General features: G+C 47.5%; 1 protein-coding gene and 1 pseudogene across 5 annotated transcripts; both read left to right on the top strand.

The window, feature by feature from the left end:
• Positions 1–4,107: 4,107 nt before the first annotated feature.
• On the top strand, positions 4,108–92,239 carry NDST1 (N-deacetylase and N-sulfotransferase 1). 5 transcript variants are annotated; one of them, XM_044947446.1, is made up of 17 exons: positions 4,604–4,766; positions 5,200–5,258; positions 23,484–23,573; positions 33,643–34,529; positions 42,879–43,373; positions 46,235–46,322; positions 63,859–64,013; positions 64,669–64,854; positions 66,612–66,740; positions 67,564–67,746; positions 71,632–71,728; positions 72,951–73,074; positions 75,211–75,385; positions 80,259–80,429; positions 81,054–81,163; positions 82,525–82,627; positions 87,540–92,239. In XM_044947446.1, exons 4-17 carry the CDS (start codon positions 34,017–34,019, stop codon positions 87,657–87,659), a joined length of 2,649 nt encoding a protein of 882 aa, XP_044803381.1. In that variant the 5' UTR covers positions 4,604–4,766; positions 5,200–5,258; positions 23,484–23,573; positions 33,643–34,016; the 3' UTR covers positions 87,660–92,239. The 5 variants fall into 5 exon arrangements, with proteins under 5 accessions (XP_025148190.2, XP_044803382.1, XP_044803381.1 ...); XM_025292405.2 differs by lacking the exons at positions 4,604–4,766; positions 23,484–23,573 and adding an exon at positions 4,108–4,328; XM_025292406.2 differs by lacking the exon at positions 23,484–23,573.
• Positions 92,240–101,039: 8,800 nt separating this feature from the next.
• On the top strand, positions 101,040–104,852 carry LOC123466149 (annotated as a pseudogene).
• Positions 104,853–115,203: the final 10,351 nt, after the last annotated feature.

Here is a 115,203-nt window from a genome sequence, read left to right as displayed (position 1 = left end):
CCATGGGCACACAGCTTGTAGAGCCAGAATTCAAGCCCAGTTAGTCCACACACTTAACAAGAAATTAGGTAAAGGGGAAGGCCAGGCATATCATTTAGGACAAGAGATAAGGCTGGACAACAAGTTGGGGAATTTATCGTGAGAGCAATGGGAAGCCATCAATGGTTTAAGTAAGAAATGAGCATGGTGAGGTTACCTTAGAGGAGGCAAAGTGGGGGGCAGGGAGCTGTTAACACGGGCCAAGGCAGACAAGATGGTGACTTGGACTAGAGTGGTAGTGATGAAGAGAACTGGATGGGATTGGGTTAGAGAAACAACTGGAGGCAGAACCAATGGAACTGGCTCATGGATGGGATGCGGGGAGAAGAGGCTTGTGTCAGATTTCTGGCATGGACATGTGAACTGGACATGTCCATGGAGGAGGGGGAGAAGCAGGTTTGAGCAGATGCAGGTTTGGAAGTTCAGCCTTTGATTTATGGCGTTGGATAAAGGGGACCTTGGGACAACTGAGGAGCATGTCGAGTGGTCAGTAAGGGGAACAGTTGGACTGAGGAGAGGGTGTGGGCAGTGGGGGTTATCAGAACAAAGAAGGTCCCCAAAGCTCCAGGAGATGTGGTGGGTCCTGAGGGAATGGAGAAGCAGGGCATCTCAACAGTCCTCCTCAGAACCCCCCAGGGTATGGTCAGAAATGGGAGTCCTCAGCTCCACCTAGATCCTAGGCCCAGGGAGGCCAGTTCCCTGGGTGGGGCCTGGGTGTGGCCTTTTTGCAGGCTTTCCAGGTGACACTAAGCAGGAGGGCCTTGGGCCCAACTTGGTGAACAGTAACTCTGAGGACTTGAGAAGAGTCAGAAGAACTGTCAGGGATGGGGAGTTACCCCAGCTGACAGCCTACCTCCCCCCAACCCCTCAGCTCCATTGATGAGATGCTGGCCTTGCCCAGCTTGGGCAGGAGGATAGCTGGTGGCCTGACCAGCCTCGCGTAGCCTGTCTCCTATCACCTCCTTCACCTGCGTACAGCCTGCTCACTCCAGCTGGCCCTCAGGATAACATCCCTTCCATTGGACCCCTCATAGCAGGTCACCCATAAAGCGCTCCCAATCCACCTCTCCAGCTTTCTGGCTCATTCCTTCCTTCCTGTTTCCTCCCCCTTCCCCCTACCCCTGTCCATGCAACACTCAGCTTTTCCTGAATGCTTTCCATGTGGCCTGTAACAGGTTGTTCCTTATACGAGGAATATCATCTCCTCACCCCTATCCCTTCCGGTTTCTCTAGATCCTGCTCAGAGGCTGCTTCCCCCTCAGAGTCCCTTGTTCTGCTCCCCTCTTACTGTGGGCCATAGAACTTGCCCTAGGTTTGAGGGGATGGAGGAGCAGGGCATCTTGACAGTGTCCCTCAGAGCCTCCCAGGGTATGGATTAGAAATGCGAGTTGTCAGTTCCACTGAGACCCTAGACCCAGGGAGGCTGATTCCCTGGGTGGGGCCTTTTTGCAGGCTTTCTGGGTGACAGTGAGCTGGGGGGCCTTGGGCCCTCAGCTCAGGAAGCCTCTGGACACAGAGAGGGACATGCAGATCATCTCCAGACACACCTGGGCACTTCTTGAGAGTGCAGATCTGTGTCCTTTCAACCCTGTATCTGTTACCAAGAACACAGGGCTTGATGCAGGGAAGACGCCTGCAGGACCTCATGTGGATGAAAATGGTCTTCTAAAGCAGATTTGAGCGTTAGATTTTGGGGCTTGTTTAACCTGCCCAAGACCCAGACAGTATTCAGGGATTTTAGATCGTTGACTGCAGGAACATGGATCATAAAAGAGAATGTGCTGGTGGATGCTGATTTCCCTGGCTAAACTGATGGCATGGCTGGAGTATGCCCTAGGAAGTCACAAGCCTGTCTTTGAATAAGGCCTGCGGTTTGGGCCTGTGGTCACCAACCCTAGGCTAAGTCCTACTGACTGTGCTCCATCTAAACCTGTCACATGGACATGACTGATCTTGAGCCTGGTCCCACCCCCCAGCAGCATACCTTGCTCAAGCCTTTGAGTCTTTCCCTCTCTGAGACACGAGTGGGCTGGCTGAAATCCCTCCTCCCTCTCAACCCCCCCACCAGCACAGGGAGGTTACTCTTTAGGGAAATTGGGGTGAGTCTGTCTTACTCTTAAGAGTCCGGCTTAACTTTTCTACCTCTCCTGGCTTTGCGATTTTTTTTTTTTTTCACTTATATTTTTTGTTTTATTGCAAGATATTCACTTTACAGTATTGTGCTGGTTTCTGCCACACATCAACATGAATCAGCCACAGGTATATATTTGCCCCCTCCCTCCTGAACCTCCTTCCCATCTTCCACCCCATCCCACCTCTCTAGGTTGTCACAGAGCGCTGGGTTGAGCTCCTTGTGTCACAAAGCAAATTCTCACTGGCTGGCTGTTTCACGTAATGGATATGCTTCCATGCTTCTCTCTCGATCCTTGCCACCCTGTCCTCCCACACCATGTCCACAAGTCTGCTCTCCGTCTGTCTCTCCACTGCTGCCCTGCAGACAGGTTTCTTTCTAGACTCCATACACGTGTGTTAATATACAGTGTTTGTCTTTCTCTTTCTGACTTACTTCACTCTGTAAAATAGACTCTAGGTTCATCCACCTCATTAGTACTGACTCAAATGCCTTCTTTTTTAAAGCTGAGTAACATTCCATTGTATGTATGTACCACAGCTTCTGTATCCATTCATCTGTCAGTGGACATCTGCTGCTGCTGCTGCTGCCAAGTCGCTTCAGTCGTGTCTGACTCTGTGTGACCCCATAGACAGCAGCCCACCAGGCTCCCCCGTCCCTGGGATTTTCCAGGCAAGAACACTGGAGTGGGGTGCCATTGCCTTCACCCAGTGGACATCTAGGCTGCTTCTATGTCCTAGCTACTGTAAAAAGTGTTGCAACGAATAATGGGGTGCATGTGTCTTTTCCAGGTATGGTTTTCTCAGGGTATATGCCCAGTAGTGGGATTGCTGGGTCATATGATATATATATATATATATATATATATATATATATATATTTTTTTTTTTTTTTTTTTTTTTTTTTTCTTTAAGCTTTGCTCCTACAGTGAGGTAATCTTGAGCCTCTGAAGGCTCTTAGGAAACCACCAATCTATTGCTTTCCAAATTTGCTCTAGTCTCACTCCAGGCCTATGAGTCAGACCTGTAGGGTAGGGTAGGGGCCTGGTGATCTACATCATTAAACAAACTCCTTATGGCTCCTAATCAACCAATCAACTAATGTCCCAGCCCCTCATTTTACAGACAGGCTCATGGATGGCAAAAAGCCCTACCTGGAACAAACACATCTGTGTGCAGGCTCCAGCTCTCAGCCACTTAAGAGACTCCCAGAAATCATTTTGTCTTTCTGGGCCTCAAGGTTCTCATCTATTTAATGAGGATGACCACTGTAATCCTGCCTAATTCACAGGGTCCTTGAGATCCTTGAAATAACACTGGAGGTGGGAAACTGAGGCTCAGTGGGAGAAGAGATTTGCACAATGTCATCCATCTCTTCATCTGCCTGTTACGTGCCAGGCGCTGGGAATTCAGCTGGGAACAACTTGTTGGGGGAGATGACATTCTAGTAAACAATGAAACCAGTAAATGAACAAGATAATCACGGTAAAGGGAATAAAAGGGTTTTCGAGAGTAAGGGCAAAGGGGTAGGGGGTGCGGGGAAGAACTGCGCACGCAGGAGGGGTCCACTCCAGCGGACACCTGGTTGTTGGGGAGCCGTCAGAGGAGGCCCTGGAGGGCTGTCACAAGCCTAGTGGCGGCAGAGCCACGAGGCCCCCTCGGGCCCGGCGGGCCGCTCCCAGGGCCCTTGGAAGCATAGCGGGCGCGGGTCTTTGTCTCCCTCGGTCTCTCTGCAGCCTCTCCGACCCCCCAGTGCTGTTCCCTCCTTGACCCCGAATAACTTGTTGGCTTCACTCAGGCTTTGTTTCCTCGAGGTCACCGCCTCCGGGACTCCCGGCAGCCGCCTCGGGCCCTCGTGGGTCCCGCATCTGACACCCCCTCCCGCCCCCGCCCCCTACCCGCTCCGAGACTGGGGTCAAAGGCAGCCCGCGTCACGTGGTCGCCGAGCAGCACCGAATCGGCCGGGAGAGCCGAGGGAGAATCCGGGTGGAAGCCGAGAAATCCAGCCCCGATAGCAGCGCCCAGTCCCGCCCCGGCCCCCGCCCCGGGGTGCTCGCAGCACGCCCGCCGGCCGCTCGGGCCTCTGGCGCCGATCTCCGGCCGGCACCCACGCTCCACCAGGGGATCGAAACCCGCCTCCACCGCCGAGATTGGGGGAGGTAGGCGCTGGGGCCGGAGGGTGTAAGGGGAGGCAGGTGGGGGGGGGTCCCTTGGCGCGCGGGTTCACCCCTCTGTGCTCCGCGGGCCCGCGCGGGGGCGAGGTGGCGCGCCCCAACTTCCAGTCTCCAGGGAGACCCCCCCACCTCCCACCGCGGGATGAGGGGGTTGGCTGAGCGGTGCCCCAGCGCACTGCCGGGGGCCGGGACTGGGGGCTGGGCACCGGGAGGGAGGGCCTGGGGGTGGAGAGCCTGCGGAAGGCGGGGCGGCGGCGGCGGCGGCGGCGTGGAGCGAGGGTGGGAGCGGCGGGAGGCGGCCGCGAAGGGGTTAACCCCGGCCCGGGCCAGAGCCCCGCGGCGCGCGCTCGGCCCGGGGGACCCAGGCGTCCGGCGGCTCGCCGGGAGCGCCCCCTCCCCCGGGTGGCGCCCTAGCCGAGGCAGGTAAGAGGCTGGGAGGGCCGGGGCCGGCCAGTCCCCTGTCTCCGAGCCGGCGGGGCCCGAGTCGAGCCGGGCGTGCAGGCCGCGCGGGGCCCGAGTGGCTGCCGGCTCAAGTTTGGTGCGGGCGGGCGCCGGCCGGGCTCGCAGCGTCCGCGGGGCCCCGCGCGCGGGGGTGGGAGGACAAAGGGGTCGGGGACCGCGCGGGGGCCAGGGGCAGGCCGGGGTGCGGGCGAGGGCAGCGCGGCAGCTGTAGGTCACGGATAATGTCACTCACGAGGAATGCCCCCTCCCCCTCCCCACTCCCGAACAGGGGAAACTTTTGTCTGGCGAGGGAGGGGGTTAGAGGCCGGGTCCCCGTTTCGGAAGGGTAAGGCAGCCGGACCGGTTTTCCCTGGGTAGTGATCCGTCTGGTCTCTTAACTCCCCTCCTCCCTCAGGTTCTCGGGAGCAAGGACACCCCCGCTTTGAACGCTGCCCTTTAACAACCTGGGACGAGGTAAGAAGGGGGCGTATGTGGATGCGAGGGCTCTGGGACAAACTGGAAAATTGGGGACTGGCCTCCTGGCTCTTTCCCAGACTCAGGCTCCGGTGGGTCAGCGAGGAGCCATGCCAAGCCCAGGGGATATAGAGCCCCACCATCACACCCCCGTGCTGTACCCACCCGCCCAGAGCATTTGGAATGGCCTGGGCATTATTTTCCCTGGTTTGAGGTTCAGATTGATCCGAGTGCCTGTCACACAGCCCAGCTGTGTAAGCTTGGGCTGATTCCTTACCCTCCCCTAGCCTCAATTTTCTCACCTGTAGAATGGGCAAAGTGTAAGAACGGGCCAGGATAAGAATGAAATGAGAACCTGGGGTACCTTCGTAAGCAGGAGCATGCTTACATTCAACAAGTATGTGTCCTATGTGTACTATACGCCGGGCCCTGGGCTAATTGCATTATATACTCCATCTCGTTTAATTCTACCATGTGACTATCAGCAACATTTTACAGAGGGGCAAATTGAGGCACAGAAATTGGGAAGGTTACACAGGTGAGAAGCAGTGGAGCTTGGATTTGACTCCCCTCCCCCAGCCTGAGTCTCAACTACCGGGCTCTATAAGATCCTGCTGTGACTGATCTCCTTTTCCTTTGAAATTATCAGGACACCCTCAGCCTTTCCCTTACCCCCAGGTGTTGCTCCTGCCTTGGTTCTTATTATTGTGGGGGGCTGGAGCCTAGCGCTGGAGCCTGGGCCTGGCGCTGGATAATGGTCCAAGTTCTGTTGCTGGCTGGGACCATGGCAGCAACTCGCTTGTCGTGCGGGTGGTGCAGGGAGGTGTTCTACCCGGCTCTGGCCGGGGACAGCTGGCGGCTGTCTCTTCCCAGCACCCAGGGGACCGAAGAGCTTTCCAACTCCATTCGGACCAGGTCACTTTCAGATCAGCAAGGGGCAGAGGTAGGGCCAGGAGTGGAGCCCTTGGGGGTGATGAGAAACCTATGGCCAAGGGACTTACGTTCAAGGTGTCCTCTGGTGTGACTCATTGGCAGGGTCCTCATTGCAAAGGTGGTGGGCTGTTTTGGAGCCCCAACCCCAAGCGTCCTTGAGGATAGTCATGAAGGGTGGACTTTGAGCCCATGTCTCGATTGCAGAATCCTCATGGAAACTGCATGGGTTTCTGAGCCTAGAGGACACTGTAGGCCCTCAGTAAATAGCCCAGGAATCAATGTGGGGTGGCCTAGACTTTGACTTGCATAAGTGCTCTGTGCTAGCCCAGTCTTCTAGTGGCGGTACCATTCCATGACTATGGATCAGGCTCTGAGTAGGGACCTTGAGAAATTTATTTAAAAATAGAAAACAAATTGCTGGTTAGTAAACGACATATTAAAACAATAGAGTGGGAGTAGATAATGAATAAAGTTTTGGGGAGAGGAAAGTTTGTGCATTACTGTTCTAACTGCTCCAAGGGCTGTTCCAGCACTGAGTCTGGGATTTGCAGTGTCAATAGGCTTTTCCTGGACCCTGAGAGGAGGGGGTCCTCTTGGACTGACAGTTCATTGCCAGTTTGTAGGACCAAGAGGGGAAATTCGACTACTTAGCTAGACTTTAAGGGCACTCAGAAATGTGGGGGATTGAAAAGAGTCCTGAGGGATGGGAATGACCCTTGGTGTGTGGTCAGATTCTCCTTGTCATGATCAGAACAAGAGAATCAACAGGTGAAGGGAGGAGAAGCCAGCAAGAATGAAAAGATGGATGGTGAATCTCCAGCCACAGGGGTATGCAAAGACAGTTTTACAATCACAAGTTGAGGATGCAGTTAAAGGTATGAAATCATAGGCTGGGGGTTGACCTATGGGCAACTGAGAAACCCTGCATGTGGGACACTTAGGAATGGACTCTGGTTTTCGCAGAGCTTTCTCTGCCCTGGGCTGTGGACCTGCGTGACCCGTCTTGCAAACTTTGAGGTCAAAAACAGGCCTGTAAGCCCCTGGAGACCGGGCAGACTTCTGCTGGCTTGGGATTTGGTTTAGGATATGGCTTGAAATATCTGGAGTGTTTGGAGAACTTGGACATTCTTTACTTGAAATGGAACGTTCGGGTAATTTGTTAAATATGTATGGAAAATGTGGATGGGGGTGACTGGGAAATGAAATGGGGTGAGGTGCTGCTGCTTTCTGACTGGAGAGTCTGCTAATCTGATGGGGGAGGGAAGGCAAGGATCAAGTGATGGCGAAGAGGCAGGATGTGATCAGTGATAGATGGGCTTTGGAAGGTCAGTGGAGGGGAAAAGCTCTTCTGGTTATTAATGTCGACAGGGCTTCCTGGGGGAGGAAGTGCTTGTGAGGGTGCAGGCAGCGGGAAGGGGGGCAGTGGGAGGCAAGATCAGGTTATGGGGAGCTTGCAGTATCCTGCTCAGGAGTTTGGATTTTATTCTGTGGCTGGTGGAGAGGACAGAGGGTTGTAAGCAGCTCCTTGAGTTGGTGCCTGTTACTGTGTCTTGTGCCAGGCTCCTTACAGACGCTTCATTGAAATCTCACAATACCCTGCAAAGTAGCTGCTTGCTGCTTACCCCCAACCCCACCCCATCTTCAGATGAGGAAATGGAGGCTCAGAGGGGTTGAGTCACTTGCAGACCTGTGACTGAGCCCAGGTTTGAACTGTTTCTGCCCTCTTGTGCTGCTTCTCTTGGGGGTCATTTGGCTGGAGATAGTGGCAAGAGTGGCAGGGTTGAGACCAGCTCAGAGATGATGCTAATTGTGGTCCAGCAGAAAGTTGACCAGAGTCTGACTCAGGCCACAGGATGGACTGAGAGGGAAGGAGGGCGAGGCTACAGGCCTTGGTAGGTGCCTTGGGGATGGCGTCATCACAAGTGGCCTAAGGTTGGGGAAGGACCCATAAGTGGCCGTGTCACTGCTTTCAATTCCCTTCAGGGCTGTCTCTGGGCAGAGGGCATAATCTTGTCCTGTGTGGCTCTCAAAGGCAGAGACAGCAGCAAGGGTGACAGTGACGCTAACGGGCATAAACTGCCTGGGAAGACGGCAAGGTCCCGTTGCTGACAGCACGCGGAGAATCTGGAGAGGGTGCAGAGAGCGTGTGCCAGGACGGTCAGGCCTGGGTGACTTCTCTCAGTTCCCTTTTCACCCGGAGAATCTCAGCGTTTAGGGTGTGCTTGACCCACTTCCACTTCATTTTTCTCATTGCTTTTCAGAACTGCCCCTTCTGTGCATGTCTAGAAGTTCCTCTGCGGCGCTCTGCCTGGGAGAGCCCTTGCCCCATGGAAACCCTCAGCCCAGCTGCCCTTTCGGAGGCCCCTCAGGATTTCTATCTAGATCAGCCACCAAAGCCTGAATTGCCAGGGCCTGTGGTTTCACATAGACCTGGAACCTTCTGCCTTCCTTTCTCAGTCTGTGAAATGGGTTCAGTCTGTCTTTCCTCAAATATGAGGAAATAAGGCTGAATCATGAATCAGGCTGACTCAGTTAGGGGTTGGTTTGAAAGTGAGGAATTGGATGGGGTGAGATGTGTGTTTGGGGGGGCCAGGGGTATCTGCCTCCTTCCCCTCATTAGAGGTTAGAGTAGAGTCTCCCAGTCTCAGGGCTCACCAGCCAAGGTACTTTCTTCTGACTGTGGGGCTGTCACAAAGCTCTGTCAGCTTCAGCTTGGATGTTGGGAGCTTGGAAGAAGGGGTGGATGGGGGTGCTTTGGACTGTGTGGTGTTGGGGGTAGAGTCAGTCTGTCACCAGAGGGATTATAGAGGTCCCCAATGGCTCAGCGAGCGGTAAAGAATCTGCTTGCAATGCAGGAGATGCAGAGATTTGGGTTCGGTCCCTGGGTCGGGAAGATCCCCTGGAGGAGGGCATGGCAACTCACTCCAGTATTCTTGCCTGGATAATCCCATGGACAGAGGAGCCTGGCGGGCACAGTCCCTGGGGTCACAAAAGAGTCAGACATGACTGAGCGCACACACACACAGCCTAATGCTCTTATCTCATGAAGAAAAGTTTGTGTCCAGTTGCCTCCTGCACCTTTTTATTCCCGCTTGTTTTATTTGTTGATACAGATTGGATTAGTCTAATTTTAAATGTGCACTGCAAATGAACACTTATTTGAGGGCCAGGCATGGGAGGTGGGTGGCTTGCTGTGTGACCACAGTGCCCTATCTCCCAATCCCCCTAACCCTCACAAAGAAACTGTCCCCTTTCCCTCCCTGTGTGCTCAGTCCCTTCCTGTCTCCACATCTCTGCTCACAGAGAGGACGATGCTCCCCAGTCACTTCCGCTCACCCACCCCAGAGTCCCTCCCCAGCCAGTACCCAGCTCCAGCAGAACCTCTTTCTAAATCCACAGAGCTGGCACTGCCTGCTCCCTGCTTTCCATGCACAGTCTGTTATCTGGGCCTCTACAGGGACCTTCATACACCTGGTTTTGCATTCTGGCTCCTTAAGGACATGTCTCCTCTCCTCCAGGCTCCATGCTCTGGAGGCAGTAGCTGCAGGCAGCCCCTTTCTGCCCCAGTGGATTTGGACAGCTTTGCACAGTGGAGTCAGAAGTCCCAGGTTCACGTCCCAACTCTGTCATTGTTAGCTGTGGAATATAGATCACGTTATGTAAATCTCTCTGGGCATGGTTTTCCTCAACTGCAGAATGAGGATAGTAATAGTCCTGTTTTGCGGGGAGATGGTGTAGATCTGTGCCTGACCCAGTGTCAGAGCCCAGTAAGTGGGAGCTGTTCAGAGATAACAATGGTTATCATAATTATTGTGAGGTGATCTCTCTTTCCAGAGATGAAGGGAAGAATCTCTGGGGTTTCTAAGCTCTCTGTCTAATGACTTGAGGCTTGTATGGGTGAGGAAACTGAGACTGGAGAGAGAGGGCAATTTGCATGGGGCATGGCAGCTGCCCATCTCATTCTGGAAGCCTCGCAGGATCTCACTCTCTCGGTTACATCTGATTTTCCTTTTTTTTTAAAACTAATTTTATTTTGTACTGTCCTGGGTCTTCATTGCTGCACAGGCTTTTCTGTAGTTATGGAGAGTGGGGGCTCCTCTCTGGTTGTGGTGTGTGGGCTTCTCATTGTGATGGCTTCTCTTGTTACGGAGCACAGGCACGAGGGCCTCAGTGCTTGCATCTAGGGGACTCAGTAATTGCAGTTCCCGGGCTCTAGAACACAGGCTCAGTAGTTGTGGTGCATGGGCTTTAGTTGCTCAGTGACATATGGGATCTTCTCAGGGGATCAAACCTGTGTCTCCTGCATTGGCAGGTGGATTCCTTATCGCTGAGCCACCAGGGAAACCCATTCTTCTCTTCTTTCATGGTTGAGATGCTCAAGTTCTGTAGTTCCAGCCTCCTCCTTGGTGGCCTGTTGAGTGGTACCTGAAACTTGTGCCAGATGGATTGGCCCAGCTGGCAGGCCTCCTGACTGCCCTCAAGACCAGGGGCCCATACCCTAGACTGTGGGCAGCTGTGGAGGCTGCAACCTCTGTAGGCCTCCCGCCCAGCCTCCCTGTGCCCCAGGAAGGGGGAGAGGATGGTGGCAGGGAGAGGTGACCTGGGCTGGATCTCAGGGTGGGCTGATGGGGACACGCATTGAGAAGAGGCTGGGAACCAGGCTCTGGAGCAGGATAAGCTGGGTTCACATCTCTGCGGGGCCACTTCCTACTTGGTGGGACCCTGGGCGAGCTGTTGTAGGTTCTCATCTGTACAAAGGGGATGACTGTCCTCATCTCATGGCATTTAGAAAGAAAACACAAGGAGGATGCTTAGCTGCAAGCCCAGGCCAGAATAGATATGGTTACCGTAGCTGATGATGTAGTTAATGACCAAGGACCCCATTTTCATTCTCCCAACAACAGAAGGAGGTGGGCACTGTTATCACCCCCTTTAGCAGATGTGGTGACTGAGGCCCAGCGAGGTGGATGACTTGGCCTGGAGAGGTTCAAACTTGGCAGGTCTGTCCTTGCTGTCTGGTGGTTTCTGAGGGAACTGCTCCGGTCAGATGAAGCTGACTTGCATGAGGCACTGGAAATGCGGAAGCAGTCTGAGCTGGCCAAGATGGAAGGGGATGTGTCTGGAGGTATGGAGCAGAATCCTGCTGCTCCTTGCTGAGAAGTGGTGGAGACCTGAGAGGTCTGGCTCCGTGAGGCGTAGCATGGATTCTCTTCACTTGTGGGCCGGCCAAGGATGGGCCTGTCAGGGCAGGTCTGGGGTGGCGGTTGGTAGAGGTTTGCTGTGGTTATTACGCAGCCACCTCTGGTTTATGCTGCCTGCCCAGGCAGAGGCCAGGTGAGGCGAAATGAAAGTCGTCCTTACAGGGCCTTCTCTCTGGCTGCACCGTCTGCCCAGGTCCCCTTTCTCTTGCCCTTACCCCGGCAGCTCCTGCTCGTGTGTTTACAGGACTGTTAGCATCACCTGTTCACAGACGCTCTCCCTTATTCACCTGCATGTTAAGTCAGTGGTTCTCAAAGTTGGTTTCTGGACCATTGGCATCAGCATTACCTGGGAACTTATTAGAAATGCAAATTATCCAGCCCCACCCCAGACTTACTGAATCTGAAACTGATGAGTTAGGGAGGGGGGAATCCAACAATGTAAGTTTCTCAGGTGATTTCGATGCATGCTCACCTTCCAAAAGTACTTGGTTGGGTTAAAAAAAAAAAAAATTAATGCTTCTCTGGGCTCTGAACATATACAGACACCAGCAAATACAGGGGACCCAGAGGAAAGCCCAGTTTCTCTCTAGCCTGACTTCAGAGAGTCTCCATCTTGTAACAGCTTCCTCTGCCTGGGAAACAGTCTTGTGCCACAGTGATAGGGTTCAAGAGAACCCCAACATGCTTACAGGAGACAGTGCCAGGGCCACTTGGGAGGTTGGGGGACTTGCAGGTGGCAGACTCTGTGGGTGGCAAGGATGGGTGCCAGGAATAGGCTGGCTGACTGTGTTCTAGCACTGGGGGCAGAGAGTGGTTCCTGCTGCAGAGAAGGGTGTGTCCTGGGGTCGGGGGCACATGCATGCATGTGTGGTCACAGTGACCCGATGTGGTCCAAGAGGGCCATGGGGCCTTAGCTGTTACCAGTCCAATGGTTTTAAAGTGTCTCAGTCATTTTAATGATGGTGATCGTATAATTGCCACTCACATTTGTGGAGAGCTTGTCAATGCTTGCTAGGCACATCCATGTAATCTCTGGAGTAATCCCCAGAGTAATCTTATAAGGTTGGCATCATTATTGGCCCCATTTTACAGATGAAAATACTGAGGGCACATAGCCATAGGTGGTAGAAGTCTAGGAATTTTATTGTGGGGGCCTTAGAAGCGTGATCTCCTTGGAAGAGAGGCTATGGAGGATTGTTTTGGTGTGTTTGTGTAGCAGGCTTTATAGAACTGCATTCTATCATAGGAGTAAGTCAGGCTTTACTGAGGAGGGGTGATGGGATTGTGTGGGGTTGGTTAGGGCTCAAGCCTCCAAATCATGGCCTCCACTACAGACACTGTCATTCTCCCTGTCTCATGGATGGGCCATTTGAGGCTCAAAGAGGCGCTGAGCTGAGTTCCAGGCCCCACAGCTAGAGCAAGAAATAAAATCAGAGAGAAAAAACCTGGGTCTCCTCTGGTTTTAGCGGGAGGGTTTGGGGAGTTGTGATCAGAGAGCCCAGTGTGCGCCCTGCTGTTCTCATCTGCCTCCGTGTCTTTGGGTGCAGTGCAGGAGCATCCCTGACACAGTATAGGAAACCCTTCATCTCTCAGTGGGGAGCAGGGACCCACACAGGGCCACCCACCGTGTCACGATTGGGACCAGACCTGCAGCGCTCTCTGTTCTGACCAGGGGAGGCTTTGTTTCCTGAAAACTGTCCCTGCCCCCCACCCCTCCTTTGGCAGGCTGGGTAGCCATAGCCCTCAGGCTGGCCCAGACCAGTGCTGGGCTGGGGGTAGAGAAGGGTGTGTCCGGAGGAGAAAGCTGCCAAGGAGGGTGGGGCGGCATCCAAGGGGAAGAACATCAAGAAGCCCAGACCCCAGACGGAAACCAAATGTATTTTCTAGGTCCTGAGAGGATATTTGAAACAATGGAAGTAGAATGGGGGAAGTCAGACTATAAAAAGGGCTTCTTGATATCCTTACAGGAAAAAAAAAAAAGTCTTTAGGTTTGACTTTTGTTTCTCTGAAGGATGTTTATGTAACTTCCTGAAAGCAGGATCCCAAGGCTCTGTGAAATTTGTCCGGTGCTGCTGTTTATAGACTCGGGGCTGTGGCGCTGGGTAGGACTTGATACATTCGTCTTCCCACTTTATAGTTGGTGAAACTGAGGCTCTGACAGGTGGGGGTGCTGCCTGAGCTTGCACAGTGAGGCAGCGGGAGACTTGGGACGGGACTCCGGGTCTTGCAGTACCTTGTAAGGGGCAGTTGTCGTCACCTCTTGCTCCCATGGCACCAGCTGGCCTGGAGCCCAGTGGAGACTGTGGAGGGTCCCCTCTTGGAAACAGAGCCGCTAGAGCCTGGGCAAGGCCAGGTCTAACCTGTAGACAGGTGACCCACTGAATGGTGACTCTCAGGGTGGGGAAGCATGGTGGTAAGCTTGGCGATGCCACCCCCGTCCAGATGCTGGGGCCCAGCTGTGCACCGTCTGCCTAGCAGCTGGGAGCTGTGAGTCACTCCCAGTGGGTGCAGAGGCGGGGGCTATTGTATATCGTGATTCATTCTCTTCTCCCAGCCCTGAAGAAATGACTAGGCCCTGGGCCCTAATGCGTGCCCACGCCTGTGGACTAACGTGGCTGTCCATCTGGGCTCCAAGTTCAGAGATGAGGGGCTCAGAGAGCCTCGGGGAATCCCCTTCCTCCACTTCCCCCCAACTTTGGAGTATTCCATGCTTTGGATCCGCTTTGCTCCCCAGCTCAGGGCTGTATGAGCCCCTCAAATCTCCTGCAATGTTTTGTAGGCATTTCTGTGGATTATTTTTCTGCAGGGAGAATCTGTAGGTTTCATCAGGTTGTCAGAGGACTCAGTGGCCCCCAAAGTGCTGACAGGAGGGCAAGGGGCTGCATGCATGCCCTGAGGGTTTGAGAGAAGGCAGCTGAAAGCCAGTATGGTTCTCGCAGAAAGTAGCCTGATGGCAGTGTAGTTTCATGGTTCGTTGTGTGGTCTTGGAGGCCACTGTTGGGTTCTGAAAACTGGCTCCTCCTCTGAGCCAGCTCTGGCCTCACCTTGGGTAAGTTAGTATGCCTGTGCTTCAATTCCCCCATCTGTAAAGTGGGAAAAATGAGAGTAGTTATCTACAGGTGTTGTGGACTTTTTATATAAGATAAAGATAATATGTGTAAAGGATTTGTGCTCTGCCTGGCACAAAGTAACCACTTGGTTAAAGTTTGCTGTTATTATCAGTTTCAGCTTTGCTGCTAATTTGCTGTGTGATCCTGTTAAGTGCCTTATCTTGGGGTCTTAGTCTCCACCCACAGCTCTGTTGGGCTTTTCAGGAGCTGCGGGGCACAGTTGAAAAGCAGCAGTGGGCAGGGGGAGGCGGGGGAACCTTCTGCATCCTGGGTCTCCCCAGCCCAGGCCCTCACTGGTGCCTTGAGGCAGGATTATGTAACCAGTGGGGCCTGGCCAGGCAGGACGGGATTCTCAGCCTCATTTTGTCCTCCATTGTCTCTTCCTCTCCCTTCCCCACCGTGGGGCTGTTACATTAGCTGACCTGTTCCTCAAGCTCCAGGGATGAAATCGAACCCGTGCTATTCTGCCACCGACTGGTTTAGTTAGGAGGTTTGCTGGGCAAGTGGCCCCTCCTGCGGCCACCTGGGGACAGACAGAGATGATGCCTCTGTGCCTGCTTTGGGGATGGAGACCAGGATTCCTTTTTAGGGGGATGGGCAGGCTATAGGCTGGCGGGTGGTGCCCTTGACCCATGGTCCTTATGGCTTGAATTGGTACGCCACCTGCCCCCCACCCCGCCATGACTCCCTCCCCAGGAGTGACCTACCCGTTCCTGCAGCCCAGCGCCAGGCCTCCTCTCCCAGGAAGCCTTCCCTGGTATCTCGGCTACAGGGAGCCGCCTCTTCTGAGCTTTGCATTCTGTTCTCTGTAAGAAAACAGAGGCCGCAGACTGGCAGGCCACATCCACCCCAGGGGCAGATTTTACTTGGCCCACACCAAATATTGAGCTAGTTGCCAACAGGAGATTTTACGTAAGATCTCAACTTCTGGCTTTACTTCAAAAATGAGAAGATTGTAAAACTTTGAGCCTATTTCTCCAGTGGCCACTACTGGAGATGCAGCACGTAAGCTCCACTTCGCCCCATCCCTCCCAAGCCACTTGGCACACTTGCACAGTCTTTCTAGCCTCCTAGGCATCTGAGTTTTCAACCCTGTCTTGTAGGCACGGCTGGCTCGCTCTCCTGTGCTGTGGTATGGTGCCCTGTCTGTCAGCTTTGTGGGCTCTTTGAGGGTGGTGGGGGATAGCTGACACCTCTCTCTGTCCCTTCAAGCACTGTGCTCAAGCTCAGGACTGCATACACAGCAGGAGCATAATAAGTGTTTCCTTTATGAACGAAGGCGGGGCATTGCTGAGCCTCACCAGCTGTGAAGATTCCATTTAATGGAAGCCTCTGGATCAGCCTGCCCCGTGGCCTGAGAATCCTCCTCCCAGATAAGCTGTGACTGCTTAGCCACTGACCCCGGCAGCTTCTTAAGCTGGGGATAAACAGTCACTCAGAGAGTCATCCCCATGCTGCAGTATAAGCAATGAGAGGGACATTTCCCCTGCAGCTGTCTCCACCTTCCACTCTCCCCCAGGGCTTGGAGGAGCTTCGGGGCAGAGGGAGGCTGGGATCAGCAGCCTTTGGATGGCATCAAGTGCAAACCTCTGCATCCTGGGGAGATGGGAGATGGTGGGGGAGAGTCAGTTCAAGTGTTTACTGGACTGGGTTTTCCCTCCTTCAGGCCTTTCTCTGCTTTATTCTTCTCCTAGAGAATGTGCTTTAACCCCCAGCTTCTTTGTTCAGCTATCTATCTGTGTAAGGCTTATTTTACTATTTTAATGGAAATCCTAACTTTCCCTGGAGACCAGCTAAGATGTCCCCTCTTGGAAGAGGTCTTAGCTGAGAGGTCACAATTGTTCTGGGTATAAGAAAAATCTGGGAAGCTTTTTTTTTTTTTTTTTTTTAAAGAAAAAAGCATGCAGATTTCTGACCCTCATCTTTGAGTCTTTCAGTCCAGAGTATAGTGTCCCCCTCCTAGAGGATTTAGATGCGAGGCTCTATAGACATGCCTTGAAGACCCTATCTTGGCTTAGGGAGCCCAGGGCTGGAAGGGTGGACCTCTGGGTATGTTTGTGCCATGTGACATCTCGTGCCCCTTTCCCTCTCTGGGCTGCTTTTTCACCTTTTGTGCACTAACACGCTGGGTTAGTGTGCACTAACACTCTGGTGGTTGTAACTGAAAGTATCTGGAGCACCATCCTGGGAGAGGTTGATGGGGGGATCTGGGCAGGTGTCAGAGTCTGGGCCAGGCCCAGAGGGATTTAACACTGCTCAGGTGACAGCTCGGGAGAGGAGGGCCCTGATGGCAGGGGAGGAGGCAGGCTGGAAGCCCGGGTCCCAGTGGGCAGGGCCTGTGCCCAAGAAGGTTGGAGGACTGTCCTGGGCTGCCAGTGACCTGGCCACAGGCTCAGAGGCTGGGTGGTCTGGTGGCAGACAGGCTGAGGCTTCAAGCATGGGCCGGCAGAAGTCATTTACAGGTGGGTACGTCGAGGTACGCGGAGGGAGGGACGTCCCCTCCCTCCCACGTGTCTCACGTGGTTATGTGGAAAGCCAGGCTTGGACCCAGGTCTTCTGACTCTCAGGCGAGGATCCACTCCTCCGTCCTCACCTCTCTCCTCAGGGTCAGTGCCAGGCCCCGCTGCGTACCCACCCCCCCCACCCCGCCCCGAGCTGGGACAGTCGTCTGGTTGTCTGTGACAACCTCGAGGCTTGGCCTGGAAAAGCGAAGCCACCATCGTCATAGCCACCCTGGAGGCATGAAACCGGTTGGGTGTGCAAATTACCCCTCAGACATCCTCCATCCCATTTTTTTTCATTTTTCCTTAAACTGTCTCCAATGGGCCAGCTGCCTCTGTGCCCGTTTCCGCCTGGCACTGGGCTTCTTGCTCTTTATTCTGAGAACAAAGCTTCCTTCTGATGGTCCTCCTACTGACAACAGGAGAAGGGCAGGCGTGGCACTGGGCCTCCCTCCTCCACCTCCCCTGGCTGGGGGCCTGGGGCAGCCTTTGTCAGATGCCAGACCCCGGCAGCACTGGCGGGCTGGCGGGGGGAGCCCAGCTGCAGCCCAGTCCATGTTCCCGCTGGGATGGGAGCTGCCCCATGGGCCCAGCTGTCAGACCCAGAAGTAGCCAGAAGAGTGGGCACAGGCATCAGATAGGGACCAGTGTAAGCCCTGTTCAGGTTCATGGCGTTACTTGTTCCAGGACTGCCCATGTGACAACTGTCAAGATTCCAGCTGGTACAGGCAGAGTCTCACTTCACCTCCAGGCTCTCCTGGTCTCCTTGGGGCTGAAGAAACCAAAGATGCTCAGATGAGGGCAGCCATAGTCCTCCCGCCAACACATTTTTATTGAGCATCTACTTTGTCCCGGGCACTTTTCTGGGCACAGCAGTGAACAAACAGACCAGGTCCCTATTTTGGACTTGGGGGTGACATTCTAGTGGTGAGAGAGAGTCAACAAACTGATGAATAGTGGCTATTAGTCAGGTGGCCAGAGTGCCTGCCACAAAAACAAAGCTGTGTTGAGTGAGTGGCTCTGCTGTGTTTGGGGTGGGGGTCATGGAAAATCTCTGGTGAGGGGACGGGAGACTCCAGGAGGGAGCTAGGGAGCCACAGGGTGTGTGGGGAAGAGCATTCCAGGCAGAGGGCGCAGCTGCACAAGGCTTCGCGGCAAGAGGGTTTGGGATGTGCTCGAGGAGCAGAAGACTGGCGTGGGGAGGGGCAGAGTGAGAGTGGCCCTAGGAGGAGAGGCGGCCAGCGCGGGCCGGGGAGGACTTTGCTGTTGAGTCTGAGTTAAGGGGAAGCTGCTGAGGGGCCGGGGCCCAGGGCTGACTCACGTTTGCGGGCGGGGAGAAGTCAGGAGGGTGGAAGCAGGACACAGCCAGGCCGGGAGGGAGCGAGGTGTGGCGGTCACACAGGTGGCAGTACAGCTCAGCGTGGCAAGGGGTCGGACTCCGAAAGGGTTTCTCAGGATGGATCAGATGGGGGGCGTGGGAGGAAGAAAGTGTCAGTGGCAAGGTTTCTGGTCTGAGGGACTGGAAGGACATTTATGGAGATAGGAAAGGCTGCAGGATGGCAGGTTTAGGGAGAGAAATGGAGATTTCAGATCAGATATGCTAGTTAGGGGCATACCTGGGGGAGGGGAGACGCATGGGTAGAGGTTTGTCCTGGGTGTTCCTGTTGTTGGAGGGGTGTGGGGGTGCCCTGGAGGACCTTCCAGACTCTTGAGAACCTGTCTGTAAGAGCAGCATTTCCTGGGCCTTTCATGTTCTTTTTCTTTCTTTGTAAACCTGCTCCTTTCTCCCCCTTCCTTCTGGACAGAGGAAGAAGGCAGATTCTGAGGGCTCATTGTCTTGGCGGTGGTCCTGGCCTTTCTGCCTGGTGTGTTTCCTTGGGTGGGGGTTCCTCCTGGGGTGGGTGGCGTTGGGGGAGTCCTCAAAGAGGAAGCCGGAGGCCTCAGGCCTTTCCCTGCCTTGGTTACCAACAGAGAGAGGTTTTTCTCTGTGCTTTGGTTTCCCCTCAGGCATATGGAAGTGTTAAGCTGGCCCCAGGGTTCTGAGGGTGGCAGGGAGCACTTGAGTAGGCCGAACGCAGAGGTTAAGAACCTGGCTTAAAGTCCAGTGTGGATGTGAGTCCTTGTTCTGCCACCTGGCTGTGAGACTCTGGGCCACTGGCGTAACCTCTCTGAGCCTCAGTTTTCTCATCTGTGGAAACAGGCCAACCATAGTACCTGCATCCTGCATCAGAGTTTCTGTGAGGGTTAAATGAGAAAACGCACACAGCCACGGCCTCGGCGCACACCACCGGCAGTGAACAGAGGCTGTTAGTAACAGTGGCTGTGCAGTGGGTCAGGTTAAGGGGCTTTGCCCGCAGGTGGTGGGAGCCATGGCAGGCTGTAGAGCAGGAGACTGGTTCACACGTGCTCTGAGGAGGCAGCTGTGAGTTTGGCTGACCCCCGTCCACCTGCAGGAGTGACAACTGAGGGCCACCCCGATGGACTATCCGCCCTTCCTTTAACTGGTGGTCTTCACTGACGTGGCGTGGGCAGCTTCTGCCTTGCGCACGTCCTGTGGGAATGGAGGTGGTCATTTTCCCTAAGATCTCCTACAGAACCCCTTGTCTCTACATCCCAGTGGCTGACCTTAGGGAATGTGAGTGTGGGGCTTTGAGGGGTGGGTGACGTTGAGTGTCCTCAGGTTGTCTGGACAGGATCAGGGCAGGGCAGGCCTGGAGTGACATTCCACTGGGCACTTGGATGTGACCTCGGTTCCTGGTCTGGGTCCAGCCCGGCTGCTTACTCCACTGGAGCCATGGAGGGGTTGACAATGGGTGGAATGTGGCCCCCTTAGGACCCACACTTCAGTGGTGCCCAGGCATGCTGACCGAGCCCTGTGCTTTTGCAAGCCTGTTACCCAGCAGTTGACTCGTGCCAGGACAGCCAAGGACATTTCAGATTCCCCCGTGGCTGGCAGCCAGGCTGTCACCAGGCATTGCTTGTTTTCCCAGGGTCCAAGAGTTTTTCGAGGTGGAGAGGGCTCTGGAGATATTCCAGGGACTTTTCTTAACAGCTGGGTAAATTGAGATCCAGAGAAAGCAAGGCACTTGACCAAGGTCTCACAAGGCCGCCTCCCTCCCATCTGTCACCTCCCTCTGTTCCCATGTCCCTTGCTCAGACTCCTGGCCTCCTGCCTGGATGTTTGTAACAGCCTGCATCTTCTGGGCTCTCCAGGAGCTTTGTTTGTCTTCCTGTTATCCTAATCTCGCCATAACCTGCAGGCACACATGCTGTTTGAGTGTGTCTGCTCTCCTTTCCCCTCTGGTCCCAGAGCGAGCACAGAGATTCCAAGGCAGGCCTCAGAGCCAGGCTGACCTCCGGTTGAATCTCCTCTCTGCCCCATTCTAAAATGGTGAACTGGGGAAGATACGCCATGTTTCTGAACTGCAGTGTCTGTGAAATGAGAACAGTGGCAGTAGTTTGTGAAGCTGTGTTGATGGTTAAATGAGATAACGTGAAGGGTGGGTGTAACACCGACTCAATGGACATGAGTTTGAGTAAGCTCCAGGAATTGGAGATGGACAGGGAGGCCTGGCGTACTGCAGTCCATGGGGTCGCAAAGAGTTGGACACGACTGAGTGACTGAACTGAACTGAATACCTGCACAGAATGAGCTCTCAGAAACGTTCGTTAGTGGGAGCTCCTTGGCGGTCTAGTGGTTAGGAGTTAGTGGTTTCAGTGCCATGGCCCAAGTTCAGTCCCTCATCGGGAAACTGAGATCTCACAAGTCATGCAGCATGGTCAAAAAATAGGCCCATCAGTGCTGGTTGAACTGAAAAGGGCATGGAGGAGTAGACAGAGCTCCAGACCTGAGGCAGAGGGTGTGGGCTTCAAGTTCACTGCCAAACGTTGCCTCACTGTGTACTTGGGAAGTCACTCTTCCTCCAGGAACCCCACTTTCCTCATAGCAGAAAGAGGGAAGAAATCCCTGCCATGATCTTAGAAGCTTGTCATGTGATGCCAAAGCAGCATCTGTGAAAAAGCTTTGCATTTGTGTGATGATTTAAAAATGGCACAGTGGTGGCGGTGGTGTGCTGGTGGTGACGAGGACTTTGTGGCCACAGTAGTGGACAGCTGGCCAGGCCGGAGGCTGGTCAGTCTGCAGATGCTCAGCACCCACACAGGCTTCCCATGCCTGCCTCTGCTCCCGCCACCTCTGGCAGCCCGCCTTTTGCATTAGCCTCAGCATTGCACCCTCAAAGACGTGGGAGGTGCAAAGACCCAGTAGCATCTTCTGAGCCGTAGTGAGTTCTGGGTTATCTGGCGGATCCCGTGGAATGTAGGATTACAGCCAGGCCCTGGTTCGAATCTCAGCTTAGCACTTCCCGACTGGAAGCTTGAGCCAGTTGCTTTACTCCCGTGAGCCTCATTTTCCACATTCGTGAAATGGGGGCTTGATGAAGCAGAGGCCAAGCATTTAGGAAAGGGCAGAGCACACGGTTACATAGAGATGTTATACCATGCTTTCTGCCTGGAGCATGGTGCCTGATGGGCTTCTGGATGGCGGGAGTGGGCGCCACTGTGCCCGTTTCTGGGGCTGAGAGGGGAGGTCGGTTATGCTCCCTGCAGAATTGCCCAGCTTGGGGTTAGGTTGGCCCATGGAGTCATCTGGCACCATTCCATTTTACTGGTGAACACAGCAAGGAGGGAGTGCTTGGCTGGGCTCATTGGCAGGTTAGTGGGAGGCTGGGCCTAGGGTGAGGCGAGGGAGGCACTTAGAGGCAGACTGAGAGGAGCATTCAGGTGCTGCAGTGAGACTCCTGGTGCCAGGTAGGTGCCCGCCAGCACCGGAGAGCGGGCACCTGCTGCCTGGATGCCTCGTCCTGGCTCAGTGGAGGACTAGAACACCAGTCTCCGGACCCCAGGAATCAGCCCCCGAGCCTTGGGGGTGTGTGGACACCTGCAGGGTACTTTGTAGAGCCTCACCCAGGGCCCCTTGGCCTCTTTAAAAGGGGCCTTGGATAAGTAGTCACCTGCCCGATGCTGTTTACTCTGTCTCGGCTCTCTAGCTGTCTGTGATCCAGAGAGAGCAAGGCCCTCCCCCTCCCCCACCTGCTGCCCCTTCCCCTGCCAGCTGCGCCTCCGAGTGAGCATCCGAGCCCTCACCCGGGAGGGGAGGCATGTTGGCAGCAGACTCCTGTCGCGGTGACAAGCCCCAGCGAGTCTGGAGGGACGAGGGTGCTTTCATGCGGGTCCTGATGAAGCCTCCTTGGTATCAGCAGGCCTGGCTGGTACCCACCAGGCCTCCAGGAGATTAGGGGGCTTCTGGGGCTCCAAGTGCCTCAGGCTTTCCTTTCCTCTTTGTTGACCCCAGAGCTCCTGGCTTCCCTCCACTCTGGCCACGGGGCCCGGAGGCTTCTCAGCATCCCCCAGGCTTTTGTGCCTCTAGGTCAGTCTCCCCATCACTACCGCTGAGCCACAGGTGACTTGTTATGAGGTGGCCAAGGCTGCTAATCCCTGCAGGAGTTCCTGGGATCACTGCGGGCTGGCAGGAGCCTGGGCCACCCTTGTGGTGTGATGTGAGTAGCCTTGGACAGTCAGCAGTGTCGATCCCCGGACCCTATACGTTCAAACATGTCATTAACGCCGCACCACCCCCCCCCTCCTCCGCGCCCAACTGCTACTCTTGGAGCCCGAAATCCTGGCCTCTCGTGCTCTCCTTGGCATCCTCTAAAAAGGCAGATACGTTCGCAGGTGTATGCTCTTACATGTTTGCAGCTGAAGAGCAAACCCAGGCTAGCCTGGCCCTTGTCCAGCTGCCTATGTGACCATGGCCCAATTGCTTCTCCTCTCTGGGCTTTGTTAAGGCCCTTTTCCGCTCTAGAGCCTCTGCGCTCTGGCAGTTACCCTTCTTTCTCCTCTGTTGGGGTTGGTGGGGGCAGTGACAAGGGCCTGGCAGCTGGGGTGGGGGCCAAAATGAGGCGCTTTGACCACCTACTGGCCCTGTAGGGGCTATCAGTCCTGCTTCCTCTTCGTCTCAGGACAGGTGGGGAAACTGCGATTTGGATTGGGGGACGGGCCCTGCTTTGATCACATAGGAAGTCAGGCAGAGCTGCAGTCAGAGCCCAGTTACCCTTGCTGACGGCAAGGGCTCATCCACTCCGGGCTGCCACCCTTGAAAGGAACGTGAGGGCCATCGGCATAGGGTCAGGGACATACTTTCTCCTCTTCTGTGGAAGCCACCTCTCTCAGGGCGGGGGTGAGGGCGCGGGGTCCCTGCCTGCTGTAGGGTCCCCTGGCGTGGGACGGAGTCAGACGAGGCATCCTCTTCCTGAGGTTCACGAGGGTAGGGATTGGTGGCCTCTGGCAAGGGATGCAGTATGGGGGAGGCCTGGAGGCTTCCGGGAACGTGGTTGGTGGCGCGGGGTGCCCCTGGGCCACCCCCTCCCAGGGAGGGGACTGGGCTGACAGTAATGCCATTTGTCCTGGCTCTGGGATTAGGCGCGGCTGTGTTAAGTGAGGAGCAGGGAGCCATTACAAGGACACGGCGACATAAAGTGGAGCGGAGCTGAGCGGCTGCCTGGAGCTCTGGTGGGTGCTGTCATTTTTCTCCCTGGCCTCCCTGCCCCGTCTGACCATGGCCTTGTGTGCCCTCCCTCCTGTGCAGTCCTCCCAGGTCTTTCTGATGTGTGTGTGTCCACAGTGTGTTCATGCTCATACCCACGCAGGACGGGGCCTGGGGTGCAGCAGTGGTCCCCAAGCCTGGCCCTGGGGGTCCTGTCTGCATACAGGACCAGAAGCGGGTACCTCAAGGATCTCCACCACCAGGACTGCCCCAGGGAGACAGCCCAGGGCCGATCTGGCAGACTCCTGACTGAGGAGAAGGAGACTGTGGCTGAGGGGTGGAAAGGACGGGCTCAGCTTCTCTCTGCGCTTCTCCTGACAGCTCAGCAAGTCCACAAATCCACCTGAGGCCAGCAGGTCTGGGAGTTAAAGATTTACCACAGGCCCTGGGGGTGCTGGGGTCGTGAGGTCCCCGGGTGCTCCGAGGATACCTTCGTGGCTTCAGTCCTGTCTAGATGGTGAGGATATGGCTTGTCAGAGTCAAAAGGCTGCTGCGGACTTTCTGTGTTCGTTCTTTGTTTTGGCTGTGCCAGGTCTTAATTAGGGCATGTGGGATCTAGTTCCCTGACCAGGGATCGAACCTGGGCCCCCTGCATTGGGAGCACGGAGTCTTAGCCACTGGACCACTAGGGATCCCTCTATGTTCTTAACTTGACTTTTGGGGAGGGGGTCGTTCACAATCTCTGTGAGTTTGTGTGGAATGTGGCATCTGTCTGCAGAGAGTCTGCTGACAGCCTTCATGAGATTCTCAAAGGGTGCCGTAACCCCCAGAGGTCACAAACTTCTGATCTAATCTGTACCCCTTGCTGTCCAGTTGAGGAACAGGCTCAGAGAAGGAAAGGTATTGCCCGGAGGGAGCCGGTGGACACAGTGGGATGCTGATGGTACTCCAGGCCCATGTGGAGTTTGCTTCCTCCTCCAAGAGTTGGAGGCCCTCATCCCATCCTGAGTACACATGTTTCTCAGGATCTGTCCAGGGATCGTATGGCAACCTGGGATGGGCAAGAGAGGGTGGGCAGGGGCTGGGGTTGGCCAGCGTTTCCCAGCTCCCCTGCAGGGCTGGCAGACGGGGAGGAATGAATAACGGTAAACTCGTAAGTACTTCCTTGAAAGAAAACGACGAATAACTGAGATCACGGTTGGGCAGTGCTTGCCGTAGTATCTGGTGTGTAGCAGACCTGTGAGGCATGCTGGTCCCCATGATCCTTCGAGTTGGCCTTGTTAACTCAGATCTCCTGCTTCTGACCCTCACCACCCAGCTCTCCTCTTCCTCAACACGAAGCCTCTGCCTGGGGCATGGAGGCAGCCTTCCTGTCTCATGTTGTGGGGTCTCTGCCTGTCTGGGATGGGGCAGGGGATGGTCAGGACCCTCAGGCTGAGGTCCTGCCTCTCTGGGGACCTGTGGTACCTCATCTGTCCATGAAGGAAGGCTTTCCTGTTGCTAGGGATGCCGATAAGCCTGCATTGAGGCAACTGGGGCCGGTCACCTGCAGGGAGCAGGAACCTACCCGTCCCTGGGTAGGTTCTGGGCTGCAGACCTAGTTTAGGAATGGTGTGGAGTGCTGGGCAGCTGCACAGAGGCTGGGGCTCCAAGTGGGCCGGCTTGGGGTAGTCCTAGCTCTGCCCTTGCCCAGCTGTATGACCTTGAGTCAGTTGCTTCATCCCCTCTCTGAGCATAGATTTCCCCTCTGTGAAGTGCACGTATCAGTGACACCACCTCTCAGGGTGTGAGGATTGGGTGTGATGAATCAGGGGAAGCCAGCGTCTGGCTGGCAGGGTACCAGGAGTTCAGTCAGTGTCGGCTGCCATCAGCGAGGGAGGTTAGGATATTTGCAAAGAAATATCTTACTGGTTTTTTTTTTTCTTTCCCCCAAGTGCCAGTGATCCAAGACTAAGAGAAATAGCTGGGAATGAATTTGACTGCATAGATGGATTTGGGCGTTGGGTGGAGACAGCCCTATTTTGAGGAGCTCTGTGGGCTAATGAAGAGCATGCTCTGTGAGGGTCCTGCCCGCCTTGGTTTGCCTGAGAGCTCCAGCGGGGCCAAAGGGCAGCTGCTCCTGCGCCCTCTCACTCCCCACTTTGCCGCCCTGCTGTCTTGTTTGTTTGCTCAGTAAACCCTATTTTCAGAGCTGGTACAAAGGTACACTCTCAACTCAGGCCTTGCGGAAGAAAGACAAATTCTCAACAAGTAGGGGGTCTCGGTTCTTGAGATTTTTGTTGGGCATTCCCCTCCGGGGAACCCAGAACAGATCCCAGGTTGGGAGCTGGGGAGTGAACCAGTGCTTTATGGTTTGTTTGCTTGTTGATTGATGCGTGATTTGTGGGTCTGCTTGCAGGCAGGATCGTGAGAGGCTGCTTTTGATGTTAAAAGACACATAAGATGCTTGAAAACAAAAACAGAAAGTGCAGCATTTGAAGGGAACAGAGGACGGGGTGTGCAGGCACTCGCCTGTGTCAGCTGTCCTCAGTGGACTTGGAGGGCACGTGCTGCTGAAGGATGGATGGGCTGGGGAGATTCCCAGCTACCACTCGTTAGCAAGCCCCAGACCGCTCTGGGCCTTGGTTTCCTCATCTGTCAAATGAAGGGTTTCCTCATCTGTCAAATAGTGGTGTAGTGAGGGGTAAATAATAGCATGTAGTACAGGCATATCATGTCTAATACATGGGAGTTCATGCTTTAATACGTTTAGCTTGGCAGTTCATTGTAGCAGATTGAAAAAGGGAAAGGTCATTGGCAGGGGCACTTCACTCTTACGTACCTACCATGGGTGGGTGATCACTTCTGCCTTGGAAAGCTTTTGTTGAAGTTGGGGCCCAGTGTGCTAGTCTTGATTGCAGCTGACATCTCTGGCACATTAGTCTGGCCCTGCATGGTGGGGTACAGGGCAGGACAGCTCATCCAGGACTTCTGAAATTCAGAGCTGGTAGAGTCAACTCTCAGCTGAGGCTGGCCTTGGAGGAGGATGTGTAGGCTTTTTTTGTGGATAAGAAAATGGGCCAAGGCAGGTGGGGGTGGGGCAGGCCTGGCAGGGCAGCCCGAGGTGGTCCTTTCATCTCTCTGGGCCTCCGTGTCCCCGTGTGCTCACCGCAGGGTGGGCCATACACTCTGCAATCCTGAGACCCTTCAGCCAGACTACCGACCGTCCCTTGGTGGCAGCCGTGGACTCCAGGGTGACGGATAGGCAGCCCTTTGGCCCCCAGCCAGGCGGCGCTGCGGGGCTGTGGGGGGTGGGGCGTGCGGCAGATTCCAGCAGAGGAAGGGATTTGCTTCTGGTCTCGGCCTCCCAAGGGTGTGATTTCGCCAGAGAAACTCCTGCACAGCTGGGAAGCAAATGTGAAGGATTTTCTTTGCTATACATGTGGTGGGTGGGGCAGGCTGGGGCCGGGTAGCTGGTGGAGCAGAGTGACTGTGGGGTGTGGCTGGGTAATGGGTGGTGGTGTGACTGTGCTGGGGGTGTGACAGGCTGGGAGGGGCCGAGTCAGCTGTGGGGAACGGCCCTGGGATTGCGTGTGGGGCTCCCAGTGCCCAGCCAGCAGCCACTCCTCCTCCCTGAGGCTGAATGCCCATTCACATACTTTTGAGCCTGTTTGTGGGCTCTCCCCGCACTTCTTCTCAACTCCCCACCCCATCCTTGTGCCTGTGGCCCCGAGGCCCGTGTTGACCCATTTGAACATCTCAGCACCATGTAAGTTTGCTTGTCCATTCATGTGCCTGTGAGTGTGGAGGAGGTAGGGGGCATGGTCAGGAGTGACCCAGGCAGGAAATAAAATCTGGGCTGGGTGAGCGTGCGGGGCTCTGGGTCCCGGCCTCCGTTCAGCCCGCAGCAGCAGCACGCCAGAGACCTAGGACCTTGGAGCCCAAAGGCCTGCACTTTCAGTGCCCAGTGCCCTGCTTGGTACCTGGCGGGGCTTGGTAGGAAACAAATGAGGAAACAGAGAATGGATCATCTGCTTGTTCCCAACTTCCAGTGTGCGCCCAAACCTGACCTCTCTTCCTGTTTCTGGATCCACTATCAATTTGATATGTGGTCTTTGGCCAGTTCCTTCTTGAGTCTCAGTTTCCAAATCCATTAAGTGAATAATCATCTTGTTAGCCTGTAATCACCATGTGCCAGGCACTGAGCAGTTTTACACAGATCATCTCTCTTAGTCTTGGCAATAGCCCTGCAAAATAGATAAGTAGTATAAACCCCATTTTACGCTGGGGAAACTGAGACTCAGAGAGGTGGAGAGATTTGCACAAAGACCTTTAACAAGGATGCTAGCAGCTACTGCATCACTGCCCCGCAGATGTTTGGGATGACACAGCATGATGCATACAGCTCTTCATGGGAGGCCTGCGGCACATGGAGGCAGCAAGTGCATGGGAGCTGGGTTGTTAGGTGCACTTCACCGTGAAAGGCTCAGGGGGCTCTTGGTCTCACTTCAGAGCCCACCTGTCCATCCAGGGCAGAGCTCAACCTCCTCCCCAGTCCTCCTCTCTAGACAGCTTGGTTTCTGAGAAGTTCCTTGTAGCTTCTGCCTCTTTTCTCTTTGGGTCCTAGAGAGGATTCTGGGGGCACCTGAGCATTTTGGAGTGGGGGGTGGGGTCATGAGTGACTTTCAACAGAGCAGTGGCCACAGTTACCGTGGTATTTCCCGAAAGTGCAGCGTTGCCATGGCATCTCCATGACAACCAGAGCATCTCATTCATTATCCCCAGCACCTTGGCAGGGAAAGCTGGGCCTAGGGCTGAAAGAGCACAGTGGAGGCTTGGTTGAGGGCTTGGTAGCTGAGGCCCCCTCATGCTCTCCCCTATCCTTGCCAAGATTCCCCTGTAGGCTCTGGAGCCATCACCATTTCATGGGGTTTGGGTTCAGATTTCATTTCTGCCACTGACTAGCTGTGTGGTTTAAGTGGCTTAACATCTCTGAGCCTTATTTTCTGCAACTGTAAATGTGAATGACAGTATTAGTTGTAAGGATTAATTGAGATAAAGTATGTAAAAGTGCTTAGCATACTGCCGGGCACAGGTCGTAAGTTCCGGTCCTGCTGCCATCTGCAGGCTCCAGGGTACAGAGCCATGTGTAGAAACACTCCTGGTCTGCTTCTCCTGGACTGCATGCTCGGGTGTGCTCAGGGGTTGGTATGTGTGTGTGAGTGTGTGCACTTAAGTGCTTAATTGCTCAGTTGTGTTCTACTCTTTGCAACCCTTTGTTGCTTTTTACTTTTTATTTATTATTTTATTTTTGGCTGTGCCGGATCTTCGTTGCTGTGTGTGTTTTTCTCTAGTTGTGGTTTTAAGGGGCCACTCTCTGGTTGTGGTATGAGGGCTTCTCATTGTAGTGGCTTATCTTGTTGCGGAGCCTGGGCTTTAGGGCTTGCAGGCTTCAGTAATTGAGGCATGTCGGCTCAATTGTTGTGGCTCCCTGGCTCTAGAGCACAGGCTCAATAATGGTGGCACACAGGCTTAGTTGCCCTGACTGTGGGATATTCCCAGATCAGGGATCGAACCTGTGTCTCCTCCATTGGCAGGTGGATTCTTTACCACTGAGTCACCAGAGAAGCTCTCTTTGTGACCCAGTGGACTGTAGCCCACCAGGCTTCTCTGTCCATAGAATTTTCAGGCAAGAATACTGAGTGGATTACCATTTGCTTCTCTGGGGATCTTCCTGACCCAGGGATTGAGCTTGCATCTCCTGTGACTCCTGCATTGTAGGTAGATTCTTTACTTGTTGAGCCATCAGGGAGCTAAATGAGGGAGGGAGGTCAGCTATGGGACTGTGTTCACCCACCTGAGGCTGGAGCTTGAAGTATAAGGTACAAAGGTAGCCAATGGGTGTGCATGCCCCATGCTGAGTTCAGCCATTCAGTCGTGTCCAACTCTTTGCGACTCCATGGACTGTAGCCTGTCAGGCTCCTCTGTCCGTGGGATTTCCCAGGCAAGAGTACTGGGGTGAGCTGCCATTTCCGCAGGCCTAGTGTCACTAAAACATGTGTTTTTTTTTAATGGACTTTTTCTTTTTTATTTTGCCACACCACGCAGCGTGTGGGATCTTAGCGCTTCAACCAGGGATTGAAACTGTGCAGTCTTAATCACTGAACTGCCAGGGAAGTCCCTCAAATGTGCTCTTTTTCAAGAAGTTGGAAGTTCTGTTTTTTTTTTTTTTTTTGCCAGTAAACAACTTAGTCTTCTATTTGCCTAAGGCCAGCTGTTGCAGGCACTGAAGCCCCAAGACTTCCAGAAGGGATGAGGAGTGCGGTGGCGAGCCATCCTGCCTCCCAGCTGCTGCCTGCCCCATCCTGCTTCCTGCAGGAGATGGGAGAGTAGATGAAGTATACCCTTTTGCCATCAAGTATCTCCTCAATTTTGTGTGTGTGTCAGTAGCTCAGTCGTGTCCAACTCTGCCGCCCCATGGACTGTAGCCCATCAGGCTCCTCTGTCCAAGGGATTCTCCAGGCAAGAGTAGTGGAGTGGGTTGCCATTTCCTTCTCCAAGAAGTTGGAAGTTCTGACTTTTATGTGAAATCTCCTGATTTTAAGATGCTGATAGCTAGTCTCAAAGAAAACTGCTGTCAAAGAATTTTGCATCCTGTTTTGGCTGGAGGGTCCTGGTTCTCAGCTTCTATGCTATAGAGTAGGGATGGGGCGGGAGCCCGAGGAATGGGACGTGAGGGCAGGAAAGGGGTTGGTGGGTGGAGATGACGATACTGGAACTGGGGTCTTGAAGGATGAGTAAGTGTCCCAAGGGGTAGGGGAAGACATTCCAAGCAATGGGAACTTCATTAACAAAGGCTTAGATGCATGACCAAGACTGGTGACTGGTTGGGCGAGGCTGGAGTTTAGGAAAATGGCTGGTGATGTCGGCAAGGCCCAGGCAGGTCCAGGGCAGGAGGGAAGTGTTGAGGCCTCAGCCCCTAGATGTCCTTGAGGCCTGCGTGGCTCCATGGAGGTTTGAAACCTTTGTTTGGCATCCCTTGAGGCACAGGAGTGCAGGAATTCAGGCAGGTATGGAGGGCCTTGAATGGCTGGTGCCAGGCCCTTGAGGGGTTGCAGTGGGGGCCGCACTGGAGGCCCCCGTGGCCAGCTCGATGGTGGTCAGTGATTTGCCAGGATACTCGGCCTTCTCTGGGGCCAGGGGCTAGTTGGTCACCCGCTTTCCCCCTTTACCCTCTCTTGGGCTTGAGCTTTGCATGGCCTTCTCTCTAGCCTTATGGCTTCTATATGGCCTCTGCTCATCCATCCAGTTCCCCAGCAAGGCATGGCTCCTGAAAGTGGGGATTTGGGATTCCAAGGGCCGTTAGAGACTTAGAGAGTGCCCAGAGCTTCACGGTGCTTTGTGGGCCCACGTTATGAGTATGTTAAATAGGAATACATGAAAACAGCAGCTGGGCCTTCCTCGGGGTTGTGTGCCAGGCTTGACACTTCCTATGTATCCACTCATTTAATTTTCACAACTTCGGAAAGTATGTCAAGTTTTCCAGTTTTACAGATTAGGAAACTGGGGGCACTTAAAGAACTTGCCCCAGATGACACAGGTACTGGGTGGTGGGGCTTGGGTTTGAACGAAGCTGCCTAGCTCTAGTCTGCCCGTTAGGCTCTATTGACCTAGGGCTTTAGGGAGTTGGAGGCCCTGGGTTTGGACTGTGAAGTTGTTACAACATTTCCCAGCATACGTGCATTTTTTTTAATAGGGAAATGTCTGATTCCCACAGGGGTCGGTGACCTCAAGACGCCTGAGACTGCTGGTTGTGTCATTAGCACACATGTTGAAAGGCTGTTAATGCAACAGGCTGAAGGCTGGTGACCAGAACACCCAGGCCAGCAGGGGAGGTGGGGTTAGATGGCCTGAGTAGGCAGGTGCCTCCCCACCCACTGTGCTCCTGTCCTGGCCCTGGGCCAAGGGGTGGGGCTCGCTGTGGCTGCAGGGCAGAGGGCTGCCCTTATCAAAGGGGATCAGGACATGGGTGCACCCTGGGAGTAAGCTGGACCAGTCGCCCCAGCTCTCTTGGGCCCACCCAGGAAGTCTGTCCCGCCTTGCCCTGCCCTCAGCTGGAATTGCAGGGACTCCCTGGAAAGCTCTGCCTGTTCCCTTACGTCTGAGCTGCGCTGTGTGTCCCTCCCTCTTCCTACCCTGGGTCAACCCTTGCTTGGCTTTCTGGCCAGTTCAGGTACCACTTCCTTCAGGAAGCTTTCCTTGATCCTCCCCCTTCCTCCTCCAGGGGGATTAAGTGCCCCTCAGTTCCCTCAGATACCCTCCCTGCTGTCACACTCGCCTGTTTTCTTGGCCGCCTTGGGCTCCCTGTGATGCTGGTACATCGTAGAAGACTGAACTGTAGAATATCAGAGGTGGAAGAGTCCCCAGACGCCATCTGGCCCAGGCCCCTCGCTGACCAACAAGAAGCCCAGAAAGGGGCAGAGTGTGCCGAGGCCACACAGCGCATTATGGCAGAACTGGGAGCAGACCCGGCGTCTGAGACACGTCCTCGTTTCATACCCCTGCCTCTTTGCTGAGCACATCTCTTAAAAATATTTGTTTTCACGTATTCACAAAATAACAAATGATTATTATAGGAAATCTAGGAAACAAAGGAAAAGAAAAGTCAGAGATAATTGTTACTGTTTTTTGTTTTGGTTTTTGGATTTAGTACCAGTTTCTGGCTTACACGTAACATTTTTCACAAAAATAAGACAGTATGGTCTTATAAAAATGTTTTCTACTTTAACAATATATATGGTAATTATATTTTTGTGTCAGTAAATGTCCTTCTTCAACATACTATAAATGGCTGCCTGGGATTCCATCACATGCTTGCATTATAATTGCTAAAGACAGTCCCCTATTGTTGGGCATTTGCTATTATAAACAACACTCTGGGCTATTATACAGCGCGGGGATTCGTTTTCTTCTGGGGAAATCTTTGCACACTTCTGCAATTACTACCTCTAGGATGAGTTCCTAGAAGTACAGCTTTAGGGTCTCTGGTAGACTGTACCCACGCTGAGCAGACCATATAGTCTGGGGGCTGGGAACGTTTTTGAGGATCTTCATCCCTGCCTCTGGGTCTGAGACTCACATTCCCCTCCTGGCTGCGCCAGCCCAGTCCCTCACTCCTCCTGTCCTTATCCCCATCTCCCATCCTGCATGGGAGCTCTCCTGCCAGCTTTCAGCAGCTGCCTCCACTCACGTTTAAGGGAGACTAGAGGGCCGTGGTTGGGGTGCTGTTTGGGTGAGGATGTTGGGCGAGCTTGGGATCCTCAAGGCAGGGGGGTTTGGTCGCCTGCTGTGCTGGGCTGGTGTGTGCTGCTGCGGGCTTGTGCCCTGAGGATGAGAGATGCCTGTTGTATTTGGGGCAGATAGCGGCAGCTGCCATCTTACGTGTGGCTTACGCCGTGCTCCTCCAGTAGGTTTCCTCGGTTACCCCTCGGCCCCAGCCCGGTGCAGCAGGCCTGGTGATGTCACACGTGAGATCGCTGATGCTTGAGAGGCCTTCTCGCACAGCCAAGCCGCTGATGCCTCACAGCCTAAGTCTGAATCCTAGTCTGAGCCTTAGGCTTTAATCTGTCAGATGGCGCTGCTGGGCGCATTCCGAGAGAGAAAGGGGTGGGAAGCATGCGGGTAAGGGAGTGGGGGAACGCGGTGTTGGGTCATGATTTAGAATTCCACCTCTAGCTGCCAGGTCTTGCGAACGTTTATTGTCCCACTTTATTCTTCCTGCTTCTGGAGTCTTCTTGGTGCAGTCTTGGGCTCTGGTAATCATGATAAACAGCATCTATCACTGTAGACACCATATGCAGGTAACTGCTCAGCGTGATGTATACTTTATGGGATGAAACCTCCCAGCCTCTGGTGAGGCAGGGACTGTTGTTAACACATGGAGAGACTGAGGCTCAGAGAGATGGAGAAGCTTGCCCCAAAGCATGCACCCAGGTCGAGTGGCAGTAGTCGAACTCGGGCCGACCTAGATCAGATCCTGTGGGTCCACAGTCAGTGGAGACCCCCAGGGCCCACACTCTGACTTTCTACCTTCTGACTCTCCTTCTCTCTCCACAGCCTTGGCCCCGGGGGCCCCACTGAGCGAGCAGCATGTGGCCCCCCCAGGCCTGCCCAGCATCCTTCTGCCCGCTGCCCAGCCCCCCCAGGAGGCCCTGACGCCCTGGGGCACTTCTACTGTGCACAGGACCACGTGGGGGTTTGCCATGGTGACATAAAGGGGTGCGGAGGAAGGAAGGAGCGCAACCAGCCGTGGACTGCGCCCCTGGCTGGGAGGAAGGGCCAGGGCCCGGATCCTCCTCTCCCCCGCCCACTGCGGGCCTCACTCACTGAGTCTCTGTGAATCTCTCGGCCGGTGGACAACTCGGGCATCTCCTCCTGCGTGGGGCCTTGGGGCAGGCCGGGGCCCTGGTGGCCACGGTCTGGGGGCCAGGATGCCCGCCCTGGCGCGCCTCCGCAGGTTGTGTCGGCACGTGTCCCCGCAGGCCGTCCTTTTCCTGCTGTTCGCCTTCTGCCTGTTCAGCGTTTTTGTCTCGGCCTACTACCTTTATGGCTGGAAGCGGGGCCTGGAGCCGTCGGCGGACGCCCCCGAGCCTGACTGTGGGGACCCTCCTCCCGTGGCGCCCAGCCGCCTGCTGCCTCTCAAGCCCATCCAGGCGGCCACCCCTTCCCGCACGGACCCTTTGGTGCTGGTGTTTGTGGAGAGCCTCTACTCGCAGCTGGGCCAGGAGGTGGTGGCCATCCTGGAGTCCAGCCGCTTCAAGTACCGCACGGAGATTGCACCGGGCAAGGGCGACATGCCCACACTCACTGACAAGGGCCGCGGCCGCTTCGCCCTCATCATCTATGAGAACATCCTCAAGTACGTCAACCTGGATGCCTGGAACCGGGAGCTGCTGGACAAGTACTGCGTGGCCTACGGCGTGGGCATCATTGGCTTCTTCAAGGTACGCGGGGGCAGGTCTGAGCAGTGAGGAGCTCCAGCTGAGCTTGATTCTCATCCCACACTCACTGGCTGAGTTCCTGACTTTCCCGTCTGTACAATGGGTGTAATGACAGCGCCTCCTCCCGGCTTGCTGGTCGTGAAGGGTGAGCAGGTGAGTGTAGATAAGGTGCTTGGGGCACATGGTGCCTCGTGCCTGGTAGGTGCCTTTTAAGTATTAGCTTTATTAGCATTGCCTGCGTTGCACAGGCCTTGCACGCTGCTGGCCCACTCTTAAGAGTGGCCCTAGGGATGGGGTGCAAGGGAGAAGAGCATGTGCTCTGATGGGTTATTCAAAACCTGTCACAGCAGTTCTCCCAAGGGCGGGGGTATGTCCCTGTTTTGCAGATGGGCAAACCAAAGCTCAGGAGGGTAAAGTTAGGTTACAGGAAGCTGTGCTGCCTGTAAGTGAGAGAGCCAGGCTCTGAGCCCAAACTTAGATGGTTGGGGCTCTGGGTCCTATACCCTTTCCTCTTGGCTGTGGAGGGGTGTATGGAGTTCATGCACCCCTTGGACCGAGCCATTTTGCGTTGGAAGAAGGAGGGGAAAGAAATCCCAGAGGACAGATGAGCTGCTCTGGGCTTGGTGGGGTACCCGGAGCGACTGCTAGGACCACGGTTCTTTCTGAAATTGTCATGGAGAAGCTGTCCTTGGGGAGGAGGTTGGGGACAGCCAGATAGGAGACCCAGAGGCTCTGGCCAGAGAACTCTGAACTGCAGGGTGAGTGACTGGGACTAGCTGGGTGCTTGGGGGTGTTTGTTCCTTCATTCAGCAAATATTTACGAAGTGCCTACCATGTTTAAGTTCTTCGGTGGACACTGGGGACACAGTGGTGATTGAAGTGTGCCAAGTCCCTGCGGTTGTGCTGCTGACATTTCTGTGCAATGGGTGGGGTGGGTGACTAGACAGTGAGCAAATGAACATACCAGGTGGCAGGTGGTGATAAGTACAAAAAAAAAGGGGGGGGCAGGAAAGGGCATGTGAATGATGGGTATGGGCAGTGATGCTGGTTTTGATAGACTGGCCAGAGATGTTTTCTTTGATTAGGTGACTGGAAGGGCATGAGAGGAGCCAATGGCTCTGTGCAAAGGGCCTTCCAGGCAGAGGAGACAGTAAACACACAAGTCCCAAGGTCAGCCCTTGGGTGGCGTGAATGGAGAGAGGAGCAGGAGATGGGTCAGAAGTAGCCGTGTGCACCGGTGGCTACCCGTTCGTGCCCAGGCGTTGGTGGCACAGCCGCGCCCTGGCCCTGTGCCCTGTGCTGGGAGGACTGTGGTCTAGATGAGGGTGTCTCACGGTGTGTTCTTTCATGCATTAATGGAGCAGGATGCTCTGCCACTAGAAAAGGTTTTGTGGGCCAAGAAATTGAAGGCCCTTAGAAGTCCTGCAGTGGACCAACCTGGTGAGCTTTGTTCCCCAGCTGGCTTGATGACAAAACCCTTTATTTCACATCTCAGCATCTGGGAAATGCTGGCCTGGTTTATGGCTGGGCAGTGGCGTAGCGTCAGACGGCTTCATTGTCTGCTTTCCCTTTGCTCCTGGACTCTGTTCCGTTCCTGCCATGAACTTCATTATGCTTGATGCAGAGCCCCACACCTGAGAAACGTCGGCGTGGCTGACAGTTATTGAGTGCTCATGCACAGCCACACACATGCTATGCACTTTATGTGAGCTAACACATTTGACACTCATAAACCATCCTCCAAACCAGGCGGAGGTCATCCTGATTTGAGAGAGAAGAAAACTGAGGCACGGAGGGGCAAAGCAATGTCCCCGCACTCAACACCTCTAATGAGCATAGGCGTAGGATTTGAACCTAGGTGATCTGGTTCCACAGACTTTATTCCCAACGCTGGGATGGGTCCAGGAGCATTGAAAACCACGTATTTAGTAGCATTTGCACCAGAGCCCACGCCCAGTGCCCAGACCCCCCCTGGTTTCTGGGGACCAGTCTGTGGACTCTGGTCATTGGGCGCAGTGGGTACAACAGAGCTGGGATCCTCTTAGGCCCTGGTTCCTTGCTATACAGAAGGTGAACATTTGGCCCAGGGAGGGGCAGTGGTATGCTGAGTCTCCTGTGGGGCCTGTGGTCATTCCAGTGCTCCATGCTCTTTCCACCCTTCTGTTTAAGACAAGACCCCTCCTTGGTTTTCATCAGGGGCCGGTGACTTTCCATTCTGACTGGAGCCATCTGGTGGTCAAGCTGCATGTTTCTGCTCTTCTGCAAGAAACATGTAGGTTGGGGGTTGGGACTCCAGGGGTCTGGAAGTGCTCACTTTCCAATACCCACAGCACTAGACTCCGTGGTCAGTGGGAGAGCAGGGGCTGGAGAGTCCAGACTGTGGGTCAGTTCTTTCTGTCACTTACAGACAGAGTGACCTTGGGCAGGATATTCAGCCAGTCTGTGAAACGGGGCCAATCACAGCACCCACCTTTGTTGCGCCACATTGAAGACAGGACAGTGGACAGAAAGCACTAGCATAGTGCTTGGTACCCAGAGCCACCCAGGAAGTGGCAGCTGGCTGGCCTTGTCGTCTTAGCACACACGACTAGGGGTGGCTGTCTGTCTTGTGGCTCAGCCAACATGTGCCCCTGAAGTCCCTGAGGGCGGAGTCGGTCTTCGTCCGTAGCCCTGTTTCCTGGCTCAGCCTGGCAGCTCCAGGTTCCCCTGGGTTGAGCACATCCTGGCAGAGGCCTGACAAGGGCCACTAATGCTTTCTGTGCACACTTGTGTGTGTGTGGTAAGTTACCTCAATCGTGTCTGATTCTTTGTGACCCCATGGACTGTAGCCTGCCAGGCTCCTCTGTCCATGGGGATTCTCCAGGTAAGAATACTGGAGTGGGTTGCCACGTGCTCCTCCAGGGGACCTTCCAGACCCAGGGTTCAAACCCCTGTCTCTTTTGTCTCCTACAGTGGCAACTGGAGTCTTTACCACTAGTGCCACCTGCGAAGCCCTGTTTGTACGCTTACTCTGTGCCGCACCCTCAGCTCATTGCCTTGCAGGCCTTGTTGTTCAGTTGCTCAGTCATGTCCAACTCTTTGTGACCCTATGGACTGCAGCACGCAGCACGCCAGGCTTCCCTGTCATTCACCATCTCCCAGAGATTGCTCAAACTCATGTCCATTGAATCGGTGACACCATTCAATCATCTCATCCTCTGTCACCCTCTTCTCCTCCTGCCTTCAGTCTTTCCCAGCATCAGGGTCTTTTCCAAAGAGTCACCTCCTCCCATCAGGTGGCCAAAGTGTTGGAGCTTCAACCTAAGTGTCAGTCCTTCCAATGAATATTCAGGGTTGATACCTTTAACATTGACTGGTTTGATTTTCTTGCTGTCCAAGGGACTCTCAAGAGTCTTCTCCAGCACCACAGTTCAAAAGCATGAATTCTTCAGCGCTCAGCTCTCTTGATGATCCAAAACTCACATCCATACATGACTACTGGAAAAACCATAGTTTTGACTAGACGGACTTTTGTTGGCAAAGTAATGTCTGTGCTTTTGAATACCATGTCTAGGTTTATCATAGCCTTATTTCCTCAGAGCAAGCGTCTTTTAAGTTCGTGGCTGCTGTCCCCATCCCCAGTGATTTAGGAGTCCAAGAAAATAAAGTCTGTCACTGTTTCTACTTTTTCCCTATCTTTTTGCCATGAAGTGATGGGATGGATGCTGTGATCTTAGTTTTTCGAATGCTGAGTTTTAAGCCAGCTTTTTCACTCTTCTCTTTTACTTTCATCAAGAGGCTCTTTACTTCCTCTTCGCTTTCTGCCATTAAACTGGTACCATCTGCGTATCTGAGGTTGTTGATATTTCTCCTGGCAATCTTGATTCCAGCTTGTGAGTCATCTAGGCCAGCTTTTCACAGGATGTACTCTGACAGTATACAACCTTGATGTACTCCTTTCCCAGTTTTGAGCCAGTCCATTGTTCCATGTTCGGTTCTGTTGATTAAAGGTGGTCTGGTATTCCCATCATTTTAAGAATTTTCCACAGTTTGTGATCCACACAGTCAAAGGCTTTAGCATAGTCAGTAAAGCAGAAGTAGATTTTTTTTTTTTTAATTCCCTTGCTTTTTCTAAGATCCAACGGATGTTGGCAGTTTGATCTCTGGTTCCTCTGTCTTTTTTGGATCCAGCTTGAACACCTGAAAATTCTTGGTTCACATACTGCTGAAGTCTAGCTTGAAGAATTTTGAGCATAATCTTGCTAGCATGTAAAATGTGCAATTGTGTGGTAATTTGAACATTCTTTGGCATTGCCCTTCTTTGGGATTGGAATGAAAACTGACCTTTTCCAGTCCTGTGGCCACTGCTGAGTCTTCCAAATTTGCTGACATATTGAGTGCAGCACTTTAACAGTATCATCTTTTAGGATTTGAAATAGCTCAGCTGGAATTCCATCACCTCCACTATCTTTGTTCATAGTGAGATTTCCTAAGACCCACCTGACTTCACATTCCAGGATATCTGGCTCTAGGTAGGTGATCACACCATCGTGGTTATTTGGGTCATTAAGACCTTTTTTGCACAGTTACTCTGCGTATTCTTGCCACCTCTTCTTCATCTCTTCTGCTTCTGTTAGGTCCTTGCTGTTTTTGTCCTTTATTGTGCCCATCTTTCCATGAAGTGTTCCCTTGGCATCTCCAATTTTCTTGAGATCTCTAGTCTTTTTGTTGTATTCCTTTATTTCTTTGCATTGTTCATTTACGAAGGCTTTCTTATCTCTTCTTGCTATTCTCTGGAACTTTGCATTCAGTTGAGTATATCTTTTCCTTTCTCCTTTGCCTTTCTCTTCTCTTCTTTTCTCAGCTATTTGTAAGGCCTCCTCAGACAACCACTTTGCCTTCTTGCATTTCTTTTTCTTAGGTATGGTTTTGGTCACTACCTCCTGTACAATGTTACAGACCTCCGTCCATAGTTCTCGAGGCATTCTGTCTACCAGATCTAATCCCTTGAATCTATTCATCAGCTCCACTGAATAACCAGAAGGGCTTTGATTTAGGTCATACCTAAATGTTCTAGTGCTTTATCAAATATATCACTTTATCAAATATATCACCTATCACTTCATAGGTCCTGTGAAGTGAGTACTTTGTTTTCAGGTGAGGAATTGAGGCTCCAAAAATAACATGGCTGTCTAGACTGACACAGCTCGTAAGTCTGAGCCAAGATTGAGCCAGCATGCTCAGCTCTTCTAACCCACTTGTAGGAGTAAACTAACCGATGGCTGTGAGACCTGAGGCCCTAAGAAGTAGTGCCTTGGGAAACAGCGCCCTGAGGTTCCCAAGATTATGCAACCAGTTACTCTCAGTCTGTACTGCTGCTGCTGCTGCTGCTAAGTTGCTTCAGTCATGCCCGACTCTGCGACCCCCTAGACGGCAGCACACCAGGCTCCCCTGTCCCTGGGATTCTCCAGGCAAGAATACTGGAGTATTGCCATTTCCTTCTCCAATACATGAAAGAGAAAAGCAACTCTTAGCGACCCCATGGACTGCAGCCCACCAGGCTCCTCTGTCCATGGGATTTTCCAGGCAAGAGTACTGGAGTGGGGTGTCATGTACTAGGCCTTCCCATTCCTGGGTCAGGGCTGTTCCTTCCTCTGCCTGATGACCCCACTGGAAGACTTGGTGTGTCTTGTGTGGGTCCCTAGTGCTAAAGAACAGGAGGGATTCCCCTCCCTTGGGGCGAGGCCCACAGTGGGAGTTCAGTCTCTGCCATGCTTATGCTTACTTTCCCTTCCCTTCCTAGATGGTTGCTTTCACTGCAGGCTGGGGTGGACAGTCAGTGACTTGGCTTTCTCCCTTCCTCGCCGTGTCCTAGCTGGCCAGCTGCCTGAGCTGCCAGCGCCTGGCAGTCAGTTCAGGATCGGGGCTTTGAAATGGGATCCCCCAGTGCCTGTGGTCCACTGTGGCCTCCCCGGCCACAGCAGGTGATAGACAGGGTCTGAGATGTCGCTGGCCCCCACTGCCTTTGTCCCTGGTGCTGGCTTAATAGTCCTGGGGACCCTGGGGCTGGGGGAGGGGCCTCTCAATTTGGGACTCTCATCACAAGGGTGGGGAGTTGGCAGGTGTTCCTGGTGTGTGGAGAGTGGAACACAGGCCCCTTACCTCAGCTTGTGAGGCCAGGGCCCTCCAGAGCCTTCATGGGAATTACAGAAAAGCAGTTTTGCATGGAGGTTATTACTGAAAGGTGCCCTGGCACAAGGCTCGGCCCTCAGCAAGTGTCCTTGCACGGGGCTCACAGGCCAGCTCTCCAGGGCGGCCCAGCGCACCACCCTGCCTCCCTCTCCAACCTCATTTGGCACCCTTTGTCCACTCTTGCTTTGTCCCACCCCACACAGTGGCCAGATGGACCTTTAAAATGCAAATAGGAACCTGTCATCCCTCTGTTCAGATCCCTTTGATGGAGTCTGTTGGCTTCCCAGTGCCACTTCCAGCCTCCAGGGTCCTGCAGGTCTGGCCCCAGCTGACCTTTCTGCCTCTTCTCCCTGTTGATCACTCTGCTGGCCTTTCCATGATCCTTGACTGTGCCACACTCTCTCCCATCTCAGGACCTTTGCACTTGCTGTTCTTTGAACTTGGCTCCCACTTCTGCCCTAGTTGACACTTACTCATTCTTTAAATCTTAGTTCAGAAGTCTGTTTCCTAGCGAAGCCTCTCTTGAGCTAGCTGACTATGCTCAGTTACCTACTCTTCTAGAGCTCTGAGCCTCTTCTGTGTAGTTGTGCCACATTGAAGTTTTATGTACATTTCTGCTATTTTGATTTCTCTCTGTCTTCTCTGCTTGCCTTTATAGTTCATAAGGGCAGGAGCAGTGTCTGTTTTTCTCACCACATGCCTGTTACTTAACACAGTGCCTGGAATAGTGAATAATTGTGGGATAAACAAATGAAACGTGTAATGAACAGCTGTCATGTGCCAGGTATTCGGGATCTGTCTGTTCTTTCTTTTTAAAAATTCAGTTACTCATCAAATATGCCTTTTCTCCCACTGGGTGTCAAGCCTGTGCTGGCACCAGGAATCCAAGGTGAAAATGACATCGTCCCTGCCCTTGAGAGGGCGTGGACTAGCAGGGAGACTGAACAGATAATGCCGCAGCCGAGGTGAGAAGTGCTGCAGCTGAGGCTTTAATGTGGTCCCAGGGACGAGAAGAGAGGAGATGCTTTGGGTTTTGAAGGATGAGCAGGAGTTTGTCAGGCCAAGGAGACTCAAAGGAGCTGGCACAGGAACAAAGACAGATTGTACTACAACCAGAGGAAGGTGACTGGGAGGGTGAAGGACAAGGGGCAGGGGCTGTGAGTCCAGGGAAGAGGAAGGAGAGGGTGCTGTGGGTACTGTCTGAAGGTCCCCAGAGAGCTGGCAGCAGTGGATCTTGGGAGGAGACAGAGGCACAGGGAGCTGGACTCCTGTGGGGCATGGCCTCGGGAGTGCTGGGGCGTCTAGGGGTTGGGAGCACTCTGCGGCAGAGTGTCTACTCCTGCACCCCTAGCAGTCTCCTGCTTTCTGATCTCTTCTCCATGGGCATTCACCCAGGCTTCCTCCTGAAGAAAAGATGGTGTGGCAAAAGCCAGCTTGGAAAGCCCAGGCAGGGAGCCTGGTGGTCAGGCGGGTGGGCTCTGGGGTCAGCCATGTGGCTGTGCAGCGCGGCTCATCCTGACCACTGTGTGGCCCAGGATGGCACCACGCTCGGAGCCTCGGTGTCCTTGCCTGTGAAGCGGGATGACAGAGGCTGATGTGAAGACTGAAGGAGTGATGATGATGCTGCCAGCCCTGTTCTGATCACTTTGCCAGGATTAATGCTCACTCTCCTCCACCAGCCCTGAGGGACTTGCTGCCATTCTTGGCCATGTTTTATAGCAGAAGAAACTGAGGCGTCGGGAGGTTACATAACTTGCTCAAGGTCAGGCAGACTGGTGGCAGAATCCATGCGCTCCACTGCTAGCTTTCCCGTGTGTGATTTTGGACAGGTTACCTAGCCTTTCCGGGACTGGTCTCCTTGTCTGCATAACGGAGATGCCTCCATCGTGGGGCAGCTGGGAGGATTACAGGGTCTCTTCATGTGAAGTATGCGAGCCTGGTTCCTGGCTTTGGGAAGCCGTCCTGTGTGTGAGCTGGTGTAGTACTGAGATGGGCAGAGTGGGGTGTGCTATGTTCACAGAGGCTCAGGAGTGTGATGAGGCCTCCGGGAATGAGAGCGGGTACTGCTGACATTACTGTTCTCTGCCCATCTCAGTATTACACCTGAGATTCCATGGTCCCAGGGGGCTGTGGATCTGATGGCTGTCTTTCCCCTCCCCTCCTTTCCCCTCCCTGCTGCAGGCCAATGAGAACAGCCTTCTGAGCGCACAGCTCAAAGGTTTCCCCCTGTTCCTGCACTCGAACCTGGGCCTGAAGGACTGCAGCATCAACCCCAAGTCCCCGCTGCTCTACGTGACCCGGCCCAGTGAGGTGGAGAAGGGCGTGCTGCCCGGCGAGGACTGGACCGTGTTCCAGTCGAACCACTCCACTTACGAGCCGGTGCTGCTGGCCAAGACGCGCTCGTCTGAGTCCATCCCGCACCTGGGCGCGGACGCCGGGCTGCACGCCGCGCTGCACGCCACGGTGGTCCAGGACCTGGGCCTGCACGACGGCATCCAGCGTGTCCTCTTTGGCAACAACCTCAACTTCTGGCTGCACAAACTCGTCTTCGTCGATGCCGTGGCCTTCCTTACGGGCAAGCGCCTCTCACTGCCTCTGGACCGCTATATCCTGGTGGACATCGACGACATCTTCGTGGGCAAGGAGGGCACACGCATGAAGGTGGAGGACGTGAAGGTATGGCTGGGGTGCCAGCGGGGGCAGGGGAGGCCTCACCACCATCAACCTCTGCTGTCCCCACTGTGACTTTGCTCTTTGTACCTCCTTTATGCTGTCCGTCCCCCTCCCTTGGCCATTTGGTTCTATTGTCTTCTTCGCAGCAGGTTGCCACTTAAAATTATTTGAAGTTCTGAATATAGAGGAATTTTGCATCTGGATATGTGGGGCTCAGGAACATAACTACTGAAAGATGGGAGCTGTGCAGAGTTGTTTACCTACCTCTTAATCCAGACATGATTTTTAACTCTCAAAAATGTGTATGTCAGTATCAAAGCTCCTCCAAAACTCATAAAACACGAATTAGAGCTTAAATCATACACAAGGCATACTTTAACTGAGCTCTGTATAGATGGTGGAAGGCATGTATTTAATTCAAAAAATGTTTACCTGACTTAACTAACTATATGTAAAAGCATTTTGCAAGCCATGAAATTTTACACATGTTTCACTGTAAAAGAGACACCTACAAATTAAGACCATTAAGCATTCTCTAAAGGACAGCTTCCATCTACTCACTATTTTACTCAGGGTTATATGCAAAGGGAACAACATCACTTGTGTAAATGGGGAAATCAGTATCACATGCCATAAATAGAGGGCAACCATAACAATAGATCCAGTGAAAACAAAACAGGGGATTAAATTCTAGTGAAGTACTGCTGCCTACTGACCGCCTGGCCTCTCTTATGTGAGATTAGTGAGAGTTAGAAATGCATTAGCACCAAACCAAGACTTTTTTTTTTTTGATGTTAGGAGGAGGAGTGAAAGAGACTTTACAGGAATGCTTTCCTCCCATGGGTGCTGTGTCGGGATTGGCTGTAGGTCCTGAAAGGGCCATAGCGGGTGGGGCCCCCTGGGTGAGGAGCAGGGGGATGTGTTGACCTTTCCTTGGTCCAGAGTGAAGTCTCTGCTCCTCCTTACACCTCCAGAGGAGAAGAGCAGAGCAGAGGCTTCTGGGGAGCAGGCAGTGTCTGGGGAGTCAAGACCTGGGTTCAGGTCCCAGTCTGCCCCTAAGTGGGTGACCTGAGCACACCCCTTCCGTTGTCTGAACCTCAGCAGTGAAGTGACAAGATGGGGTGGGGGGAGGGGCCTGGATGGCTGGGCTTGGGGTTGGGGGCGTGTGCAGGTGCCAGGCTCTGAGCCCTCTGCCCCACTTTTAGGACAGGGCAGTATTGCTTTTTTACGTGTTTGCTTCTGAGATTTCACCTCCTCAAGGGCTCCTCTGTTGGAAGAAAGTTTTGCGACAGCTCCTCTTGAGCCTTCCAGCTGAGGCTTCATGCGATGCCACGATCCACCTCCAGCAAAGTAGATTACTCTGTTTTCTACCTAGGTCATTTCTTCTGGTGGCCCAGCCTTGCTCTCTCCTCTGTAACTTAGGTCTTTGCTCCCTGTCCAGGATGAGTCCTTGAGAGGTCCATTGTTGGCCCCAGAAGGAAATCAGGCTGCCAGGCTCACTGTGTCTCCCATGAACCCCAGACTTGGCTTCTTGGTTCTTATTTTCCCCATTTTTAGAGTGAGAAGAATGCTAGCAGTTTGGAGCTGTTTCTGTAGAAGAGTACCAACAGAGATGCCCTCTTCCATGCATGCAGCTCAGTGGAGACTGCCGAGCCCTCCAGCAGCCAGGTCCCATTTGCCTTACGCATCCTTTTTTGAGTCAGAATGGACAGTTTAAAAAAAATTTTTTTTCTTCAGTCCCAAGCACTGGTGACAACTGAGCTTTTCTTTCAGAAACATGAATGTTGCCTCATTAACTTGTACAGTACGCGCTGTCCAGTACAACTTAAGTAATACCAACAGCAGCTTTTATTCAAGGCTTGGCAAGCGCCAGGCTCTGTGCTCAGCCCTCTCTATGTGTTGCCTCATCTGATCCTCACAGCAGCTTTGTGAGATGGGTATTGTTTTAAACCCCGTTTTATGGAGGCAGACACTAAGATTCAGAGAGGTGAAGTGACTGGCCCAAGGCAACACAGCTAGAGCATGGGTGTCCATGAGGTAGTGCATGACCCCAGGAGAGCCAGGACTTTCTGTTTGCAAAGTGTTCTGTTAGCAGGCTCTTCTTGCAGGTTTCCCAGCAGCCTTGCACATCATGCCTGGTAGGGACTTTTTCAGTCCCCACTCCAGAGGACAACTGAATGTTTGTTTCACAAGGGTCAGCATCCCTTCTCTGACATGCAAAGCACTGGGTGTGCCGTGCATGAAAACGCTGCATTGCTGGACACACAGTATATCTTTAGAAAAGTTGTGGTCCTTTGATATCAGGCTTTTAGTCACCAGTGATGTGAAATCCCCCTCATTTGACAGATGAAGGCATGAGGCTAACAGTGGCAGTGACTTCAGACATGACAATGCTACCATTTTTCATCATTTGCCAAAATGCCAGGCTGTTTTACATGTAGTATCTCATTTAGAGTCCCATGAGAGAGCTGTTGTTAACCCCATTTCACACCTAGGGAAACTGAGGCCTGGAGAAGTTGCTAAACTTTCTCAAGGACACAGCAGTATCAGGCTAGGGTCTAGGCCTTGTCTTGCCGGAGGCCTGGTGGAGGTGGTGGCACAGGCTGGCTTCGTGGGAATGGGGCCTGCACAATCACACAGGGCCCCATGCTTTGAAGATGCCCACACAAGGTGATCCTCTGCTGTTCCCTTCCTGACATTTTTAACAATTTTTGTGCAGACATCCCTATTCTTATTTTTCCTTGGGCCCTGCAGCCTTTGTAGCTGGTCCTGTAGGAGCCAGACCCTTGATGTGGGCCCTCATGGGAGGAGCAGGGAGCTCCTGGCTTCCTCTCACCGCACTGTCCCCACTCTGCCTATCCTAGGCCCTGTTTGATACACAGAACGAACTACGGACACACATCCCAAACTTCACTTTCAACCTGGGCTACTCAGGGAAATTCTTCCACACAGGTAAGTGGGCCTGGCTCTGCCCCTACTCACGACTTCCGCGGGCCCTCAACATCCAGACCCTCGGAGTGCAGTGCCGTGGGGACAACAGGAGGGTGCATGGGCCCACTTAGGGTCACATTTGACCTGACCCCTGTGACCTCTGCCAGAACCAGACAGCCCACAGAGCAGTTGCAGCCCCAGGTAGAGGGCACTTGGGGGTAGCAGTGACGCGACGATAGCCCCCAGTTCGTCCCTGGCGCTCAGGCTCTGCTGTCCTGGGGTTGGGCATCTTCTCCCTCTTGTCTGTCTCACCCCCACCTTTAATGTTCTTTGTACTACTTCTGCCTTATAAAGGAATTGGTTGAATTTTAAGAACATTACAGAAATATATAGCAGAGAAAGTGAAAAGGCACTATAATTGAACCCCCCAGAGACGAGCACTGTCATGAGTTTATTTTCTTTCTTTCTTTTTAAAATTTTATTCATGTATAGTTGATTTACAACGTTGAATTAGTTTCAGGTGTGCAGCAAAGTGATTCAGTTATACATATATACGTATTCATTCTTTTTTAGATTCTTTCCTCATATAGGTTACCACAGAATATCGAGTAGAGTTCCCTGTGCTGTACCTCAGGTCCTCATTGGTTATCTGTCTTATTTATGGTCATGTGTACATGTTAAACCTATACTGCTGATTATCCCTCCCCCTCCATTTTCCCCTTTGGTAACCATAAGTTTGTTTTCCATATTTGTAACTGTTCCTGTTTCGTGACTAAGTTCATTTGTATCATTTTGTAGAAATCCGATTCCGCTTATGAGTGATATGATATTTACTTTGGCTTATTCAGTATGATAATCCATGTGGCTGCATATGGCATTATTTCGTTCTTTTTAATGGGGGAGCAGTAGGTACTGTCAGTTGCTCAGTCGTATCTGACTCTCTGCGATCCATGGTCTGTGCCCGCCAGGCTCCTCTGTCCATGGGATTCTCCAGGCGAGAATACTGGAATGGATTGCCATTCCCTTCTCCAGAGGCTCTTCCTGACCCAGGAGTTGAACTTGGGTTTCCTGCATTGCAGGCAGATTCTTTACTGTTTGAGCTACTATATGTGCCTCTTCTTTATCCATTCCCCTGTTGGTGGACGTTTAGGTGGTTTCCTTGTCTCGGCTGTTGTAAATAATGCTGCAGTGAACATTATGGTGCCTGTATCTTGTCAAATTATGGTTTTCTCTGAATATATGCCCAGAACTGGGATTGCTGGGTCATATGGTAGTTCTATTTTAGTTTTTTAGGAAACCTCCATAACATTCTCCCTAGTGGCTATACCAGTTTACATTCCTACCAACAGTGTAGGAGGATTCCCTTTTCTCCACACCCTCTTCAGCATTTATTGTTTGCATATTTTTTTGATTTTTTAATTGGAGGAGAATTGTTTCAGTGTTGTGGGGATCTCTGCCTTACATCAATGCAAATCAGTCATAATTATATATATATATCTCCCCTCCCTCTTGAGCCTCCCCACCCCCTGACCTGGTCTCCTCCTCTGCATCGTCACAGAGCGCCATGCAGAGCTCCCTGTGTATGGTTCGTGTGTTTTTTGATGATGGCCATTCTGACTGGTGTGAAGTGATGCGTCACTGTATTTTGCTTTCCTTTTCTCTGATACTTAGTGATGTTGAGTATCTTTTCATGTGCTTTTTGGCCATCTGTATGTCTTCTTTGCAGAAATCTCTGATCTTCTGCCTATTTTTTTTATCGGGTTGTTTGTTTTTTCGACCTAGAGCTTCATGAACAGTTTTGTGTATATTTTGGAGACTAATCCCTTGTCAGTCACTTTGTTTGCAAATGTTTTCTCCTATTTTGTGGATTGTCTTTCTGTTTATGGTTTCCTTTACTGTGCAGAAACTTTTGAGTTTGAGTACCATTTGTTTATTTTTGTTTTTATTTTCATTACTCTGGAAGGTTAATTCAAAAAGATCTTGCTGCGATTTGTGTCAAAGTGTTCTGCCTATGTTTTCCTCCAAGAGTTTTATAATGTCCAGCCTTATATTTAGTTTTTGATCCATTTTTAGTTTATTTTTGTGTCTGGTATTATTTCATTCTTTTGCATGTAGCTGTCCAGTTTTCCTAGCACCATTTATTGAAGAGACTGTCTTTTCTCCAATGTGTAGTCTTGCCTCCTTTGTTATAAGTTAATTGAGCATAGGTGCGGGGTTGTATTTCTGGGCTTTGTGTCCTGTTCTATTGATCTATATTTCTGTTTTTGTACCAGCAGCATACGTCTTGGTGACTGTGGCTTTGTAGTGTAGTCTGAAGTCAGGGAGCCTGATCCCTCCACCTGCGTTTTCCTTTCTCAGGATTGCTTTGGCTATTCAGTCTTTTGTGACTCTGTACAAATTTAAATTTTTGTTCTAATTCAGTGAAAAATGCTATTGGTAATTCAGTAGGGATGGCATTGAATCTGTAGATTGTCTTGGGTAGTGTAGTCATTTTGACAGTATTGATTCTTCCAATCCAAAAACATGGTGTATCCCTCCATATGTGTCATCTTCTATTTCTTTTCATCAGCATCTTATAGTTTTCATAGTACAGATCTTTTGTCTTCTTACATAGGTTTATTCCTAGGTATTTTATTCTTTTTGATGTGATGATAAATGGGATTGTTTTCTTAATTTCTGTTTCTGACCTTTATTGCTCATGTGTAGGAAAGCAAGTGATTTCTTTATATTAATTTTGTACCCTGAAACTTTATTTACCAAATTCATCGATGAACTGTAGTAGTTTACTAGTACCATCTTTAGGATTTTCTGTGTATAGTATCATGTCATCTGCAAACAGTGGCAATTTTACTTCTTCTTTTCCAATTTAGATTCCTTTCATTTCTTTTTCTTCTCTGATTGCCATGGCTAGGACTTCCAAAACTATGTTGAATAAAAGTGGTGGCAGAGGACATCCTTGGCTTGTTCCTGATTTGTAGGGAATGGTTTCAGCTTTTCACTATTGAGAATGATACTAGCGGGTCTCCCACATTGTAGGCAGATGCTTTACCGGCTGAGCCACCAGGGAAGTCTGAGTTTGTCAAATATAGCCTTTATTATGTTGAGGTAAGTTCCCTTATGCCCACTTTCTGGAGTGGTTTTTTTTTTTTTTTTTTAATCATAAATGGGAGTTGCATTTTGTCAAAAGCTTTCTCTGCATCTGTTGAGATGATCATATGGTTTTTGTTCAGTTTGTTAATGTGGTGTGTCACATTGATTTGTGGATATTGAAGAATTCTTGCATCCTTGAGATAAATCCCACTTGATCGTGGTGTGTGATCCTTTTAGTGTCTTGTTGGATTCAGTTTGTTGCTATTTTGTTGAGTGTTTTGTGTGTCTGTTCATCAGTGATATTAGCATGTAATTTCTTTTGTGTGTGTGGTATCTTTGGTTTTGGTGTCAGGGTGATGGTGGCCTCATAAAATGAGCTTAGGAGTATTTCTTCTCTGCAATTTTTGGGAATAGTTTCAGAAGAATAGGCATTAACTCTTCTCTAAATGTTTGATAGAATTTGCCTGTGTAGCCCCCTGGTTATGGACTTTTGTTTTGGGGAGTTTAAAAATCACTGTTTTAGTTTCAGCACTTGTGACTGGTCTGTTCATATTTTCTGTTTCCTCCTGGTTCAGTCTTGGAAGGTTGTGTCTTTCTAAGAATTTGTCCATTTCTTCTAAGTTGTCCGTTTTTTTTTTTGGCATATGGTTTTTGTGTATGCGTGTGTGGTCATCTTATGATCCTTTGTGTTTCTGTGGTGTTCATTGTTACTTCTTCATTTCTAATTTTATTGATTTGCACCCTTTGCCACTTTTTCCTGATAAGTTTGGCTAAAGGTTTATCAATTTTGTTTTATCTTTTCAAAGAACTAGGTTTTAGGTTCATGATCTTTTGTATTGTTTTCTTTGTCTCTATTTCACTGATTTCTGCTGTGATCTTTATGATTTCTTTTCTTTTACTAACTTTGGGTTTTGTTACTTCTTCTTTCACTAGTTGCTTTAGATGTAAAGTTAGGTTGTTTATTTGAGATTTTTATTGTGAGGTAAGATTGTATTTGCTGAGTCCCATAGGTTTGCTATTTTTTTATTTGTCACTTGTCTCTAGTTATTTTTTTTTATTACCTCTTTGATTCTTTCATTGATCCATTGGTCGTTTAGTAACATATTGTATAGTCTCCACATATTTATGTGTTTTATATTTTTTCCCCAGTAATTGATTTCTAATCTCATAGTTTTGTGGTCAGAAAAGATGCTTGATGTGATTTCACTTTTCTTAAATTTACCAAAGCTTGATTTTGGCCTATGGTGTGATCAGTCCTGGGGAATATTCCATGAATACTACAGAAGAAGATCTTTTCTGTTTTCTATAAATATCAACTAAGTCTATTTGGTCTAATGTTTCTTTTAGGGCCCGTGTTTCCTTGTTGATTTTTTTCGTCTGGCTGATGATTGATGAAAGTGGGGTTTAAAGTCCCCCACTATTGTGTGTCACTGTTTCTGCTTTTATGACTATTAGCATTTACTTTATATATTAAGGAGCTCCTGTTTTGAGCGCTTATATATTTACAACTTAAAAAAAAAGACAAGAAACAAGGAAGGGGGCACCATGTAATAATGATCAAGGGGTTAATCCCCAAACAATGTATAACAATTGTTATATTAACATACCCATTATCCTCTAAACTCTTTCCCATCCAGGCTGCAATAGAGCACTGAGCACAGTTCGATATGCCATACAGTAGGATTTGGTGCTTATGCATTTTAAATATAGCGAGCGTGTTCACATGTATCCCAGACTCCCTGCAACCCCTTCTCCCTGCCCTTCACCCCTGGCAACCATAAGTCATTCTTAAGTCTGTGAGTCTATTTTGTTTTCTAAATAAGTTAGCTTGTATCCTTTCTTTTTAAATTCCCCATACAGGGAATATTATGTGGTATTTCTTTCATCTCTGTCTGATTTTCTTCACTCAATAGGAAAATCTCTTGCTGCAAATTGCATTACTTCATTCTTTTTAATGGCTAAGTAATATTCCCTGAATAGGTGCCGCACTTGTCCTTCTGCATTCCTCTGTCGATGGACATTCAGGTGGCTTCCAAGTCTTGGGTATTGTAAACAGTGCTGCGGTGGGCCCTGAGGTGCAGTATCCTTTGGAGTGCTGGTTTCTTCTAGATGTGTGCCTTGGAGTAGGATTGCTGGATCATAGGGTAGTTCTGTACATAGTTTTATAAGGAACCTCAGTGGTGTTCTCTGTAATGGGTGTACCCATTTACACTCCCTCCACCAGTGTAGGGGGCTCTATTTTCTCCACACTGTCTCCAGCATTTATTGTTTGTAGATTTTTTTTATAATGGCCATTCTCACCATGTGCAGTGGTATCTCATTGTAGTTTTAATTTCCATTTGTTTAATAATTAGTGATGTTGATCATCTCTTCACGTTCTGTTGGCCATTTGTATGTCTTCTTTGAGACATGTCTGTTTAGGTTTTGGGTCCAATTTTGCATTCTGTTGTTGGCATCTTTTATATATTCTGAACATTAAACCCATAGGAGGCCTACGGTGTTCCAACATTTTTGTCCTCCTCTAGGTTGTCTTTTCACTCTTGTGAGAATGTCCTGTGATGCATGGAAGTTTTTTATTTTTTGTTTTTTTTTGAAGGCCAATGTCTGATTTTCGTTGTTTTCTGTGCCTTAGGTGTCAAATTGAAGGTTCCAGCACCAAATCGAAGGTCAGGGAGATATTCAGCCTTTTTTTCTTCTACAGTTCTATAGCTTAGTTCCAAAATTTTAGGCCTTGATTCATGGTGCATTAAATTTTGTGTATGGGATGAGGGAAGATCCACTGTCAAGGTTTTGCACGTGCCATTTGTTGGATCTGCAGTTCTCGCCGAAAATCCCATGGACGGAGGAGCCTGGTGGGTTGCAGTCCATGGGGTCACTAGGAGTCGGACACAACTGAGCGACTTCACTTTCACTTTTCACTTTCATGCATTGGAGAAGGAAATGGCAACCCACTCCAGTGTTTTTGCCTGGAGAATCCCAGGGACGGGGGAGCCTGGCGGGCTGCCAGAGTCTGTGGGGTTGCACAGAGTCGGACGCGACTGCAGGACTTAGCAGCAGCAGCAGTGCCATTTGTTGGATCTGTTCTTGGCCCAGTGACCAGTCTTAGCACTTCTATCAGAAATCAAGTGAAAGTAGAAGTGAGGGTGTTTCTTGCTTCTCAAGTCTATTCCGTGGTCTGTATGTCTATGCTACTGCAGTAATACGCATCGGGAATACTATTTGGCTCTTCAGTGTCCCTTGGAATTCCATGTGAATATTATGTTTTTACCAATTCAGGAAAAAAAAACCAGATTGAATAGGAATGAAATGAATCTCTATTTTTACTGAATAGTATTATCATTTGAACATTACTAGGCATTCTAATATATTTAAACATGTTGTTTTCCAATTATTTAGGTTTCTTTAAGCAGTGTTTTAGAGTTTTCAGGGTAGAAGTGTTTAACCTCCTTGACTGAATTCTGAAATATTTTGTATTATGTTTAAATTTTTTTTTGGAGTATAGTTGGTATTCAGTGTTGTATTAACTTCAGGCATACAGCAAATTGAATCAGTTAAATTATTCATCTATCTACTGTCTTTTAGATTCTTTTCACATAGGGGTTAATGCAGGGTACTAAATAGAGTTCCCTGTGCTGCATAGTAGATTGTTACTAGTTATCTATTTTATATAGAGTAATGTGTGTATGTTGATCCCGGTCTTCCAGTTTATCCCTTCCAGCCACCCCTTACTTTCCCTACTGGTAACCATAGGTTTGTTTTCTGTATCTGTGTTATCAATAATGGCATTTATGGCAACATTTTAGATTTTGGATATAAGTGATATCATAGGATATTTGTCCTTTTCTGTCTGACTTACATCACTGGCTGTGAGAATCTCTATGTCCATCCATGTTTCTGCAGAGAACATTATTTTGTTCATTTTTATGGCTATAATACTCCATTGTATATATGTACCACTTCTTCTTTACCCATTTGTCTGCCAGTAGGCATCTGTGTGGCCTCCATGTCTTTGCTATTGTAAACAGTGCTGCCATGAACCCTGGGGTGCATGAATCTTTTTGAATAATAGTTTTCTCTGGATATATGCCCTGGAATGGGATTGCTGGATCTTATGGTATTAATAGTTCTGTTTATTGTTTTTTAAGGAACCTGTATTTTCTTCTCCATCATGGTTATACCCACCTACATTCCCACCATTCGCGTAGGAGAGTTCCCTTTTCTCATTACCCTCTCCAACATTTATTTATAGATTTTTTTTTAACTTTTGTATGCATTTATTTTTTGCTGTGTTTATTTCTGGACTATCAATTTTTATTTCTTTCCTTTCTTCTGGGATATCTTTTTCTTCTGCACAACCTCCTCTTCTGGTTTAGGAACAATGTTTTACTCCAGTTAGCATCATCTCAGTGTGGCAGGGAGGGCTCACTTGTGGGTTGATCTGACCATGAGTCTCTAAGTCCTGTGCTGCCTCCTGGGGTCTTTGTTCACCTGAATGTGCTCAATGACCAGAGAATCTATGTCTTTGCCCTTAAGTTCAGCACTCTCTGCATGTGCGTGAGCATGTGCAGTAAAAATTCGGCACTTTTTTTGGGTCACTGACCCTGTGTCCAGCCCCACTGTTTGGCCTGTGCACACCTGCCAGCTCCACGCTGGAATGATGGAATGGCACACATCGCTTGTTTACTGTGACATCCTTCAGATACTTGGTGGCTTTTCAGATATGCATACACTTAATGGCCTGGGTGGTTTCTCGAGTGTTCTTAAAGTGAACACAAAGATTTGAACCTCTTGATCTGCATGATTTGTGGGGTTTTCTGGGTCAAGTGTATTGTGCTCCATTTTTAGAGATCACTTCAGACCCTGTTGGTTTTATGATGATGGCCATTGTGACCTGTATGACAAGACATCTCATTGTAGTTCTGATTTCCATTTCTCTAGTATTGGTGGTATTGAGCATCTTTTCATTTGCTGTTGGCCATTTGTATGTCATCTTAAGAGAAATGTCTGTTCAGATTTTTGGGCCACTTTTAAACTGTGTTGTTGGCATGTTAAACCCGTAGCAGGCCTCTGGTTTGTAAATATTTCTGCCAACCTCTAGTTGTCCTTTCACTCTCATGAGAATGTCCTGTGACACATGGAAGTTTTTAACTTTTTTGATGACCAGTGTATCTAATTTTCATTGTTTTCTGTGCCTTTGGTGTCACATTTTAGGACCCATAACCCAGGCCATTGTCCTGGAGATGTGTGTCCATTTTCATCTGTGGTTCTTAGCTTAGGCTGAGGGTTTCTTTCTGTGTTCCAAGTAAACTCTATGGTTTGTATGTCTATTTGAATGCAGTAGCACACTTTTGCAAGGTAAATTTGGCTCTTGAACATCCCTTGAAATTCCAAATAAATATTAGGAATTTTTCTTCCACTTCAGGGGGGAAAAAAGTCTCTGATTGAATAGGAATGAAATGAATCTGTATATTGGGCTGACTGCTGCTGCTGCTAAGTCACTTCAGTCGTGTCCGACTCTGTGCGACCCCATAGACGGCAGCCCACCAGGCTCCCCCGTCCCTGGGATTCTCCAGGCAAGAACACTGGAGTGGGTTGCCATTTCCTTCTCCAGTGCATGAAAGTGAAAAGTGAAAGTGAAGTCACTCAGTCGTGTCTGACTCTTAGCGACCCCATGGACTGCAGCCCACCAGGCTCCTCTGTCCATGGGACTCTCCAGGCAAGAGTACTGGAGTGGGGTGCCATTGCCTTCTCCATATTGGGTTGACTAGTATTGTTATTTGAGCAAGAGTAAGCATTCTAATATTTAAACATGGGTTGCTTTCCAATTATTTAGGTCTTCCTTAAGCAATGTTTTTGAGTTTTCAAGGTAGAAGCTTTTCATTTTCTTGATTGAATTCTGAAATATGTTATATTATGTTTAAATTTTTATTAGAGTTTAGTTGGTATACAGTGTTGTATCAGTTTCTGGCATTCAGCAAAGTGAATTAGATCTATACCTGTATGCACTCTGTTATAGATTCTTTTCACATAGGGATTAATGCAGAATACTGAATAGAGTTCCCTGTGCTATATTGTAGGGCCTTATTGGTTATTTGTTATATAGATATAGTATAGATATATTAGTGTGTATATGTTGATCCCAGTCTCCTAATTTATGCCTCCCAGCCACCCCTCACTTTCCCCTCTGGTAACTATAGGTTTATTTTCTATATAAGTGACTCTCTATTTTGTAAATAAGTTGATTTATACCAACTTTTTAGATTTTGCATAAGAGTGATATCACATGAAATTTAACATTTTTTGTCTGACATATCACTGACTATGAGAAGCTCCTGGTCCATCCATGTTGCTGTAAATGGTAGTATTTCGTTCATTTTTATGACTAATACTCCATCGTATATGTGTACCGCTTCTGCTTTACCCATTTGTCTGTCAGTGGATACTTAAGTTACTGCCATATCTTCGCCGTTGTAAACAGTGTTGCAGTGAACTTTGGCATCCATGTATCTTTTTGAATAATGGTTTTCTCTGTACTCTTGCCTGGAAAGTCCCATGGACGGAGGAGCCTGGTGGGCTGCAGTCCATGGGGTCGCTGAGTCGGACACGACTGAGCAACTTCACTTTTCACTTTCATGCATTGGAGAAGGAAATGGCAACCCACTCCAGTGTTCTTGCCTGGAGACGACTGAAGCGACTCAGCAGCAGCAGCAGCTGGATATATGTCTTTGAGTGGGATTGCTGGCTCATATGTAGTTCTGTATACAGATTTTTAAGGAACCTGAATATTCTTCTCCATCATGGTTGTATCCATTTACATTCACAGCAGTAGTGTAGGAGAGATCCCTTTACTCCTCACCCTCTCCAGCATTTATTGTTTGTAGATTTTTTGATGATGGTCGTTCTTTTTTTTTTTTTTTTTTTACCTTTTTATTTTGTATTGGAGTGTAGCTGAATAGCAATGTGATAGTTTCAGGTGGCTAGCAAAGGGACTCGGCCATACATATAAATGTGTGCATTCTCCCCAAACTCCCCTCCCATCCAGGCTGACATGTAACACTGAGCAGAGTTCCATGTGCTACATTATAGGTCCTTGCTGGTTATCCATTTAAACTATAGCAGCGTGTGCTTGTCTATCCCAAACTAGTCATACCCTCTATCCTTCCCGCCTGGGAGTTACAGGTTCATTCTCTCAAGCCTGTGATTCGGTTTCTGTTTTGTAAATGAATTCATTTGTATCATTTCTTTCTAGATTCCACATACAACAGATGTTATATGATACTTCTCCTGTGTGTTACTTACTGTATGACAGCCTCTAGTTCCATCCGTGTTGCTGCAAATGGCATTGTTTCATTCTTTTTAATGGCTGAGTAGTATTTAATTGTACATGTACCACATCTTCTTTATCCTCTGCCAGTGAACGTTTAGGTGGCTTCCATGTTTGGGCTGTTGTAACAGTGCTGCAGTGAACGGTGCAGCGCATCTGTCTTTTAGAATACTGTTTCTTTTCCGGACATATGCCCTGGAGTGGGACTGCTGGATCATATCGTACATAGTTCTTTTTTTTTTTTTTTTAATTTAATTTAATTTTTTAAACTTTACATAACTGTATTAGTTTTGCCAAATATCAAAATGAATCCGCCACAGGTATACATGTGTTCCCCATCCTGAACCCTCCTCCCTCCCCATTCCATCCCTCTGGGTCGTCCCAGTGCACCAGCCCCAAGCATCCAGTATTGTGCATCGAACCTGGACTGGCAACTCATTTCATACATGATATTTTACATGTTTCAATGCCATTCTCCCACATCTTCCCCGTACATAGTTCTATACATAGTTTTTTAAGGAACCTCTATATTCTTCTTCATCATGGTTGTACCCATTCACATTCCCACCTGTAGTGCAGGTAAGGTCTCTTTTCTCCGCATCCTCTCCAGCATTTATTGTTTGTAGATTTTTTGATGATAGCCATTCTGATCCATGTGAGGTTGTATCTCATTATAGTTTTGATTTCCATCAGTCAGTTATATTCTGCATCTTTTATGTGCTCTGGGCCACTTGTATTTCTTTTCTAGAGAAATGTTTTTTTTTAGTTTTTTGCTAATTTTTAAATTGTGTTGTCGACATCTTTTACCTATTCTGGATATTAATCCCATAATCAGTCTGTGGGTTTGCAAACATTTTTTGCTATTCTCCTGCTTGTCTTTTCACTCTTTTGAGAATGTCCTGTGATGCATGAAGGTTAATTTTTTTGAAAGCCAGTGTATCTATTTTTCATTGTTTTCTGTATTTTTGGTATCATATTTAATGAACTCGGAACAAAGCCAAGGTCATGGAGATGTTCACGTATGTTTTTCCTACATAACTGTAGGTTCAGTTCAGTTCCATTGTTCAGTCGTGTCCGACTCTTTGTGACCCCATGAACCGAGCACGCCAGGCCTCCCTGTCCATCACCAACTGTCGGGAGTCTACTCAAACCCATTTCCATTGAGTCGGTGATGCCATCCAACTATCTCATCCTCTGTCATCCCCTTCTCCTCCTGCCCTCAATCTTTCCCAGCATCAGGGTCTTTTCAAGTGAGTCAGCTCTTCACATCAGGTGGCCAAAGTATTAGAGTTTCAGCTTCAACATTAGTCCTTCCAGTGAACACCCAGGACTGATCTCCTTTAGGATGGACTGGTTGGATCTCCTTGCAGTCCAAGGGACTCTCAAGAGTCTTCTCCAACACCACAGTTCAAAAGCATCCATTCTTCAGCCCTCAGCTTTCTTTATAGTCCAACTCTCACATCCCTACATGACCACTGGAAAAACCATAGCCTTGACTAGACGGACCTTTATTGACAAAGTAATGTCTCTGCTTTTGAATATGCTGTCTAAGTTGGTCATAACTTTCCTTCCAAGGAGTAAGCGTCTTTTAATTTCATGGCCACAATCACCATCTGCAGTGATTTTGGAGCCCCCAAAAATAAAGTCAGCCACTGTTTCCACTGTTTCCCATTCTATTTGCCATGAAGTGATGGGACTGGATGCCATGATCTTAGTTTTCTGAATGTTGAGCTTTAAGCCAATGTTTTCACTCTCCTCTTTCACTTTCATCAAGAAGCTCTTTAGTTCCTGTTCGCTTTCTGCCATTAGGGTCATGTCATCTGTGTATCTGAGGTTATTGGTATAGCTCCTGTCAATCTTGATTCCAGCTTGTGCTTCATCCAGCCTGGTATTTCACATGATATACTGTGCATATAAGTTAAAACCAGAGTGATGATATTCAGCCTTGTTGTACTCCCTTGCCAATTTTGAACCAGTCTGTTGTTCCATGTTTGGTTCTAACTATTGCCTCTTCACCTGCACACAGGCTTCTCAGGAGGCAGGTAAGTTGGTCTGGTATTCCCATCTCTCTAAGTGTTTTCCATGATAGGTTTGTTTTCTATATCTGTGACTCTAATTCTGTTTGTAAATAAGTTCATTTGTATCAACTTCTTAGATTTTGCCTATAAAGTGATATCGATAGGTACTTGTCATTTCTGTTTGACTTAATCACTGACTATCAGAATCTCTTGGTTTATTCATGTTGCTGCAAATGATATTATTTTGCTCATTTTTACTGCTGGGTAATACTCCATTGTATATATGCACCACTTCTTCTTTACCCTTTGGTCTGTTGATAAGTTGCTTCCACGTCTTGGCTGTTGTAAACAGTGCTGCAGTGAACCCTGGGGTGCATGTATCTTTTGAATAATGGTTTTCTCTGGAATATGGCCTGGAGTGTTATTGCTGGATCATGTGGTATTAATAATTCTGTATATAGTTTTTTAAGAAACCTCTGTATTCTTCTTCATCATGGTTGTACCCATTTATATTCTCACCAATAGTATAGGAGCATTCCCTTTTCTCTGCACCCTTTCTAGCCTTGATTTTTTGTAGATATTTTAATGATGGCCATTCTGACCTTGTTGTTGTTCAGTTGCTCAGTCGTGTCCAGCCCTTTGCAGCACACCAGGCTTCCCTGTACCTCACTGTCTGCTGGAGTTTACTCAAACTCATGTCCATTGAGTCAAGGAAGCCATCCAACCATCTCATCTTCTGTTGCCCCCTTCTCTTCCTGCCCTCAGTCTTTCCCAGCATCAGGGTCTTTTCCAGTGAGTCAGTGGTTCACATCAGGTGGCCAAAGTACTCGAGCTTCAGCATCAGTCCTTCCAGGAAATAACGAAGGTTGATTTCCTTTAGGGTTGACTCGTTTGATCTCCTTGCTGTCCAAGGGACTTTCAAGAGTCTTCTCTAGCACCATAGTTCGAATGCATCAATTCTTTGGCCCTCAGCTTTCTTTATGGTCTAAATCTCATATCCGTACATGACTACTGGAAAAACCATAGATTTGACCAGATGTACCTTTGTTGGCAAAGTGATGTCTGTGCTTTTTAATACAGTGTCTAGGTATCATAGCTTTTCTTCCAAGGAGCAGGCATCTTTTAATTCATGGCTGCAGTCAACATCCACAGTGATTTTGGAGCCCACGAAAATAAAATCTGTCATTGTTTCCATCCCCTCCCCCCCCCATCTATTTGCCATAAAGTGATGGGACTGGATGCCATGTTCTTTGTTTCTTTTGGTCTTGAGTTTTAAACCAGTTTTTCACATTCCTCTTTCACCTTCATCAACAGGCTCTTTATTTAGTTCCTCCTTGCTTTCTGCCGTTAGGGTGGTGTTACTGCATATCTGAGGTTACTGATATGCAATGTTACCGGCAATGTTGATTCCAACTTGTGCTTCATCCAGCCTGGCATTTCACATGATGTACTCCGCATATAAGTTAAATAAACAGGGTGACAGTATGCAGCCTTGACGTACTCCTTTCTCAATTTTGAACTAGTCTGTTGTTCCATGTCCAGTTCTCACTGTTGCTTCATGACCTGCATACAGGTTTCTCAGGAGGCAGGTAAGGTGGTCTGGCATTTCTGTCTCTTTTAGAATTTTCCACAATTTTTTGGACCCACAGTCAAAGGGTTTACTGTAGTCAATGAAGTAGAAGTAGATGTTTTTCTGGAATTCCCTTTCTTTTTCTGTAATCTAATGGATATTGGAAATTTGATCTCTGGTTTCTCTGCCTTTTCTAAATCCAGCTTGTACATCTGGAATTTCTTGGTTCACATACTGTTGAAGCCTAGCTTGCAGGATTTTGAGCATTACCTTTTAGCATGTGAAATGAGTATAATTGTGTGGTAGTTTGAACATATTCTGGCATTGCCCTTCTTTGAGATTGGAATGAAAAATGACTTTTTCCAGTCCTGTGACCTCTGCCGAATGTCCCAAATTTGTTGGCATATTGAGTGCAGTGCTTTAACAGCATCATCTTTTAGAATTTTAAATAGTTCACCTGGAATTCCATCACCTCCACTAGCTTTGTTTGTAATAATGCTTCCTAAGACCCTTCCTAAAAGAGTCTGTTGTAAATAGCATGTGTGTATATGGGTCTTATTTTTGTATCCAGCCAATTTATGTCTTTTGGTTTGAGCATTTAATCCTTTTACATTTAAGGAAATTATCAATATGTATGCTCTTAATGCCATTTTGTTAGTTGTTAGTTAGATTTATTTCTAAAGATTTTTTTTCTTCCTTTGCTCTTTTGTTCTTTTCTCTTGTGATTTAATGTTTATCTTTACTGTTGTGTTTGGATTACTTTTCCTTTTTTGTGTCTGTATCTTTTGTAGATTTTGTGTGTGTGTGTGTGTGTGTGATTTCCCTGAGGTTTTGATATAGTAGTCTACATATGCACAAGATTGTTTTAAGTTGTTGGTCTCTTACTTGCCAGTATTCATTCGTACTCTCCTCTTTCCTAGATTTATGGTTTAGTATCAGATTTGTGTATGAATGATTTCCTCCCTTTTGTTTGCCTTTACAGTGAGCTTTCCCATTTTGTACTTTTCCTGATTCTCATCATCCGCCCTTTATTTTCTGCCTAAAGAAGTCCCTTTAAGATTTGTTGTAAGGCTGGTTTGGTGGTACTGAATTCTCTTAGCTTATGCCTGTCTGCAAAGCTTTTGATTTCTCCATTGAATTTGAATGAAAGCTTTGCTGGATAGAGTGTTCTTGGCTGTGGATGTCTCCCTTTATCACTTTAAGTATATTGTGCCAGCCCTTCTGGCCCCCAGAGTTTCTGCTGAAAAATCAGCTGATAACTCTGGGGGACTTCCCTTGTATGTTATTTGTTGCCTTTTGTTTTCAATGTTTTTTTGTCTTTAATTTTTGTCTGTTTTATTAATATGTGTTGGGGGGTTATTCAAAAGCAGAGACATTACTTTGCCAACAAAGGTCCGTCTAGTGAAGGCTATGGTTTTTCCTGTGGTCATGTATGGATGTGAGAGTTGGACTGTGAAGAAGGCTGAGCGCCGAAGAATTGATGCTTTTGAACTGTGGTGTTGGAGAAGACTCTTGAGAGTCCCTTGGACTGCAAGGAGATCCAACCAGTCCATTCTGAAGGAAATCAGCCCTGGGATTTCTTTGGAAGGAATGATGCTAAAGCTGAAACTCCAGTACTTTGGCCACCTCATGTGAAGAGTTGACTCATTGAAAAGACTCTGATGCTGGGAGGGATTGGGGGCAGGAGGAGAAGGGGACGACAGAGGATGAGATGGCTGGATGGCATCACTGACTCGATGGACATGAGTCTGAGTGAACTCCGGGAGTTGGTGATGGACAGGGAGGCCTGGCGTGCTGCGATTCATGGGGTCGCAAAGAGTCGGACACAACTGAGCGACTGAACTGAACTGGGGGGTTTATGGTCCTCCTTGAGTTTATGTTGTATGGGATTCTTTCTGGACTTGGGTGATTATTTTCTCATGTTAGGAGACTTCTCAGCTATAGTCTCTTCATATATTCTCAGTCCCTTTCTCTCTCTCTCCTCCTTCGGGACCCTATAAAGCGAATTTTGGTGTATTTAATATTATCCCAGAGATTTCTGAGACTGTCCTCATTTCTTTATTTTTTTCTTTATTCTGTTCCATGGCCGTGATTTCTATCATTTTGTCTTTCCGTTCACTTCTTCTGACTCAGTTATTCTGCTATTGATTTCTTCTAGTGTATTTTTCATTCCAATTATTGTATTGTTTTCATCTCTGTTTGTTCTTTAAATCTTCTAGCTCTTTGTTAAACATCTTTTGTATTTTAATTATCTATGCCTCCATTCTTTTTCCGAGATTTTGAATCATGCTTACTATTGTTACTCTAAATTCTTATTCCTTGGTGGCTCAGAGTAAAGTATCTGCCCACAATGAGGGAGACTTGGGTTTGATCCCGGGGTTGGGAAGATCCCCTGGAGAAGGAAATGAAAACCCTCTCTAGTATTCTTGCCTGGAGAATTCCATGGACAGAGGAGCCTGACAGGCTACAGTCCATGGGGTGGCAAAGAGTCAGGCAAGGTTGAGCAGCCTCACACTTCAGCATCTTTAAATTCTTCTTCAGGTTGGTTGCCTATCTCCACTTCATTTAGTTGTTCTTATGGGGTTTTATCCTGTTCTTTGCCTGGAATGAGTTTCTTTTCATGTCTTAAGGGTTGAGGTTGAAGGCTGAGGGCTGTCTGGTTCATACTTGCCCTCCTCTTGGTGACTTTCCCTCATTCCTCACCTGCTACCCTTCAGGACTGGGCAGGAGGGAAGAGCCCATGAGTGGTCATCTGTAGTGAGTATTCACTTGAGCTGCTACCTGCTTGGGCCACAGTGAGGACAGCCTCTCTTAAATCCTAGGCAAAGCCTCCTAGTCTGCAGCTCTGGAAGGAAAGTCTGCAGCTTAGCGCCAAAGCCGAAGAAGAGCAACACTGGGTTGTTTGTCAGCATTTTTATGTTCTTAACCCTTAACAGGGCTTTTCCCGGCTGGTACTAGTGGTATAGAATCTGCCTGCCCGTGCAGGAGACACAAGAGAGGCAGGTTCCACCCCTTGGAGTAGGAAATGGCAACCTGCTCTAGTATTCTTGCCTGGAAAATTCCATGGAGAGAGGAGCCTGGCAGGCTGCAGTCCATTGGGTTGCAAAGAGTCAGACATGGCTGAGCCACACACACACAACCCTTAGCATATCAGAGGTAGTTGTGGTGATACACACAAGACAGCTTAAACATCCTGTGTATATGTATATACAAGAAACATCTGTAAGTTAGTAAGTAAAAGATAGCCCAACAGAAAAACAGGAATAAAATCACAGCAAGCAAGTCAGAGCTAGAGGAAACCCTTGGGATCATTGTGTCTGAACTGCACATTGCATAGACAGACCTTGAGGGCCCAAATACGGGGAGAACTTGGCCGAAGTCATCCACTCACTCAAGGCCACATGGTTCCAGGACCTGGGCTGGGGCTCTGTCTGTGCTGCCCTGTAGCTCATAGAACTGCTCTGAGCAACTTTTGGGTGGGACGTGGCCTTCCACGCCCACCCCTGGGCCTTGAGGCAGGTGGGCTGGGCTGAGCGGCCTGTGCTTGGGCTATAGGTACTGATGCTGAGGATGCGGGGGATGACCTGCTACTATCATACGTGAAGGAGTTCTGGTGGTTCCCCCACATGTGGAGCCACATGCAGCCCCACCTTTTCCACAACCAGTCTGTGCTGGCTGAGCAGATGGCCCTGAACAAGAAGTTCGCTGTCGTGAGTAAGATTCCCTACAGGGCAGAGCCGGGTGGGCTTGGGGCTGGACTGGGGGTCAGAACTGCTGGCCTCCCGCTGCTTTTGCAGTTCCATGTGACAGCTTTTTATTAACATTTTTATAGCCACTGTCTCTTTGAAGACTCATTGATACCCAAGAGCCCAGTATCTCGATAGCATCATTTTAGATAAGAAACGGAAGCTCGGGGAGGCCACCCCAGCTTATAAGAGGTCTAACCAGAACTTAAACCCAGGACTGTTGGCTTCCAGAGCCCAAGCTCTTGTCTTGGGCTAGACTAGGAGCCCTGGTCAGCTCCAGGAGGTGCCCAGCAAGGAGAGAATAAGGCCTGGTGCTGGTGCCCCTGAGCTACCAGCCAGTCATAGTGACCACGAAGGCAGAAGGGTGCCCATCCTTGCTCCTCACTCCTGGAGCAGGAGGAAGTGAGCGCTGGGCTGAGAGCTCAAGCCCCGGCTCGGCCGGTTTCCTCCAAAACTCTGGGCCCTGAGCCTCAGCTTCCCCATCTGCACCTCGAGGTCTCGGACCTGCCGCCTTTCCTTGCCTAGTCTCTGATTTCTCTCCCCTGCCCTACAAAGGGGAAGTGAGGCCCGGAGGAGCAGGAACCCTGTGCTCACCCTGCCCTGGCCCTCCTCTCCCCAGGAGCACGGCATTCCCACAGACATGGGGTACGCGGTGGCACCCCACCACTCGGGCGTGTACCCTGTGCACGTGCAGCTCTACGAGGCTTGGAAGCAGGTGTGGAACATCCGCGTGACCAGCACAGAGGAGTACCCTCACCTGAAGCCAGCCCGCTACCGTCGTGGTTTCATCCACAACGGCATCATGGTGAGTGCGGCCTGGAGCCTGAGAGGCAGGACTTTGGGGACCTGGTTAGGGGTTTCTGCTGTCCCCTCTGTCACCTGAGGCTCTCTATCCCAGGGAGGGAGGAGGCCAGTCTGCCTCTTTAGTGAGCGACTCTTATGCTTTTGTGACAGGATCAGGTGGATGAACATTTTTTAAGAGGCCTCTGGTGAGGCCCTGGGACAGGCCTCTGTCTCATCCATTTGTTGGCTTAGGTGAAATGTATCTGTCCCTTTTTTACATACTGGGAATACTGAAATGCACAAAGTCAACAGAAGTCCCCACCTTTGTAGACCTGACATTCTAGTGACAGGAGACAGTGCATTCATAACTGTGTAAAGTATATAATGGTCAGATGGTATAAGTGCTGTGGAGAAGAATCAAGCAGGGGGATGGAGACGGTGTGCTCAGAAGAGGAGAGGGCTTGCCAGGTGGTGCTAGTAGTAAAGAACCTACCTGCCAGTGCAGGGAGACGTCAGAGGCATGGCTGTGATCCCTGAGTCAGAAAGATCCCTGGAGGAGGGCCTGGCAGGCCAGTCCGGTATTCTTGTCTGGATAATCCCATGGACAGAGGAGCCTGGAGGGCTGTGGTCCATAGGAATTGCAGAGTCGGACATGACTGAAACGACTTAGCATGCGTGCGGCAAGAGGAGAAACTTAAACAAGATGGTTAGGGAGAGCCTTTCGGGGATGGAGCCATGCTGCTGCATAAGGAAGAGCATGCATGGCAGAGAAAACACGTGCAAAGGCCCTGAGGCAGGCTTGTGCAGGTGGTTTTGAGGACCAACTAGCAGGCGACTGTGGCTGGAAGACAAGTTGGGAGGTGGCAGGAGATGAGGTCAGAAGGGTGATTGGTGGACCAGGTCATGTAGGGCAATATAATACCCCTGGATGGACTTCAGCTTTTAGTCTGGTGGGAGGGTTTTGAATGGAGTACTCTGATGACTTGACTCATGTATTAAAAGGATTTCTATCATTCTGGCTGCTAGGGGATAAAGTGGGGAGCAGGTGGACTCCGGCTGTTGCAGTCTTCCGGTTGAGGTACAGTGGATGGCCCAGGGTGCAGTGCTGGAATGTGATCAGATTCTGGACTTATTTAGTATTTAGAGCATACAGGAACTGCTGATGAGTTGGATATAGCATATAAGAGAGAGAAAGATTATTCCCAGTTTTTGACCTCAGCCGCTGGAGTGACTGGATAGTTCTCATCAGTCCAGATGGGCAGCTATGGGAGAGCCAGAGTCACACCTCCATCCATCTGTCCACTGACCTCCTCCTTTCAGGCATTCCTACTGACTCTGGGGATGAAGGTGGTGACGGAGAGGGTGGAGCACATAAGAAACAGCTAAATCAGTGCACAACCAAGAGTGCCATGAGGCAAGTGCTAAAGCCAGGAAAGGAGTCACAGAGCATGCCTGGGGATGCTGCTCTAGAGAGGGAAGGGGCCCTTGCTGGGCATACAGGCCAGGTTGCCAGAAAGAGTCTCCCTTGCCAGTCCCTATTACCTTGGAGTCTGCTCATTTTGTACAGAGAAATATGAAAAGTATTTACGTATGTAAACGGGCGAGGCTGGGTGGGCTCACTTGGGGGACTGTCACAGGCGGCAGACGTTCTTTGGTGGGGAAGACCCCCAAGGGTGGGGGCCGTGTGGTCACACAGAAGGCTGCCTCTCTGAGGACACACCCTGCCTGCCACCATGCGGACCTGGAGAAACCATAGCTCCTCTCCCGCCCCATCCCTAGGTCCTCCCGCGGCAGACCTGCGGCCTCTTCACACACACCATCTTCTACAACGAGTACCCGGGTGGCTCCAGTGAGCTGGACAAGATCATCAATGGAGGCGAGCTCTTCCTGACCGTGCTCCTGAACCCTGTGAGTGCTCCCCAGCCCTTGGCTGGCGGTGAGGAGGGGCTGCCGGCCCGCCATCCCTGGGGGAGGGCAGGAACAGGTGTGCAGCTGGGAGTTAGAAAGCCCGCCTTCCAGCCCTGGCCCTGCCCCCACTTGCTGTGCGACCTTGGCAGAGAATCTGAGCAGTCTTAGTTTCCTTCTATCATCTTGCATTTCTTTACAGTAGTGTTGGCATTTTTGTCCATGTTCTTTTTCCAATCCTTGTGTGTATAAATATATAAATATTGTGTATTAACATACATAATAAACTGAGTATGTTAAACTATATATCACTATCTATCTGTATACATTTATATATATGTACTGATATATATATAGATTAAAAGGCGCTCGCTATAGATGTAGAGTGCATTTTAAACTTTTCACTTCTTTTCCTGGGCCTCTCTTTCCTTATCTGTAAAATGGAAATAATCGTCCGTGCTTTGATAATGTTAGATAGATATCAAATGGTGGTGGTATCAGCTTTGAGGGGTAACCGTGTATTCCTCATGGTTCATGTACCCCCTCACCTTCCTGCCAAAAAAGTACAAAAGAGCACCCACGTGTCTGCACAGGAGGTCTGCTTCCCTTTTGGGGCTGCTGTGCTTGGTGTCAGACTGGATTCACCTGGTGCACATAGTCTGAGGTCACATGGCAAGTTTACTGATGGCCCCAGTGAACCGTGGACTGGTCATCGAGTGGCACCATAAGCTTAAGCAAGGCCAGCGGGTCAGAAGTGGGGGTGAAGGTAGTGAAGGAGGCTCAGAGGCTGACAGCCCCTGCCTCCCATCTTCCCTCCCTGGAGCAGATCAGCATCTTTATGACACACCTGTCCAACTACGGGAATGATCGCCTGGGCCTGTACACCTTCAAGCACCTGGTGCGCTTCCTGCACTCCTGGACCAACCTTCGGCTGCAGACGCTGCCCCCGGTGCAGCTGGCCCAGAAGTACTTCCAGATCTTCTCCGAGGAGAAGGACCCGCTCTGGCAGGTGAGTGGGGCTGATGGTCTGGATGCCTCGCTGCAGGGAGGGAAGGCCCACCACCCACAGGCCTGCGCTCCAGGCATAGGCTCAGGGACTCGGTCCTCAGGCCCTCATACTCGGGTACACTTGCTCACCGGGTGTACACTTGCTCACCAGGTGTACGCTTGCTCACCAGGGGTACACCTGCTCACCAGGGGTACACTTGCTTACCGGGCGTGCACTTGCTCACCAGGGGTACACTTGCTCACCAGGCGTACACTTGCTCACCAGCGGGGGCACTGTCACTTGTTCTTGTGCACGTGAGACCTCCCATGCAGAACCTATGTGAATGCACACTCACACACAGCCTGTGAAAAACAGCATCGTAGAACTTCTCACTCCAGCAGGCTCTGAGCCTGGGAAAGGGAAAGTCAGAGAGCTTAAGGGACAGTCCTTTGGGAAGTCTGCCCCAGTGTTCAGTTGCTTAGTCGTGTCCAACTCTTTGCAACCCCATGGACTGTGGCACGCCAGGCTTCCCTGTCCTTCGCTGTCTCCTGGAGTTTGCTCAAACTCATGTCCATTGAGTCAGTGGATGATGCCTTCGAACCATCTCATCCTCTATCGCCCCCTTCTCCTCCTGCCCTCAATCTTTCCCACCATCAGGGCCTTTTCTGATGAATCTGCTCTTTGCATCAGGTGGCCAAAGTATTTGAACTTCAGCATCAGTCATTCCAATGAATATTCAGGGTGATTTCCTTTAGGATTGACTGGTTTGATCTCCTTGCAGTCCAACAGACTCTGAAGAGTCTTTTCTAGCACCACAGTTCGAAAGCATCAATTCTTTGGCCCTCAGCCTTCTTTATGATCCAGCAGTCACATTCGTTCATGACTACTGGAAAAACCATAGCTTTGACTGTATGGACCTTTGTTGGCAAAGTGATGTCTCTGTCTTTTAACACACTGTTAGGTTTGTCATGACTTTCTCCCAAGGAGCAAGCGTCTTAATTTCATGGCTGCAGTCACCATCCACAGTGATTTTAGAGCCCAAGAAAATAAAGTCTGTTTTCCATTTTTTTCCCTGTCTATTTGCCATGAAGTGATGGGACTGGATGCCTTGATCATAATTTTTTGAATGTTGAGTTTTAAGTCAGCTTTTTCACTCTCTTCTTTTACCTTCATCAAGAGGCTTTTTAGTGCCTCTTTGTTTTCTGCCATTAGGGTGGTGTCATCTGCATATCCCAGCAGTCTTAATTCCAGCTTGTGCTTCATCCAGCCCAGCATTTTGCGTGATATACTCTGCATGTAAGTTAAATAAGCAGGGTGACAATATACAGCCTTGACATACTCCTTTCCCAATTTTGAATCAGTCTGTTGTTTCATGTCCAGTTCTAACTGTTGCTTCTTGACCTGCATACAGGTTTCTCAGGAGGCAGGTTAGGTGGTCTGGTATTTCCATCTCTTTAAGAATTTTACACAGTTTGTTGTGTTCCGTACAGCCAAAGGCTTTAGTGTAGTCAATAAAGCAGAAGTAGATGTTTTTCTGGTTTTTCCTTTTCTTTTTCTATGATCAACAAATGTTGGTAATATGATCTCTGGTTCCTCTCCTTTTCTAAATCCAGCCTGTACATCTGGAAGTTCTTGATTCACGTACTGTTGAAGCCTAGCTTGAAGGATTTTGAGCATTGCATTGCTAGCATTTGAAATGAATGCAATTGTTTGGGAGTTTGAACATTGTTTGGCATTGTGCTTCTTTGAGATTGGAATGGAAACCAACCTTTTCCAGTCCTGTGGCCCCTGCCGAGTTTTCCAAATTTGCTGGCATTTGAGTGCAGGACTTTAACAGCATCATCTTTTAGGATTTGAAATAGCTCAGCTGGAATTCCAAGACCTCCACTAGCTTTGTTTATAGTAATGCTTCCTGAGGCCCACTTGACTTCACACTCCAGGATGTCTGGCTCTACATGAGTGATCACACCATTGTGGTTATTGGGTCATTAAGATCTTATTTGTACAGTTCTGTGTATTCTTACCACCTCTTTTTAATATCTTTTGCTTCTATTAGGACCATACCATTTCTATCCTTTATTGTGTCCATCTTTGCATGAAATGTTCTCTTGATATCTCTAATTTTCTTGAAGAGATCTCTAGTCTTTTCCATTCTATTGCTTTCCTCTATTTCTTTGCATTGTTCACTTAAGGCTTTCTTATCTCTCCTTGCTTTTCTTTGAAACTCTGTATTCAGGTGGGTGTATCTTTCCTTTTCTCCTTTGCCTTTCCCTTCTCTTCTTTTCTCAGCTATTTATAAGGCATCCTCAGACAACCATTTTGCCTTTTTGCATTTCTTTTTCTCAGGGATGGTTTTGATCACTGTCTCCTGTACCGTGTTACAAACCTCTATCCATAGTTCTTCAGGCACTCTGTCAGATCTAATGCCTTAAATCTATTTGTCACTTCCACTGTATAATCATAAGGGATTTGATTTAGGTTATATCTGAATGGCCTAGTGGTTTTCCCTACTTCTTCAACTTAAATCTGAATTTGGCAATAAGGAGTTCATGATCTAAGCCACAGTCAGCTCCTGGTCTTGTTTTTGCTGCCTGTATAGAGTGTCTCCATCTTTGGCTGCAAAGAATATAATCAATCTGATTCTGATATTGACTTTCTGGTGATGTCCATGTGTAGAGTTGTCTCTTGTGTCGTTGGCAGAGGTTGTTGGCTATGACCAGTGTGTTGTCTTGGCAAAACTCTGTTAGCCTTTGCCCTGCTTCATTTTGAACTCCAAGGCCAAACTTGCCTGTTACTTAAGGTGTCTCTTGACTTCCTACTTTTACATTCCACTTCCCAGTGATGAAAAGGACATCTTTTTTTGGTGTTCTAAAAGATCTTGTAGGTCTTCATAGAACTGTTCAAGTTCATCTTCTTCAGCACTAGTGGTTGGGGCATAGGCTTGGATTACTGTGATGCTGAGTGGTTTGCCTTGGAAACGAACTGAGATCTTTCTGTTGTTTTTGAGACTGCACCTAAGTACTGCATTTTAGACTCTTTCTTTGACTGTGAGGGCTACTCCATTTCTTCTAAGGGATTCTTGCCCACAGTAGTAGATATAATAGTCATCTGAATTAAATTCGCCCATTCCCATCACTTTAGTTCACTGAATAAGATGTTGATGTTCACTCTTGCCATCTCCTGCTTGACCATGTGCAATTTACCTTGATTCATGGACCTAATGTTCCAGGTTCCTGTGCAATGTTGTTCTTTACTGCATCAGACTTTAATTTCACCACCGGACACTTCTTCAACTGAGCATCATTTCCACTTTGGCTGTCTTCCCCAGTGGGGACTGTCAAAAACTAGGAGCAGAAGCTTGAATTGATGGTCTCACAGTTCAGACCAGGAGTCCATAACCTAGCTTTTAAGTCAGTATGGCCTGTGGTCTGTTTTTGTAAATAAAGTTTTATTGGGACATGGCCATGCTCATTCTTGGACATACTGTCTGTGACTACTGTCAAGCTCCAATAGCAGAGTTGAGTGGTTGTGACAGACCGGATAGTACCCAAGCCTAAAATATTTAATAAACATTTCAAAAGATTTACTATACTTCATAGAAAAAGTTTTCTGACCTCTTACTGAACTTTTAAATTCAACAATAGGAGCCTGTGAGCTCCTGTTGTGCGCCAAGTGCTGGGGTGAGCATTTTTTAAGGCTTTGTCTGGGAGCAGGAGACTGACCAGAAATCATTGCTGCCTACCAGTAGCTCAGTGTCCTGAGGTGGGGATGGGACAAGGACACATGTAGTTACACTTGTCACTCAGGGCTGTGAGAGCCACACGTCCATGTGCAGCGGGAGTCTGGAATCCATTCACTGAGTCCATTCTTCCGCCCACCCTGACGTCTCTTCCACTGTCATTTTAGGATCCCTGCGAAGACAAACGCCATAAGGACATCTGGTCCAAGGAGAAGACGTGTGACCGCTTCCCAAAGCTCCTCATCATCGGCCCCCAGAAAACAGGCAGGTCTCTCCACTCTTGACGGCTTCCCCTACTGTCCCAGCCACAGAATTCTGGAGACCGTCGTGCCCTGGTCTCACTCCCCAGTAATCTACACGCTGTTTCCCAGGAAGTGGGACCGAAGCTGGGGTGACCATGAGTTGCCCATCACTGTGGAGGTGGGAAAGGTAGAGGTTGGGCATTGAATTCTCCTGTTGTGAACCACAGCCTCGGGGAGCTCTCTTGGTGTCCTCTTGGGAGTTTCTGAGTCCAAGCAGAGAAGCCCAGATCAGATGCTCTGCAAGACTGAGCAGTGCCTGGCAAAACTGGGTCAGGGTGAAGAGACTGTGACAAGTTAGCCGTGTCTGCAGTGGTGGCATGCACACCTTTGGTATGGATGGCTGCTCCCACGTTACAGACGAGACACTCGAGGCTCACAGAACTTGTCACTTTCTCTAACACATTTAGTTAGGAGATGGCATATCCAGGTCTGGAACTCTGGTCTCTGTGCCCCCAAAATATATACCCTGAACCACCGAACTCTGTAGTCTCTTCTCTTCTGAAACCTCTCATTAGAGCATGTTAACTGTAGATCCGTGTAGGAAAGGAATGGACTCTCTAAAGGGAGGGAGTCAGCCCTGTACTGTCGAAGGGGGAGGGAGTGTGAGTGAAGGAAGGGTACTCAGAGAGGAGGCATCTGGGCCAGATTTCTTAGCCCTTCAAGAATTTCACACCAGCAGACTGGCAAGTCTAGAACTCCCTTGTCCTTGAGTTCCTCCCAAGTGCCAGAGAGGACCAAGGCCCAGGGCTTGAAGGGGCCAGCAGAAACCATCTTCTTCTGGGGTTTTGAGGGGACTGTAATCAAGTGGATGTGAATGCCGGAGTACAGTGCTGAGAAGGATTCTGAGGCCAAGTCTTCGTGAAGAAGAGTGCTGTGGTGGGCTAGTGATGTCTGCAGTGGTCTGAAGCCAAGTCTTCGTGATGAAGAGTGCTGTGGTGGGCTAGTGATGTCTGCAGTGGGTTCAAGAGTTGGGGCGCCCACCTGCAAGCTCTGTATTTGCCTGTCCTGAGTTTAGTATGTTTCCCTCATGGTAGAGATGAGGAAACTAAACCCAGAGAAGAGAAGGGACTTTTCCAGTGTCTCCTAGTGAGTAACGGAGAGCCAGGACCAGAATTCAGGATTTCAGACTCTGTCTTTTCGCTGGGGGCCTGGGCCCAGGTCTCACCCGCCTTCCTTCCCTGCAGGCACCACGGCCCTCTATCTGTTCCTGGGCATGCACCCCGACCTCAGCAGCAACTACCCCAGCTCTGAGACCTTTGAGGAGATCCAGTTTTTTAATGGCCACAACTATCACAAAGGCATTGACTGGTGAGTGGGTCTTTCTGTCAGCAGTGGGACAGGACAGCCGCCATGGAGGCCGCCAAGGAGGAGGTCTGCCGAGGCCACAGCAGGAAGCAGCTGGCGCTTGCTCACACGCAGCCAGTTCCTGTAAACAGGGACAAAGTCCAGTGACCCTTGAGTCATGATGTTGGAGCCTGCACACAGATGGGACACTTGATGAGGAAGCCCTTTGCCCCTTTATATTGCCTGGACTCATGGAATACTAGAAGTTAGAGTCCATCCCCTTCCTTGCCTTCATGAGTCCAAGAAGAGAAGAGGGACATGCCTGAGGCCCTGAGAGCTGAGGACAGAGCAGGGGTTAAAATCCAGGTGTTCTGACTGGAAATCTGGCCCTTTCCACTGTGTGTGATTGACCATGTAGCAGGAGGCGTTCTTGTGAGCCCTTCAGAGGTGGCTCCTTAAGTCTTCAGGGAGTCTCCTGGGAACGTGGCTGGAGTTGCAGATTCCTACCAGAAGCTGTCCCCAGAGGCTACCCCAGGGTGTGGGTGCTAGGGGGATGCTTTCACACCGTGTTTCTTATGTTTGCCTCTCTCTTATTTGTCTTTTCTAACCTGATACATGTATTACTCTTGTTTATTATTTTTATGTCTGTGGTTTACCCGAAGAGAGACCTCATGGGCATTATTCTGTTTGTTTTTTGGTATTTCTCTGTGTATTTCCATCAGCTTATTTCTATCGTTCAATCTTCTGTCAGGCAATCTAGCTGTCTTTTTCTCTTTCCGATACTGCCACAATCTCTTATCTAAAATCCACTGTAACCAGATGCATGATTGGAAGTCACCTCTTTCTGGATTTAGAGAGACATAATATATTTAACAGCACCTTCACCAAGGTCTGGGGCAGCACCCATTAGCAAGTTTATTAATATATCTGTAGCAAAGTATGTGAACATTTATGCCAAGTAAGATTCTTAAGTCAGGGTTTGCTGCCAGATGGCTTTGCTACAAGCTTAGCAAAAAAGCTTCTTTCTCAGAGCTTTCTCCCTTTAGGTACAACCAACAATGAATTGTGAACATAAAGGTGCTGTTTTGTAAAGAAATTTTGGAAATGTGAGAGAACTAGCAATTTCTCAGCTCCACTCCAAATATTTTGTTTGTAGCGGTACAGAAATCCCCTAGGCCCCCAGGTAACTCTGAATTCTGATAAATGGGTCCCTGGGACCACCCAGGAGAAACCTCACCTCACAAGGGTGGAGTAGGGCTCCTATGCCCTTAACTAAGATGGGCTCTGTGGGCTTTGGTTCCCAGAAAGTTCTGAAGCTGTAGCTCCATCTTGCATGAGTAGGTGCCCCTGGGAGGGTCTGGAGTGTTTATTTTGTTTTCTGCTGCTGCTGCTACAGCTGCTAAGTCACTTCAGTCGTGTCCGACTCTTAGCGACCTCATGGACTGCAGCCTACCAGGTTCCTCCGTCCATGGGATTTTCCAGGCAAGAGTACTGGACTGTTTTCTGAGGGGCCCTCAACCTAGAGGTGATCTCAGAGGACTGGTGTGGACAGTCACTTTGGGCGGGATGTGGAAGGTTCATCTGGGAAGCTGTGAGGTTCACCCATATGAGGCAGGCGGAGTAGGGGGGCACAGATGGTAGGCAGTCAGTCGCCTCCCCTCCTTGTCTGCTGGTCTACAGTAACAGCTTAGAAAGTACCATCAGGTCAGGAAGGAAACCCTGCAGCCTGGAGGCAGCAGAGGGCGTCCTTCCCCTCAGTGCTGGGGTTCCCGGGTCAGAAGCGTCCCCGCTCGCCCCCTAGTGGCAGTAAGGGTTAGGGCCCTGTCAGTTTCACTCCAGGAGCATCCCATTTAAGAAGAGAAGACACAACCCCTTCCCATGCGTACACACCTGCCCCCCTCCCCCCGCCCCACCCGCCACACACATCTTCAGATCCTCTTGATCCCAGGTCTCCCCGAAAAAGGAGCTGATTCATAAGATGGAGTCTGCCAAGTGGCCACTCTGTCTTGGATCCTGGCAAGTAAGTCCTTGTCAGACTGAGAGCAGTGTGCCTGCTTGCTTTCTCACGTTCCACACCCAGTGAGCCTGGCCCTCCCGGCTGTGTTCCTCAGGCCCCTCCTGAATCTTGCCTGTGAGCCCTCTTCTGTGGGCTTCCTGCAGGTACATGGAATTCTTCCCTATCCCCTCCAACACCACCTCCGACTTCTACTTTGAGAAAAGCGCCAACTACTTTGATTCGGAAGTGGCTCCCCGGCGGGCAGCTGCCCTGTTACCCAAAGCCAAGGTCCTGACCATCCTCATCAACCCAGCGGACCGAGCCTACTCCTGGTACCAGGTGAGCTGGGTGGGGCCCTGGGCAGTGGCACAGGCTGTGTCTACCACTCAGCCACTAATAAATATCAGCAAACATTTACCCTGTGTCGTCTTTGCGCTCGCCCTCAGCTGGGCTCCTGCAGCACCCTGGTGGGTAAGAACAGGGTCCCCTCCACTGTGCGTCCAGCCCAGAGGAGCAGCCGGGCAGAAATCCACGCTGAGTCCCAGCCAGGTTACCTGCTCCCCCTCCCAGCTTCATCTGGGGACCTGCTCTGACTCTGATTCTCCAAGTAGAGGAGGACGCTGGTTTTGTCTTGCTGAAGCCAGGATTTGGTGAATAGTGATCTAGGCTTCATGCTATCTGTGGCCTCCTCACTGGGCTCTGGGTGGGGGTGGGAATTCAGAGAAGGACAGAACACAGGACCTGCCATCCCTAGTGGAGGATGCAAACGTCTGATCAGGTAAGGAAGTTACCTGGACTGTGGTTTGTGTGAGGGAACGCAACTTCTAGTTTCTACTTGATTGTGTAAGAACTAGAATTTTCTTTAATATCAATGACCTGACTGAATTTTTTCTGAGCACCTTTCCACTGGGCTTATAGGAAAGCTTAGGCTCGGGTCTTTTGGGGGGTTTCCTCCCCTACCTTCCAGTCTTGCTGGAATTATGCTTATGCTGGGGGTGGGGGGGGTGCTTCCTGCTCTAGAGCTGGTCCTACTGTAGGCCTGGCCACACTCTGAGCTTCCTCTCTGGGGCTTTGTTGTGACCACAGGCTGGTAGGAGTCCAGGTGCAGATCCTGCCACAGACCTCTTCCCCTCCTCTCCCTCCCAAGCCTGGTCCAATCTGGTATGCAACCCCACTCTTCCTCTCACTTCTCTAGGACTTTCTGTCTATACCCAAATATTCTCCTTTCCTCTGGGCTTTGAACGGAAGCCATTTCTCTTGTGTGCCCTGCCGCCCCCTACCCTGTGCCCCAGCAGTGAGCAGAGACTGACCATCTGTATTTATGGGGGGGAGGAAAGAGGAAGGAGAGGGAGGCAGAGGGAAAGCAGCCCTGGGTGGAGGCGTCCGGGTTCTGTCCTAATGCACCTCCTCCTCTAGAGGGCAGAGATGTCTCCTCTCACTGACAGAAGACCAAGGTTCATCAAGCCGGGTGACTAACTCAAGTTCATGTGCTAGCGTTTTGAACCCAGCTCCTCCAGGTCTAAGCCCCTGTTCTTTCTTCTGTCTGTGGCTGAGGCGGGATAAGGAGAAGGGGGGCCGATTCCTCTCAGGATGGTCCAGAGAGGGGCTGGAAGGAAGGGAAGGGTGATGGCCTGCCTCAGAGGGGAGATCAGGAGGAGGGGGGGCTGTCCCCCCCACCCCTGGCCCAGGCTGTGTGTGATGCTCAGTGAGGGTGTGGGGGCTCCTGAGGGTCATCCCTGGTGAGCAGGCTCGTGATCTCTGGACTTTGGCTCTCTGCAGATGCCAACTGCCCGGGGCGTTATTTCAGGTGCTCCAAACCTGGTGTTTTCCCCTTTCCAGTTCTTCCCCAGTCCTTCTGTTTTAGGCTTGGGCTGCTATAGCAAATATTATAGATTGGATGGCTTAAACAGCAGCATTTTTTTCTCACAGTCCTGAAGCCTAGAAATCTTAATTCCAAGACTGAGGTACCAGTCGATCTGGTTCCTGGTGAGAGCTCCCTTCCTGGCTTTTAGACAGCCACTGTCTCACTGTGCTCTCATGGCAAACCACCTCTGTGGTGTCTCTTCTTACCAGGGCACCAATCCTATCACAGGGGCTCCACCTGCCTGACTGCATCAAGGCTTAGAGCAGACATTTCTATCTGCCTGGTGTGCGAACACATAGCTTTATTTTTATTGTGAATGATTTTATTTATTTTTATGAATGATTACCTTTATTATCTTTATATATGACAGCTGATTCTAGTTTTCTGTCTGTGAAGGCAGTACTGAGTTTTATTTTGAAATACATTTACGTGAATAAGATGTGTCCACATAAAGAAAATTCTGTTGATTTGGCATGCACAGATGGACATGGCAGAGACCACAGAGATGGTGCAGAGTGACCAGCATTTGGAAGCCCTGACCTAGTCTGACTCCCATCTTGTAAAGATGGGGAAACTAGGGCTCCAGGGGCTGTGACTTCCCTGAGGTCAAAGGGTAATGACAGGTAGAGCCAGATCTTGAGCCCAGGCCTCCTGGTTCCAGCTTGGTGTCTTCTGGCCACCTCCTAGTTCAGATCAGATCAGATCAGTCGCTCAGTCGCGTCCAACTCTTTGCAACCCCATGAATCGCAGTACGCCAGGCCTCCCTGTCCATCACCAACTCCCGGAGTTCACTCAGACTCACGTCCATCAAGTCAGTGATGCCATCCAGCCATCTCGTCCTCTGTCGTCTCCTTCTCCTCTTGCCCCCAATCCCTCCCAGCATCAGAGTCTTTTCCAATGAGTCAACTCTTCGCATGAGGTGGCCAAAATACTGGAGTTTCAGCTTTAGCATCATTCCTTCCAAAGAAATCCCAGGGCTGATCTCCTTCAGAATGGACTGGTTGGATCTCCTTGCAGTCCAAGGGACTCTCAAGAGTCTTCTCCAACACCACAGTTCAAAAGCATCAATTCTTCGGTGCTCAGCCTTCTTCACAGTCCAACTCTCACATCCATACATGACCACAGGAAAAACCATAGCCTTCACTAGACGGACCTTTGTTGGCAAAGTAATGTCTCTGCTTTTGAATACGCTATCTAGGTTGGTCATAACTTTCCTTCCAAGGAGTAAGCGTCTTTTAATTTCATGGCTGCAGTCACCATCTGCAGTGATTTTGGAGCCCCAAAAAATAAAGTCTGACACTGTTTCCACTGTTTCCCCATCTATTTCCCATGAAGTGATGGGGCCGGATGCCATGATCTTCGTTTTCTGAATGTTGAGCTTTAAGCCAACTTTTTCACTGTCCACTTTCACATTTATCAAGAGGCTTTTGAGTTCCTCTTCACTTTCTGCCATAAGGGTGGTGTCGTCTGCATATCTGAGGTTATTGATAGTTCTCCCAGCAATCTTGATTCCAGCTTGTGTTTCTTCCAGTCCAGGGTTTCTCATGATGTACTCTGCATATAAGTTAAATAAGCGGGGTGACAATATACAGCCTTGAGGTACTCCTTTTCCTATTTGGAACCAGTCTATTGTTCCATGTCCAGTTCTAACTGTTGCTTCCTGACCTGCATACAGATTTCTCAAGAGGCAGATCAGGTGGTCTGGTATTCCCATCTCTTTCAGAATTTTCCACAGTTTATTGTGATCCACACAGTCAAAGGCTTTGGCGTAGTCAATAAAGCAGAAATAGATGTTTTTCTGGAACTCTCTTGCTTTTTCCATGATCCAGCGGATGTTGACAATTTGATCTCTGGTTCCTCTGCCTTTTCTAAAATCAGCTTGAACATCAGGAAGTTCACGATTCACATATTGCTGAAGCCTGGCTTGGAGAATTTTGAGCATTACTTTACTAGCGTGTGCTGCTGCTGCTGCTAAGTCGCTTCAGTCATGTCTGACTCTGTGCGACCCCATAGATGGCAGCCCACCAGGCTCCCCTGTCCCTGGGATTCTCCAGGCAAGAACACTGGAGTGGGTTGCCATTTCCTTCTAGTGCAATTGTGCGGTAGTTATGAGCATTCTTTGGCATTGCCTTTCTTTGGGATTGGAATGAAAACTGACCTTTTCCATTCCTGTGGCCACTGCCGAGTTTTCCAAATTTGCTGGCATATTGAGTGCAGCACTTTCACAGCATCCTCTTTCAGGATTTGGAATAGCTCAACTGGAATTCTATCACCTCCACTAGCTTCGTTCGTAGTGATGCTTTCTAAGGCCCACTTGACTTCACATTCCAGGATGTCTGGCTCTAGGTCAGTGATCACACCATCGTGATTATCTGGATCGTGAAGATCTTTTTTGTACAGTTCTTCTGTGTGTTCTTGCCACCTCTTCTTAATATCTTCTGCTTCTGTTAGGTCCATACCATTTCTGTCCTTTATCAAGCCCATCTTTGCATGAAATGTTCCTTTGGTATCTCTGATTTTCTTGAAGAGATCTCCAGTCTTTCCCATTCTGTTGTTTTCCTCTATTTCTTTGCATTGATCGCTGAAGAAGGCTTTCTTATCTCTTCTTGCTATTCTTTGGAACTCTGCATTCAGATGTTTATTTCTTTCCTTTTGTCCTTTGCTTCTCGCTTCTCTTCTTTTCACAGCTATTTGTAAGGCCTCCCCAGACAGCCATTTTGCTTTTTTGCATTTCTTTTCCATGGGGATGGTCTTGATCCCTGTCTCCTGTACAATGTCACGAACTTCATTCCATAGTTCATCAGGCACTCTATCTATCAGATCTAGGCCCTTAAATCTATTTCTCACTTCCACTGTATAATCATAAGGGATTTGATTTAGGTCATACCTGAATGGTCTAGTGGTTTTCCCTACTTTCTTCAATTTAAGTCTGAATTTGGCAATAAGGAGTTCATGGTCTGAGCCACAGTCAGCTCCTGGTCTTGTTTTTGCTGACTGTGTAGAGCTTCTCCATCTTTGGCTGCAAAGAATATAATCAATCTGATTTCGGTGTTGACCATCTGGTGATGTCCATGTATAGAGTCTTCTCTTGTGTTGTTGGAAGAGGGTGTTTGCTATGACCAGTGCATTTTCTTGGCAAAACTCTGTTAGTCTTTGCCCTGCTTCATTCTGTATTCCAAGGCCAAATTTGCCTGTTACTCCAGGTGTTTCTTGACGTCCTACTTTTGCATTCCAGTCCCCTATAATGAAAAGTAGGAAGTCAAGAAACCTCCTAGTTACTGCCCCACAAAAGCCTCTCCCTTTGGTGCCTCCATGTGACACATTGACCCTCTCTCGGCTTGTCTGCAGCACCAGCGAGCCCATGATGACCCGGTAGCCTTGAAGTACACTTTCCATGAGGTGATCACTGCTGGGCCCGATGCATCCTTGAAACTGCGCACCCTCCAGAACCGCTGCCTGGTGCCTGGCTGGTACGCCACCCACATCGAGCGCTGGCTCAGCGCCTTTCACACCAACCAGGTAGGCCTATCCCTGACCCTCAGAAGGGCAGCCATAGCATGGACTTGGGGCAGTTAGCTGAGGACCTCAAGATCTCTTTTGCCAGTGACAGGGCCAGAAATGTGGTTGTTGGACACTCAGGTCTTTGGGATCTTCAGAGGTTTCAGTCTTGTTTATCCCAAGCCCTTGCCCCATCACAGCAGGCTCTGTAACCTTTAGGGGACCCAGAAAGCCCTGGAATAGGCCCTGGGAGGGAGGGAGAGCCCGGTGGGAGAGGTAAACGGCCGGGTTGCTAAGGCATTTTAAGGAAACCCTTGGAGGGTTTAGGCAGGAGAGTGACATGTAGTCCAGAAACTTGGAGAGAGGCAGAGAGGGGGGTGTCATAGGGTCAGGAGGGAAAGGCAGAGGCTTGGTGATGGATTAAATGCTGGGAGAGGACGGCATCAGTCAGAAGAAGCTGGCAGAAGGCAGGGAGAAAGACTGCCCAGGACTGAGGCACAGGGACTCCTCCTGTCCGAGGAGGAGGAGGAAGCACTCTACAGAGCGTAGGGGCCCCAACCCATAACCATGGCTGCTGAAGACTGGGGGCCTGTTGGCCACTGGAGTGAAAATAGGTTCAGATCACACTCTCCTTTTTTTTTCCAGATTCTAGTCTTGGATGGCAAACTGCTGCGAACAGAACCTGCCAAAGTGATGGACACAGTGCAGAAGTTCCTTGGGGTGACAAACACCATTGACTACCACAAAATGTTGGCGTGAGTGTTATCTTGGCCTTTCAGCAGGGGGATGTCCTAAACAGGCACATGGGCCCAAAAGCCAGAGGCTGGAATGATTAGGAGAGAGATACAGATTAGAGTCAGCAAGTATGAGAAAGTATGCGTGGCCTTGAAGGCAGTTTAGCAGAAAAGTTAATATGACTTGAGTCATATAAACAAAGGTATTGACTCAAGAAAAAGGGAGGTGATGACTGTTCTCTTCTGGTAGTCCTTCCCCTAGGGTGTTCTTTTCAATCTGGACTGAACATTTTCAGAGTGCTTAAGTTAGACCAGCAATGAGCAACTCTAATACCCTTAAGGGTTTCTCAGCATTAGTTTATGACTTAAATATAATTTAAGGAAAAAGATACTATGAATATTGTCAACAGTTAATAATTTTCATCACTTAAAACCCAATCCAAGGACACTGAGGATGCCCTCCCAAGATGAATAAGTGCCAGCCTGTGTTGAGGGACTCAGGGCTAAGGAGAGGCTGTCTTCGAGGGTGAATCACAGACAGGTGATGCACACAGCTGGATGAGGGAGTCTCAGGAGGAGAAATAAAGTCTCCTTCCCCAGCTACCTTCTTTGGAAAGCCCTGCAGCAAGAATATCCCCATCTCCCTACTTTGGAGGATGAAGGTAGAAAAGGAAAGTCAGTCCTTTGCTCTGAGGGTAGAGAGAAGCAGCAGCTAAGGGCATAGCTGTGGCAGCAGAGATGCCTGGGTGAGGATTCCGGACCCGTTACTTCTTCAGCTGTGGGACTTTGAACTTGTGTCTTAGTTCCTTCAAGCCTTACTTTCGTCCTCTATAGGTTGGGGGTACAGATAATAATAATTCCTACCTCCTGAGGGTCACTATCTTGTGGAGCTCTTGGCTCAGTGCCCAGCATGTACTAATCTCAGTAAATGACAGCTGCCCTCAGCATCACCATGCCTACCCTGTGACCCATTCAGAAACCCCCATCTCGCTCTCCTGCCAGAAGGAAACTGTTCTCCTGCTGTCCTCATGCCCAAGAATCTCCAGATAGTTGCTGATCTGGGACTGAATTCTGATGTCATTATGCCTCCCCTCCCGGTAACAGCACCTTCTCTCCCCAAAATACCCTGGAAAGCCCAGCATGACTTGAGATTCTGAAGGCAGTCTTGCTTTGTTAGTTCTGGAGTTTACTAAACAGCAACTTTACAGTGATACACATGCTTAAACACAATTGTAGATAGAGCATTTCTTGATAAAGATTGAATTTATTAAAAAGCAAAAGAACCCCCACTAAACTCTCCTACTGGGTCTGGCCCCTGAGTTGGAGAGTGCCAGGAGGGTTTCCAGGCTGAGGAACGATGAAGGCTTTCTCCACCTCCACAGGTTTGATCCAAAGAAAGGATTCTGGTGCCAGCTGCTCGAAGGAGGAAAAACCAAGTGTCTAGGCAAGAGCAAGGGCCGGAAGTACCCGGAGATGGACTTGGATGTAAGTAGCAGACATGCCGCCTGTGGCAGGGGAATAAATGATGGGGGTCCCGTATTGGAGAGAAGCTTCTCTTTACCTGACACCCAACGCTCAATGCATTGCCTTGACATTTCTTGGATAGCATTCTTAGGAGGAAATGTAGGATAGGATTTAGCGACTCGGAGTTGATTTAGTCAGAGAATTTCCTTTTGCAAGGGCTGAATGCTATGGGGCTTTGAGAATGAATCAGACATGTTCTTTGCCTTCAGGGAGTTCCTAGTCTAGGAGGAAGATGAGTCACACATGCAAATAAGTAGAATACAAGGCAAGAAGTGCTTTGTGTAGTGAGGTATGCACGTATGTGATGGCACTTCAGAACAAGGACGTGCCATGTGAAGCTGTACGGGTAAAGGCTTCTCACGTGAGGTGGGGGCTGACTCTGGAGTTGGGCCTGGAAGGATGGGGTAGCATTTGGACCTATGGCATGGATGGATGAGGTGTTCTTGTAGGAGAGGACATCCTTTATGGTATAAATGAATGGTGAAACATACATAACGGTGACTGTGGTTATGTTTCTGAGTTTTTTCATTACCCCTTGCTCATTTTTTAAAAATCCAAGTGTAGTTGATTTACAATATTGTATGTTTCAGGTACACAGCAAAGTGATTCAGTGTTTATATATATACATATATATATATATATATTTTTCAGATTATTTTCCCTTGTAGGTTATTACAAGATACTGAATGTTGTTCCCTATGTTATGCAGTAAATCCTAGTTACCTATCTATTTTATATATAGCATTGTGTATCTGTTAATCCCGTACTCCTAATTTGCCCCACCCGACTCCCTTTCCCTTTGGTAACAAATAAGTTTGTTTTTTGAGTCTGTTTCTGTTTTGTAAATAGATTTGCTTTTTAGATACCACATATTAAGTGATATCATACAGTATTTGTCTTTTTCTGTCTGACGTCACTTAGTGTGATATCCTGTAGGTCCATCCACATTGCTGCAAAGGGCAATAGTGCGTTCTTTTTCATTTTCTAGTGTGTATATATATGTGCCGCATCTTATCCATTCATCTGTTGATAGTCACATGGGTTGCTTCCACATCTTGGCTGTTGTAAACAGTACTGCTGTGAACATGGGGTGCACACATCTTTCCAATGCACGTATGTGAAAAGATACACGCACCCCAAGGAGTTGCTTTCTTTCTGGATGTATGGCTAGGCGTTGGATTGCTGGATCATATTCTAGATCTAGATTTAGTTTTTGTTTTTAATTGGAGGAAAATTGCTTTATGGAATCGTGTTGGTGTCTGTCATATATCAACATGAATCAGCCATAGGTATACATATGTCCCCGCCGTCTTGAACCTGCCTCCCACTCCTCACCACATCCTGCCCCTCTCGGTTGTCACAGAGCACCACACTGGGGTCCTGTGTTACTCAGCAGCTTCCCACTAGCTATCTGTTTAACATATGGTAATATATATGTGTTAATGGTACTCTGTATTTGTCCCACCCTCTTCTTCCTCCACTGTGACCACAAGTTTGATCTCTATGACTGTGTCTCTATTCCTGCCCTGCAAATAGGTTCATCAGTACCATCCTTCTGGATTCCATATATATATATACGATATTTGTTTTTCTCTGACTTCACTCTGTATAACAGGCTCTAAGTTCATCCACCTCACTAGAACTGACTCAGATGCATTCCTTTTTATGGCTAATATTCCATTATATATATGGACCACAACTTCTTTATCCATTCAACTGTCAATGGAGATCTAGGTTGCTTCCATATTCTAGCTATTATAAATAATGCTGCAGTGACTAGTTTCTTAAAAGGAACCTCTCTATTGTTCTCCGTAGTGGTTGTGCCAATTTTTACATCCCCACCAACAGTATAGGAGGGATCCCTTTTCTCCGCATTCTCTCCAGCATTGATTTTTTGTAGGCCTTTGATGTTGTCCGTTCTCATCCTTGTGGAGTGATCTCATTGTAGTTTTGATTTCCATTTCTCTAATACTTAGCCATGTTGACTGTCTCTTCATGTGCCTGTCGATCATCTGTATGTTCTCTTCAGAGAACTGTCTGTTTAGGTCTGCTCTTTTCAACTGAGTTGTGTTTTTTTTGATACTGAGTTACATGAACTATTTGTATATTTTGGAAATTAACTCCTTGGTTGCATTGTTTGCACATATTTTCTCTTTTCATTTTGTCAGTGGTTTTCTTTGCAGCGGCTTTTAAGTTTAGTTTGGTTCCATTTCTTTATTTTTGCTTTTTTTTATTTTGCCTTGGGAGACTGACCTAAGAAAACATTGCTATGATTTATGCCAGAATGTTTTGCCTGTGTTACTCTTCTAGGAGTTTTGTGGTGTCATGCCTTACATTTAGGTCTTTATATCATTTTGAGTTTATTTTCATATATGGTATTAGGGAGTGTTCTAATATGTTTCCTTTTTTTTCTAAATTTTTATTTCATATTGGAGTATAGTTGATAAACAATGTTGTGTTAGTTTTAGGTATACAGTAAAGTGACTCATTTGTACATATGGATATACCTATTCTTTCTCATCCCATTTAGGTTATTACAAAATATTAAGCATAGTTCCCTGTGCTATACAGTAAGTCTTGTTGGTTATCTATTGAAAATATAGCAGTGTATATATATCAATCCCAAACTCCCAGTTTATTCTCCTCCTCCTTTAGTAACCATAAGCTTGTTTTCAAAATCTCTGAGTCTGTTTCTATTTTGTAAATAAGTTCATAAATGCTGCCGTGAACCCTGGGGTGCATTTTTTTTTCCTTCTCATTATGGTTTCCTCTGGTATATGCCTAGGACTGGGATTCCTGGATCACATGGTAGGTCTATTTTTAGTTTTCTAAGGCATTTCCATACTGTTTTCCACAGTGGTTGCACCAATTTACCCTCCCATCTACAGTGTAGGAGGGTTTCCTTTTCTCCACATCTGCTCCAGTATTGTAGATTTTTTGATCATGGCCATTCTGACTGGCATGAGGTGATACCCCACTGTAGTTTCGATTTGCTTTTCTCTAATATTTAGTGATATGGAATATCTTTTCATGTGCTCTTTAAGCCATCTTTGCTTATGTCTTCCACCCATGTTTTGACTGGATTGTTTGCTTTTTGATATTGAGCTACATGCACTGTCTGTATATTTTGGAGATTAATCCCTTGTCATTGCTTCATTTGCAAAGATTTTCTCCCATTCTGAGGGTTGACTTTTCATTTTGCTTATGGTCCTGTTTATTTTTGTTGTTATTTTCCTTACTCTAGGAGGTAGATCAAACAAGATCTTGCTGTGATTTATGTCAAAGAATGTTCTGCCCATGTTTTCCTCTTAAGAGTTTTATAGTATCTGGCCTTACATCTAGGTATTTTATTCTTTTCAATGCATTGGTAAATAGGATTGTTTCTTTATTTCTGATATTTTGTTGTTAGTGTATAGAAATGCAATAGATTTCTGTGTATTAATTTTGTATCCTGCAACGTTACCAACTTCATTGATGAGCTCTAGTAGTTTTCTGGTAACACCTTTAGGATTTTCTTTGTATAGTGTGTCATCTGCAAACAGTGATGGTTTTACTTCTTTTCCAATTTGGATTCCTTTTCTTTCTTTTTTTTTCCCCTCTGATTGCCATGGCTAGGACTCCCAAAGCTATGTTGAATAAAAGTGACGAGAGTGGACATCCTTGTCTTGTTCCTGACTTTAGAGGAAATACTTTCAGCTTTTCACCATTGAGAATGATGTTAGCTGTAGGTTTGTCATTTATGGCCTTTGTTATGTTGAGGTAGGTTTTCTCTATGCCCACTTTCTGGACAGTTTTTAATCATAAATTGGTGTTGAGTTTTGTCAAAAGCTTTTTCTGCATCAATTGATGATCATATGGTTTTTATTCTTCAATTTGTTGATGGGGTGTATCACACTAATTGACTTGAAGATACTGAAAAATCCTTGTATCCCTGAAATAAATCCTATTTGATCATGGTGTATGATCCTTTTATTATATTGTTGGATTAGAATTGCTAGTATTTTGTTGAGGATAAAGATCAGAGCAGAAATAAATGTAATAGTGATGAAGAAAACAGTAGAAAAGATCAATGAAACTAAAAGCTGGGTCTTTGAAAAGATAAACAAAGTTGATAAACCATTAGCCAGGCTCATTAAGATAAAAAGGGGAAAGGGTGTAAATCAATAAAATTAGAAAGGAAAAAGGAAAAGCTATAACTGACACCACAGAAATTCAAAGGACCATTGGAAACTACTCTCAGCACTTACCTAAACACCAGCAAAATAGACAACCTAGACGAAATGGACAAATTCTTAGCAAGGTACAACCTGCCAAGACGGAATGAGGAAGAAATAGAAAATATGAACACACCAATCATAAGTACTTAAATTGAAATGGAAAATGTGATTAAAAAACTCCCAATAAACCAAAGTCCAGGGCCAGAGGGCTTTACAGATAAATTCTATCAAACATTTAGAGAAGAGTTAACCTTCTGAAACTCTTCCAAAAAATTGCAGAGGAAGGAACACTCCCAAACTCATTCTGTGAGGCCACCATCACCCACCCTGATACCAAAACCAGATGAGGATACCACCACAGAAAAAAAGAAAATTATCAGCGAATATCACTGATGAACATGGATGCAAAAATCCTCAACAAAATACTCTTGATTAAGTCTCTCTGTCTTCTCCCAATCACGAGTTTCGACCTTGTGCACTATAGTTTGGTGCTTCTACTATATGTTTTCTTTTGAAGGTTACCATTTTGAAGAAGGTTGTGAATAAATAATGGGAGTGGGGGATAATGGCAGCGGGGTGCTGGTTTTCCAGAGGCGGGGGCGGGGGTCACTCAAACCAGCACATGACCAACGTCTGAGCTTCCCTTCCTGTTGCAGTCCCGCGCCTTCCTGAAGGACTATTACCGGGACCACAACGTCGAGCTTTCCAAGCTGCTGTACAAGATGGGCCAGACACTGCCGACCTGGCTCCGGGAGGAGCTGCAGAACACCAGGTAGCCACGGCCCCCACCGCCGGACTGAATGTGACGGCAGGGACGTCCCGCCACACGCTGAGCCAGACTGACCTGCAGAGTGGGGAGCGGGGCCCGGCTGGCCAAGCACTCACAAGCAATATTCCGCCGTGGCCCGGGCCAGCCAGGAGGAGAGCCCAGGCAGGTGCCCACGTGCCTCAGAGCATCCAGCATGCAGTCGGTGGCCTCTCGGACCTCCCTTGCCACCTGAGGTCCATTCCGCTCACAGTCTTTCATGGAGAGGCCACTTCCTGTTGGTGGAGGACCACAGGCTGGTAGGAAGGAGTCCACAAGACTCTGTTCTCTGGCCCTCACTGTGTCTACCCACCGTGCTCTCTCTCCATCCATCACTCCCTGCCCCTGTAGGGCGTCCACTCAGTATTAGCTGCCACGTCGTCTCTGTCCTCCCGACAACAAGGACAAGGGTCCAGCTGGGGCCTCTGGCAAACCAGGGAGAGAAATTGGATGTTTCGCTGATGTTTCAAGCCAGGCTCTTCAGAGGGATCAGCTGGAAACCCAGAGGCAGCCATAGGCGGGGTGTGAGGGTGGCCACCTTGAGAGAATGCTGGACCTCCACACCCATTGCAGCTTATACCTTTACATCTCACCTTCCCGCTTTGGGGATAGAACTGCTGGTTCATACAGTACCCACCCGGTTCTCAAGGCCACCTTCAGGGCCCTGGGGGCACTGCCATGCCATTTGGACCCAGAGACCCAGTCCTCAACCCTGCTCCCTCTCTCCCCCTGGGACATGACATGCGTGGCGTTTCCTGTGGTAAGAGACTGAGGCGGTCATGGGGCCGGCTGTATACATGCTCCAGTGTACATTTGTTGCCCCCAGGCCCCTGCCTTGACCCCAGGCGGATGCTGGACAGAGTTGGTGAGACCACCACCTCTTTCTGACGCCAGCTCCCTGGGGCCGAGGGTTCCTAGAGCCCCCCTTAACTTCCCAAGTACTAAGAAGCTAAAGTATTTTAATTTTTTTTTTTCTTGGTGCCAGAGTTTATACCCTGGGTGCTGGGGTTGCACTGTGTTACATATATATATATAACTGTGTATATATATATATATTATATATATATATTATATTTTTTTGGTTGGGTTTGTTTTTAATTCAGTCATACAGAATGGTGGCAAGCCCCAGTCCCAAAGGGTGTCCTATCTCAGTGCTAGAGCATGGGATGGGGGCGTGGTATGTATCTTCACGTGTGGGGGCCTCAAGGACACAGGATGGATGTGCCCTTGGAGAGGTCAAGTGCCATGGCTGCCCTGCAGCTACTCCAGGAGAACAGGGGTGGTGAGATGCAGAGGGAAGACCTACTGTCTCCAGGAAGTCTGGCTTCATGAAGTGCAGTGATCCCAGGGGACTTCTGATCAAAGGAAACAGCCAGGCTGAGGTAGGAGACCCCGGGGCTAAATGCTGGCCTGTTCCCCTTCCCCTCACATGGTGCTAGGTTGGGAGCTGCCCTGGGAGCTTGGGGGCCCCCAGGACCCCTCAGAGCTGTCTCCAGGCCCCTCTGCAGACAAGGGGATCTCTGGGCTAGTTTCTGGTGGGGGCCTGCTCCTACCCTCCTCCTAACAATGTGAAGTGACTAAGGCTGGGGTGCCTCTTCCCCAGTCCCTCCCACTGCCAGTTCAGCTTTGAACTGACGCCTCGGAAATCCTTTCTAGAGAGCCTGGTCTTTGTTCATAGGATGTTGGGGCTGAGGGGTCCTTCAACGGGTGTGGACACAGCTCCAGAAAGGGGAGATGGCCTCCTGGGCTGACGTCACAGAATTGACTGGGAGCAGGGCCAAGAAGCAAACTTGAGGCTCCCGCTTCCATGCCCAGAGCTCTTCTTCCAATGCCACACTGCCTCTGAGCCCATCCTTGGGACCCTGCTCTGCCAGGTTGCTGTCCCTCCTTTGGTCTTGCCTTTGGTCATTCCAGGATATGGGGACAAACCACTCCTTCCCAGCGCGGTGCCTTCTCAGCCCCAGATCTGCATCCCTGTTGTGCTCACCCCACCTCAGAAGGCCCTTCCCCAGCCTGGAAACCCAGATCTTGGTTCCCAGGGTCTCCGTGGAATGGAGAAGTGGAGTGTTCTGCGGAGCCGGCTGCATGTGGTTCTACCGTCCCCTAAGGGAAGTGTTCCCATTATGCTTTTCATGGGGCCTTAGAACCTGGCGCTGCCAGCCCGGCGGGGGCTGAGGAGCGGAGTGTCTGAGGACTGGGTGGCATGCCTGCATGCATGCTCGTGAGGACTTACCAGCACCAGGAACCAGACTCCCAGAGCTGGCAGCGGCTTCCGCAGTGCAGAGCCCAGCCTCCCTTCCTGTCCTTCAGTGCGAGGCTTGTGTTCTGTGATGAGGCCCTCAGAGCTCCCACCGTCTGAGGTCTGTCTTCGAGGGGCGGGTGGGTCCGGTCCCCTTGTCCTCCAGCCTGAGGAAGAGACAGGCAGGTTTGAGACCCTGGGGGAGCAGAGGAAATCCCGGGGACTTGACCTGCCACGTGTTGTAAGTCTGTCTTGTCACTGCTACTTTTTCCCTTCCCACTAAAGGAATCTGTCTCAAGGACCCCTGCCAGGACTTGGAGGTACTGGGGAGGGGAGAGAGCCCTAGGGGCTCTTTGGCTACTGAGTACACAGATCCCCTGAGAGGGGAGAAAACCAGAGGTCAGTGGTGCAGTGTCCTCGGCATCCTCCATGTCACTAAGTCACTGGCCTGAAAACAAGAGCAGAAACTCTGCCCCCCTTCTGCCATCTCCTCCGCACGCCTGTGCCCCAGGCTGGGCGCAGGTGTGCTGTGTCCCCGGGGTTCTAGAGCTGCCCACAGCAGGTGTCTTGCACTTGGAGAAAGAGTCTGAGGTGTAAGGATGGGTCTCTTCTGCACCTCTCAATAGGAGCAGCCAGTGCCTCTAGGGCCCAGCAAGGGAGCAGTGGTCTGTTCCCAGCAGGTGGAAACTGCTGGGCTGACCTACAGAGACCAGTTGGTCCCAACATGGAGCTATCCCCACAGGTACATTAGAAAGAGCAAGTAAATGTTGTACCAAATATTTTATAACTAACTCCCACTATCCACGGTTTAGACTTACAGTGAACATTTTGCCACGTTTTTTTAATCTTTTTGTCTGTACGTTTTTTCTGAACTAGTTTAAAAGTTGCAGTTATCATTAAGACTCCATCCCAAATACTTCAGCTTACATCTCCTAAGAGGTAGGTCATTTTCCTTCAGTTGGCCCACCATCACTCCCAAGACGACAGTCATTTCCCAGCAACATCAGTCCCTATTTAAAGTTCCCCCAAATAATTTATGCCTGGTTTTAGAATTAGGACCTAGTTAAGGTACACAAGTTGCATCTTGGAAGTGTGTTTTCTAAAATCTCTTTCAAGCCAGTGAAGTTACCATTCTGCTCACTTTGGTTTTTTAAATGACGTTATTTCTGAGGCTCGACGTCCCGCAAGCTGATCTGTTTCTTCAAGGCCCTGTACCGGCAAGGGTGATTTAGGCTATGGGGAGTGTTACCTTTTGTTGCTGACTTAAAAACTTCAGTCCCTTCGCTGTCACCTGTACCAAGTGCCAGATCAACAGAGGGGCGGGGGAGGCAGCTTCCCGACTGGGCTGGGAGAGTCTGGAAGGAAGAGGCCGCACGCGTGGAGGCTGGGCCTGTGGGAAATGAGGCATCTTGGACTCAGAAGGTCCTGTGTTCTCCTTCTGATCCTGGGACTGGACCACAGGGCATCAAATAGTATCTCTCTCTGTTTTGCATCTCTGGGTTTTCGCTTCCTGGAGGCCCATGGTCTGTGTGCACAAGGGCAGAGCCGCAGGAACGCACCAAAGAAGGGGGGTGGGGCACCTTGCCCAGGCCGCGGTTGAGGAGAAAGAGCCCTGGGCTGGAGGCAGATGTGAAGTTTTGCCCAAGTTGTGTGCACTGAGTAGCTCAGTGACGGTTTTCCTTCCAGGGACTTAATTTCCCCATCTAGAACAAGCAGATGGGGCTACAGCGTGGGCTTTTCAGACATCAAAGAAGAAAGGAAGTCTGCTCTCGTTGAGGTGGGGATGGAGGTCCCCCTGCGCTTGAGGCAGTGCCGGGCTTCCGGCTTGCTTAGCTGGCTGGGGCTGCCTGTCCCCACGGCTTCCCTTTGCCAGCTCCCACCAGGGAGAGCCGTGGGCCTCGTGCAGTCAGTGTCGAGGGCCCAGGGCAGACTCTGGCTGTGTTTCACCCTAATAAGTTCATCCCTCCCTCCCTCCCTCCTCTCTGTGGCCCTTGAGGAGAAGGAGGGCGGTGAGGGTTTTCTATGACTGTGCTAGCTTTTATTATCAGCAAGAGGGCTCCTTTTGTAATTTGTGCATGAAATTCATGTCATTTCCTGGGGAGAGAGGAGAGAGCTGACTGGGGGGGGGCAGGTTAGGGGAACAGGCAGAGGTTTCCTTCCTTTGTGGGTGGGGAGGAGAGAGGAGGGTGCTTCCCCACTCAGCTGATCAGGGCTCTCAAACCAGCCGTTTTGGGTTGTGTTGAACGTGGGAACCTTCCTCCATTAATGTACAATCTTGAACTAACTGCTAATAAAGTGGGGTTCTGTTTGTACACCTTGGTCACATCTCTCTGTCTGACCTTTTTTCAAGGCCCACAGGAGTGGTAGAGAGAAGGGTGTTCACACAATGGCCAGTGTGGCCACCCCTGTACACACAGTGACAATCAGATCAAAGACCAATCCCACAGACGATAAACCGCAGCCTTTCTAGACGGTAGGGGCCTGTCCCAGGACAGCCAGATGGGGTGTCTCAGGTGACAGCTCTCAGGCACGCTGGACAGTTAAGTGCTGGAGTTCTGTACTGCGAGGAGCCTCTGTCTAGAGAGAGTTCTGCCATCAGCGTGTGATGTGATTGAAGACAAGTCACTCTTAGGCTTAGATCCTCAGTTTCTCTCACCTCTTAGGGGCGTGGAAGGTGTTGGGCTCAGTGGCCACTCTGGAGAGCTTGATTCAAATGCAGATTCCCTGGCTGTGCCCCCAAGTATTCCTCTGTGGCAGATGTGTGTGTGGCCCAAGCATCTGCATTTTAACAGCCTCTCCAGCACACCGAGGCGCCCCACTCAGGGAACCCGGGTTCAGATGGGTGGCTTCTGTGGGTTCTAATTAATGACTTCTAATTGATGATTCCTCCTGCCCAAGAAAGGAAAACTTTGGATGAAATGAATGACTTCCTAGTTCTCCCTGCTTGGTTGAGCTCGAGTTTGCCGGGGTGGGGCAGAAGTGGGGAGCAGAGAGGCGAAGCCGCTCCCTCAAAGGCCCCTGGGGGACTTGACAAAATGCACATTCCCAGCCTCCCCCAGTCCCGTCCACTCAGAACCTCTGGGAGAGAGATCGAGAAATGTGGCTTTTAAACAGTCCCTGCCTCACAGGAAGGTGTGGGAACACTTGAGGCAAGCCACCAAGGGTCATCCTGAGAAGCTCCCCAGAATTGTGGACGGCTGCCTTGGGGTCTGCCGGGACACAGCTGGGAACATAAGTGCTGCCTCGGTGTGGACACTGCCGGTAACAGCAGCTCGGCCCTGAACATTCACAAGGCCTGCAGCCCCAGCTCTCAAGAAATATCTGGGGAGAGGTAATCAAAAAAGAATTCAAATCAGGAGGACTCTCTGGAGGCCAATTTCAAGAGGTAAATATTAGTTTCACTATTATTTAAAAAAGAAAAAGCACAGGAAAAGATGGTTAACATGGCCAATGATTAGAGATAAGGGACTCAAAATTGCAACAAGGTATCACCTCCCACCAGTCAGTGATTATCTTTAAAACATCTACTAAGGATACATGCTGAACAGGATGTGGGGAAAAGGGACACCTACAGTGTCCTTGAATGCAAAGTGTAAAGAGCCACATGGAGAACAGCACCACGATTCCTCTGCTGCTGCTAAGTCACTTCAGTCGTGTCCGACTCTGTGTGACCCCAGAGACGTCAGCCCACGAGGCTCCCCCGTCCCTGGGATTCCTCAAGAAACTTAAAATAGAGCTACAGGTTAATCAGGTATTCCCACACCTGGGGATGCATCCGGAGAAAAGGCACAGGCACCCCAGCGTTCACCACAGCACTATTTAGAATAACCAAGACACCAGAGTGGCCAGAATGTCCGTGGACCGATGAATGGATAAGGAGGAAGAGAGACAATGGAATCTTAGCCATAAAGAAGAAAATAAGACCCATCTCAGCAACATGAATGGACCCAGAGATGATCATACTAAATAAAGCTAACCATCATGTGATATCACTTACAGATGGACTCAAAAACTCATCCCATATGAACTAATTTGCAAAAAAAAAAAAAAATAGAGACTTGGACAAGAAACATGCTTACCAAAGGGGAAAGGCGAGAGGAAAGGATAAATTAGGTGAAAGAAACCTATACACACACACATATATATATATAATATGATAGATCATCAACAAAGACCTACTCTATATCACAGGAAATTCTATTCAGCATGAGGCTGAGAAAAATGGCCATGTAGAGATGTATAACTGAATCCCTTTGCTGCACACCTGAAATAAAACATCATAAATCAACCATACTCCTAGAAAAACTAAAAGTAAGAAACACCAACTCCATGAGAATTCCCTGGTGGTGCAGTGTGGTTAGGACTCCATGTGTCAATGCTGAAGGCCCGGGTTTGATTCCTGGTTGGGGAACTAAAATCCCACAAGCTGCGTGATGTGGCCAAAAATCCCCCCAAAGGACAGCAAAAACAACCTCGATGGCACGAGGGTGGCACTTTCAGACACTTGGGGTTTGTTGGCTGGGAGCTTGGTAAAAGTCATGGAGCAACAATAACATGGGTGGGAGGTTCCCTGGTGGTCCAGTAGCTAGGACTCTGCACTCCCATTGCAGGGGACTGAGGTTCAATCACTGGTCAAGGAATTAGATCCCACATGCTGCAATAAAGATCAAAGATCTTGTGAGCCCCAGTGCAGCTAACAAATTTCTATATATAAAGAGCATGGGTGTAGTAACATTAACAGGACCAGTGAGTATGCATGATACAGATGGGATTCCTGGGCCAGGTAATGAGTCAAGCTGTATCAGAGTTTTGAATTAAGAAAAATTTTTTTTAAAGAAACGTAATTGAAACCCAGGTAGAGGCAGAGACTTCTCATTGGATTTGGGGTGAGTATCCGGACTCACCAGCTCACCACCTCCGTGTCCCTGCACTATTTTGGAACCGGAAGAATCCTTGAAACACCCCGGGGAAGCCCAGCCCAGGTATTCTTAGAGGTCCCAAGAGTCCTGCAGTTCTAACAGACTGAACAAACGCATCGAAACCTCCTCATCTCCCACGTGAGGAGTCCTGACTCAAGGAGCATCATGCCCAGGGGGCAGTGTCAGATCCTGAAAGTGGGTACTTCCCTCAGAGAAGCCCTGGATCTGGTGCACGGGGCAGTGTGTTTCATTGTAGCAAAGCCCTGTAAACAGCCTAGATGTCCATCCAGAGGGCATTGGCTAAGTAGCCACTGCTGTGGCCACATGCTGGAACATGGTGATGGAGGAGAAAGTGAATAGCTCAGGCCCCAGGTCCCCATCCAGGGAAATGTGAAGAATGACTGACCATCTGTGGAAAGAGGATGCCATACAGCTAAGTACACATACATACTCTGCTGGCTCCAGCTACTTACGCCATTCTGCACTATTTTTCCTGGCAATGTAGCCAGCTCTCTCTCACACCAAACTGATAACTGGCTACTTCTGGAAGAGGGAGAAGGAAATGGGGAGGGGGAAGATTTCAAAGGGGACTTTAGCTTTGTCCCAAGTACTCTGCTAAAAACAAAAGAGATGTATGTATCATTTGTGGAATGAAAACATCATAAAGGTAAGAAACAAACAGAAATGGGCAAAACAGAAAATGAAGTCCAGAGAGCAGGACTGTTGTGGGATGCTCACTGTGAAAACAGCCCTGCTGCTCTCCCAGCCCACAGGCACCCAACATGCAGGGCTGGAGGCGGCCCTGCTCTCCCAGCCCACAGGCACCCAGCGTGCAGGGCTGGAGGCGGCCCTGCTCTCCCAGCCCACAGGCACCCAGCGTGCAGGGCTGGAGGCGGCCCTGCTCTCCCAGCCCACAGGCACCCAACGTGCAGGGCTGGAGGCGGCCCTGGCTGCGGGGGGAATTCTTGCCTTTCTGCAGGAATCCTGAGCACCTGTCGGGATCCTGACTCGCTGTGTGACTGTGGGTGACTCGGTTCCACATGCTCACACGGGAGAGTTGGAGTGAACATCAGCCTAGCACCTGTGAAATTCATAACATGAATCTACCCAAGAAGAAACAGCTGCACATCCATGTTGAGGGACATTTTTGCAAAATAACTGGCCTGAACTCTCAAAATGGTTGAGGTCATGGAAGGTCAAGAAAGGCTGAGAAATGGTTCAGGAGATTAAAGGATACTAAAGATACTAAAGAGCCCTGGCAAATCAACCATCATTTATAATCCAGGAGAGTTCCTAGACTAGGAAAGAGTTACTTGTAAAGAACACCATACTAACAGCTGGCAAAATGTGAATGTTTCCTGTGTGGATTGGATAATACTATTTACTTTATTATACTGTTATATAAGAATATATCATTGCTCTTAAGTAGTACATGCTGAAATATTGATGGGTAAAAGGGAAGAAATAAAGCTGAATTTTGACCCCTGCGCTTTCTCTAATGGGTCAAACTTATCTGGCACAGTTCAGAACATGTCCACCAGGGGACACTATCGCCCCACCCTCTGACAAACCAGAGTTGGCTTGAACCTCCTCTGGGAAGACTGGGCTGGGGATCAATGGTGGTGAGGTAATGAGACTATAAATAGTTCAATGACAGGATTAATTAAAAACTTTCTCACTCTGTCAGGGAGGCCTTCGGCTCGTTAAGTGCTATCTCTTTTAATCCTTGCCACAACCGTCTGAGGTAGGTATTATCCTTACTCCCACTATGTAAATGAGTCTGAGATTCGGAGAGGTCAAATAATTCTGCCAGGATCACAGAGCTGGGAGTCCTTGGTCTGTGAGATTCCACTGCCTTCAGCCCCCCGGGTGGTCCTGCTTCCTGTCATGAGTCAGCGTGGGGAGAACTCACTGAGCCTGCCCCTGCCCGTCTGTAGGCTGAGCACTTAGAAGTGTGTGTGTGTGTCCCCACCCGTGAGTATAAAGCAGACACAACACTGCCTACTGTGAGATCTAAGTCCAGTTCTAAACAGCAACCCCCACCCCACCCCGACCTCTAACCCACCCCAACCCCCACCTTTCCAAGGGAACGACTACCACCAGTTTCTCTGGGTCTTCCCAGAGATTATTTTTCAGATATGCCAGCTCAGTACACACACATCCTCTGCTGACCTGCCCTGCTCACGCATGTTCTGCACTGTGCTTCTTCCCTGGTACTGGGCACTGTGTGGCAGGTACTTGCTGCTTCTACAGCAGTGGATGGAGATTCTGTGGTGGAGGCACTGAGAGGGCTCCACTATCAAACCTTTGGAGGAGGAGGGAGGGAGGGATAAGCTGGAGCCTAAGTTCTCTAGGAGCTGTTCCCCATTCTAGGGAGCTGTCCCTTGGGAAGGGAGGAGGCTGTGTAGCATGGTTGCTGAAATATGCACAGATAGCAGACCTGACTTCAGATAGGTCCACATTGGTTTTGTGACCTTAGGCAAGTACCTTATGTCCCTGAGGCTGTCTTATTGGTAAAATGGGAACAGTGATGGGTGGCAGGTGCCAGGGCTGCTGTGAGGAGTAAGGCCTGCTCCACACTGAGTGCTCAGTAAACCCTGGTCCAGTTCTAGGCACCTGACTTTGGCGGCTCCCATGCCTTGGCCTGGGGCTGGCGCTGCCACCTTTGTCCTGAGGCTGAGGAGGATGGGGCTGAAGAGCCAAGAGGAACGCCCAAGGGGGAAACTCATCACGTGTGATTGTTCTCTCTGGGAACCCTGAAATCAAATCGGTTAGGTGATCTAGGACACTGAGAATGACCCCTCAAAATATACATCCCCTCAACTACCAACTTCAGAGAAATGCAAAGGATCATAAAAGAATACTATGAACTGCATGTCAACAAATAGCTTAGATGAAATGAGCAAATTCCTAGAAATACCCAAGCTACCAAAACTGACTCAAGAAGAAAGAGAAAATCTGAATAGAACTGCAGGTCTAGAGATTGGACTTCCCTGGAGGTCCAGTGGTTAAGAATCCGCCTGGCAATGCAGGGGACACGGGTTCAATCCCTGGTCCAGGAAGATTCCACAAGCCGCAGGACAGCTAAGCTCATGCACCACAACGAATAAGCCCATGTGCCCTGGAGCCCATGCTCTGCAGCCAGAGAAGCCGCTGCAGTGAGAAGCCTGCAACGAGCTTCTGAAAAACGGCAACATCCACTTATGATAAAAATTCTCCAGAAAGTGGGCATTAGGGAGCCTACCTAAACACGATAAAGGACATCTACAAAAAATGCACAGCTAACATCATTCTCAATGGTGAAAAGTTGAGCATTTCCTCCAAGATCAGGAACAAGACAAGGATGTCTTGCTGCTCATACAACATAGTTTTGGAAGTCCTAGCCACAGCAGTCAGAGAAGAAAAAAGGAATTCAAAATGTAAAAAATAAAACTGTCCCTGTTTGCAGATGACATGATACTATATGTAGAAAATCCTAAAGATACTACCAGAAAACAGTATCAATAAAGTCAGTAAAGTTGCAGGATACAAAATTAATAACAGAAATCTCTTACATTCCTATACACTAATGATGAAAGAACAGAGGGAGACATTAAGGAAACAATTTTGTTAATCATCACATCAAAAAATAAAATAATGCCATTTGCAGGAACATAAAAGGACTGAGAGATTCTCATACTAAGTGATGCAAGTCAAAGGAAGACAAGTATCATATGGTATCGCGTATATGTGGAATCTAAAAAGATGGTACAAATGAACTTACTTACAAAACAAAAATAGTCACAGATGTAGAAAACGAACCTATGGTTACCAAAGGATGAAGGAGGTTGGCAGAGAGTGAAATTAGGAGATGTGTAGGGAGATCAACAAATACACAATACAACATACATAAAACATAATAAGGACCTACTGTACAGCACAAGGAACTCGACTCAGTATTCTGTCTTAACCTATATAAGAAAAGAATCTAAGAGTGGATATACATAATGCATATGAATAATTCACTTTGCTGTATGCCAGAACTTATCAAGATATTATCAACTAACTTCAATAAAAATTAAAAGTATAAAATATTTCAGAATTTATAAAGTGAAAGGACTGTACCCTGAAGCCTCTAAAAACATTGCTTAAATTAAAAGGACCTAAATAAATAGAAAACAACACATGTTTAAAGATTAGTATGCTTAATATTGGCCTTCCCTGGTAGCTCAGTTGGTAAAGAATCCACCTGTAATGCAGGAGACCCCAGTTCAATTCCTGGATTGGGAGATCCACTGGAGAAGGGATAGGCTACCCACTCCAGTATTCTTGGGCTTCCCTTGTGGCTTAGCTGGTAAAGAATCCGTCTGCAATGCGAGAGACCTGGGTTTGATCCCTGCATTCGGAAGAACTCCTGGAGAAGGGAAAGACTACCCATTCCAGTATTCTGGCCTGGATAATTCCATGGACTGTATAGCCCATGGGGTCATGAAGAGTCAGACACAACTGAGTGACTTTCACAAACTCACTCATACTTAATATTGTTCAGATAATAGTATTTCCCAGAATAACATATAGATTAAATTCAATCCCTGTTAAATCTAAGAGTTTCTTTATTTTCCAGTTTGTATTTAAATTTTAAAAACATTTTGTGTTGGAGTATACTTTATTAACAATGTTGTGATAGATTCAGGTGGACAGCAAAGAGACTCAGCCATACATATCCATGTATCCATTCTCCCCCAAACTCCCCTCCCATCCAGGCTGCCAGATAATATTGAGCAGAGTTCCATGTGCTATATTGTAGGTTTTTATTGGTTATCCAATTTTAATTATAGCATTCCAAACTCCATACTATGGAACTATGTATATTCCAAACTCCATAACTATCCCTTCCCCCCATCCTTACCCTCCTCCCCGGCAAAAACAAGTACCTTCACTAAGTCTGTGAGTCTGTTTCTGTTTTGTAAGTTCATTAGTATCATTTCCTTTTAGATTCCACATATATGGTATGTCTACAACATTTCTCCTTCTCTGCCTTACTTCACTCGGTATGACTATCTCTAGGTTCATCCATGTTGCTGCAAATGGTATTATTCCATTTTTTAAAAAAGACTTTGAGTAGGACTCCATTACATAATATACCACATCTTCTTTATCCATTCCACTGCCAATGGACATTTAGGTGAACTCCATGTCTTAGCTATTGGAAACAGTGCTGCAGTGAATAGATCATTTTGGATCATGTTTTTCTCTGGATATATGTGTAGGAGTGAGACTGCTGGATCATATGACAGCTCTATTTTTAGTTTTTCAAAGAACCTCCATACTGTTCTCCATAGTTCAGAGTTACTTTATTTTGTTATTTTAAAAATGGGGAAAAATCCTAATATTCTTTGGAATTCCAAGGAACACCAAAGAGCCCAAAATCTTGCAAAACAGTGGTAATGCATTATTAGAATAGACTTACAGACCATGGGACAGATATGAGAATCCACAAACAAGACCTCACTTCTGTTTTCACTTGATTTCTGATAGAAGTGCTAAGACTGGTCCCTGGGCCAAGAACATTTCCAACAAATGACATTGCAAAACCTGGACCTCACGGGCAAAATCTTGAGGGTGGACCTGACCTCATACCATCCACAGAAGTTAATACAGGATGAGTCACAGCCTAAATTTTGGAGCTAACCTATAGATATGTAGAAAAATATCCGTGAACATCTCCATGACCTGGGCTTGTTCATAGTTCATTAAATATGATACCAAAGGCACAGGAAACAATCAAAAATAGATACACTTGCTTTCAAAAAAAATGCAAAACTTCCATGTGTCACAGGACATTCTCAAGAGAGTGAAAAGACAACCAAGAGAATGGCAGAAAATGTTTGCAACCCACAGGCTGCCTATGGGATTAATATCCAGAGTATATAGAAGATGTCGACAGCACAATTTAAAAATGTGAGACAGCAAGAGACACAGAGATAAAGAACAGACTTTTGGACTCTGGGAGAAGGTGAGGGTGGGATGATTTGAGAGAATAGCATTGAAACATCTGTATTACCATAGGTGAACTAGATCGCCAGTCCAGGTTCGATGCATGAGACAGGGCACTCGAGGCTGGTGCACTGGGACAATCCTGAGGGATGGCATGGGGGGGGAGGTGGGAGGGGGGTACACCCGTGGCTGATTCGTGTCGATGTATGGTGAAACCCACTACAATATTGTAAAGTAATTAGCCTCCAATTAAAATAAATAAATTTGATAAAAAAGAACATTTAAAAAATGAGCCAAAACCCAAACATTTCTCAAAAAAGATGTACAAATGGCCAAGAGCACATAAAAGATGCAGGATATAACTGATTATTAAAGAAATGGAAATCAAAACTATGAGATACAACCTCACACAGGTCAGAATGGCCATCACCAAAAAATCTATAAACAATAAATGCTGGAGAGGATGTGGAGAAAAGAGAACTCTCCTACACTCTTGGTGGGAATGTAAAATGGGTACAAGCGTGATGAAGAAGAATATACAGATTTCTTAAAAACCATGTATAGAACTACCATATGAGCCAACAGTCCCACTCCAGGGCATATAGGCAGAGAAAACCATTATTTGAAAATATACGTGCACCCCAGGGGTCACTGCAGCACTGTTTACAGTAGCCAAGACACGGAAGCAACCTGTTTCTATAGACAGACAAATGGGTAAAGACGAAGGGGTACATATATACAATGGAGTATTACTCAGCCATGAAAATGAGCGAAATACTACCATTTGCAGCAACAAGGATGGACCAGGAGATTCTCATAGTCACTGATGTAAGTCAGACAAAAATGATAAATATCATATGATATCACTCATATGCAAAAGCTAAAAAGTTCATATAAATGAACTTACTTATAAAGTAGAAATAGAGTTACAGATATGGAAAATAAACCTACAGTTACCAGAGAGGAAAGGGAGGGGTGACCAGGAAGGATACATTAGAAGACTGGGATCAACATATACACACTACTCTATGTATAATAGATAACCAATAAGACCTACTATAGCACAGGGAACTCTATTCAGTATTCTGCATTAATCCCTATGTGAAAAGAATCTAAAGCAGAGTGGCTATACGTATATGTTGAACTGATTCACTTTTCTGTATGCCTGAAACTGATGAACATTGTACACCAACTATACTCCAATAAAAATTTATAAATAACATAACATATTTCAGAATTCAATCAAGGAAGTGAAAGGCTTCTACCCTGAAAACTCTAAAACATTGCTTAAGGAGGACCTAAATAATTGGAATACAGTCCATGTTTAAATATTAGAATGCTTCAAATAACAATACTAGTCAGCCCAATATACAGATTCATTTCACTCCTCTTCAATCTGAGAGCTCTCCCTCCTCAAATTGGGGGGAAAAATCCTAATATTCATATGGAATTCCAAAGGACACAGAAGAGCCAAATTTATCTTGCAAAAGTGTGTTACTGCATTCAAATAGACATACAGACCATGGAATAGACTTGGAACACAGAAACAAACCCTCAGCCTAAGCTAAGAACACTGACGAAACATGGACACACATCATCATGATCTTGGCTTGGGTTTTGGGTCCTAAAATATGACACCAAAGGCATAGAAAACAATGAAAATTAGATTCACTGGTCCTCAGAAAAATGAAAAGCTTCTATTAGTCATGGAACATTATCATGAGAGTGAAAGGAAAACTATAAAATGGTAGAAAATGTTTGCAAACCATAGGCCTGTTATGGGTTTAAGATCCAGAATATATAGAGGATGCCAAGAACACAATCAATAGTGATCCAAAAACCTGAACAGACATTGCTCCTACCAAGACATACAAATGGCCAACAGCACGTGAAAAGATGCTCAACACCACCAATTATTAGTGAAAATTAGAACTACACTGAGATATCATATAGGTCAGAATGGCCATCATCATAAAATTTACAGAGTCTGAAGTCACCTCTAAAAATGGAGCACAATACACTTGTCCCAGAAAGCCCCACAAATCATGCAGATCAAGAGGTTCAAATCTTCGTGTTCACTTTAAGAACACTCGAGAAACCGCCCAGGCCATTAAGTGTATGCATATCTGAAAAGCCACCAAGTATCTGAAGGATGTCACAGTAAACAAGCGATGTGTGCCATTCCATCATTCCAGCGTGGAGCTGGTCGGTGTCCACAGGCCAAACAGTGGGGCTGGATGCAGGGCCAGTGGCCTGAGAAAAGTGCTGAGTTTTACTGCACATGCTCAGAAATGCAGAGTGCTGAACTTAAGGGCTTAGACGTAGGTTCTCTGGTTATTGAGCACATTCAGGTGAACAAAGCCCCCAGGAGGCGGTGCAGGACTTACAGACTCATGGTCAGATCCACCCACATGTGAATGCTCCCTGCCACACTGAGAAGGTGCTAACTGGAGAAGTACATTGCTCCTAAACCAGAAGAGGTTGTGCAGAAGAAAAAGATACCCCAGAAGAAACTGAAGAAATAAAAATTGATGGCCCAGGAATAAACGCAGCAAAAAATAAATGCATATAAAAGTAAAAACTACGAATAAATGTTGGAGAGGGTAATGAGGAAAGGGAACTCTCTTACACTAATGCTGGGAATGTAGGTAAGCACAACCATGATGGAGAAGAATATACAGTTTCCTTAAAAAAACAATATACAGAACTATTAATACCATAAGACCCAGCAATCCCACACCAGGGCATATATCCAGAGAAAATGGTTATTCAAAAAGATAGATGCACCCCAGGGCTCACTGCAGCACTGTTTACAATAGCCAAGACATGGAACCACTCTGTCAATCAGCAGACAAATGAGTGCAGATGAAGTGGTACATGTACACAATGGAGTATTGCTCAGTCATAAAAATGAACAAAATACTGGTATTTGCAGAAACATGGGTGGACGTAGAGATTCTCACAGCCAGTGATGTGAGTCAGACAGAAAATGACAAATATCGTATATCACTTATATGCAAAATCTGAAATGTTGCCATAAATGCAGTTATCAGTAAAACAGAAATAGAAACACAGATATAGAAAACACACCTATGGTTACCAGAGGGGAAAGTGAGGGGTGGCTGGAAGGGATAAATTAGGAGACTGGGATCAACATACACGTATTATTCTATATAAAGTAGATAACTAATAACGACCTACTCTACAGCACAGGGAACTCTATTCAGTATTCTGCATTAACCCCTGTGTGAAAAGAATCTAAAAGACAGTGGATATACAAATATATTTAACTGACTGATTTTGCTGTATGCCTAAAGCTGATATAACACTGAACACCAATGATACTACAATAAAAATTTAAACATAAATTAAAATATTTCAGAATTCAATCCAGGAGGTGAAATGGTTCAACCCTGAAAACTCTAAAACACTGCTTAAAGAAAACTTAAATAATTGGAAAACAACTCATGTTTAAATATTAGAATGCTTAGTAATGTTCAAATAAAAATACTATTCAGTAAAAATAGATACTCATTTCATTCCTATTCAATCTCAGAGTTTATTTTTTTCTGAATTGGGAAAAATAATATTCATATGGAATTTCAAGGACACCAAAGAGTCAAAATAGTCTTCCAGATGTGTGTTACTGCATTGGGAGAGACATACAGACCATGTAATAGACTTGAGAACCAAGAAACAAACCCTCTCTTCAATTTTTACTTGATTTCTGATAGAAGTGCTAAGACTGGTCACTGGGCAAAGAACACATTCAAAAAACGGCACTGCAGAACCCTGACCTCACGTGCAGAATCTTGAGGGTGGACCTGACCTGATACCATACACAGAAGGTAATGCAAGATGAATCAAGGGCTAAATTTTGGAGCTAAGCTATAGAACAGGGCAGGGCAAAGGAGCAGGCAAAGGCTAATAGAATTTTACCAAGAGAATGCACTGGTCATAGCAAATACCATCTTCCAACAACACAAGAGATGACTCTACACGTGGACATCACCAGATGGTCAATACCAAAATCAGATTGATTTTATTCTTTGCAGCCTAAGACAGAGAAGCTCTATACAATCAGCAAAAACAAGACCGGAAGCTGACTGTGGCTCAGATCATGAACTCCTTATTGCAAAACTCAGACTTAAAGAAAGTAGGGAAAACCACTAGACCATTCAGGTATGACCTAACTCAAATCCCTTACAATTATCCAGTAGAAGTGACAGATAGATTCAAGGGATTAGATCTGATAGAGTGCTTGAAGAACAACAAGCTGTGGAAAATTCTTAAAGAGATGGGAATACCAGACTACCTTACCTGCCTCCTGAGAAATCTGTATGCAAGTCAAGAAGCAACAGTTAGAACTGTTGCTGGAACAGACTCGTTCCAAATTGGGAAGGGAGTATGTCAAGGCTGTATATTGTCACCTTGTTTATTTAACTTATATGCAGAGTACATCATGCAAAATGCTGGACTGTATGAAGCACAAGCTTGAATCAAGATTGCAGGGAGAAGTATCAATAACCTCAGATATGTAGATGACACCACCCTTTTGGCAGAAAGCAAAGAGGAACTACAGAGCCTCTTGATGAAAGTAAAAGAGGAGAGTGAAAAAGCTGGCTTAAAACTCAACATTCAAAAAACTAAGATCATGACATCCGGTCCCATCACTTCAAGGCAAATAGGAAAACAATGGAAACAGTGACAGACTTTTTTTCCTTGGGCTCCAAAATCACTGCAGATGGTGACTACAGCCATGAAATTAAAAGACATTTGTTTCTTGAAGAAAAGCCATGACCAACATAGACAGCATATTAAAAAAGAGACATTACTTTGCCCACAAAGGTCCATTTAGTCAAAGCTATAGTTTTTCCAATAGTCATGTATGGATGTGAGAGTTAGACCATAAAGAAAGCTGAGCACTGAAGAATTGATGCTTTTGAATTGTGGTGTTGGAGAAGACTCCTGAGAGTCCCTTGGACTGCAAGGAGATCAAACCAGTCAATTCTAAAGGAAATCAGTCCTGAATATACGTTGGAAGGACTGATGCTGAAGCTCCAATACTTTGGCCACCTGATGCAAAGAACTGACTCATTGGAAAAGACACTGATGCTGTGGAAGATTGAAGGCTGGAGGAAAAGGGAACGACAGGGGAGATGGTTGGATGACAACACCAACTCGATGGACATGAGTTTGAGTAAGCTCCAGGAGTTGGTGATGGACAGGGAAACCTGGCATGCTGCAGTCCATGGGGTCACAAACAGTCGGACACGACTGAGGGACTGAACTGAATTGAACTGGTTTGGTGGTGCTGAATTTTCTTAACTCTTGCTTGGGTTGTGGGTCCAAAAGTATGACACCAAAGGCATAGAAAACAATGAAAATTAGATACACTGCTCCTCAAAAAGTTAAAAACTTCATGTGTCAAAGGATGTTCACACAAGAGTGAGAGGACAACTGAGAGACTGGCAGAAATGTTCACAAACCATAGGCTATTGGTTAAGATTCAGAATATATAAAGGATACCAGCAACACAATTCAAAGGTGGTCCAAAAACCTGAGCAGACATTTCTCCTAAGAAGACATACAAATGGCCAACAGCACGTGAAAGATGGTCAGCATCACTCATTATCAGAGAAATAGAACTTAGAACCTCAGTGAGATATCACATCACAAGTCAGAATGATCATCCTCAAAAAATCTACAAACAATAAATGCAGGATAGTGTGCGGAGAAAAGGAAACTCTCCTACACTGCTGGTGGGAACGTAAATGGGTACAACCGTGATGGAGAAGAATATTGAGGTTCCTTAAAAAACTGTATACAGAACTACCATGTGATCCAGTAATCCCACTCAAGTGTGTATATTCAGAGAAAACCATTATTTGAAAAGATACACGCAGCCCACGGCTCACTGCAACACTACTCACAAGAGCCAGAACATGGACGTTTCTGCCGACAGACAAGTGGAGAAGAAGCGACACTCAACAGGAAAACTTGTAATCACGCTTTAAAATCAAGACACAGAACAGAATTATCTTGGAATATTTTGAAAAATGCAAATGCTCAGATAAAGCTATTTTTCTCCAAGGCTTCAGATGTGTTTCTAATGGCAGCTGTGTTGAAAGGCTTCTGGACCACATGCTGATCATTCACCTTTAGTCTGTTTCGCTTTTTCTATTTCATGTTCAGTGCTCCCGTTTCATTTACTTTATGTTTTCCAATTTCTCTGTCTCTTTTTGTGTTGTTGCTCTTTCTCAAGCATTTATCAAGTGTAGTAGTAAAGCTTTTGTATACAAATACATATACAGTATGTATAATAAAATGGATATATATCTTTAAAAATTCATGAGTTTTTGCCTAGCTAAAATTTTTTTTGACATTTTGATTATACTTGTTTGACTCAGCATGACTAGAATGCTAGATTTTAATTTATATTCACTCAAAATTTTATATAATTCCACGTATTTTGGCATCTAGTATTAGTGCTAAAAATTTCTTAGTGATTTAAAAAAATTTGAATGAGACTTGAAACTTCTAATCCAATTTTAGAATATAAAGATATATGATGTTAAAAAAATAGGAAATAAGTGATACAGTATTATTAACTAAAGTACAGATTTTGTTCAAATATTACAAAGTTTTATGCCAGTGTCCATTATATGTTTTAATCCTTATCAAGATTCCAAATTGTATTTAGCTGTACCTTCAGCTGGATGCCACAAATTCTGATAAATTCTCTTTTCATTTTTGTTTTATTACAAATATTTTCTCATTTTTCTTGTTTTGGCTTCTTAGATACAGCCATTATTCAAGAGTGGACATTTAATTTCTAAATACATGGGATTTTGTTTAAAGTATCTTTAATATTAATTCTCATTTTGATACTAATTTCTCATTTTAATGATTTCTTCTCTGCCATTACCCTCTGTTTTTCTCACTCTAACTTTATTGAGGCTTTGGATGGCTAAGTCAAAGATCTCTCTTGATAAATGTCATGTTTTATATGAAAATATGCGGGTTGCTTTCAAATATCTTTTGATATTCATTTCCAACACAATTCTACAGTGATAAGAGAACATGCTCTCTACGAGTTCAGTACCTTTAAGACCATGAGATTTCTGCACCTTGTGCTTTGTCCCTGGACATGATCCAGGGTCTTGTAGTTTACAGTCTATGGGAACTTGAGTAGAATTTTTATTACACTGTTGTTTGAAAATTGTATAAATCTTAACTATGTCGAATTGGTGTATAGCATTTTTCAGATCTACTCTGTCCTTCTACTTCTCTGTATATTCCCTGTATTAATTTTGGGGAGATTGACTTGAGACTCCAAATAAAAATATTAATTTACTTAAAAGATAATTGTAATAAATAGTTGAACTGTATATAAACTTGTTCTGCATTTTCCAAGTCTTTTATAAATGTGTCATCATACTTTCATAATTTAAAAATGAAAAGAAAACAGTGGTACATACATACAATGGGGTAATACTCAGCCAGAAAAATGAGTGAAAAACTACCATTTGCAGCTGTATGGATGGCCCTAGAGATTCTCATAGCCAGTGATCTAAGTCAGACAAAGAATGACGGATATCACAATACTGCTTATATGCAAAATCTAAAGAGTTGGTACAGATGAACTTATTTACAAAAAGAATTAGAGTTAGAGATATAGAAAACAAATGTATAGTTACCGAGTGGAAAGTGTGTGGTACTTGGAAGGATAAATTAGGAGATGGGGGAACATATACACACTACTCTGTATGTAATAGATAACTAATAAGGACCTATTATACAGTGCAGGGAACTCTCTTCAGTATTCTGCTTTGACCCCTTTGTGAAAAGAATCTAAAACAGAGTAGATACAGGTGTATGTCTAATTGATTCACCTAGCTATATGTCTGAAGCTGATACAACATTGAACAACAGCTATACTCCAATAAAAACTTAAACATAACATAAAATATTTCAGAGTTCATCAAGGAGCTGAACGTCTTCTATCCTGAAAACTCTAAAACATTGCTTAAAGAAGACCTAAGTAATAGGAAAACAACCCATGTTTAAGTATTAGAATGCTTAGTATTGTTAAGTAACAATACTAGTTAGCCCAATATACAGATTCATTTCATTCATATTCAATCTCAGAGTTTCCTTACTTTTTTTGACAAATTGACAAAAACATCCTAATATTCATATGGAATTCCAAGAGATGCTGAAGAACCAGAATACTATTCCAGATGTGTGTTACTGCATTAGAATAGGTATTTAGACCATTGAATAGACTTGAGAACCCAGAGATAAACCCTCACTTCTATTTTCACTTGATTTCTGATAGACGTGCTAAGACTGGTCACTGGACAAAGAACAGATCCAACAAATGGCACTGCAGAACCCTGACCTCACGTGCAGAATCTTGAGGGTGAACCTGACCTCATAGCATACCCAGAAGGTAATGCAAGATGAATCAAGACCTAATATTTGCAGCTAAGCTACAGAACAGTAGAAGGAAAAACAACTGCAATGACCTTGGATTTGGTGATGGTGCCTTAAGTGGCCGACCAGAGGCACAGCATACAACAACAACAAAACATAGACACAGTGGCCTTCAAGGAAAAGATGAACACTTTTCATGCATCACAGGACATTCTCACGAGGGTGAAAAGACAACCTAGAGAAGAACCAAAAATGTCTGCAAACCATAAACCTGCATGGATTTACTCTGCAGAATATGTAAAAGACACTAACAACAATATAATTCGGAAATGGACCAAAACCCCAAACAGACATTTCTCAAAGGAGACATACAAATAGTCAAACGAACATGAAAAACTGCTGAACACCATTAATTATTAGAGAAATGGAAATTAAAACTACAGTGAGATACTATCACACAAGGGTCAGAATGGCCGTCATCAAAAAATCTGCAAACAATAACTGCTAGAGAAGATGCAGACAAAGTGGAGCCCCCCTACACTGCTGGAGGGAGTGTAAACGGGTGCGCCATTTATGGAGAACAGTATGGAGTTTCCTTAAAAAGCTCTGTATAGGATTACCGTGTAATTCAGCAGTCTTTCTACTAGGCATACATCTGGGGGGGAAAGTCAGTATTTGAAAAAAATACTTTCATTGAAGGGTTCACTGCAGCATTGTTTACAATAGCCAACATGAAAACCATCTATACGTCCATTGACAGAGGAATGGATAAAGAGAAAGTGGTACATCTATGCAATGGAATATTTCTCAACCATTAAACAGAATGTAATAATGCCATTTGCAGCAACATGGATGGACCTAGAGATTTTCATACTGAATGATGGAAGTCACACTGAGGAGAAATATTGTATGACATCCCTGGTATGCAGAATCTAAAAAGAAAGGATACAAGCGAATTTATTTACAACACAGAAGCAGACTCACAGACTTATGGAACAAGCTTATGGCTGCTTAGGGGAGAAGAACAGGGAAAGGGATAATGAGGGAGTTTGGGATCGACATGTACATGCTGCTATATTTAAAATGGATAACCAGTGAAGTCCTACTGTGTAGTATGGGGAATTCTGCAGGAAGGGAGTTTGGGAGACGATGGATACATGTATATTATGTATGGTTAAGTCCCTTTGCTGTCCACCTGAAACTATCACAACATTGTTAATCGGCTATACTCCAGTATAATATAAAAAGTATATTAAAGTATAATATAAAAACTAAAAACAAAAAATAAATTAGATACTACCATTTGCAGCAACATGGATGGACCTAGAATTTCTTATACAAAGGAACATTAAGTCAGATAGAAAAGAGAAATATCATTTGATATCTCTTACATGCAGAATCTAAAAAGATGATACAAATGAACTTATTTGCAAAAGAGATAGAGAGGCCTTTATATAGAAAAGAAACCTATGGCTATAAAGGGGAAAGTGACAGGGCGGCAAGGAGGAATAAATTAGAAGATTGGGATCAACATATATGGATTACTATATATGTATTAGTAAGGTCCTACCATATGGCACAGGAAACTCTACTCAGTTTTCTATATTAACCTACATGAGAAAAGAATTTAAACAAAGTGGATATATGTATAACTGGTTTACCTTTCAATGCTTATTCACTTATTCACTTCAGGTGCTGTACACCTGAAACTGATACGTTGTTCATCAACTGTACTCCAATAAAAGTTTAAAAATAATAAAAAGTATTTCAGATTCCAAACAAGGAGGCAAAATACTTCTACCCTGAAAACTTTAAAACACTGCTTAAATTAAAGAGGACCTAAATAAACGGAATACGGTCCATGTCTGAAGATTAGAACACTTAACAGTGTCCTAAATAGCAATACTCTCCAGAACAAATACAGATTTAATTTGATCCCTATTTAGCTCAGTGTTTCTTTTTTTTTCCTGTTGTTTCTCAAATTGGGAATAAATTCTAATATTCATATGAAACTCCAAGGGACACCAAAGAGCCAAAATTACCTTGCAAAAGTATGTTACTGCATTCCCATAGACATACAAGCCATGGAATAGACTTGGAACCCAGAAACAAACCCTCAAATTAAGCTGAAAATCATAGATGAAAACATAGACACACATCTCCATGACACTGGCTTGGGTTATGGGTCCTAAAACATGACTCCAAAGGCATAGAAAACAATGAAAATTAGATACACTGGTCCTCAAAAGAATCAAAAACTTCCGTGCATCACAGGACATTATCAGGAGAGTGAAAGGACGACCTAGAGAGAGGCAGAAACTGTTTGCAAACCATAGGCCTGCTGTGGGTTTAAAATCCAGAATATGTAAAGGATGCCAGCAAAGCTATTCAAATGTGGTCCAAAAATCTGAACAGACATTTCTCCTAAAGAGACATAAAAGTGGCCAAAGGCACAACGAGAGATGCTCAGCACCACTAATTATTAGAGAAATGTAAACTAGAACAGATGTTCAAGCTGGTTTTAGAAAAGGCAGAGGAACCAGAGATCAAATTGCCAACATCCGCTGGATCATGGAAAAAGCAAGAGAGTTCCAGAAAAACATCTATTTCTGCTTTATTGACTATGCCAAAGCCTTTGATTGTGTGGATCACAATAAACTGTGGAAAATTCTGAAAGAGATGGGAATACCAGACCACCTGACCTGCCTCTTGAGAAACCTGTATGCAGGTCAAGAAGCAACAGTTAGAACTGGACATGGAACAACAGACTGGTTCCAAATAGGAAAAGGAGTACGTCAAGGCTGTATATTGTCACCCTGCTTATTTAACTTATATGCAGAGTACATCATGAGAAACGCTGGGCTGGAAGAAGCACAAGCTGGAATCAAGATTGCCGGGAGAAATATCAATAACCTCAGATATGCAGATGACACCACCCTTATGGCAGAAAGTGAAGAGGAACTGAAAAGCCCAGGTAATACTATTTTTTCCTGAAGCTTCAGATGTGTTTCTAATGAGCAGCCACGTTTAAAAACAATTGGACTATATGATGATCTTTTACGTTTAACTAGTTCATTTCACTTTTTCTATTTCATATTCAGGACTCCCATTTCATTTAGTTTGTTTTCCAATTTGTCTATTTTTGTTGTTGCTGTTCTTTCTTGAGCCTTTATTAAGTGTAGCAGAAAAGCATTTGTATACATATGTATAGTATGTATAATATTAGAAAATTTATGAATTTTTGCCTAATTATAAAAATTTATGACATTTTGATTCTACTTGTTTGATGTAGTATGACTAGAATGTTAGATTTCTAATTTATCTGCATTCAAAACTTTGATATAGTTGCATGCATTTTGGCATCTAGTATTACTGCTAAAAGTCTAGAAAATTTATTAGTAACTCAAAATAAATTTGAATGAGGCTTGAAACTTCTAATCCAATTTGAGAATATAAAGAAATATTATGTTGTTAAAAAAAAAACCATGAAATTAACAAGTGATACAGGATTATTAACTAAAAAGTACTGATTTTGTTCAAATTTCACAAAATTTTATGCCAGTGTCCATTATTTGTTTTCATACCTCACTCAAGACTCCACATTGTATTTAATTGCACTGAGCAGCTTCAGTTGCATGCAACAAACTCTGACAAATTCTCTTTTCATTTTTACTCTATTACAAATATTTTCTAATTTTCCTTGTTATAACCTCTTAGGTATACCCATCACTTAAAAATGGACATCTAATTTCTAAATACATGGGATTTTGTTTAAAGCATCTTAGTATTAATTTCTTATTTTGATATTAATTTCTCACTTAAATGCTTTCTTCCCTGCAATCACCCTCTGTATGATTTTTTCTGGCTAACTTTGTTGAGGCTTTCAATGGTTAAGTCAAAGATCTTTCTTGTTAAATGTCATGTTTTGCACTTGAAAATATGTGTGGGTTATTTTCAAATATCTTTTGATACTGATTTCTAATGTAATTCTACAGTGATAAGAGAATAGACTCTGTATGATTTCAGTACTTTTAGACCATGTAATTTTTGCACCTTGTTTTATGTCCCTGGATATGTTCCAGTGTCTCCTAGTTTACAGTCGATGGGAACTTGAATTTGTCTCCTACTGTTGTGTGAAAATTGTATAAATCCTAATTATGTTGAAATGGTTCATAATTGCTCCCAGGTCTACTATATCTTTCAACTTCTCTGTATATACATTCTATTAATTTTGGAGAGTGTGATATTGAAACTGTAACTAAAAAACTTATCTAAGTAAAAAAATTATAATGTATAGTGGAACTATATATAACCTTGTTCTGAATTTTCTAAGTCTTTTGTAAATGTGTATACTTTCATAATTTAAACAATAAATTACTCAGCCATAAAAATGAGTGAAACACTACCATTGCAGCAACGTGGTTGGACCTAGAGATTCTCATAGCCAGTTATGTAAGACAAAAAATGACAAATATCATATGATATCGCTTATAAGCAAAATCTAAGAAGTTTATACAAATGAACTTATTTACAAAAAGAATTAGAGTCATAGATATAAAAACAAACCTATAGTTGCCAGAGTGCAAAGTGAGGGGTGGCTAGGAGGGATAATTTAGGAGAAGGGGATCAACATATAAACAATACTCTACATATAATAGATAACTGGTAAGGACCTACTCTACAGTACAGGAAGCTCTATTCAGTATTCTGCATTAAGAATGTGATGAGAATCTAAAACAGAGTGGCTATCAGTATATGTCCAACCAATTGCTTTTGCTGTATGCCTGAAACTAATACAACACTGAGCACTAACTACACTCCTATAAGAATGTAAAAATAATATAAAATATTTCAGAATTCAATCAAGGAGTTGAAAGGCTTCTACACTGAAAACTTTAAAACACTGCTTAAAGAGGACCTAAATAATTAGAAAACAACCCATGTATAAATATTAGAATGCTGAATAATGTTCAAATAACAATACTATTCAGATCAATATGGAGCTTTATTTCATTCCTATTTCGTCTCAGAGTTTCTTCTTTTCAGAATTGGGAAAAACATCCTAATATTCATATGGAAATTCAAGGGATGACAAATAGCCAAAACTGTCTTGCAAAATGTGTGTTACTGCATTAGTGTAGACATACAGACCATGGAATGAGAACTGGGAATGAGAACCCAAAAATAAACCCTCTCTTCTATTTTCATTTGATTTCTGATAGAAGTGCTAAGCCTAGGCACTAGACAAAGAACAGATCCTACAAATGACACTGCAGAACCTGGACCTCATGCTCTGAACCTTGAGGGTGGACTTCACCTCATACAATAAACAGAAGGTAATGCAGGATCAATCAAGGCCTAAATTTTGGAGCTAAGCTATAGAACTGCAGAAGAAAAAACAGCTGGACATCTCTATGACCTTGGATTCAGAGATGGTGCCTTAAATATCATACCAGAGGCACAGAAAACAATGAAAAATAGACACACTGGCCTTCACAAAAAAGAAAAACTTCCATGCATCACTACAACAGAATCTTAGTTAGCCACTAAAAAGAATGAAATAATGCAATTTGCAGCAACACAGATGGACCTAGAGATTTTCATATTGAGTGAAGGAAGTCAAACAGAGAGGAAGAAATATTGTATGGCATCCTCTGGATACAGAATCTAAAATGAAAGGATATGGGAGTATGATATTGAAACTCCAACTAAAAATCTTAATTTATCTAGGTAAAAAACTATACTATATGGTGGCTTTATATAGAACCTTGTTCTGTATTTTCCGAGTCTCTTGTGAATGTATTATCATTCTTTCATAATTTAAACAATAAAAAAATTTTTAGAAAGAAGAAAGAGTGGTACATTCATACAATGGAGTATTACTCAGCCATAAGAATGAGTGAAATATTACTATTGCAACAACATGGTTGGACCTAGAGATT

Source organism: Bubalus bubalis, chromosome 9 (assembly GCF_019923935.1).
Source record: "Bubalus bubalis isolate 160015118507 breed Murrah chromosome 9, NDDB_SH_1, whole genome shotgun sequence".
Classification (NCBI taxonomy): Eukaryota; Metazoa; Chordata; class Mammalia; order Artiodactyla; family Bovidae; genus Bubalus; species Bubalus bubalis.
The sequence above is the reverse complement of the archived record's forward strand: the minus strand, read 5'-3'. Positions and strand labels throughout refer to the sequence as shown.

Bases quoted from the DNA above. Each gene is read 5' to 3' on its own strand.
- NDST1 (XM_044947447.1), top strand. From the start codon at position 34,017: ATGCCCGCCCTGGCGCGCCTCCGCAGGTTGTGTCGGCACGTGTCCCCG. The intron at 71,729-72,950 runs GCAGGTCTCTCC...CCTTCCCTGCAG, and splicing joins CATCGGCCCCCAGAAAACAG to GCACCACGGCCCTCTATCTG. The intron at 75,386-80,258 runs GTGAGCTGGGTG...GCTTGTCTGCAG, and splicing joins GAGCCTACTCCTGGTACCAG to CACCAGCGAGCCCATGATGA.